The sequence below is a fragment of the Salvelinus fontinalis genome, chromosome 12, assembly GCF_029448725.1.
Source record: "Salvelinus fontinalis isolate EN_2023a chromosome 12, ASM2944872v1, whole genome shotgun sequence".
NCBI classification, from domain to species: Eukaryota; Metazoa; Chordata; class Actinopteri; order Salmoniformes; family Salmonidae; genus Salvelinus; species Salvelinus fontinalis.
Genome location: NC_074676.1, coordinates 19,005,890 through 19,150,068, shown reverse-complemented (window position 1 = coordinate 19,150,068; position 144,179 = coordinate 19,005,890). Strand labels below are relative to the sequence as shown.

The 144,179-nt window shown below is 44.7% G+C and overlaps 2 protein-coding genes across 2 annotated transcripts; one reads left to right on the top strand and one right to left on the bottom strand.

The window, feature by feature from the left end:
• Nucleotides 1–33,856: 33,856 nt before the first annotated feature.
• Nucleotides 33,857–38,272, bottom strand: LOC129866919 (four-jointed box protein 1-like). The gene has a single exon (XM_055939948.1). It carries the CDS (start codon nt 37,809–37,811, stop codon nt 36,531–36,533), a length of 1,281 nt encoding a protein of 426 aa, XP_055795923.1. The 5' UTR covers nt 37,812–38,272; the 3' UTR covers nt 33,857–36,530.
• Nucleotides 38,273–79,376: 41,104 nt separating this feature from the next.
• Nucleotides 79,377–139,697, top strand: LOC129866918 (inactive serine protease PAMR1-like). Its single transcript, XM_055939947.1, has 14 exons — nt 79,377–79,558; nt 102,746–102,922; nt 107,185–107,310; nt 111,199–111,313; nt 126,711–126,928; nt 127,590–127,697; nt 132,665–132,835; nt 133,600–133,791; nt 134,051–135,025; nt 135,214–135,390; nt 135,602–135,668; nt 136,351–136,583; nt 136,880–137,256; nt 138,295–139,697. The coding sequence occupies exons 1-14, from the start codon at nt 79,423–79,425 to the stop codon at nt 138,862–138,864; spliced, it is 3,642 nt and encodes a 1,213-aa protein (XP_055795922.1). The 5' UTR covers nt 79,377–79,422; the 3' UTR covers nt 138,865–139,697.
• The last annotated feature ends 4,482 nt before the right edge of the window (nt 139,698–144,179 follow it).

Here is a 144,179-nt window from a genome sequence, read left to right as displayed (position 1 = left end):
AGTACCTGTTTTCAGGGAAGCCAATTGTCCAAATATATTCCATATGGTTCACACACACACACACACACACACACACACACACACACACACACACACACACACACACACACACACACACACACACACACACACACACACACACACACACACACACACACACACACACACACACACACACACACGGCTCCCGTGTGAATAGGTTATATTACATACATCATTTGCTCAAAGCAGCCAACTAAAGTAATGTAGTTAACATAAGTTCAAAGGCTGGTCTGAGTGCATCTTCTCAGTTTCATTCAGTAGTACAACAAAATTTATTAGAAATGTCCTTGTTTTTAAAGAAAAGCACAGCTTTTGTCCATTAAAATAACATCAAATTGATCAGAAATACAGTGTAGACATTGTTAATGTTGTAAATGACTATTGTAGCTGGAAGTGACAGATTTTTAATGGAATATCTACGTAGGCGTACAGAGGCCTATTATCAGCAACCATCACTGTGTTCCAATGGCACGTTGTGTTAGTTAATCCAAGTTTATAATTTTAAAAGGCTAATTGATCATGAGAAAACCCTTTTGCAATTATGTTAGCACAGCTGAATACTGTTGTTCTGATTAAAGAAGCAATAAAACTGGCCTTCTTTAGACTAGTTGAGAATCTGGAGCATCAGCATTTGTGGGTTCGATTACAGGCTCGAAAATTGCCAGAAACAAATAACTTTCTTCTGAAACCCATCAGTCCATTATTGTTCTGAGAAATGAAGGCAATGCCATGCGAGAAATTTCCAAGAAACTGAAGATCTAGCCCAACTAAGTCATCATTAATGATTTGCATTATCTCAATTATCATTCTGTCACTGCATGACAATGCACATTTGTTACTATGGCCCACAAATGTTATTGTATTTGGAGGAAAAAACAAGACATGTATTTTGGGGAAATGCTCTAAATAGCAATTTGTTCAGGGCCCAGTTTCTCAAATGCTGCTAGCATTTGGCACAATTGTTCAGGTAATTACAGATTTGAAGGTGAATGTGAATTACATAATGTTCCCTCAAACAACGCAATCCAACAAAGCCTGAGGCGAACACAACAGAAGAGAGGGCTTTGTGTGTAGGGTGGATAGGCTGATGTGACTGATGGAGGGATAGAGAAATAATGGGAAGGGGAGGTTGAGTGAAGGAGAAGGAAAGGGAGCTAGAGAGTGAATAGGAGGTAGAGAGAAAAATAATAAGAGAGTAGAAAAAGAAAGAGTGAGTGAAAGGAAGAAGATTGAATTTCATCTTCGCGGAGACGGGAACACTGCCTTCACCAAAACAAAAGGATAAAACTATGACCTTTTCTGGTCTCTGTCTCAGCCTGGCTGACGGATGGAGTGTGCTCTCCCTCTCTTTTCCTCTCTCTGTGTCAGTGTCCAATATCAACTTCTAAAACAATTATTGAAGTGCCAGAGGGAGTGTAGAGCCAGTGACAGCCAACAGACCGGGGAAGAATATCTGTCCAGCTAACAATTCTAGGGAGAGAGAACAGTGTTGTAATATTACCCGTAATGTTCCCATTAGTGTCCAGTTTTCCATTAGTTAGGGGAACATTCTATCTATGATAACAAAAACCTTCTGAGAACCTTTTTATCTTGTTTTGGTGTTAAAGTTAGGAGAACATTCCCTTAATGTCAAACAGAACTTATCCAGAACGTGCTTACAATGTTCAATGGGACGTTGCAAGAACATTAATGTGTCCAGTTTTCAGGGGGTTAGGAGAATATTCCATCGACATCCTGCCAAACAAACATAGAACACGGTTGCCATGTTCTCAAAATACAAGATGTTCATGTTCAAGACACATTTCATGGGAACGTTCCAAGAACATTTCTGAGGATCAGTTGTTAGGACGTCGCCTGATGGTCCCAAAGAAATGTTCTCCCAAAGATACATCACACCTTGTTACTGTTGCCAAGCCCACCAAGGGCCTGAATGCTTACAGCTCTTTTAGTCTGTTGGCAAAGTTAGAAATACTCACATAGTCCTTTCAGCTTACACATTTGACATGCATGATTACAATATGCATGTTCATTTATGCAATAATTATTATTCAACATGTCCTCAACACTGATTTGAACTCACAACCTCTTGGGTCATAGCATTCAGATCTTCCTGCTATGCCAACATGCCTGTGTCAGCTATCAGTTGATTTCACTATTCTCTCATTATTTATGTCATTGACTTATTGCAACATTTTAAGGGATTTCTGCATTGTTGTCTAATGTTGGTGGGGTATATTAACCTGTTTTAATTATATTCCTGATTCACTATGATCAATAAAAGTTTTTGTTGAGTGTACTTTCAACAGAGCTGAGATTTACTTCAAAGTGCACCTTATTGCTTACACCGATTAAGTTGTTTCAGATTTACACAAGTGCCTTGGGAGGAGGGTTAGGGTTTTTTCTAGGGGCCTAACTGTACTGGCCCAATAAACACATGTCCCATAGATATCCCTTATTGGGACACTGCTTAGGGTGTTTGTTATTGGTGCTAGTGGCCTGGGTTTGAGACCTGCTACGGGAGACACTCTACTACCACATTCTTAGCAATATATGTTAATGTTGTTATTTGGCAACTGCTCCAGCTGCGCAACGCTGTCTACTCCCAAAGAGCCACCATTGGAAGACATGAGGAGTTACTGCAAAGCCTTATGGAGCGACTCCATACCCTGGCAGAATGCCATGACCATGTGTTCACTACATTTCTGGAGCAATTCCACGGATTCCCAACTAGGCAGCAAGCCACAACAGTAATCCCCAGACTCTCAGCAACCCGGCCACCACCGTCACTTCTTCCCAGCCTCCCCTGGTGTACCCCGCTTCTCTCCCCCGGAGTACTACACTAGAGATTCTGTAACCTGCCGGGCATTTATCTTCCAGGGCTCCCTCATCTTCGAGCTGCAGCCTTCTTTGTTCCCCTCGAACCGTTCAAAAGATAGCGTACTTGATAACGCTGATGTCCGGGAGGGCCCTGGGCTACGGCGGTGCGGGAGCAACAGTCCACCGTTTGCCTCAGTCTGGAGGAGTTTGTCGCGGAGGTACGAAAAGTGTTCGATTCTCCGTTGTCAGGAAGAGAGGCTGCTCGTAAGCTGCTCCAACTACGTTGAAGAATTCGGTGTCACCCGAGTTCCCTCTGAGATCACAGAGGGCTGTCGACTCGCCTATTCCGGAGCCCATGCAACTGGGCAGGGCTAGATTGTCTCCTGCTGAGTGCTTACGCAGACTGATCACCAACAGCTGTTTGTATTGTGGAGCTACGGGACAATTCTTATCTAGCTGCCCATTAAAAGACCAGGTTCATCAGTAAGAATGAGTACACTGGTGAGACGAACAGTGAGTTTCCAATTTCTTACTACTCGTAACCCCCTCTTTGGTACCAGTCCATTGACTCTGGGGCCAATGAGAGCTTTATGGACACTACCCTGGTGTCAGAGCTGGGTATCTCCTCTCAACCTCTTTCCATCCCGATGGACGCCAGAGCGCCGGATGGGCGCTCTATTGGCAGAGTCACCCACAATACGGTTCCTATCAACCTGCAAGTTTCAGGCAACCACAGTGAGGCTATGCAGTTTCTGCTCCTGGAGTCTCGTCGTGTACCCATAGTTTTCGGGTTTTTCATGGCTCCAGAAGCACAACCCCCTAATTGACTGGGTTGGAGTCTGTTTTGCAATGCACATTATCTGAAGTCGGCCGTACCTGGAAGAGAGCTTGGGCCGCTCTTCTCAAGACCACCTAAAAGGTATCCACAACAGGCGGACCGCCACCAGAACCCTGCTCCCCGCTACCATCTTGGGCAGAGGGTATGGCTTTCCACTCGGGATCTGACCATCCGTGTGGAGTCCCGCAAACTTTCCCCCTGTTTTATCAGCCCTTTCCCCATCTCTAAGGTCCTTAGCCTCTTTGCTGTTCTCCTTCTGTTGCCACGCACCCTCTGTATACATCACACTTTCCATGTATCTAGAATTAAACCCCTGTCTCACAGCCCTTTGTCTCCTGTCTCTGATTAGGAATCACATCAGCTGTAGTCATTGTATTTTGATCTGTAATTGTATACATACATTTTCTTGTAACGTTCTCTTGAAACGTTTCTAGAACATCAATATATTATGTTCTGAGAACATGTCAACCATGTTCTGTGAATGTGGTGTGATTTTGAAGGACTATTCTCCTAACCCACAGAAAACTGGGCACGAATGTTTTTGCAACGTTCCCATTGAACATTTCTAGAGCATTATTATCTTAAGTTCTGAGAACATGATAACCACGTTCTGGGTAAGTTCAATTTGACATTAATCGAATGGTCTCTTGGAAACATTCCTTAAACGTTAATTTATGACCTAATGAGACTCTTAAGGGAACATTCTCTAAAGTTGTCGGAACGATTGTTGTTAGCTTTGTGTCACAGAGAGCAAGAAGGAAGAGGGAAAAGAGGGGAAAAGGATAAGAGGAGGGAGAACGAAATAACCATCATCAAAATGTAGATTTAATGAAAGTTAAGCCTCATTAGGCTGTGTGTGTATGTTTGTGTGTTTAATTAAGCTGTATGTCAGGCATCTTCGGATAAAAACAAAACTATTCAGGGCAAAAGCAGATTATGAGATTAAGTGATGCAACCAGGAAATATAAATACCAAATAATAATGTATGTAAATTAATGTACTAGCAAAATGGGTTGGAAATCATTCCTCTTCAGCTTGCTAAAAGAAATGTGTGTGGATTTGCATCCCTTCAGTGTGTGTGCGTATGTGCCTGTGTGAGTGAGTGAGATGATGACTTTGTAATGGCATCTCTGAGAGGTGGGAAATGAATCTCTTAATCAGTGCACGGCCTGTTAGCTTAGCAATCGCCTCTAGGTGGGGAATTACCTGCAGAGCATCTCTGCCTCCGATGACTTTTCCTTTTTCCTTTAATTTACTGTAGCTGAGCATTGACTGGACGGCCCTGCCTAAGACTACATGGCCAGGCAGTGGCCAAACCAATCTGGGATAATACAGTAAAATCTCCCACGCTATTATTTTACTAAGACCTCCAAACAATGTTAGAGCAACACTGAACTGCTTATAACATCAACAATGGTATAACCATAGAAGTATCCCAGGAAGCAAAATTACGCTGAAAATAGATATTTTAGACGTCTTTTCCAGACATTGACATCACGTGCATTTCTGGTGCTGAATGAAAGGTTAGAAGACGTCCTTTCCGGACACCAAAAATACATCTTATAATGACGTTTGAAAGACGTCTTATATACGGACGTCAAAAATACATATTTTCTGGACGTTGAAATCAGTTGCATTTTAGGTGCTGAAAGAAAGGTAAAAATGTGTATTTCCGGACATCGAAAATCTGTTTTTTCTTGGACGTTGAAAATCCGTTTTATCGAAAATATGTAATTTAGAGACAAATTTCAACTGCTTTACACTCTCAATTAAGTAACCATGATATCAATAAGAAAGAGGAGCCAACTGAATATTGCAACAAAATATGTATTGTTGCTCCCATCTATCACATTCACTTATGTTAGCTTTTTCAAACGCTTAAAAACTGTCAGCGATGATGTTCAACGTAGTCCAACTTACAGAGTAAACCAACAGACCACATCAACTACAATAACATTCTGGGGGAAAAAAGACGTTACCTGACGTCAAATGCTTAGTGTGATAGTTTTTATTTTTTATTAGACTGATATTGTTTAAATGGCAGGATAAAGGACTTGTCAAATCAAATCAAGTCACATTTTATTGGTCACATACACATGGTTAGCAGATGTTAATGCGAGTGTAGTGAAATGCTGGTGCTTCTAGTTCCGACCATGCAGTAATCTAACAATTTCACAACAACTACCTTTTACATACAAGTGTACACACAAGTGTAAAGGAATGAATAAGAATATGTACATATAAATATATGGAGAGTGATGGCCGAACGGCATAGGCAAGATGCAGTAGATGGTATAGAGTACAATATATACATATGAGATGAGATGAATATTGTAGTGTATGTAAACATTATATAAAGTGGCATTGTTTAAAGTGACTAGCGATACATCCAATTTTTTATTATTAAAGTGGCTAGAGATTTGAGTCAGTATGTTGGCAGCAGCCACTCAATGTTGGTGATGGCTGTTTAACAGTCCAATGGCCTTGAGATAGAAGCTTTTTTTCAGTCTCTCGGTCCCAGCTTTGATGCACCTGTACTGACCTCGCCTTCTGGATGATAGTGGGGTGAACAGGCAGTGGCTCGGGTGGTTGTTGTCCTTGATGATCTTTATGGCCTTCCTGTGACATCGGGTGGTGTTGATGTCCTGGAGGGCAGGTAGTTTCCCCCCGGTGATGCGTTGTGCAGACCTCACTACCCTCTGGAGAGCCTTACGGTTATGGGCAGAGCAGTTGCCGTACCAGGCGGTGATACAGCCCGACAAAATGCTCTCGATTGTGCATCTGTAAAAGTTTGTGAGTGTTTTTGGTGACAAACCGAATTTCTTCAGTCTCCTGAGGTTGAAGAGGCGCTGTTGCGCCTTCTTCACCACGCTGTTTGTGTGGGTGGACCATTTCAGTTTGTTCGTGATGTGTACGCCGAGGAACTTAAAACTTTCCACCTTCTCCACTACTGTCCCGTCAATGTGGATAGGGGGGTGCGCCCTCTGCTGTTTCCTGAAGTCCACAATCATCTCCTTTGTTTTGTTGACGTCGAGTGTGAGGTTATTTTCCTGACACCACACTCCGAGGGCCCTCACCTCCCCCCTTTATGCCGTCTCGCCGTTGTTGGTAATCAAGCCTACCACTGTAGGGTCGTATGCAAACTTGATGATTGAGTTGGAGTCGTGCATGGCCACGCAGTCATGGGTGAGCAGGGAGTACAGGACAGGGCTGAGAACGCACCCTTGTGGGGCCCCAGTGTTGAGGATCAGATTGGTGGAGATGTTGTTTCCTACCCTCACCACCTGGGGGCGTCCCATTAGGAAGTCCAGGACCCAGTTGTACAGGGCTGGGTCGAGACCCAAGGTCTTGAGCTTAATGACGAGTTTGGAGGGTACTATGGTGAATGCTGAGCTGTAGTCGATGAACAGCATTCTCACATAGGTATTCCTCTTGTCCAGATGGGTTAGAGCAGTGTGCAGTGTGATTGCGATTGCGATTGCATTGTCTGTGGACCTATTGGGGCGGTAAGCAAATTGAAATGGGTCTAGGGTGTCAGGTAGGGTGGAGGTGATATGATCCTTGACTAGTCTCTCAAAGCACTTCATGATGACGGAAGTGAGTGTTACGGGGCGATAGTCGTTTAGCTCAGTTACCTTAGCTTTCTTGGGATGGTGGCCCTCTTGAAGTATGTGGGAACAGCAGACTGGGATAAGGATTGATTGAATATGTCCGTAAACACACCAGCCAGCTGGTCTGCGCATGCTCTGAGGACGCGGATAGAGATGCCATCTGGGCCGGCAGCCTTACGAAGGTTAACACGTTTAAATGTTTCACTCACGTTGGCTGCGCTGAAGGAGAGGCCGCAGGTTTTGGTAGTGGGCCATGTCGGTGTTACTGTATTGTCCTCAAAGCGAGCAAAGATGTTTGTTTGTCTGGAAGCATGACATCGGGGTCCGCGATGGGGCTGGATTTATTTTTGTAGTCCGTGAGCACGGGCGTTTCCTGTTTTAGTTTCTGTCTATAGGCTGGGAGCAACAAAATTCAGTCGTGGTCAGATTTGCTGAAAGGAGGACGAGGGAGGGTTTTGTATGCGTCGCGGAAGTTAGAGTAACAATGATCCAGAATTTTAACAGACCGTGTCGCGCATTCGATATGTTGATATAATTTAGGGAGCCTTGTTTTCAGATTAGCCTTGTTAAAATCCCCAGCTACAATACATGCAGCCTCAGGATATGTGGTTTCCAGTTTACATAGAGTCCAATGAAGTTCTTTCAGGGCCGTCGAGGTGTCTGCTTGGGAGAGGATATTCACGACTGTGATTATAATCGAAGATAATTCTCTTGGTAGATAATGCGCTCGGCATTTGATTGTAAGGAATTCTAGGTCAGGTGAACAAAAGGACTTGAGTTCCTGTATGTTGTTATGATCACATCACAACTCGTTAATCATAAGGCCCTTCATCTTACCAGAGAGATGTTGGTTTCTGTCGGTGCGATGCATGAAGAAACCAGGTGGCTGTACCAACTCTGTTAATTAACGTATCCCGAGTGAGCCATGTTTCCATGAAACAGAGAATGTTACAATCTCTGATGTCTCTCTGGAAGGCAACCCTTGCTCGGATTTCGTCTACCTTGTTGTCAAGAGACTGGACATTGGCGAGTAGTATACTCGGGAGCGGTGCGCGATGTGCCCGTCTACGGAGCCTGACCAGAAGACCGCTCCGTCTGCCCCTTCTGCGGCTTCGTTGTTTTGGGTCGCCTGCTGGGATCCGATCCATTGTCCTGGGTGGTGGACCCAGAGGATCCTATTAGAAGATTCATTCCACTGTTTCAAATGGATGGAAGCAACACGTGCATTGCAAACCGAGCACAGCAGACTTGGTGTGTGTGTGAGCGTGTGTGCATGTATGTATGTGTGCGTGCATTTGTATTTGTGTGTACTCTACGTGGAAATAGTTAGGAGCACTCAACACCCAACATATGGCAGCAGGTGTATGTTGGGGTGTGTGTACTGTGCGTGTGTGTGCGTGTGTGAGAGAGAGAGAGAGAGAGCGCAGAGTGCAGAAAGTGCAGAGTGCGGAGAGAGAAAGAAGCAGAGGGAGAGAGAGATGAAAGATGAGGAGTTTAGAGGCACCCAACACTTTGCACAGCAGATGCAACATTCTGTCTGGCACAATGATCTGTGGGGCTGCTCTATTTATATATCCCTCTCTGTCACACCACAGCCAGTAGGTAAGTTGCTGACGTTCGCTACAGGAGAGAGAGAGGGAGTTGGAAAGAAAGAGAGCAAGAGAGATGGATAAAGAGTGTGAGAGAGAGAGAGAGAGAGAGAGAGAGGAGGAAGGACAAGGGGAGGAAGGACAGGGGGAGGAAGGACAGGTTAGGTTCATCAGTAAGCATAGCGTGTTGATATTCAAATTCAGGAAGATGTGAGATTGTGGAGTTGGCTCACAAACAAAATCATAACAGTTTGGTTCAGAAACTCAAGGTTAACTAAAGCTAGGATCACAAATAGGGTGGGGGGGGTGGGGGGTGACAAACAAAACCAGGGAAGCTTGGAGGGGTCTCAAGCTGGGAAAGGGTCCTCAGTCCAACTCAAACACAGCAAATACCTGCCTTGTCTCAGGGCTGGCAGGCCAGACAGCGCTCTTTGAGAGATAGAAGATTGACTGTGAGAGTGGGGAGTGAACAAGCAGAGTTGGAACATGAGGGGGAGGGGTGAGCTGTGCCTTTTGGAGCCCCACCTAGTAAGAATAACAGCTATCTTCCATGAGATTTTTTCCTTCCACTTTAACAACTACAAGAGCTGGGAATAAAAGGAAAGGAAAGTCTAAATGGGTGTTGATAATGAGTTGGGGAGAGAAAAGCAGATAGGGGAGAGAGAGAGAGAGAGAGAGAGAGAGAGAGAGAGAGAGAGAGAGAGAGAGAGAGAGAGAGAGAGAGAGAGAGAGAGAGAGAGAGAGAGAGAGAGAGAGAGAGAGAGAGAGAGAGAGAGAGAGAGAGAGAGAGAGAGAGAGAGAGAGAGAGAGAGAGAGAGAGAGAGAGAGAGAAAGAAAGAGGTAAAAGAGAGCGAAAAAGTGAAGTGAGAAGTGATGGCACAGCAACATATCCTTCAGTTCTCCTCTCACATGGAGAAAGACAATGTTTTCAGACTCCCACCACCAGATACTACCAGATACTATAGGGATAAGTACGTAATAGAAAGCGGCAAGGCAGCAAGAAATCATGGTGCCTTGACTTGGACTGCTCTTCTTCTTATGTGAGTGGAACAAAAGCCTTATTACAAAAGCTCTTTGATTTAACAAGCTGTGCAGTGTGGAAAAAAAGTATTGTGGGAATTTTCTCCCTTCTCCATCTCTCTCTCCTCTAGCTCTCTCCTCTCTCCTCTTTCTGTCATTCGTCTCTGAAGCTGTGTCACAGTCTTAAAAGTCGGGCAACCGCTGCATGTTAAACACTTTCTGTTTGTAATCAATCAGCACAAATGTTACAAGAGCAGAACAGGGTTCATTACACCAGAGGCTCAGAGGAATGACACCAGTCTGCACATCCATCAACGTCACACACCATAGGGCACTGCAATATAACACTCCCTATTCACCAGCAAGGGCACATGGGTGTGGGTGTCCTATAGCGTGGAAGCAAAAGTCATTCAAAACAAATTTAAATACCATTGGAGAAGGCGATTGTCTAAGAGCAGGTTGAATACCTTATGCAGGTGGAATATGAGAAACTGGAAATGCAATCGGTGAAATGTCACCTCTTCTGTCAATTGAAATAGCTAAGTTCACATTTGAGAGAACTGCTAAACCCTGCCACAAGCATTATTTTGAGTACAAACCAATTTCAGTCTGAAATGTTTTCCCCGCGACATGGTGAAGCTCCTTGTCCATGCCTGACCATACCGTTGTGAAACCTGCTGAGACCGGGGAGAAGAATTAGATGTTTGTGAACACTCCAGCTGTCAGACGCACAGAAAAAGAGAAAGAGACAAAAAGAGATGAACAGAGAGAAACAGAGAGAGAGCGAAAGAGAGAGAAAAAACTTGACCCCTATCACCTTCCCTCCCTTCTTTACCCATCCTCCCCTCCTCCCCATCCCCCTTCTCCCTTCTCTATCTAGACATCTGCATTGCCTCCCACAATTTTTAAATGATCCGGCTTAAGGGTCTAGTTTTGGAGACCCCTATCACCTTCCCTCCTTCACCCCCCCCCCTCCCCCTCTTCTCTTTGCCCCCCCCCCCCCCCCCCCCCCCACACACACACACACAGTGAGTCATAAATCCATCTCCTCATTTGTCAAGATGCCTCTGCCTCTGAAGTTCAGGAATGTATTCCCTGGATCTGAGGCTCTGTGAGTTATGGGAACACCTGGAAGGGTGGAGAGAAATGGAGAAGAGGGAGAGAGGGAGGATGAGGGAGGGTTAAGATCTACCCCCTCATCCTAACACCTATATATGGCAGTTTGTTGACAGGGAAGGAGCCTGATGGATTGATTGTGCTAGTCATCTGAATCTAGTTTGGGAGATGAGCATTTGAACTAGATTGAGCATGGAAATAGGGCCCTGTCTGGCGGTAACATCAGAGACAGAGGGAGGAGAGGTTGAGTAACGGGAAGGGCGTATTTTAGGGGACTGGAGGTTATAAAAACAGAACATGGGTGAGGTCGTGCCCTGTCCTGGCTCTGTCGTTCCTGCACAGCAAGTCTGCATTCCTCAAGTCTGCACGCTCCAAAGTCATCCAGCCCACAGCAGCTTGCCAGGCTCAATACACACCAGGCAGATGTGTTTGTGTTCGTGTGTGAGAGTGAGAGAGAGAGTGAAAGAGAGAGAATGACAATTACTGACAGAGGAAAAGAGATAGGTGTGTGCTATAGCAAATGCTTGTGTCTGTGCTTAGCTGTGCGTTGTAGGATGGTGACTGTGTACACTACATGACCAAAAGTATGTGGACACCTGCTTGTTGAACAACTAATTTCAAAATCATGGGCATTAATATGGAGTTCATCCCTCCTTCACTGCCATAACAGCCTCCCCTCTTCTGAGAAGGCTTTCCACTAGATGTTGGACCATTGTTGCAGGGACTTGCTTCCATTCAGCCACAGGAGCATTAGTGAGCTTGTGTACTGATGTTGGACTTTTTGGCTTGACTCGCAGTCAACGTTCCAATTCATCCCAAAGAGACTTATAATATTTCAACCGGACAATAACATTGTCAATTTAAAAGGTAAACAAGAAACGCACTCTCTCCGTCTCGCGCATGAAAAAGCTCTGTGACACTTTAGGGTCCACTCATTCAGACTGCTCTTACTTCCTTGTTTTTCAGAATACAAGCTTGAAACTATTTCTAAAGACTGTTGACATCTAGTGGAAGGCATAGAAACTGCAATTTGAGTCCCAAGTCAATGGATACTGTAATGGCATTGAACAGAAAACTACAAAACCCCCAAAAATACTACTTCCTGAATGGATTTTTCTCAGGTTTTCGCCTGCCAAATCAGTGCTGTTATACTCACATACACTATTTTAACAGTTTTGGAAATGTTGGTGTTTTCTATCCAAATCTACCAGTTATAGGCATATCATATCTTCTGGACCCGAGAAGCAGGCAGTTTAATTTGGGCATGCATTTCATCCAAAATTCCGAATGCTGCCCCCTACCCTAGTGAAGTTAACAAGATAACATTCACAAGGCCGCAGGCCCAGACTGATTACAAGGGTCTTCACTGACATTTTCAACCTCTCCTTAACCCAGTCTGTAGTACTTAGATGTTTCAAGCAGACCACCATAGTCCCTGTGCCCAAGAACGCCAAGGTAACCTGTGTTACTCTCGTCGGAATAAGACCAAGGTGCAGCGTGGTACGTGTTCATGCTTCTTTATTAAAAAACCCGAACACCAAACAAAACAACAAAAGAACAACGAACGTAACGTCTTGAAGGCTCACCAGAGCTAACAAAAACAACATCCCACAACCTAAAGTGGCAAAAGAGGCTGCCTAAGTATGATTCCCAATCAGAGACAACGATAGACAGCTGTCCCTGATTGAGAACCATACCCGGCCAAAACAAAGAAAACCAAAACCTAGAAATAAAGAACATAGAATGCCCACCCAAATCACACCCTGACCAAAACGAGACATAAAAAATGCTCTGTAAGGTCAGGGCGTGACAGTATCCCCCCCAAAGGTGCGGACTCTGGCCGTAAAACCTGAACCTATGGGGGAGGGTCTGGATGGGGATCTATCCACGGTGGCGGCTCTGGTGCGGGACGTAGACCCCGCTCCACCTCTGGCTCACCCCACCTTGGTGGCGCCTCTGGTAAGGGAACCCTCGTCGCCGACCCCAGACTGGGGACCCTCGTTGCGGGCCCCGGACTGGGAACCCTCGTTGCAGTCCCCGAACTGGGGACCCTCGCTTCTGGCTCCGGACTGGGAACCCTCGTTGGAAGCTCCGGACTGGAGGCCGTCGTTGGAAGCTCCGGACTGGAGGCCGTCGTTGGAGGCTCCGGACTGGAGGCCGTCGCTGGAGAATCCCTGCCATGGCTCGTCACTGGAGGCTTCGTGCCATGGATCGTCACTGGCGGCTTCGTGCCATGGATCATCACTGGAGGCTTCGTGCCATGGATCATCACTGGAGGCTTCGTGCCATGGATCATCACTGGAGGCTTCGTGCCATGGATCATCACTGGAGGCTTCGTGCCATGGATCATCACTGGAGGCTTCGTGCCATGGATCATCACTGGAGGCTTCGTGCCATGGATCATCACTGGAGGCTTCGTGCCATGGATCATCACTGGGGGCTTCGTGCCATGGCTCATCACTGGAGGCTTCGTGCCATGGATCATCACTGGAGGTTTCGTGCCATGGATCATCACTGGAGGCTTCGTGCCATGGATCATCACTGGGCCGTGGAGACGCACTGGACGTCTGGAGAGCAGGGCTGGCACAACCCGTCCTGGCTGGATGCTCACCCTAGCCCGGCAACTGCGAGTCGTTGGCACAGGACGCACTGGGTTGTGAGAGCGCACCGGAGACACTGTGCGTAGAGCCGGCGCAGGATATACTGGGCCGAGGAGGCACACTGGAGGTCTGGAACGTAGAGCTGGCACCACCCTTCCTGGCTGGATGCTCACCATAGCCCGGCAACTGCGGGGTGCTGGCACAGGACGTACTGGGCTGTGTACACGCACCGGAGACACAGTGCGCAGAGCCGGCGCAGGATATCCTTGACCGAAGAGACACACTGGAGGCCAGATGCGCTGAGCCGGCACCCTCAACACAGGGGCCTCTCAGGGGTGTATGCTCAGTCCCCTACTGTACTCCCTGTTCACATGACTCCAACACCATCATTAAGTTTGCCGATGACACAACGGTGGTAGGCTTGATCACCGATGACAACGAGACAGCCTATAGGGAGTAGATCAGGAACCTGGCAGTGTGGTGCCAGGACCACAATCTCTACCTCAATGTGGGCAAGACAAATGAGCTTATTGTGGACTACAGGAAATGGAGGGCTGAACACGCCCCAATTCACATCGAGGGGGCTGTTGTAGAGTGGGTTCCTCTATGTCCAAATCTTGGTGTTCACAGTCGTGAAGAGGTTACGACAACGCCACTTCCCTGTCTGGAGGCTGAAGAGATTTGTCAAAGGCCCTCAGATTCTCAAAAGGTTCTGCAGCTGCACCACTGAGAGCATCTTGATTGGCTGAATCACTGCTTGGTATGGCAATTGCTCATCATTTGACCGCAAGGTGCTACAGAGCGTAGTGCGTACGGTCCAGTACATGACTGGGGCCGAACTCCCTGCCATCCAGGACTTCAATACCAAGCAGTGTCAGAGGAAGGCCCTAAAAATTGCCAAAGACTCCAGCCACCGATGGTATAGACTGTTCTCTCTGCTACCTCATGCCAAGCGGTACTGGAGTGCCAGGTCTGGGACCTAAATTCACCTGAACAGCTTCTACCCCCAAGCCATACGACTGCTGAACAGTTAATCAAATGGTTACCTCGACTATTTACATTGACCTGCTTTATTTAATTGTTTTGCACTGACTCCCTTGCCCTGGCTCTATGCACACTCACTAGACTCTACCCACAAACTCACACATACTACACTGACACACCAACACACACACACACACACACAAGCTGTTCAGGTGAATTTAGGTCCCAGACCTGGCACTCCGGCTACTCTGTTTATTATACAGCTTATTTAGAAAGTATTCAGACCCCTTTACTTTTTCCACATTTTGTTACATTACTGCGTTATTGTAAAATTGATAAAATTGTTGTTTTTTTCTCATTAATCTACACACATTACCCCATAATGACAAAGCAAAAACAGGTTTTCAATATTTTTGCTAATTTATAAAACATAAAAAAATGAAATATTACATTTACATAAGTATTCAGACCCTTTACTAGGTACTTTGTTAAAGCACCTTTGGCAGCGATTACAGCCTCAAGTGTTCTTGTGTATGGCACTACAAGCTTGGCACACCTGTATTTGGGGAGATTCTCCCATTCTTCTCTGCAGATCCTTTGAAGCTCTATCAGGTTGGATGGGGAGTGTCGTTGAACAGCAATTTCCAGGTCTCTCCAGAGATGTTCGATCAGGTTCAAGACCGGGCTCTGGCTGGGCCATTAAAGGACATTCAGAGTCTTGTCCCAAAGCATTTCCTGCATTGTCTTGGCCGTGTGCCTAGGGTTGTTTTCCTGTTGGAAGGTGAACCATCGCCCCAGTCTGAAGTCTAAGTGCCCTGGAGCAGAATTTCATCACGGATCTCTCTGTACTATACTCTCTGTACTCTCTGATCCAACCCTTTTTTGTATTTTTTTTTGTACCCTCCTCTTTGAAATGTAAGAGAAAGGCCATAATGTATTATTCCAGCCTAGGCTCCATTTTGATGTTGGCCACTAGATGGCAGCAGTGTATGTGCAAAGTTTTAGAATGATCCAATGTACCAATGCAAATCTGTTCAAAATGTTGTATCAAGACTGCCCAAATGTGCCTCACTGGTTTATTAATACATTTTCAAGTTCATAATTGTGCACTCTCCTTAAACAATAGCATGGTATTACTTCATTTAATAGCTACTGTAAAATGGACAGGGCAGTTAGATTACCAAGAATTTAAGCTTTCTGCCCATATCAGATATGTCTATGTCTTGGGATTTTTTTTGTTACATACAACCTCATGCTAATCACATAAGCCTACGTTAGCTCAACCGTCCCGTGGGGGGACACCAATCACGTAGAGATTAATCTTTCCCTCGATCCTGACTAGTCCCCCATTCCCTGCTGCTGAAAAACTTCCCCACAGCATGAAGCTGCCATCGCCTTAGGGATGGTGCCAGGTTTTCTCCAGACGAGACGTTTGGCATTCAGGTCAAAGAGTTCAATCTTGGTTTCATCAGACCAGATAATCTTGTTTCTCATGGTCTGAGAGTCATTAGGTGCCTTTTGGCAAACTTTAAGCGGGGTGCCATTTCCTGAGCGGGGGCTTCCGTCTGGCACTCTACCATAAAGGCCTTATTTGTGGAGTGCTGCAGAGATGGTTGTCCTTCTGGAAGGTTCACCCATCTCCACAGAGGAACTCTGGAGCTCTGTCAGAGTGACCATCATGTTCCTGGTCACTTCCTGACCAAGTGTAACGAGTGCGCTGAGAGTCTGGAAGCAAGTTCAGGGAGTGAGTGTTTTACACAAGGTGAGTGACAGATATAGGAAAGATAATCAAGGAGGTGATGGAGTCCAGGTGAGTGTCATGAGGCGCTGGTGCACGAGACGATGGTGACAGGTGTGAGGGATAATCAGCAGCCTGATGACCTAGAGGCCGGAGAGGGAGTATACGTGACAGTACACCCTCCCCGACGCGCGGCCCAGGCCGCAGGACGCCGTCAAAGCACCGGTCACCCCTGCTGTCACGCCAGGTTTTCTCGCACGTGACACCAAGGCACATCTCCACTGATTGCTCAGTTTGGCCGGGCGGCCAGCTCTAGGAAGAGTCTTGGTGGTTCCAAACTTTTTCCATTTAATAATGATGTAGGCCACTGTGATGTTGGGGACTTTAAATGCTGAAGACATTTTTTGGTACCATTCCCCAGATCTGTGCCTCGACACAATGCTGTCTCGGAGCTCTACAGACAATTCCTTCGACCTCATGGCTTTTTTTTTTGCACTGTCAATAGTGGGACCTTATATAGACAGGTTTGTGCCTTTCCAAATCATGTCCAATCAATTGAATTTACCACAGGTGGACTCCAATCAAGTTTTAGAAACATCAAGGATGATCAATGGAAACAGGAAGCACCTGAGCTCAATTTCGAAGTCTCATTGCAAAGGGTCTGAATGCTTATGCAGATAAGGTATTTCTGTGAGATTTAAAAAAACAACTGTTTCCACTTTGTCATTATGAGGTATTGTGTGTAGATTGATGAAGAAAATGTTTTATTAAATCCCTTTTAGAATAAGATTGTAACGTAACAAAATGTGGAAAAAGTCAAGGGGTCTGAATTCGTTCTGAATGCACTATATCCTGATTCCTGAGTGACATTTACCACTACCCACACGATTACCTGAACTACCACGCACCCCTGCACATTGACCCGGTACTGGTACTCCTTGTATATAGGCTAGTTATTGCTTTTATTGTGTTACTATTTCATTTTTATTCAGCAAATGTTTGTTGTATTTTTTAAACTCTGCCTTTGTTGGGAATGGACTCGTAAGTAAGCATTTCACTGTAAAGGCTACACCTGTTGTATTCGGCACATGTGACCAATAACATTTTATTTGATTATGGGTCTACTTGTACTTTAGGGTCTGGAGTGAAGCCATGAGGATGTCAGGGCCACTGAGCGCTGTTGCTCTGCAGAGCTGCTATAAGACAGGAGAGTGGAGTGGACATAAATCAATGGGTGAATGGATAAATCACATTTACGGCTGTAGTTGTCCTTGCAGGGGTTATCTGATTTCCTTCTCCCTGTATTCCACTGCCTAACCATATACCATATCCTTTCATTTTACATTTACATTTTTGTTATTTAGCGAATGCTCTTATCCAGAGAGACTTACAGTTAGTGCATTCATCTTAAGACGTATGGTTTCAGATGTTTTCGGAAGACGACGGAAGGCAAGGTCTCTGCTCTCCTAGCTTCAGGGGGAAACTGGTTCCACCATTGGGGTGCCAAGACAGGAAGAGCTTGCACTGGGCTGAGCAGAAGCGTTGGGGTGGGAGGGCCAAGAGTCCAAATGTGGCAGAATGGGGCACTCGGGTTGGGGTGTAGGGTTTGAGCATAGCCTGAAGGTAGGGAAGGGCAGTTCCTCTTGCTGCTCCGTAAGCAAGTACCATGGTCTTGTAGTGGATGCGAACTTTGACTGGAAGCCAGTGGAGTGTGCAGAGGAGCGTGGTGACATGGGACAACTTGGGAAGGGTTGAACACCAGGTGTGCTGCAGTGTTCTGGATAAGTGATGGCACAAGTGGGGAGCCCAGCCAACAGAGAGTTGCAATAGTCAAGACTGGGTACGACAAGTGCCTGGATTAGGACCTGCGCCGCTTCCTGTGTAAGGTGGGGTCACACTCTACAAATGTTATAGAGTATGAACCTGCAGAAGCAAGTCCCTGTTTTGATGTTTGCAGACAGGGACAGAGTGTTGTCCAGGGTCACACCAAGGTTATTTTTTAAATGTATTCTTCATTTAACTAGGCAAGTCAGTTAAGAACAAATTCTTATTTACAATGACAGCCTACCAGGGAACAATGGGTTAACTGCCTTGTTCAGGGGCAGAACAACATATTTTTCCCTTGTCAGCTCAGGGATTTGATCCAGCAACCTTTCAGTTACTGGCCCAATGCTCTAACCACTTGGCACCCTTTCTTTGTTTTTTTTTGGACTTTGGGAGGGGGACACCGGGGAGTTGATAACTGTGATGGAGGTCTTGGAGGGGCAGGACTTCCACGGGAGGAAGAGCAGCACCGTCTTGTAAAGGTTGATCTTGATGTGTTGGGCGCACATCCAAGCTGAGATATCTGTCAGGCACGCAGACATGTGTCTCGCCACGTGGGTGCCACCTAATGAGAGAACATAAATACTGCCATTAAAATAATTGGCTCCTATAGCCAATCTCCAGGTCATTTATTCTCACCGCCAGTGCACTGTTAAATCTATTTTTTCCTTCCGGTAGAAAGATGAGAAAATTTGAAAATCAAAGCAGAGAAAAGTGAAAAAAATGAAATTAAACTAAATTAGGTAAAATGGAGGGAATTGATCCCTCTAGCAGAGAATGCAAGTACCATCGCACACGTAGAGAGAGAGAGTGAGTGGTGAGACAGATTTAGATTCATTTTCATGCTAGCCTGCATGATTAGTCCCCCCAATCAATGGCTCCACAGAGGATCTATCACTGGCAATATTTGCACAGGCCAAACGAGCATGGGAAATTAGAATGAGGAGATGGGGGAGATGAAGGAGAGAGAGAGGTGGGGGAGGATGGGGTAGAGTCAGTGACTGAGTGACAAAGGGGGGAGAGCGAGAGAGCAAATGAGAGGATAAAGAGGGAGGGAGAGAGAGAGAGAGGGAGAAAAAGAGATGGAGTGATAGAGACCCTGTCTCTTCAATCCCTCCCTCTCCCGCTAATGGGATCTACAGAGTGTTCAATTTACACATTTCCCTTTCTTTAACAGTTTTTGTTGAAGTGTGGGAGTTATGTGGAGTGTACACTCAAGCTACAAATGCATCTTTCTACAGGAAATGGCCCATATTTCCCACTCTCGTGTTTGGTTAACGTGAGAGGGACCTCAGTAGACAGGACATCGAGCTAAGCCCTGTAATTGTTTCAGACAGTGGCCGAATACCCATACTAGCATACCCAATACTTAAATTGCATACTATGTACTCATCATCGCATACTATGTTGCACGGACCATTTAGTAAAAAGTATGCAGGATGCCACGGCCGCAACGTATTAGCAGCTCCAGACTGGCTGAGTAGGTGGGGCAGGGCCGACTGCTTAAATTTAAGCGCAGAACAGCTTAAAAGCTGAAACGCTGAAAAGCTAACGTCTCTGTCCCGAAGCAAGCACCTGTTAGCCTGGAGCTAGCCTGGAGCTAGGCCCTTCTTCTGGCTAGCCGAAGAGATCCATCAAGCAATTCCTGGGCTTCAATTATCTCTTTTGCCAATTGGCCTGGACCCTTTGCTGCTGACACGGAGCCCCGCCGATCCATCACGACTGGGCTACCGACGTAACCGTCCGAGGGGGTTTCTGTCCCGAAGCAAGCACCAGTTAGCCTGGAGCTAGCCTGGAGCTAGGCCCATCTCCCGGCTAACCGAAGAGATCCAGCAGATAATTCCTGGGCTTCAATACCTGTTTTGCCAATTGGCCTGAACCCTTTGCTGCCGACACGGAGCCCCGCCAATCCATCACGACTGGTCTGTAGACTTAACCGTCCGAGGTGGTTTCAAGAGGCAGTCCCGTTGCGACGCCCCCCTGAGGCCTACTCCTCCTCTGTTCTTCTAGTGATGTAGAGGTTAACCCAGGCCCTGCAACCCCCAGCATCACTCCCATTCCCCAGGCACTCTCATTTGTTGACTTCTGTAACCGTAAAAGCATTGGTTTCATGCATGTTAACATTAGAAGCCTCCTCCCTAAGTTTGTTTTATTCACTGCTTTAGCACACTCCGCCAACCCGGATGTCCTAGCCGTGTCTGAATCCTGGCTTAGGAAGGCCACCAAAAATTCTGAAACTCCATCCCTAACTATAACATTTTCCAACAAGAAAAAACTGCCAAAGGGGGCAGAGTTGCAATCTACTACAGATATAGCCTGCAGAGTTCTGTCATACTATCCAGGTCTGTGCCCAAACAATTCGAGCTTGTATAACCCTGTATAGCCCAATAAACTCCTCGTGAGGGACAAGGTCATGGTCAACATAATGCAAAAAGACACTCTCCTGTTCAGCACCAGAGACATCTTGAGTACCATCAACAATTAATGAAAATTGTACAATCGGAAGAGACCTAATCTCAGCTGCAATGCCTCGAATGATTGTATTGGCCATGATGTTCAGAATTTCATTCTGTGCTTTGGGGCCTCTTGAAACGTCAACACTCTGTTGGCAAGAGTTTGCGGTTCAAAAATTGTGGGTGTGGCTGATATGGTTTTGTGCCATCACTGAGGTAACTGAACAATGCTGTGCCACTGTCCCCTATACTGGTGCTGCTGGCAACAAGGGTGACACCTGGTCCTGCCGTGGCTGTGACATTGTTCTCTGAAGTCTCTCTCCCTGGCTCTTTCCCTTTCACCACCCTCACTGACTCAGTCTGTCTCCTAGAAAAGAAATAAGGTGTTTGCCGTACTCCTAACTACCGGTACCCAAAACTACACAATTAATCACAACAGCAATACCATTGCCATAAACAAATCTTAGTTTAGTCATCAGTTTAAGTTAAGAGCGGGGGTATCCATGGCATTTTCCAATTATGTCCCTATTTTACAAGTAAAAAAAATTGAGAACCTTTCATAATGTTGCCAAACAAAGACTCAACAAACTTACCTGAGACTCCCTGTCTCTGCCAGTCTGTCCCTGCCTATCTGTCCCCAGCTCTGCTGTCTGTGTGCCATCTGTTGCCTGCTCTGCCTAATGACATAATTGTGAAACATTTCCATTAGCATTTCACTTCTTTCTTATGAACATTTTATCAACTCGTCTTTGAGATATTAGGCTACTAGAGTTCTTACTTTGCGCTTTGGTGCACTGAAAAATACTCTGATGTCTGTCTTTTTACTTTTTTCTGCCATTTTTCTACCTGGCTGGCTGGCTGGCCGGTCTAGCTGCACACACACACACATTTACACAACATATGCTACAACCTTTTCTAATTTTAATATAGTTTGTTTCATATTGGCTGGCTTCCAACAATAGCTGAATTTGTAAAGCTAGCGAGCACCAATTCCGTTTCTGTGGTGTTTGCTATAATCTTTTTTTTTTTTAAAGGTGAAATAAAATAAATTTAAAAAAGTTCACTAGCGACAACTTAGCTTTTGCAACGAGACCATTAAATATATTGAAGACAATGGTATAAGAGAGTGTAGTTCTGTTCAGTTTGGACTTCAGTTTATCGCTAACCTTATCACAGGGACTTTGACGCGCTCCAGCTGCATGCTGATCTTGGAATAAACTGACGATAGCAAAGATTCCATCTTTGACGACGCCACATTAATGGAATAGGTACTAGCTAGCTTGCTAGTTAATGTTTGCTTTAGTTTGCGCGCTAGCTCTGCAAATTCAGCTAGTGTGTGAACCCTGCCAACATAAAAATGTAAACATTGCTATGGTGCGATTGACTGGATTAACCTCACGTCAGTTACGTACATTGAGTGCCTTTCGGACAGTAGATACGAACCCTCTATTACCTTGCCAGCTAAAGAACTGGCAGTGGATCAAACCATTGTGAGGCAAAGGGCGGGGTGGTCGCAATCTTTTGAAACTTAAAAAGGCGCTATTAAGTGTCTATAATCAGCACAAGTGCTTTCATTGCGTATTATTAATATTATTGAAATTACATAGTTATGTTTACAGTGATAGATTGGGGGGGACAAATCATATTTTTCCCAGGATGGGGGGGTCGTGTCCCCCCCGTCCCCCCTGGGATTTCCGCCTATGGTTGTGTGGCATTGAAACTCGGCTGGAAGTTTGTTAACACAGTGTCCAAAGAAGGGCCAGAAGTATACAGAATGGTCTCGTCTGCATAGAGGTGGATCAGAGAATCACCAGCAGCAAGAGCGACATCATTGATATATACAGAGAAAAGAGTCTGTCTGAGAATTGAACCCTGTGGGTACCCCCATAGAGACTGCCAGAGGTCCGTACAACAGGCACTCCGATTTGACACACTGAACTCTGTCTGAGAAGTAGTTGGTGAACCAGGCAAGGCAGTCATTTGAGAAACCAAGGCTGTTGAGTCTGCCGGGGGGTGCAAAGTTGCTGCGGGGGGTGCAAAGGCAAGGAGAACAAGAAACACTTTTCAATGAGGAAACAGAAATCCACTCTGGGAAAAAAAACAAGAAAAAAAACACGTTTTCAAAGATGATCCAATACTCGTGATCATTTTAAGGATAACAAATCTACTTAGCCTACATTTGAACACCTCTGCAGAAGCTTCACTATTCTGCATCTTCCCAATTAAGTAGCCTAGTTTAGTTGTTTGGCTACTTGAAGAGAACTAGAGAGCAGCCCATATTTTCCAATGCATTGTGGAAAAATGTGTATCAAATTCTACTAGATGAAGAGCTGAAAAGAGTATAACATCCTGGTATTTAAACTATACTCCATTTTTGAAAATTCATATACTATAAAACATTAGTTTTTGCATACTGAGAATGCGTCATGAGCGATTACGCTGTTTCCTGCTATAGTAATCAATAATCAATCAATATATAGCCCTTTTTACACCTGCAGCTGTCCCAAAGTGCTTATACAGAAACCCAGCATAAAACCCCAAAAAGCAAGCAATGCAGATGTAGAAGCACATTGTCAAAGCTAAAATTAGTATGACATTCGGGCATTTAAAATACATTGCGTGCAAAATTATTAGGCAATTGAGTATTCTGATCGCATCATTATTTCTATGCACATTTTCCAACTCCAAACCATATAAACGTCAATGCTTATGGATGTAATCATTTTCAGGTGATATTTATTTGTGTAATGAGGGAGGGTGTGGCGAAAGTGAATAACACCTTATATCAAGTTGTCCATAACTATTTGGCAGCTTCATTACCTCAGGTAAAATTGGCCAAAAAAGAGATTTAACTGACGCTGAAGAGTCCAAAATTGTAAAATGCCTTTCATACGGATGGATGGGCCAGTGGCTGTATCCGTGATGGACAAAGGGCACCACTTCGAGTCAGGCGCCAGCAAGGTGGAGGAGGGGTACTGTTATGAGCTGCTATCAAGGCTAGGCTAGTGAACCACCTCGACAACATGCGGTGAAATTGCAGAGCGCGAAATTCAAAATATAAAATTGTAATATTAAATATTCATGAAAATACAAGTGTCTTACATCGTTGAAAAGCTTAACTTCTTGTTAATCCAACAGCTTTGTCAGATTTCAAAAAGGCTTTATGACGAAAGCATACCATGCAATTATCTGAGGACAGCGCCCCGGAATACAAAATCATTAAAAACATTTTCCAAACCAGCAGAGCCGTCACAAAAGTCAGAAATAGCGGAAAAATAAATCACTTACCTTTGAAGATCTTTCTCTGTTTGCAATCCCAAGGGTCCCAGCTACACAACAAATGGTCATGTTGTTCGATAAAGTCCTTCTTTATATCCCAAAAAAAGTCAGTTTAGTTGGAGCATTTGATTTAGTAATCCACCCGTTCCACTAGTTCAACATGCATACAAAGGAATCCCAAAAGTTACCAATAAACTTCGTCCAAATAAGTCAAACAGCCTTTCTAACTAATCCTCAGGTACCCTAATATGTAAATAAATGATCAAATTTAAGACGAAATGTAGTATGTTCAATACCGGAGATAAATAACGAGGTGCGCAGTGTTAAAATGGAAGCCACCTTGAAAAACTACAAATTCTAGCTCATTTTTCAAAAAACAAGCCTGAAACCCTTTCTAAAGACTGTTGACATCTAGTGAAAGCCATAGGAACTGCAATATGTGAGGATTTCCTTTGAATTTTCCATAGTCAAGCATTTTCAAATGGGTGGTGACCGCAAAATAAGAAATTCTGGATGGATTCTCCTCGGGTTTTTGCCTGCCATATCAGTTCTGTTATACTCACTGACATTATTTTAACAGTTTTAGAAACTTCAGAGTGTTGTCCATCCATTCCTACCAAATATATGCATATCCTAGCTTCCATACCTGAGTAACAGGCAGTTTACTTTGGGCATGTCAGTCATCCAAACTTCTGAATACTGCCCCCTTGCCTTAAGAAGTTTTAAACTGTATTATATTTGCATCCTCAACAGCTTACTGTTTAGGATGCAATAATGGGTATGGCTCTACACAAGGTCTGGGAGACCTCAGCCTGGATGTCAGCTGTGTGATTTGAGGTGAGTCAGAGTCAGGGATCAGGGTTAATTGTAGATCTCAGGTGTGCAGGGGTTGGAATGCATGCGGAGAGAAACATGATGATGTTGGGGGTTTACCTTACATACCTGGCCATCCGTTGACTAGCGCCAAAGCCGTTTAAAAAGATCTTCTGTTGTAGAGGTAGTAATGATGTTATGGAAGAGCTATGGAAATATATGTGAACGTTTAGGAGCCATGGAAGAACATACCGTTCCTCCTGGATAATCTTGAAATATACAAACCTATTTCCCTCACCTTTATGGTTTGCCCTTTCCCCTTATTTCAATAGCTGCTTATGTATGTACCTCTTTTTCACTATGACATGTTCTCGCTTGCTCCAAGACACTGATACTGATTCGGGCTCAGCCCATTCTGCTTCACTCCTGTCTGTCTATAATAAGCTGATCCCCTTGGTTCCCTTCCAAAAGGCACCTGAATCTCAACCAGACTGACTGACTGACACGGCAGCTACGCAGAGCTGTAATCATTTAGATGTAACACTGCAACATTACTGGCCAAGGCAGGATGGAGCACGTGTTGGCTGCAACAGCCTGTAGGGGAGAGTGGGGTAAGTTGAGCAAAATGGTTAGTTGAACCACCCGTTGTTTCTAGGAAACCATACAAAGAATGTATCATGTGACCAAATATTTAAGACGACGTCATAATTTCATGGAGTTTTTGAAGGAAGAAACCACATGGAAAAAGTACTAAACAAGTGTTTTACATCAGTTGGGGTCATAAGCTACAATGTGAGGTCCTAAACCTAGCATGAAAGTGCATGGGCTAATATAGTAATTTTTTTTTCCTTGGGGTAAGTTGAGCCAATGGCCACCATACCCCAAACAAACAATGATTGCATTTAGTCAGTTTGATGCATAATATGCATAGTATTTTGCAGTGTTTCATACATCTAAACTCAAGATAGTGGATTTTTCTGTTACAGAGCAGACATCATCATACCCAGTGTATTCAAACATAAAACAAGCAGAGGTCTAGCCCCCTTGAGGTTCTTGAGAGACCATCCAAGGAAGTGAGAGAAGGGAAGATGTCCATTTGAGCAGCAGCAAGGGATAAAAATTAGACTTAATGACACTGAAGTGGTACACTGATTAAAAAAGAAAAGAAACATGTACCTGTTTGAAAGAGAAGTTTTGACAGAGTCTTATCTGATGTCATGGAGTCTGAGCTTGCTAAACATATCAAGATTCTCACGGACCAGTTTCATGCGCTTAGTAGCCTCAAATGCAGAGAACTTGCCTACAAATTGGCATATCGAAACAACATCCATGTCCCAGACAACTGGTCAAGAAACAGAAGGCTAAGTGATATTGAACACTGAGTATACAAGACATTAGGAACACGTCCTCTTTCCATGACATATACTGACCAGGTGAAACCAGGTGAAAGCTATGATCCCTTATTGATATCTCCTGTTAAATCCACTTCAATCAGTGTAGATGAAGAGGAGACAGGTTAAAGAAGGATTTTTAAGCCTGGAAACAATTGAGACATGGATTGTGCATGAGTGCCATTCAGAGGATGAATAGGCAAGACAAAAGATTGAAGTGCCTTTGAATGTGGTATGTAGTAGGTGCTAGGCCCACTGGTTTGAGTGTGTCAAGAACTGCAATACTGCTGGGTTTTTCACGCTCAACAGTTTCCCGTGTGCATCAAGAATGGTCCACCACCCAAAGGACATCCAGCCAACTTGACACAACAGTGGGAAACATTGGAAATCAACATGGGCCAGCATACATTTAAAATATACAATACCACATCCCATACCATGAATTCAACTTGGACTACCAGCACCATCACCCCCTGGCACAGGACACCTACTTACTGTACCCCAAGGCGGCTCAACTTACAGTACCCTGTCCCTATGCTCAACTTACCTTATACCCGGGATAAGTTGTGCCAAGAGACCACTTTTTGGGGGGGGCAAGCTATGTTTTCAAAACTGTTGTGTTTGCATGAATTCTGATTATTTCCAGGAATACATAACATCCTGAAATATATGTAGATATCTTTGTTAGGGGGAATGCTATATTTCCCTTGACGTAGTGATGCTGAATATTAAAAAAAAATCTCTCCCCTACGGCACGAAGCCCAATTTACATAGAAATGGCCAAATTACCAAGCACAGGCACTAGCAAATGGTGCCATCGTTCAAAGTGACTGGAAAAGAGTAACCACATATGCACCTCTAATACGCTAAAACCCGTGAGCTAACACTAACATTCAGAAAGGCAATGGTCAGCTATGGAAGGAAGACGGTGAGAGAACGGAATCAGAGATATTATGGTATTTTGTCATCAAGTGCCACATATTCCCTTCTCTGTATCGATTCTCTCAGTGCTTGGCGGTGATGTGGACGAAGCTCTGATGTCAATGGCATGCCACACATAAATGCAAGTTCTCTCCAATCATACTCAATTGTCCCTGACATGAACGATTGCTATTTACTCTGAGTGCCATCCACATCCATGGTCTGACTGTGGCTGATGTGGTTGTGTTTATGTATTTCGAATGCGTCAGGGAGGAGGAGAGTCCAGGTTTGTAGTGTGGAGTTGTGGTTGCAGATGCGCTGCCTGCTGTATTTAGAAAGGTCACAGCCTCTCCGGTGTTACGCAAGCGGAACCAGACTGTAGGTCCGTCCAGCTCATTTAGACCGGCCACATCTCCCATGCTGCCTTGCCTTGAACGATACAAATCCTAAACTCACACTGCACTGCATTAGCATAGAAATATCTTCCTTTAAGAACACATGGCCACAGCACGGCCCAGGTGGGTCTGAATGAGCCTCACTCGAAAGACAAATGATAGATTATCTCTATGAATGCGATCAGTTATTCTTCCCCCTTTCAACAAACTGTCATTTCCATAAGCATACTAATTCACATTTACATAGAGATGAAGACTTATGCTAATGAGCCAAACTCGGTGTGCTTGAAACGGGCCTCCGTAGAGGCTGCATCACGGAGGCTTCAACAAGCTTCACCCAGAAGGTTACACAAATCTGTCAGCCACGTCAATCAAGGGCCGGGTGGGTTTTCACTCAAAGAAAAAGGAGAGAAAAAAGGAGAGAAAAGAAACAGAGAAATGCTGGAACAGCACCTAGTCCTGACATGGAGGAGCTAATGTCATGCTTGGCTAGCTCAGGGAAGCAGATAAACGGGACAGGATGTTAATACACAAGAGATTTGTAATTGCAAGACTTGCAAATGTGAAATTAATGTGTGGCCTTTCTCTAACTTTCTCTCTCTTTTAAGTGAGAGAAAGGAGTTTGTACACAAAGCCACCCAGCAATTGGAACCAGTGGTAATTTGAGAGAGAGTGAGAGAGAGAGAGAGAACAACAGCACATAAAGCAGAGAGAGCCTACAGAGGGGAACAGAAGATATTTATCTTTTATACACTACTTCTCACACAGACAATAGACCATTATAAAGCTCACTACCTGTCCAATTAAAACCACTTAATGTATTGCCTATTATCTAAATAATGTATAATAACCAAATGCTATTCAACTGTAAATGATTAGTCAAAGTCAAGGTCAGGAATTTCTGCAGGCTGTTAACTGTTTAGTAATTTCTCTGTAGACTTGTACTACTGTCTGTAGGCCTGTGTATTAGACTTAATGTCATCAAAACAATGCATTGCCTGTAGCATATTACTTAACAAATAGACTTGAATCTGCATGTGAAAGGAAGGATGTTTCATGTGTAACATAGGCCCATTATTTCAGTGATATTTAGCAGGGAATATGTCCTACAGTAATGTTGTCACGATCGTCTTGAGGATAATGAGTGGACTAAGGCGCAGCGTGTGAAAAATACATCCTCTTTTATTGGAAGACGAAAAACGAACGAAAACAAAACAACAAACATGAAGCTATGAAAGACTAAGTGCACACATGCAACATAGAACATAGACAATTCCCCACAAACAACTAAAGCCTATGGCTGCCTTAAATATGGCTCCCAATCAGAGACAACAATAAACAGCTGTCTCTGATTGAGAACCAAATCAGGCAACCATAGACTTTCCTAAACACCTACACTGAACACAACCCCATACATCTACAAAACCCCCTAAACAATACACACACCCTAAACTAGACAAAACACACAAACATCCCCCATGTCACACCCTGACCTAACTAAACTAATAAAGAAAATCAATATAACAAAGGCCAGGGTGTGACAAATGTGTTACTTTTTCTTTATTGTACAATCTGCCATATAAAGTAAAAACACGAAAATCATTGGTTTAAAAACAGGATAGGTTCCATGTTATATGCCATATGAAAAAATGGCGGTTGACACATTTTCCATTATACATATCACCACCAAAATCAGTCCCTCTTGAATGCATATTTCCTATATAAGTTATTCTCATTAGATACAATCTCTTTTTCAAGAGACACTTGGTCCAGGACGATTGAATGAAAGAATGCTCTTGCATTAAATTGTGGGAGGATATAGCCTAGTAGCTTCAGCAATGATTGAATGAGATCATGCTGGGGTATAATGAGAGCAGCAGATCTGTGTGATGGAAGAGGAGAGGGTGGATGTAATCTTTTCCATTATCACAGAGTACAGCAGGCAGGCCAGGCAGTGAGAGGATGGACAGCAGCTGGAGAGATGTATGAGTGTTCCCCAGTGCATGATTTACTCTGACAGAGCCTGCACAAACCAATTCCCCCACTCCACTCCCCTCCACCATGCAACTTTCCTGGCCGCCCCGCAGCCCCCGTGCCAGCCTGCGCCATCCCAGGTCCTGCTCTCCACCCCCCTACTCCCTGCTCCTCAGTTATCTTGTCCCCCGGCCTTGGCTGTGCTGCCCAGTCCCAATCTCAACCCTCCTCTAGACCACCAGTTCCCTAATACCTTTGACCCTTCTCTAGCTCCCCAACCACTGGCCTCCGACGTGTCATCCCCTCAACCCCTATAGTAGCCCTGCCTTGATCTGTGCCCTTATTCCCTGTCCTCCATCCCAGTCGCCTCCCTCTGGCACTGCAGTCCAAGCCCCTTGATGTCCTCCAGTCCTTTCTCTCTCCAGTACCCTAGCACATTCTCTCCAACCTCACAGTCTGAGTCCATTGATGTACCCCAGTCCCCTCTCCGTCCTGCCCCCCAGTCTGTGCTCTCCAGCCCCTCACGACCCCTGCATCCACTCCCCTGCATCCAGTCAACTGTAACTGAGTGACTCTCCCCTCCCCTAGTATGCACCCAGCATTATAATGAAGTCACTCAATCATGCACATGGACAGGAAGCACCCTGTATTGCACAGCCACGAAGGAATGCCAGTTATGGCCATCCACTGGCCCACGCTGTGCACATGGCCACCTTTTTTAAAGCTGAGCCCGGCTGGATAGTCCCGTGGGATCTGGCAACTCCGGTACAGTTGTTGCTCTGTGTTGTTTTGTTGAGTTGTTGATTTTTGTGGAGGCTATCTACACTCAGTTGACATTCACAACTGTATCTTTATTGAAGCTAATACAAAGCAATGTTCTTTATTTAAGAAGTTGCTTTGTGTACTAAGTGAATATAAAATAGTTTCTACTCTAATTACATATCAAAGCAATGAGTATCATAGCTTTTATTTTCTAAAGACAACCTGACCTGTTGAAAAACAAAGAACATTATCTGAACTAGTGCCCTTGAACCAATAGATCATTAAAGAAATAAGTGAAAACCTCACCGCCGACAGCTGAGCTTAAATACACAGCTGCCTGTCTCCCCCGCTCGCAGGAATCTGGGCTGTGTGTGTGTGGAGATCCACCCTTGCCTCCTCAGGAATGTCTGCAATGTAGGAGCCTCTGGATTGCAGACCTTTAGTGAGAGGATCTGTGTTTTTACCTATAGGGTCTGTAGGTTCAGACCCCATCCAGATACAACCCAGATACAACCCTAGCCCCTATCCCCAAGGCACTTCATGTAGATCTGAAAATACTAGATATATGTAGGTATAAGAAGCTTGCCCTCTGATAGGTTAGGAGTAATTGTTGCCATATTATTATGGTAGCTACCAATCCAACACTTTGAAAACCAAGTGTAGGAGGTAGGGGCTAAGGGTTGTTTTTGGACGGAGCCTCAGACCTGCAGAGAGCCTCTGCCTGCTTACATAGTACATAGCTTTCTGTAGCTGCCTGCCTCCCTGGCCACCCTGTGACATTGAAAACAAACAGAGCATGAATAAGCCCAGAGGACGGCCATAGAAGCATGGCCCCTGCACCCTGCATGGCTAACTAGCTCACACGTCCAGATGGACTAAAGAAAAACCACTGCCCTTAGCAGTGGCCAATGAGGAGTTGCCATAAGGAGGCCATGTCACATAAGGGGGCTTAGAGAGTTTACTGCCTCAGGGAGGACAGTGTGAGGGTGGTGGGATGGATGGGAGGAGGCGGTATATTTTGTGAGGTTTGTGGCCAGTCGACACAAGCCAGACAGAGAGTAAGAGGGTGAACACCTGCAATCTGTTAGGAGCGGTTGTGACTAAAGGCTTTGATATCCACCGGTAGCGTAATCAGAAGTGACATGAGCTCCAGTAAAAAAACAAGAGGGGTTTCTTGTGCAAAAAATACATAAAACAACTACTTAAGAAAATAAAGATGTTGATTTCCATTTAGCTAACCACTGTAGACAGATGCTATAGGCAGGAATGTGGTTGGAGGAAGGGAGAGGGGGATAGAGGGATGGAGGGAGGGGTGCGAGTCTGGTTAAGGCATACAGACCTAGGCTTAGCATCCCTGGTGTCTGTGGCCCGCCGTCGTAAATCTCTTGGAGGGTTGGCCCTCGACAGACGTGCCTTAGAGCAAGACGCCCAGCTGCAAACACAGCCCTAACCCCCCTTTCTCCCTTTAACCATTCTGCCTCCCCCTCCCCAGACCACTTAGAAAATGACCTGCTTTCCCCCTCCACAGCAGTCAGTGCACGTATTGATCCCCAAGTCCCTATTACAGGACCGACAAGCAGGCAGAAACCAGGCAGGCAGCTAGCCCTACTAAAGCTTCCAGCTCCACCTGCTCAAACCCGCTCCCTGAGAAACATAGATAGATGACACTGACACGCGTAGTGGACACCACAGAGTTGTGTTCTCATAGAAGTCATGATAAGACACCTCATAGTGCCTAAACCCCTCTCATTGTTAAAGTGAGACTCTTTCCTCTGGCCCCCTTCCCTCCCCAACCCCACTTCTGCCTGGAACAGGATTAAGTGTACTGGAGCACCCTGCAGCTAACTATCAACAAAATGTGTAAAATGAACCAGATGAGATGAGGGATAGAGGGAGGGGATGGAGGGATAGCAGGATGGAGGAAGGGCTGGAAACCATTAGGCCTTCAAATGTTTATCACTGACATCCCTACAATGTGCCTCCAGCAGGTCTGGAAACAGGAGATCACAGGCACCGGAAAGGTCGCTGTGGAACTAATGAGAAAGAGACTTTATTTAGTTTGTGAAATCAAATAAATGCTGTGCTTCCAAGATGTGACAGTTAATAGAACAATAAGAAAAAGGGGCCTCAGGTTAGCAGATGGATTTGGCCCGATGCCTTGACTTTGTCTGACAATACAATTAACTATTCAGATAAATTAATGAGAAGATGGCTATTTAATTTTCAAATAAATGCTCTAACTCCATGATGTAACGGTCTAGGGAACAATAACAAAAAGGCCTCAGGGAAAGAGATGGGTTGTGAACAGTGTGGCCAAATGCTTTGTCATACATTAAAATTAACAATTTAAAGGTCGAAACAAAAATAGCTTCTTAGCTAAAAGCAATTTCTCAAGCAAAAATGTTGTTCTGACTGTTTGGGAGTGGTCTGAATGGGGAGGGGGAAACTGAAAACTAGCTCTTATTGGCAGAGAGGTTTGGAACTCTCTTTCTTATTGGTCTATTAACGAATTTACCGCCTGGTGATGTCACCCGGCAGGCTAAAACTCCATCCCACCAGGATGAAATTTCAGGTGGTCTTTTCAAACAGCTCTTACACTAAAATGGCATATCATAATTTTCACAATTTCACAGTATTATTCCAACCTCATAGTGTGGACATTATATAAAACAGAAAAATCACATTTTTGACTGCACTGGGCCTTTAACAACCCTTTTAATAACTTTTACATGAGGCTGAACTCAATTGTGAAGTCAGGACTATGATTAGTTTTGTTCCAATGTAATAGATTTACCATCAATAACTGAACTGTTACATTAGTATCACCAACACAAACCATTGATATTTGTACATGATGTTATGATATGGTAAGATAGTTACAATAAGCTTATGACACATTTTACAGTGCATTTGGGAAGTATTCAGACCATTTGACTTTTCCCACAATTTGTTACGCTACAGCCATACTGCTAAAATGTCTAAAAACCTGTTTTCGCATTGTTCTTATGGGGTATCGTGTGTAGATTGATGAGGATTTAAAAATAAATCAATTTTAGAAAAAGGCTGTAACGTAAACATGAAATGTCCCAGATTGTGCCTTTAAGAAGAGCTTGGATATGGGGCAGGGGGTTAGAGATTTTTAGGCCCTGCCTGATATATATAGAGAGAATGAGAGGGAGTGACAGAGACCCTGTCTCTTCAATCCCTCCCTCTGCCTCTAATGGGATCTACAGTGTTCAATTTACACGTTTCCCTTTCTTTAACAGTTTTTGTAGAAGTGTGAGAGTTATGTGGAGTGTACACTCAAGCTACAAATGCATCTTTCCACAGGAAATGGTCCCTACTTTACCCTCTCTTGTGTTTGGTTAATGTGAGAGGGTTCTCAGTAGACAGGAGAGAGCTGAGCCCTGTAATTGTCTCAGACAGTGGCTGTGTCCGAATACCCATATGAGAGAGAGAGAGAGAGAGAGAGAGAGAGAGAGAGAGAGAGAGAGAGAGAGAGAGAGAGAGAGAGAGAGAGAGAGAGAGAGAGAGAGAGAGAGAGAGAGAGAGAGAGAGAGAGAGAGAGAGAGAGAGAGAGAGAGAGAGAGAGAGAGAGAGAGAGAGAGAGAGAGAGAGAGAGAGAACTCTGAGTCCCAGGGTAGCAGGCTCTAAGGGCACTGCATTGCAACAGCACAATGGATACACTGTAGTGGACAAGGATGGGACAAAGCCCTTTATATGAAAACCTGAGGACTGAACACACAGAACAGGCAAATATTGGACCTGCCATTGTACTCCGCTAAAGAAGGCTTGAATACCAAACATGTGGTCTGACAACTTAAATTACAATATACTTAGCAAAAAAGACAGGAAGATTGGAATGTTACAATGCACATTGAATTGGTGAAAGAGGATTGCAATTGTGAATGTCAAAAACAGGTTAACATATACAGTATTCACAGTGTAGCATGTACAACAAATATGACTGGGTCATGACATTAAGCAGTGGTGTAGTGGTTCTTGGAAAAGTGGGTATACTCAAATTTTGCACAATTTCTTTTTCAAAACGGCCTGCCCAATGAAGGAAAGGCGCCCTGTGTAGAAAAAATGTCCCTATAGTTTTTTCAGGTTTCATCTAACTTTTTTTAATAGAAAAACTACAAAAATTGGATGTTCTAAGTCCACAACAATGCTTAAAGCTGTAATATGTAACTTTTAGGGTGACCCAACCAAATTCACATAGAAATGTGAGTTATAGATCTGTCATTCTCATTGAAAGCAAGTCTAAGAGGTGGTAGATCTGTTCTATGTGCGCTATATTTATGCATCCTGTTCTTATGTTTTATTTTTGCATCTTTTACTTCTGGTTTTGTACCCCAGGTTCAAACAGCTGAAAATGTTTGGTTATGAAAAATATATTTCTTAGGTTTAGATGGTACACTGATAATTTACACTATACTTGCTTGTTTTGTCACATAAACCCGAAATTAGGGAACTATTAGAATTTTAGCAACCAAGAAATGGCAGAGTGGTTTCTGCATAGTGCAACTTTAAACCGCATCAGGAGACCACTTTTTCAATAAGTTTAAATATCTTCCAACCCTACCGGCTACCGATGCCGTTCAATTCTATGAACCTCTCCCTGCGACAATCATGAGAGCTGCGCACTTTGACTGCCTGATATGCCGCTGAAACTATACTGAACAAAAATATAAACGCAACATGCAACAATTTCAAAGATTTTTACCAAGTTACTGTTCAATTGAGGAAATCAGTCAACTGAAATAAATTCATTAGGCCCTAATCTATGGATTTCACGTCTGGGAATACAGATATGCATCTGTTGGTCACAGATACCTTAAAAAATGGGCCTCAGGACCTCGTCATGGTATTTCTGTGCATTCAAATTGCCATCGATAAAATGCAATTGTGTTCGTTGTCTGTAGCCTGCCCATACCATAACCCCATCACCACCATGGGGCACTAGGTTCGCAACATTGACATCAGCAAACTGCTAGTCCACACAACGCCTTACATGTGGTCTGCGGTTGTGAGGCCGGTTCGACCTACTGCCAAATTCCCTAAAATGATGTTAGAAGTGGCTTAAGGTAGAGAAATGAACATTGAATTCTCTGGCAACAGTTCTGGTGGACATTCCTGCAGTCAGCATGCCAATTTCACACTCCCTCAAAACTTGATACATATGTGGAATTGTGTTGTGTGACAAAACTGCACATTTTAGAGTGGGTTTTTAATGTTGCCATGTGTAAAGATCATGCTGTTTAATCAGCTTCTTGATATGCCACACCTGTCAGATGGATGGATTATCTTGGCAAAAGGAGAAATGTTCACAGAGATGTAAACAAATTTGTGCACAAAAAATGTTATGCGTATGGAACATTTCTGTGATCTTTTATTTCAGTTCATGAAACATGGGACCAACACTTTACATGTTGTGTTTATATTTTTGTTCAGTGTAGCTATGTGTGAGGCGCGCATGTGCATATATTTCACATGCTTTATTACGATTGTGTAGGCTACTTTGTGAATAAAGTATCTATTGTACTACATAATTTATATGGCATATACCTTCACTATACTACTTTGTTACGCATCAGTGGGGATTAAGTAGTGAGTATACGCAATGCCCTTGGGGAAAAAGTGGGTAAATGGCATATATCTGCTACCTGCATATATCCCCCACTACACCACTGACAATAAGGCAGAAGATACAATCACAAGACAACCAAATACATGAAAGTGTTTGCAATGACAATTGATTGTACAGTAGGCTAGAGCTTCTATAAAAGGAGTGAGACAGGTGACAAAGTCTACATCATACATTTTTGTGGCAACAAATACAAAACGTTGTAGGAGTAACCTATTAAGGCCTGGTTCTCATTATCAAGCAGTCCAGTTTCCTATGGAGATTATTGAACACAATGCACCTTGTGCATATAGATGATATGAAGTGATTATTCATTATCCCCCCTTACACCACAATAATTTATTCCTATTAATAAACACAACTGTGAAGCCTATCAAACTCCTGAGGTTGAAGGCTGACCATTAAACCTAAATAGCTACAAAGATGCATTGGCTCATATCACATTCTTCCTGCAGCTATGTTTTGAGGCTGGCTGAAAATAAATTATGACCATCCTGCACGAAGCCAAAAATCAACGTCAATGTGTATATTTATGCAGACATATAAAGTAGGCAAAACGTTGTTTTCACAAGAGGTAGTTCATCAATATATTAAAAAACTGTTTCAACTGACGCGCATTAATCTAATACAGGTGTGTGGTTACTGATTTGCAGCACACATCATTCTGTGGAGCAGATGCCAGATACAGAACCTCTAAATGAGAGGCATCAAAACTAAATGCCCAGCTGGTACTTCACCTTGCAATGCAATATGTGTTTGTATAATCTGTTTATTCGACTCTGTAGTACTCCCGCATGTTCATCAGAGAGAAACCCTAATTCCGGAGACAATGGTTCGCTGTCTCTGTATAGCTCGAGCAGCCGAGTCCTGGTGTCCCTGCGCCGGTGCAGTTCTATAACACGCTGTACTGTCCTCTTTCTGAACACACACACTGAGTCCAAGACGGTGCTGTGGTACTTCTCCCACATATCCAGTACACGGTAACCGTGCACAAGCCCTGCCTCGTTGTCGATGAAAACCAGGTCGCCACGGGGTGTTCTGAGCAAGTTGTTGGTCTCCCTCTCCATCACGCGCGAGTCCCACTGCAGGCTAAATAGGTTGCTAACGAGCCTGTCGAAGTTAGCAGACAGGTAGTCCAATATTATCAGGTCCGTCCACTGCATTAGCTCGAGCAGCTCCGCCGTCGTCTTGTTCCCCAGCTCCCCCCGTAGAGGACGCAGCCCCTTGCTCTCTTGGCGCAGCGGCGCAGGTGTGATTACCCCTGTCAGGTTGGCGACCCACTGGGTGAGTGAGACCACGGCCCGCTCACTCCACTGTAAACCTCCTATTCTTCTTCTCACAGAAGCCCATTGTTCACTGTCAACGTTCAACTGGGCGAGGATGAGAGGCGGCAGATTTGTAATACCCAGCAAACTAGCCAGGTAATAAGTCAAAGTTTCCCCCTGCACCTGGTCCGCGTTTATTCCATAACGCACGCATGCTTTGGATCGGTCCGAAAAAGTGGCCAGTTGATTGGATATTCTACCACAGCCCGGCTCCAGTCTGACAATCCGGTGTCCCCGGGCTCTCCCTCTCCATGCCCGGGCATGTTCCTCACTGAAGCTGACGGGAAACTTATCCTCAAGCCATTCACTCCAAAAAATCCCCTCAACCGGAGAGACCAATTTGGCCGGGACCCCCCTCTGTGCTGACCCCTTGTTATCTACATTCATATGGTAATCTCTGATTCCTAAAGAGCCAGTTTGATCCGCAACACCAGTGAGATTGTGGGCATCCAGTATGCCCCCAAAATGCAGTCTCTGTGCTACTGGAACGGCGAGCAAAGCCCGGAAAGTTTTAGCAGAGAGGTCCGGGGATGGCCCAATGTGAGCGGACCCCCTACTCGTTAACTGTAGTCCCGTGTTGTATCTCTCCAATCTGCTCCAGACGTAGAATACACTGGCACAAGTGCAGAGAAAGAGAAGTGCAAGTAAATTCGCCGATACAGCCCTCATGGTTACTGAAAGCCGCCCTTCCCTTTGTTGCGACGAGATGACTAGCACATCCCCGACGGCTTCAGCTTCAATTATGAACGAGCGTGTGGAATAAGAACTAGGTAGGCTAATCTAAGTGTTGTGAAACCACACCTAGCCAGAGTGCGATGCCTAGCACAGGCGCTGCGTCCCGTGCCCCGTTCACGGGCGGAGTTGGACTATTTGGATCACGGAACCGCCCGTTAATAAGCAACGAGGTTCGCATCTCTGTTCCCGTTGGGTGAACTAAAATCCTTCTCCGTCGATAGGATATGAGCCATGACGCAGTCTTTTATTTAACGGATCATCTTTTTTTTCAGCGTCTCTCGTTCCGGACAGCAAGTGCTTTTTCTCTCGCTCTCCGCGACTCCATCTCTCCGATCTCCACTGGGTGCTGGTTGAGTTTGATTTGTGGTTGAGTTTGATTTGTGTAGCTTCTGCTCCACAGATACAAAGGGGGGGGGGGGGGGGGGCACGTGACACGGGCTGCGAGCTGGGTAGGCTTATCGTCGGAAGTGGTGGGTCATATGGAAGCGTACTTTCGAGAGCTACACATCCAGAGCAAGTACATGCAACGGCGACTCGCGGGAGTACCTTAAGGTTCTATCTGAATCAAACCTTTATTCAATTTGTTCAGTTTTGTAAAAAATACATTTTTAAACCATTGGACTATATATTTTGATTTGTTTAACACTTGTTGGGTTACTAGATGATTCCATATGTGTTATTTCATAGTTTTGATGTCCTCACTATTATTCTACAATGTAAAAAAAATACAAATAAAGAAAAACCCTTGATTGAGTAGGTGTGTCCAAACTTTTGACTGGTACTGTATATACAGTGTATATACAGTACCAGTCAAAAGGGTTAAAAAATGGTTCAATCGCATGCATCATATATGGAACCCTCAAAAGGGTTCCATTTAGAACCCTACATGGTGTAATAAATTCATTATGACTATTAAATAGCAATATTTTCTGTGCTAAGATTATAATTGAATAAACAAATACATAATGTACAAAATACCTGCATAGTTTTTAGAATTTGTAATTATATGCAAACATAGTTTGGAAATATGCGCTGGTGGCCAGGGAGGCATCTCTTTGTTTGAATGATAGCCCATGTCAACTCTGGCTGACTTTTTACAATATAACGTTGTCCATTAGTTACAGTGCATGACAAAAATGTGTCTTCTGCTCCATTCTCAGTTGTCATCAGCAGCAGCCGAAAGAGAGATCCTCTGCCTCAGATGGTTCTGGATACTCCCAGACTGAGAAAAACATAGTCTTGCAAGTAATGTAATGATTAACTAGGCTATTGAATCACCAAGACTTATTATACATAATGTATTACAGTATAAATAATTTATACATACCTCTGTCAGCAACAGTCTTCAAATGGCTTCATGAAACATAGTCCCCTCAATTGACTCCACACTGAAATACTGAAATAAAAGTAACAATTACCTAATTACCAATGGCAGGCTGGGTCTGTAGCTCTATTTGGTATATCCAATAATAACAAATTATGTTTATTTGAAAGAGTTAGCTGTCTAGCTTGTAACGTGGAAAATCAAAGTAGCCTAGCTTTGTCTGTTTAGCTAGCTAAGTCCACCCATTCTGCCATCATTGAGTTGAAGGGAGACACCCATTTTATTTATTATTATTTATTTTGTTTCAACTTCATTTATCTATCCTATCCACCTCATTTTTTACATTACTATGGGCACATCCAAACAATTTTACTTCCCTCCTGCAGCGTGCCGATGGCAAATAGCCAGAGAGAATTATTTGAAGGAGTCAATTTATAGAGTATAAAAGTAAAGTAAAGATACATGTAAATACATTTTATGAGCCCGAGCCCAACAAAGCTGAAATGATTGTGCCATTATCTTATTATTATTTATATTTTTTACCAATACATATTTTTTACTCATAGGCTACCGCACATTAAGCACAACAGAAAAACTTAAAAGCACATATGTAGCTATGCTCTCTTTTGTAAGTCAATGAAACAAGCTCCAATAAGCAACTTTGTTTGAGTGTGAACTGTATTACCGTATTGTATTATACTGTATAATACTGGAATTTCACACCTCTTTCAAACCATGAACCTGGGAGAGAACATGTGATGCTGGTGCAGGACATGCAGCCTACAAAGTTACAATTATAGGCTAGCGATTTTGATTTAAATGATGAAATATAATAGGCCATTACAAAGCTTGTGTCCCACTTTGCCAGGTGTCCCACTTAACCAATACTCACCCTAAATTAAATGTTTTGTTGTCTTGATCTTCATCATTGTAACGACATGCTCGAATAATATTGGTGCTATAATCAGATGCAGATGACTTAATTTTCTCTCAGGAAGATTGAATAAACAAATAACTGCTACAGCCTACCGCCTTCCTGCATTCTCTCTTCTTTCAAACTCCCCGGCCAGTGGCTGGGAGTTCTATTCACTGCTGTATTTAACCTTCAGCAAACAAAAGCTTGCATCCCTCTTCCAATAGTCAGTCTATTAGCATAAAAACTACATTCTTCCTGCAAACTATTATAGTCTAGCTTTTCCTGGGACTCCAAGAACTAAGGAGGGTTTTTTAAGGAAAGTGACCAGCAGAGCTCATGGTGCGTATTGCACAAGAGACAGAGGCTTTAAATTACAAGCTTATTTCTAGCTGATCATTCTTTAGCTAAATATAAGGCTAATAACTTATTTGATATTATTACCTGAAAATATTACCTGAAAGAGGTAGGCAAGGATATATACACTACATTAGCAAAAGTATTTGGACATCTGCTCATCGAACATCTTATTCCAAAGTAATGGGCATTGATATGGAGTTTGCCCCCCCTTGCTACTATAACTGCCTCCACTTTTCTGGGAAGACTTTCCAATAGATGTTGGAACATTGCTGCGGGGACTTCCATTCAGCCACAAAAGCATTAGTGAGGTTGTGCATTGATGATGGGCGATGAGGCCGAGCTTTACATCACTCCAGCCGATGCTTGTCATTATGCATGGTGATCTTAAGTGAGCTTGAGTGCGGCTGCTCGGCCATGGAAACCCATTTCATGAAGCTCCCGACAAGCAGTTCTTGTGCTGACGTTGCTTCCAGAGACAGTTTGGAGTGTTGCAACTGAGAACAGACTATTTTTTATTGCTACATGCTTCAGCACTCGATGGTCCTGTTCTGTGAGCTTGTGTGGCCTACCACTTCCTGGCTGAGCCGTTGCTGCTCCGGTACATCACCAATTCACAATAACAGCACTTACAGTTGACCTGGCAACTATAGCATTTGACAAACTGACTTGTTGGAAAGGTAGCATCCTATGATGGTGCCACTTTGAAAGTCACTGAGCTCTTCAGTAAGGCCGTTCTACTGACAATATTTGTCTATGGAGAATGCAGGCCTGTATGCTCGATTTTATACACTTGTCAGCAACGGGTGTATGAAGGGGTGTTCACTGTTCACATACTTTGGTGTGTATGTATGTATGTATGTATGTATGTATGTATGTATGTATGTATGTATGTATGTATGTATATATATATATACACTGCTCAAAAAAATAAAGGGAACACTTAAACAACACAATGTAACTCCAAGTCAATCACACTTCTGTGAAATCAAACTGTCCACTTAGGAAGCAACACTGATTGACAATACATTTCACATGCTGTTGTGCAAATGGAATAGACAAAAGGTGGAAATTATAGGCAATTAGCAAGACACCCCCAAAAAAGGAGTGATTCTGCAGGTGGTGACCACAGACCACTTCTCAGTTCCTATGCTTCCTGGCTGATGTTTTGGTCACTTCTGAATGCTGGCGGTGCTCTCACTCTAGTGGTAGCATGAGACGGAGTCTACAACCCACACAAGTGGCTCAGGTAGTGCAGCTCATCCAGGATGGCACATCAATGCGAGCTGTGGCAAAAAAGTTTGCTGTGTCTGTCAGCGTAGTGTCCAGAGCATGGAGGCGCTACCAGGAGACAGGCCAGTACATCAGGAGACGTGGAGGAGGCCGTAGGAGGGCAACAACACTGTCGGTTCGCCAACACAGTCGGTCCATTGTCGGTTCGCCAACACAGCCCAGTGCGGGTTATTCCACCTCCCCGCACTGGACGGGCTACGGGGAGCATGCAACCAGGTAAGGTTGGGCAGGCTCAGTGCTCAAGGGAGCCAATACGCCTGCACGGTCCGGTATTTCCGGCGCTACTTCCTCGCCCCAGCCCAGTACCACCAGTGCCTACACCACGCACCAGGCTTCCAGTGCGTTTTAAGAGCCCTGTTCCTCCTCAACGCGCTCTCCCTATGGTGCGTGTCTCCAGCCCAGTGCCTCCAGTTCCGGCACCACGCACTAAGCCATCTGTGCGTCTCCAGAGCCCTGTACGCACTGTTCCTTCTCCCCGCACTCGCCCTGAGGTGCGTGCCCTCAGCCCGGTACCTCCAGTTCCGGTACGACGCACCAGGCCTATAGTGCGCTTCGAGAGGTCAGTGTGCCCTGTTCCTGCTCCCCGCACTAGCCTTGAAGTGCGTGCCGTCATCCCGGTACCTCCAGTTCCGGCACCACGCACCAGGCCTACTGTGCGCCTCAGCAGGGCAGAGTCGGCCGTCTGCCCAACGCCTTCTGCACTGCCTGTCTGCCCAGCGCCGTCTGAGCCATCTGCCTGTCCAGCGCCGTCTGAGCCATCTGTCTGCCCAGCGCCGTCTGAGCCATCTGTCTGCCCAGCGCCGTCTGAGCCATCTGTCTGCCCAGCGCCGTCTGAGCCATCTGTCTGCCCAGCGCCGTCTGAGCCATCTGTCTGCCCAGCGCCGTCTGAGCCATCTGTCTGCCCAGCGCCGTCTGAGCCATCTGTCTGCCCAGCGCCGTCTGAGCCATCTGTCTGCACAGCGCCTTCTGAGCCATCCGTCTGCACAGCGCCTTCTGAGCCATCCGAATGTTTATCTCACATAATTTAATTTAAATCTATTCATTAAGGTGTCTGTAATAGAATAAACGTGTCAAAAACTAATATAGCTTCCTATTTAATTTATTTGTTACAGTTGAAGAGTACCAAGATTGCTGCGTGATGGCTTCAGTACAACGGACCCTGTCAGTCATCCAGGGTTTATACACATCATTGGTGATATGGTGTTTTTTATCGGCATGTATCTGTTAACAGAAACATGCTAATGTAGGGATTTGTAGTGGCACGCAAATTAATTATGATAATGCATGAGCGCAGAGGAAGTTGTATCCATAGTTTCCCTGTTTGGCATCTGTGTTTTAAAAGGGTTCGAAAATTAGGTGGATAGTTATCATATGTCTTTGGCTTCATATATAGAAATTGCTTTCCTTAGTACATTGGGAAATAATGTTCTTATTGGTAGGAGACAGATCAACATTTACTGGGGGTGAGGGGCTTGTCCAACTCAAGGTGTTACAACAAAAATTCACCCCCAACAAAGAAAATAACCGTAGCGACCCTGTGTGTCACGTTCCTGACCTGTTTTCTCTTGTTTTATATGTCTTTATTGGTCAGGGCGTGAGTGTTGGGTGGGCAGTCTATGTTTTCTATTTCTATGTGGGGTTTTGTGTTCGGCCTGGTATGATTCTCAATTAGAGACAGGTGTGTATCGTTTGTCTCTGATTGAGAGTCATACTAAGGCAGCCAGGGTTTCACTGCTGTTTTGTGGGTGTTTGTTTCCTGTGTTAGCGTTTGGGCCACACAGGACTGTTGCAGGTTAGTCACGTTTGTTGTTTTTGTTAATTTGTAGTGTTTGTTGGTTTGCCATTAAAATCATGAATACCTCCTACTCCGCATCTTGGTCCGATCCATGCTCCTCCTCGTCTGAGGAGGAGAACGACATTGACAGCCGTTACAGAAACACCCACCAAACCAGGACCAAGCGGATTGGAGAAGGACGGCAAGAACCAAAGCAATGGAGAGAAGAGGAATGGACTTGGGAGGAGATCCTAGACGGTAAAGGACCCTGGGCACAGCCAGTGGAGTGTCGCCGCCCCAAAGCGGAGCTGGAGGCAGCGAAAGCGGAGAGGCGGCATTATGAGGCGCTTGCAAGGCAGAGTGGCTGGAAACCCGAGAGGCTCACCCAAAAATATCTTGGGGGGGGGGGGGGGGGGGCTAAAGGGGAGTGTGGCGAAGCCGGGTTGGATACCTGAGCCAACTCCCCGGGCTTACCGTGGAGTGAGAGGGCGTCGTACTGGTCAGACACCGTGTTATGCGGTAAAGCGCACGGTGTCCCCAGTACGCGTGCTTAGCCCAGTGCGGGCTATTCCACCTTGCCGCACTGGGAGGGCTAGGTTGGGCATCGAGCCGGATGTCATGAAGCCGGCCCAACGTATCTGGCCTCCAGTACGTCTCCTCGGGCCGGCGTACATGGCACCAGCCTTACAGGTGGTGTCCCCGGTTCGCCTGCATAGCCCAGTGCGGGCTATCCCACCTCGCCGCACTGGCAGGGCTAAGGGGACCATTCAACCTGGTAAGGTTGGAGAGGCTCGGTGCTCAAGAGCGCGTGTCCTCCTTCACGGTCCGGTATATCCGGCGCCACCTTCCCGCCCCAGCCCAGTACCACCAGTGCCTACACCCCGCACCAGGCTTCCAGTGCATCACCAGAGCCCTGTTCCTCCTCCCCGCACTCGCCCTGAGGTGCGTGCCCTCAGCCCGGTACCTCCAGTTCCGGCACCACGCATCAGGCCTATAGTGCGTCTCAGCCGGCCAGAGTCTGCCGTCTGCCCAGCGGTGCCTGAACTGCCCGTCTGCCCAGCGGTGCCTGAACTGCCCGTCTGCCCAGCGGCGCCTGAACTGCCCGTCTGCCCAGCGGCGCCTGAACTGCCCGTCTGCCCAGCGGCGCCTGATCTGCCCGTCTGCCCAGCGCCGTCTGAGCCGTCCAGTCTGCCCAGCGCCGTCTGAGCCATCCGTCTGCCCAGCGCCATCTGAGCCATCCGTCTGCCCAGCGCCATCTGAGCCATCCGTCTGCCCAGCGCCATCTGAGCCATCCGTCTGCCCAGCGCCATCTGAGTCGCCCGTCAGTCAGGAGCCGCTAGAGCCGTCCGTCAGTCAGGAGCCGCTAGAGCCGTCCGTCAGTCAGGAGCCGCCAGAGACGCCCGCCAGTCAGGAGCCGCCAGAGACGCCCGCCAGTCAGGAGCCGCCAGAGACGCCCGCCAGTCAGGAGCCGCCAGAGACGCCCGCCAGTCAGGAGCCGCCAGAGACGCCCGCCAGTCAGGAGCCGCCAGAGACGCCCGCCAGTCAGGAGCCGCCAGAGACGCCCGCCAGTCAGGAGCCGCCAGAGACGCCCGCCAGTCAGGAGCCGCCAGAGACGCCCGCCAGTCAGGAGCCGCCAGAGACGCCCGCCAGTCAGGAGCCGCCAGAGACGCCCGCCAGTCAGGAGCTGCCAGAGACGCCCGCCAGTCAGGAGCCGCCAGAGACGCCCGCCAGTCAGGAGCCGCCAGAGACGCCCGCCAGTCAGGAGCCGCCAGAGACGCCCGCCAGTCAGGAGCCGCCAGAGACGCCCGCCAGTCATGAGCTGCCCGCCAGTCATGAGCTGCCCGCCAGTCATGAGCTGCCCTCCAGTCATGAGCTGCCCTCCAGTCATGAGCTGCCACTCAGTCCGGAGCTGCCACTCAGTCCGGAGCTGCCACTCAGTCCGGAGCTGCCACTCAGTCCGGAGCTGCCACTCAGTCCGGAGCTGCCCCTTATCACGGAGCTGCTGCCCCTTATCCCGGAGCTGCTGCCCCTTATCCCGGAGCTGCTGCCCCTTATCCCGGAGCTGCTGCCCCTTATCCCGGAGCTGCTGCCCCTTATCCCGGAGCTGCTGCCCCTTATCCCGGAGCTGCTGACCCTTCTCCCGGAGCTGCTGCCCCTTCTCCCAGAGCTGCTGCCCCTTATCCCGGTGCTGGCCCTTATCCCGATGCTGCCCCTTCATTTAGGTGGGTTGAGTTGGAGGGTGGTCATTGGGAGGGGGATACGGAAGCGAGGAGTGACTATGGTGGGGTGGGGACCTCGCCCAGAGCCTGAGCCACCACCGTGGTCAGATGCCCACCCAGACCCTCCCCTAGACTTTGTGCTGGTGCGCCCGGAGTTCGCACATTAAGGGGGGGGGGGGGGTTATGTCACGTTCCTGACCTGTTTTCTCTTGTTTTATATGTCTTTATTGGTCAGGGCATGAGTGTTGGGTGGGCAGTCTATGTTTTCTATTTCTATGTGGGGTTTTGTGTTCGGCCTGGTATGATTCTCAATTAGAGACAGGTGTGTATCGTTTGTCTCTGATTGAGAGTCATACTAAGGCAGCCAGGGTTTCACTGGTGTTTTGTGGGTGTTTGTTTCCTGTGTTAGCGTTTGGGCCACACAGGACTGTTGCAGGTTAGTCACGTTTGTTGTTTTTGTTAATTTGTAGTGTTTGTTGGTTTGCCATTAAAATCATGAATACCTCCTACTCCGCATCTTGGTCCGATCCATGCTCCTCCTCGTCTGAGGAGGAGAACGACATTGACAGCCGTTACACTGTGTTTATAAAAGTGGATATCAACTTTGCCACTTCAGCATGCTTTTGCGGCACATAGGATGCCAAGCATTGCTATACTGCAGAAAATGATCAGCTCAGGAGAAATCTGATTTTCAACGTTGTGATGCCATTTTCATAATTATGTAATATACACTACCATTCAAAAGATTGGGGTCACTTAGAAATGTCCTTGTTTTTTAAAGAAAAGCTATTTTTTTGTCCATTAAAATAATATCAAATTGATCAGAAATACAGTGTAGACATTGTTAATGTTGTAAATGACTATTGTAGCTGGAAACGGGTGAATTTTCATGGAATATCTACATAGGCGTACAGAGGCCCATTATCAGCAACCATCACTCCTGTGTTCCAATGGCACGTTGTGTTAGCTAATCCAAGTTTAGAATTTTAAAGGCTAATTGATCATTAGAAAATCCTTTTTCAATTATGTTAGCACTGCTGAAAACTACTGTCCTGATTAAAGAAGCAATAAAACTGGCCTTCTTTGGACTAGTTGAGTATCTGGAGCATCAGCATTTGTGGGATCGATTACAGGCTCAAAATTTCCAGAAACAAAGCACTTTCTTCTGAAACTCATCAGTCTATTCTTGTTCTGAGAAATTAAGGCTATTCCATGCAAGACATTGCCAAGAAACTGAAGATCTTGTACAACGCTGTGTACTACTCCCTTCACAGAACAGAGCAAACTGGCTCTAACCAGAATAGAACGAGGAGTGGGAGTCCCCGGTGCACAACTGAGCAAGAGGACAAGTACATTAGAGTGTCTAGTTTGAGAAGCAGACACCTCACAAGTCCTCAACTGGCAGCTTCATTAAATAGTACCTGCAAAACACCAGTCTCAACGTCAACAGTGAATTGGCGACTCCGGGATGCTGGCCATCTAGGCAGAGTTGCAAAGAAAAAGACATATCTCAGACTGACCAATAAAAATAAATGATTAAGATGGGCAAAAGAACACAGACACTGGACAGAGGAACTCTTTCTAGAAGGCAAGCATCCGGAGTCACCTCTTCACTGTTGACGTTGAGACTGGTGTTTTGCGGGTAAAGCTGCCAGTTGAGTACTTGTAAGGCTATTTTGGACCACCCCTCCCCAGTAAATTTGTATCTGTCCCTAGGCTACTTGCAAGTTAGCTCAACCACCATCCTCTGCATGGTCATGCTGGAATGGCAGTTGGTTTTTGAATCAGAATGGTAGTTACATTATGAATTGATCAAAAGGTTCTATATAGAACCCCTTTTTTAATCTAAGAGTGTATGCTTTAAATAAACACATTATTTCCTCTTGCTTCTAGCAAACATTTAGTTTGCAACAGCACAAATTTGTAAGAACCTGGCTGTTTGCCACACAGACCTTGGCAACAAAGTTGCAAAATATGAATTTGATCTTCCCCCTGCCACAGAGAGCTAACTAGCCATTTTTCTGACCAGGCGAAATCATGTAGCAGCATCATTGATATGAACATAAATGGCAATGCAAAACAGCTGAAATAAATTAAAGGGAATGTTAGCTGTCATTTCAGAGTTTGATGTGACTGGGTTAGCTTTTGTTAGTTCTTGCTTTTTAAAATACCCAGTACACTCTGGAGTAGGGATAGAACCCTCAAGGTTCTTTGCCTTCACTGGGTAAATACACTGAGTATACCAAACATTAGGAACACCTTCCTGATATTGAGTTGCCCTCAATTGCCCCCTTTTGCCCTCAGAACAGCCTCAATTCATCGGGGCATGGACTCTACAAGGTGTCAAAAGCGTTCCACAGGGATGCTGGCCCATGTTGATTCCAATGATTTCCACAGTTCCACAATCAAGTCGGCTGGATGTCCTTTGGGTGGTGGATCATTCTTTATGCACACAGGAAACCGTCGAGCATGAAAAACCCAGCAGTGTTGCAGTTCTTGTCACAAACTGGTGAGCCTGGCACCTACTACTATACCCTGTTCAAAGGCACTTAAATCTTTTGTCTTGACCATTGACCCTCTGAATGGCACACGTACACAATCCACGTCTCAATTGTCTCCAGGCTTAAAAATCAGAATTTAACCTGTCTCCTCCCCTTCATCTACACTGGTTGAATGTTGATTTAACAAATGACGTCAATAAGGCATCATAGCCTTCACCTGGATTCACCTGGTCAGTCTATGTCATGAAAATAACACGTGTTCTTAATGTTTTGTGTACTCAGTGTATGCAGAACCTTTTTTAGTAAAGGGTTCTTTAATCTCATCCAAAAAACCAAAAGGTTCTATATAAAACCCCAAATAACCGCTTTTTCTAAGAGTTTATGATTGTGAAAGAGAGTGCTCCTAAAACCAGTTTCAGAGATTTGATTCACTGAGTCCACTTAAATAACCTAAACGAAAACATCATGCAACGTTTAACATCTATGCTCCTCCTTTGTTCATTTATGAATATGACCCAAAATGTTCTGTCCTTGCTGTGACCTCAATTAAGTATGGTTCTTGCCTCAAAGCCCCATGCTCTAACTTCTCAGAGACAGTTTTTTCCTAATATGGCTTTGCAACATTGTGGATTGGTATTAGGCCTAGGCTACTCATTGCACTCAAATAATTACATAAACATTGACTTCTGTGTGCAGTCTCTTAAAGTCATTTAATTAAAATAATTACTGCACTTAATTTCATCATTTATCAAAGACTGTGGGTTATACGGTTCATGTACGATTTTCATTACGTCTGCGTGATTAGTACTTCTGCTGAATGCAGCTCATTTGAGTGGATAAGAATTTACTTGTCTGGGATAACACTGAAGCACAGGCCTATCTCCCATACTTAATTAGGATTAACAGGGCCACACAACGATTTATTTCTACTCTTTGAGCCTGTTCCCGCGATGCTTTATTTTTAGAATCCATGGGCTATTGCTGAAATGAACAATCCTCTAACATACTGTACCAATATCAGTGGTGTCAGTTCAGCTAAACCTAAGGTGTGGTAAAGTAGGGTGTGTAGAAGTTGAAGCTCATTTACTGCATTTCTACACAATTTAAAAACTCTGAAATGGTATTTGGAGAACAGCAAAAAATAACACAAATGAACCCAGCCTTTATCCCTACTAAGCTATATTGAATTGTTTTAATTATTACCACAATATTAGGTTTAAAGGCAAATTTCAACACTGCTTTATTTTACTATATATGTCCATTAAATATGTTATTGTCATATCATATGTTTCATAAAAATTTAGAATTTCTTTATCAAATATGAGCGTTTCATAAGTAAAACTGAGGTAACATAGCTAACGTTACCTAGCTAACTAGGCTTAACAGGTAGAATGGCCCCGGAGGGGATGTCTGCCGTATTATGGGCTCCTAACCAATTGTGCTATTTTGTGTATTTTTTCACGTTGTTTGGAACTTATTTTGTACACAATGTTTCTGCCACCGTCTCTTTTGACCAAAAAGAGCTTCTGGATGTCAGAACAGTGATTACTCATCTCAAACTGGACAAAGATTTTTTTCTTTAATGATTCGGACGCAAAGGATTTACTGCTGCTACCGGACAAGGCCCAAATCCCTGTCATTCGCATGAAGAGGATTCGTTGATAGACGGGACACAGACCCGGTACCTTGCTGGCTGATCGACGACATGGATAATATACAGTTGGCTGGGTTTTCCGTGCATTGGCAAGACAGAACAGCAACCTCCGGTAAGACAAGGGGAGGTGGCCATTGTCTATTTGTCAATAACAGCCGGACCACACTATTTATCAAGAGAGTTTTCATCTACAGTACCAGTCAAAAGTTTGGACACAACTAATCATTCAAGGGTTTTTCCTTATTATAATATTTTCTACATTGTAGAATAATAGGGAATACATCAAAACTATGACATAACACGTATGGAATCATGTGGTAACCAAAAAAGTGTTAAACAAATCAAAATATTTCTGATATTTGATATTCTTCAAAGTAGCCACCCTTTGCCTTCATGACAGCTTTGCACACTTCAGAAGCATCTGCATTCACCAAATAGTGGGTGGTTACCCTTACATATATTCTCCAGACTTGCCCAGAGGGAATTGTTGATATGTTGTCAATTTTTCTAGATAACATTTTGTTTGGAAAAATGTGCCAAAAATACATTTAACTTAGGCCTACATGTCTTTAGTATTTTACAGATAAAAGATTAACCTGTCTAGGCTGAGGGTGCCGCTAGCGGCACTCCCCCCCCACCCCCACTGAAAAGGCAGAGCCGCGAAATTCAAAAAATATATATTTTTTAAATATTTAACTTTCACACATTAAAGTCCAATACAGCTAATGAAAGACACAGATCTTGTGAATCCAGCCAACATGTCCGATTTTTAAAATGTTTTACAGGGAAGACACAATATGTAAAGATGTAAATCTATTACCTAAAAACACATTAGCATAATCCACCATCTTTTATTTGTCCACCAACACCAGTAGCTATCACCAATTCGGCTAAACTAAGATATTTATAGCCCCTAACCAAGAAAAAAACTCATCAGATGACAGTCTGATAACATATTTATGGTATGGGATAGGTTTTGTTAGAAAAATGTGCATATTTCAGGTAGATGGCATAGGTTACAATTGCACCCACCGTCACAAATGGACTAGAATAACTACATAGAGCAACGTGTTTACCTACTTACTAATCATCAAACATTTCGTAAAAATACACAGCATACACTAATCGAAAGATACAGATCCTGTGAATACAGACAATATTTCAGATTTTCTAAGTGTCTTACAGCGAAAACACAATAAATCGTTATATTAGCATAGCACATAGCACATAGCAGCCCAGCATTGATTCTAGCCAAAGTGAGCGATAACGTCAACATCGCCAAAATATATTAATTTTTTCACTAACCTTCTCAGAATTCTTCAGATGACACTCCTGTAACATCATATTACACAATCCATATAGAGTTTGATCGAAAATGTGCATATTTAGCCACCAAAATCATGGTTAGACAATGTGAAATGTAGCCCAGCTGGTGAGAAAATGTCCGTGCGCCATATTAGACAGTGATCTACTCTTATACATAAATACTCATAAACGTGACAAAAAAATATAGGGTGGACAGGGATTGATAGACAATTTAATTCTTAATACAATCGCGGAATTACATTTTTTAAATTATCCTTACTTTTCAATACAGTTTGCGCCAAGCAAAGCTACGTCAAAAAAAATGGCGTCCTAAGCCACTAACATTTTTCGACAGAAACACGATTTATCATAATAAAAATGTCCTACTTTGAGCTGTTCTTCCATCAGTATCTTGGGCAAAGGATCCTTTCTTGGGTCTAATCGTCTTTTGGTGGAAAGCTGTCCTCTTGCCATGTGGAAATGCCAACTGCGTTCGGGATGAATTGGAAGCGTGCCCAGCAATTCACAGCGTTTCAGAAATAAATGTCCCAAAATCGCACTAAACGGATATAAATTGCTATAAAACGCTTTACATTAACTACCTTATGATGTTTTTAACTCCTATAACGAGTAGAAACATGACCAGAGTAATATTACTCCCTCCACTAATGCTTGGAACAAGTGCGGGTCGATGTCCTCCAGGCGCATGACGCAGCAAGAAAAGAGTTCCTAGCTACAGGGTTTTTTAATTTGTAGTGCCTGTGAACGCGCAATCGACCCCATTCAAATCGTCATCACGTAAAGGCATCCAGGGGAAGACGTAAGCAGTGTCCGTATACTCATAGCAATAACTGTGGCCTTTTAACTGACTCCAGATCAGGGGCCAACATTTCTGAAATCTGACTCCATGTCAGGGAAATTGCTGTAGAATGGGTTCTGTTCCACTTAGAGACAAAATTTCAACTCCTATAGAAACTATAGACTGTTTTCTATCCAATAATAATAATAATATGCATATTGTACGATCAAGAATTTTGTGGGAAGCCGTTTCAAAAATTACACGATTAGCATAAATAGTGACAACAGCGCCCCCAGCCTCAACAGGTTAAAACATTTTTATCCACAATCTGCTATGGACAATCCAGTCTTGGAGTGTCTTAACAAAATGAAACCAAAATATTTAGGCTGACCTTGTCCAGTGTCCAGAAAATGAAAAAGATGCATAATACACACTATTTTGTCACAACAAGGCCAGCTTCAAATGCTGACATTAATGTGAAAGTAACCAGTGCATAAAACAGCTGACTGCGAATGAAAACTACAGTACGGCAGATAAATCCTACACATACGTTGAAATAAAATGCATACATCAAAGGACTTACTAAGGCCTACAATTGACAGGGATGCATGAGACAAACAAACTCAACCAAAGAATGATGAAAATCACAAAATAAACAAGGAAAACCTACACATGCCTTTTTAAAGGGAGCTAACGCCCCACCCGTGATTCAGCACCGCTGCATGAACAGTTCCTACATACTGGTAATCATAGTGGAGCTCCGTGGCGTGGTGCCGAATGGACAGCGTATATGAAAATCATAACTGGCACGCAGATCTTTAGAAATGGAAGGATCAATTGTAAATTTGCATTCCACATGGAAAAAGGTGTCTGATACCCTTGTGAAATGGCTCATAAACTGTACTATGACAGTGGCATTGTCTTGTGTGCTTCAAATCAACATTATCCTGTGCGCTTTCTGCTTATTTTTGCATTGCCTTTCTGCATTATTTGCCAGGGAAGGGAAACATTCTGCGGAATATTGACGCATTGTATCAACAAGGTGGCTCTGAGAATATTGAAAAATTGTATCAATGAACGAGGCAGCTCGGAGAATGTTGAAACATTTTGTATATCTCAAGGCTGCTCTGAGAATATTCATTGTATCATAGTAGCCAACCAGGAGGCGGCTTGTACACATTTTTAGCTTGTTGCTGTCTTATTGTGTTGCCTACACAGCATCTGGGTGCTCATTATATGCAAAAAAACATCCCAACATCCACACTATAGCTAAATAACTTAGCAATGTTTAATGATGTTTTACCAGGCAGATTGATCTGTTAGAATATATCATTTTAATTCAGGAAGATGGACAAGCAAGACTGATAGAGTGAAAGGTGGGAATTCATTATCAGAGGCAGGTAGGCTACAGGTAGGATTGCAGGTAGAGGATGATGATGAAGTAGGCTTACAGCAAGAAGGAAAAAAAAGGTTTGCCCTTTCTAAGTAATCATTAATTATTTTCCTTATCTCAATTATCATTCTGTCACTGCATGACAATTTCTTATGGCCTACAATTGTTTTTCAGTTGTTTATTTTCATACCGATACATGAAACCAAAATTGCACGAGCTTACTGGGCGAATTAATTGAAATATCAATTAGGCATACAGCTATGACAACCGATATTTTAATAGTAATAAAATAGCTTTTGGTGTCGAATGGTCACCAAAAAGGAGGGCTCCTCCACCTCCGAACTCCCAATGTAATTAACCCCTGGATATCAGACTACAACAAGGCTTACAAGGCAGGGTTCAAATGCTGACATCAAATTCAAAGTAATCTGTGCACTGCCTAAATGGCTGACCGGCAAAGAAAACTGGCACTGTCTCTGCTCTCTGCTTTCTAAAAGTGAGACAAAAGGCGTGCAGGCTGGCAGCTGCTCTCCAAGAAATGCTCCACATGGTCCTAAAGCTAGCCTCTAGTATGCTAAACAGCTGTTGTATTTTAATCAGGATTGGAGTGATTTCTGTAAAAAAAAAAAGTGCCTACTTTATTTTTGACCTTGAGCTAGGGTGCCATACCCAACTGATGCCCCTGACCCTCACAGCCAGTCAACTCTGTATTGAAATTCTTAATCAGATTAATTGGGTCATTTTTACAGTAGCATGCTGACATACCACATTTCCTGAATCTAGAATAACACAGCTCCAGACTGAATGCTCAATTACCAGGACTAAAATAGCCAGAGGTTCATGAACAACAGTGTTCTGAAATGGCCTTCTGTCATAAGAATGAGGCCTCTTTAACATGGAGATGAGATTCTCTCTGTTATACTGAGAGGACAGGACGTGTGGGCCAGACAGCTAGTTGCCCCGTATAACTTTCACCTTTCCAGCTCTGGCATATCAGTGACAACAAGGCAAGGCTTAGACATAGGAAATGAAGACGGTTTAAACTGCAGTATTGGCATTCCGTCTAGTGGGTGTGCGCTGTGCAGGCTTTTAAGAGTCTGGTTTGACCCTATTGTGTTGACTGGCCCTGCTCCCCTCCGCAGCAGTGTGCGGTGTCCCTTTCTCCCAGAAGCACAAGTGAGGGCCTGCGTGTTAGGATATCAAGCCTATCCATTTCCTGCCATGTGTTATCTCCAGGTCACAGTGCCTCTGAGCCCCCGCCTCCCTACTGCATTCTTTCTTCGTTCTTTCCTCGTAAGACTACAGTCTTCCTCGTAAAAAAAACGGCAAACCCCAAGAGGGTTGTATAACACCGGCCCCGGCCAATCTCCTCCAATCACCTCCCTTGGTGGTGGCTGCTGCGGCGACAAGAGAGCCCTTGCTTTCTATCATTCCGTCTGCAGCGTGACTCCCGAGACACAGTACACCCTGCCTGGCCTGCCCGCCCGTCTGGCCACACAACAGCTGTGAGAGCTCAGGTTCTCTGTGGTGTCTGCCTGCCTGAGGGAGGGAGACAAACAAACGAGAACAGGAGAAAGCACTCCAACCAGGCTGCTGTCATTTCCTGTTTAATGTTAGCCCATGCTGAGCCATAACTCGTGCTCCCCTTGATACGGCCCAGGAGTCTGGTTACAGGGCTGAAAAATAAATGGACAGGCCTTCCATTACCACTGAGATCTGCCATCATTTCACTGGGCTTTGGGGACAGCTGGGTTCATATCCTCCGAAAGGAATTCAATGCTCGGTCTGCTGGTATCTGGTGTGATGATACCTGTAGTTTAAGTGTGAGTGTCTGTATGTGCATGAGAAGGAGGAATTTATGTGTAGGCTTTGTGTTTGAGAGAAATTATGCAGATACAGCAAGACAAAAAAATGGATTAAGAGCATGGAGAGAGGAACTATTTTATCTGACACATTACTCTACATGGGATGTGCAGACAATACATGACATGCTGCGCAATTGTCTGTGCGACTGCATACGTGTGAGATAGGATAATGGACAGAGTAAGATTAGAACATGTTAGGCATATGGGGGGATGGATCATGTCATAGTTTGATGGACTAAGTATTTTAATGGTGAATCCTGACTCTCTTCAAGGTGTTTCTATCTGCCATGCATTCTGGGAATCAGACTGTTAGCATCCGTTCCTGCTTCCTTTAGTGGTTCTGTTTCTTCAACGGAGAATGATAAAATCATTCAGGCTGGAGCAAACTTACTGGCAGTAGAGACAAGGATGCATCTTTAAATACACTCAAACAGCTACACAGACCGAATTAGTAAAGTGACATGTACAGTGCCTTCAGAAAGTATTCACATCCCTTGACTTTTTCCACATTTTGTTGTGAATCAATACACCCAATCACTACAAAGATACAGGCATCCTTCCTAACACAGTTGCCAGAGAGGAAGGAAACCACTCAGAGATTTCACCATGAGGCCAATGGTGACTTTAAAACAGTTACAGAGTGCGGTCATACAAAAAACTTAGGATGGATCAACATCGTTGTAATTCCTCCACAATGCTAACCTAATTGACAGAGTGAAAAGAAGGAAGCTTGTACAGAATAAAAATATTCTAAAACATGCATCCTGTTTTTAACCAGGCACTAAAGTAATACTGCAAAATATATGATAAAGCAGTTCACTTTTTGTCCTGAATACAAAGTGTTATGTTTGGGGCAAATCCAATACAACACTCTCGATATTTTCAAGTATTGTGGTGGCTGCATCATGTTATGGGTATGGGAGTTTTTCAGGATAAAAAATAAACGGAATGAAACTAAGCAGAGGCAAAATGCTAAAGGAAAACCTGGTTCAGTCTGCTTTCCACCAGACACTGGGAGATTAATTCACCTTTCAGCAGGACACTCATCCTAAAACACAAGTCCAAATCCACACTGGAGTTGCTTATCAAGAAGACAGTGAATGTTCCTGAGAGGCCGAGTTACAGTCTTGACTTAAATCTACTTGAAAATCTATGGCAAAACCTGAAAATAGTTAGCAATGATCAACAACCAATTTGACAGAGCTTGAAGAATTTTGAAAAGATTAATGGGCAAATATAGCACAATCCAGGTGTGGAAAGCACTTACAGATTTACCCAGAAAGCTAAAATCACTGCCAAAGGTGCTTCTATAAAGCATTGACTCAAGGGCGTGAATACTTATGTAAATAAGATATTTCCGTATTTCATTTTTTAATAAATGTGCAAATATTTCTACAAACATGTTTTCACTTTGTCATTATGGGGTATTATTGTGATTAGATGGGCTAGGAAAAAACACTATTTAAGCAATTTTGAATTCAGGCTATAACAAAACAAAATGTGGAATAAGTCAAAGGGTATGAATACTTTCTGAAGCCACTGTGGAGTTTTTGTTGTGTTTTTTTGGGTGATGCTGAGAGGAAAGATGACAGGCTGTCACTACTGTGTCATCTCCCCAACACTGAACATTTGAATAATGCATTTATTACACAGGGCAGACATTGTAAACAGTTTTATGTGATACATGTATGCGCCACATTGTGCTGGCTGCCTCGTCTTGTTTCACTTCAGAAATTTACAGAGGATATGCTTTTAATCTTGGCTGAGGATCACACAGTTGCTTTGAACGCCGCGTTACTCTCTCAACAAAATAGCTCACATGCATGGGTCTTATTTGCCAATTTTCCATTCAGACTCGATGCACCATAAAAGGCGAGAGCCCTTTCTCCTCCTCTGCCGTCTAAACACAGGCTTGGCCCAGTGGGTATATGAAGCATAAAACCCAGCCTTTGCTGAAGCGAGCGGCAGATAAAGCCGAGGCTGGAAATCTGCTGCTGGCCTGGGCCTGCTGGCCTGGAACGGACCTTCACAGCACCGCACACTACTACACAGCCCCCCCAAAGCTCTGACTTTTTTAACATCCAATACGAATTTATTAGCTTGCATTTGACAATCTCCTGAGCTCCCCTTGGTGGTGGCCGATAAGTGGGCCCATGGTTTTCAGAGATGATTAATGCAGCTCAGTCCTGGCATGGCACCATGGCCCCCTTTCCCTTCTCTACTCTCCTCCTTACTCACCCTGGGTTATTGCTCTGACAGCCATGAAGGAAAGACAGGGAGGAAATACTGGCCCATTTGACGTACTGTACTCATCTTCATCTGGGGAAAGGAGATAGAAAGACAAAAGGGGAGAGAGAAAGAAAATATACACAGTGAGAGAGAAAGGTTGTTCTCTGCTCTCCGCTCCTCCCTCACTGTTCTTTGACAGAAACGGAGGAGCACTGGGATGCAGAGCTATGCTACACTACGTGAGGGAGGGTGGAAGACTGGTGCACTGTCTAGCAACTCCATTAAGGAAGCAGTGTCCAATCTCCCAGATTGCACCCACTGACTTGCCACACCAAATCCCCTATTAAGTAATTCAACAATTGAAAAACATTAACTGACTTATTGACTCTGGCCTGCTTAGTGCATTGTGGGAAGCCCTGCCTTTAAGTAAAGTCCATTGACACACACGTGCGTCACACGGTGATGTCATTTTTTATGTTAAATAGCTCCCTGTGTGTTTATGCTGGAGACTTACCCTTTCTTGTAGGCCTAGTGGCTCCAGCTCAATCCCCTCTTTTCGTCGATATTCAGTTTGTGCCTATTCTATAACATGGGGCTTGTGAAAACGTCATTTTCTACATGAGAAGATCTTGACAAGGAAATCGTCAAGAAATCATATGTTAAACCTGAACTCTGTGATCTAAAAACTAATATGTCAGTAATACTGAAAGAGGAGACTCTCATGAACACAAGCTTCAGAGGAGTTGTCTGAAAGTAACCCAGTACCATCCTGGAAAAATGGCAAAAACATGGCAGACACTTCAAAACCTTTATGATTTATTTTTGGACCGTGTTTTGCCATGTACAAACGTGTTATTCAATGTGCGTCTATTTTTTTATTTTTTTTATTTCACCTTTATTTAACCAGGTAGGCTAGTTGAGAACAAGTTCTCATTTGCAACTGCGACCTGGCCAAGATAAAGCATAGCAGTGTGAACAGACAACAACACAGAGTTACACATGGAGTAAACAATAAACAAGTCAATAACATGGTAGGAAAAAGAGAATCTATATACAATGTGTGCAAAAGGCATGAGGTAGGCAATAAATCGAATAATTACAATTTAGCAGATTAACACTGGAGTGATAAATCATCAGATGATCATGTGCAAGAAGAGATACTGGTGTGCAAAAGAGCAGAAAAGTAAATAAATAAAAGCAGTATGGGGGTGAGGTAGGTAAATTGGGTGGGTAGTTTACAGATGGACTATGTACAGCTGCAGCGATCGGTTAGCTGCTCGGATAGCAGATTTTTAAAGTTGTTGAGGGAGATAAAAGTCTCCAACTTCAGAGATTTTTGCAATTCGTTCCAGTCGCAGGCAGCAGAGAACTGGAAGGAAAGGCGTCCAAATGAGGTTTTGGCTTTAGGGATGATCAGTGAGATACACCTGCTGGAGCGCGTGCTACGGGTGGGTGTAGCCATCGTGACCAGTGAACTGAGATAAGGCGGCACTTTACCTAGCATAGCCTTGTAGATGACCTGGAGCCAGTGGGTCTGACGACGAACATGTAGCGAGGGCCAGCCGACTAGGGCATACAGGTCGCAGTGGTGGGTCGTATAAGGTGCTTTAGTAACAAAACGGATGGCACTGTGATAAACTGCATCCAGTTTGCTAAGTAGAGTATTGGAAGCTATTTTGTAGATGACATCGCCGAAGTCGAGGATCGGTAGGATAGTCAGTTTTACTAGGGTAAGTTTGGCGGCGTGAGTGAAGGAGGCTTTGTTCCGGAATAGAAAGCCGACTCTAGATTTGATTTTGGATTGGAGATGTTTGATATGAGTCTGGAAGGAGAGTTTGCAGTCTAGCCAGACACCTAGGTACTTATAGATGTCCACATATTCTAGGTCGGAACCGTCCAGGGTGGTGATGCTAGTCGGGCGTGCGGGTGCAGGCAGCGAACGGTTGAAAAGCATGCATTTAGTTTTACTAGCATTTAAGAGCAGTTGGAGGCCACGGAAGGAGTGTTGTATGGCATTGAAGCTCATTTGGAGGTTAGATAGCACAGTGTCCAGGGAAGGGCCGGAAGTATACAGAATGGTGTCGTCTGCGTAGAGGTGGATCAGGGAATCGCCCGCAGCAAGAGCAACATCATTGATGTATACAGAGAAAAGAGTCGGCCCGAGAATTGAACCCTGTGGTACCCCCATAGAGACTGCCAGAGGACCGGACAACATGCCCTCCGATTTGACACACTGAACTCTGTCTGCAAAGTAGTTGGTGAACCAGGCAAGGCAGTCATTAGAAAAACCGAGGCTATTGAGTCTGCCGATAAGAATATGGTGATTGACAGAGTCGAAAGCCTTGGCCAGGTCGATGAAGACGGCTGCACAGTAATGTCTTTTATCGATGGCGGTTATGATATCGTTTAGTACCTTGAGCGTGGCTGAGGTGCACCCGTGACCGGCTCGGAAACCGGATTGCACAGCGGAGAAGGTACGATGGGATTCGAGATGGTCAGTGATCTGTTTGTTGACTTGGCTTTCGAAGACCTTAGCTAGGCAGGGCAGGATGGATATAGGTCTGTAACAGTTTGGGTCCAGGGTGTCTCCCCCTTTGAAGAGGGGAATGACAGCGGCAGCTTTCCAATCCTTGGGGATCTCAGATGATACGAAGGAGAGGTTGAACAGGCTAGTAATAGGGGGTGCGACAATGGCGGCGGACAGTTTCAGAAATAGGGGGTCCAGATTGTCAAGCCCAGCTGATTTGTATGGGTCCAGGTTTTACAGCTCTTTCAGAACATCTGCTATCTGGATATGGGTAAAGGAGAAGCTGGGGACGCTTGGGCGAGTAGCAGCGGGCCGGGCGGGGCTGCTGGCCAAGGTTGGAGTCGCCAGGTGGAAGGCATGGCCAGCCATTGAGAAATGTTTGTTGAAGTTTTCGATTATCACGGACTTATCAGTGGTGACCGTGTTATCTAGCCTCAGTGCAGTGGGCAGCTGGGAGGAGGTGCTCTTGTTTTCCATGGACTTTACAGTATCCCAGAACTTTTTGGAGTTAGAGCTACAGGATGCAAATTTCTGCTTGAAAAAGCTGGCCATTGCTTTCCTGACTGACTGCGTGTATTGGTTCCTGACTTCCCTGAACAGTTGCATATCACGGGGGCTCTTCAATGCTATCGCAGTTCGCCACAGGATGTTTGTGTGCTGGTCGAGGGCAGTCAGGTCTGGAGTGAACCAAGGGCTATATCTGTTCTTGGTTCTGCATTTTTTGAACGGAGCATGCTTGTCTAATATGGTGAGGAAGTAACTTTTAAAGAATGACCAGGCATCCTCAACTGACGGGATGAGGTCAATATCCTTCCAGGGTACCCGGGCCAGGTCGATTAGAAAGGCCTGCTCGCAGAAGTGTTTCAGGGAGCGTTTGACAGTGATGAGGGGTGGTCGTTTGACCGTGGACCCGTGGCGGATACAGGCAATGAGGCAGTGATTGCTGAGATCTTGATTGAAGACAGCAGAGGTGTATTTGGAGGGCAAGTTGGTCAGGATAATGTCTATTAGGGTGCCCATGTTTACGGATTTGGGGTTGTACCTGGTGGGTTCCTTGATGATTTGTGTGAGATTGAGGGCATCAAGCTTAGATTGTAGGACTGCCGGGGTGTTAAGCATATCCCAGTTTAGGTCACCTAACAGAACAAACTCTGAAGCTAGATGGGGAGCGATCAATTCACAGATGGTGTCCAGGGCACAGCTGGGAGCTGAGGGGGGTCGGTAGCAGGCGGCAACAGTGAGAGACTTATTTCTGGAGAGATTAATTTTTAAAATTAGAAGTTCAAACTGTTTGGGCATAGACTTGGAAAGTATGACAGAACTTTGCAGGCTATCTCTGCAGTAGATTGCAACTCCTCCCCCTTTGGCAGTTCTATCTTGACGGAAAGTGTTATAGGTGGGTATGGAAATCTCAGAGTTTTTGGTGGCCTTCCTAAGCCAGGATTCAGACACGGCAAGGACATCAGGGTTGGCAGAGTGTGCTAAAGCGGTGAGTAAGGCAAACTTAGGCAGGAGGCTTCTGATGTTGACATGCATGAGGCCAAGGCTTTTTCGATCACAGAAGTCAACAAATGAGGGTGACTGGGGACATGCAGGGCCTGGGTTTACCTCCACATCACCCGAGGAACAGAGGAGCAGTAGGATGAGGGTGCGGCTAAAGGCTATCAAAACTGGTCGCCTAGAGCGTTGGGGACAAGGAATAAAAGGAGCAGATTTATGGGCGTGGTAGAATAGATTCTGGGCATAATGTGCAGACCAGGGTATGGTGGGGCACGGGTACAGCGGAGGCAAGCCCAGGCACTGGGTGATGATAAGAGAGGTTGTATCTCTGGACATGCTGGTCTCAATGGGTGAGGTCACCGCATGTGTGGGGGGTGGGACAAAGGAGGTATCAGAGGTACGGAGAGTGGAACTACGGGGTCCATTGCAAACCAAAACAATGATAACTAGCCTGAACAACAGTATGCAAGGCATATTGATATTTGAGAGAGACATACAATAAGGCATAAAGTGATTGCAGGTCATGATTGGGAGAGCTAGCTAAAACAGCAGGTCAGATAACAGCAGCTAGTCGGCTAACACAGCAACAGAAGGTAAAAATGGCGACGACTGGGCAGAGAGGGTCGGATTAACTACACACAGATCCTGAGTTAAGGCACAGAGCCGACAGATAAAACACAAATAAACAGAATGGAGTACCGTGAATTAATGGACAGTCAAGCAGGCATAAGCTATGTAGCCAAGTGATCATAGTGTCCAGGGGCCAGCCGTAGATGAAATAGTGAGGCCTCCACTAAGCTAGCCCGCGGCGTTTAAAGTTAGTAGCCCGGGGGGGTGGTCTGCTCAGACGGAGGGGGTCTGCTCAGACGGAGGCCGGTTGAGGGCACAGCGGATGGGGTATTTGTCTGCAGACCAGACGTGGTCGTGTCGACAGAGAATCCAAGCCGGATGGCGGTGGTGAAAGAGAGGTTGTGAGTTGTAGAATTGTGTTTGCTAACTGGTGCTAGCTTCGTGACTCAGACAGCTAGTCATGGGTAGCAAGCTAGCAGAAGATGGAGTTCTGTTTTTAGCCACGCCGTGCAATTCCGTCGGTAGATTAGTGGGGTTCCGTGTGGTAGAGGGGACCAATCCAGTTGTCAAAATAGTTATAGTGGCCTAAGAAGATTGTTCGATAGACCTGTTCAGATAGCAGCCGATATGCTCAAGACAGCTAACGATTAGCGGGCCGCAGTTAGTATATGGACGTTCAGGTTACGTCGCGATGGAGGGGCCGGTTGAAATACTCCCTCGGGCAGATAACGTCGGTATCCCAGTCGTGAAGGCCCGGTGGGGCTCCGCATCGGCAGTAAAACGGGTCCGGATAGGTGATTGTAGCCCAGGAGTGGCTGATGGCACTCTTCAGCTGGCTAGCTCCGGGATAATTGGTGTTTGCTCCGGAATTGATGTTAGCCGGTAGTCACTCGGATAGCAGCTAGTTAGCTGCAAGATCCAGGTGTAAATGTCCAGGGGATATGGAGAGAAAAATAGGTCTGGTATGCTCTGGTCTGAGTCGCGTTGTACAAAACTGGCAATAGTTTTCCGAGCTAAAGGATAGCTGATGAGCGCCAGCTGTGGTTAGCTGAACTATTAACGTTAGCTACTAACGTTAGCGTGAGCTGGCTAACTTCTGGTTAGCTTGTTAGCTTCTGTTGTAGATTTCGGATACGAGGTGAATAATACTTTTGAGGAAGAAAAAAAAAACAGATCCGCACCACATTTGGTGAGGTGGGTTGCAGGAGAGTGTTTTGAAGTTGAGTTTTTAAGAAGAAAATAATATATATATAAAAAAGATATGCGAAGAAAAATATATATACACGGGACAAGACGAGGACAATGGACATCTGACTGCTACGCCATCCTGGAATATCCTGGTAGTGGGCTATAGCAGTAATTGCCAAATCCAATGTTTCATCAAATCATTTTCTTAAAACAAAATGTTTTACCTAAAGGGATACTAAAATCAAATGGCTAAATTATACAGTTCATGACCATCTTAAAACTAAAACTATTCCTGTTAGTAGATATTGAGATCCAAGGGCTTAGACTTTTACAGGGGTTCAATTGGCTAAAGAGGAGCTTAACTGCATCTGATTGTTGTTAGTAGACTCAGCCACAGAATCAAATGTATTTTTCTGGTGAAATGCACCATGGGTTATGATCGTGTCCGGGTCTCTGATATAGGTCACATGGTCGGTGAGGATTAGAGTTGGGGCTCAAACGGTAGGCTCGTCACGTTTCATATGAAGATTTAATCTGCTAAACGAGAGCAATAAAAGGCCTGAGTTTAATGGGCACGTGCTTGCCAGCCTGAAATGCTCGTTCTCATCACATCACATTGGAATGGTTTTACAGGGGGCTGTGGCTAACATACCCCTTCGTAACTGCTCTTACACACACACACAGCGCACACACTCACATATAAACACACACACACACACACACACACACACACACACACACACACACACACACACACACACACACACACACACACACACACACACACACACACACACACACACACACACACACACACACACACACACACACACTCCAACCCTCCTCTTCCAACCCAACTATCCCAGAACTTTCGAAACCAAGTCAACCAACCTCTAATTGAAAATGTGCACTGTGAGGCATATGAGCATAGACCAGACAGAACTTGGCTGCGTCTCTAACTGGGGACGTTTGTCCAGTTGTGCATATCCTGCCTCCAAAGGCCTTGCTGTTTTTAAAGGGAAAAACGCATCTCTCTAGAGCAAAGACTCATCTGCTAAGCCTTCCAGATTCACTAATCCAATCCTCTCCCTCCTCTCTCTCTCTATCCCCCACCCCTCCCTCTGCCAGGATAACTGTGCTGTGAGCGGTGTGTTCAGACCTTACCGGGGTTTACCACTGGACCCTGGGTTCTGGCAGTTTTCTATTGCCTCTTTTTTTACTGGTTCACTAAGCTCATGTCTCATACTCTCTCTCTGCTCTCCAACTGGCTACACTCGTAGGGTACATTCAGATTTTGGGGGCAGTAGAACTAGGTTAGCTGTCCCACACAGTTTTAAAGAACAGTTTTATATTCACTTGCCTTGCAGTGTGTATACGATTTCCATTATTTAATGCAAAACACATTCCTTTTTTAATTAAAAATAACACTTGTAGGCCTATTCCCATTTTCCACCATGAGTGACTAAAAATCTCTTCGATGTGTTTGTTTAGAAAAATAAAGAATGATGTTGAACAAGCTTATGTTTCGGCACCTAGTGTTGATTTATTCATCTCGGTTGGTCCGCAAGGTTGAGGCAATATTCTAAAAGTAATGGAACTCCACCTCTGCCCCACTGTGTTCCTTGTCACTGGATTGAACCCTGGCTATAGTGCAACAACAGAACTGGGGGAGGGGCAAAAGGGTCAGGGGCCTGGACACAAGACTCACCCTTGACCTGTTGACCCCCTTGTGTACTGGGACATGGTTGTTGACAGCGCCTTGGTGGGGGAGGGTTAAACATGCTGGTCACAGGGGCAGTAAGGCATGCAAACCAGCCAGGCAGGGACCCAAACAGCCATGGAGGACTGGATCAGACATGGCTGATCAAATGGTCCACATGTAACCAGACACATGCTGTAGGGACACTTCTTAACTTGGGGTCCATGCTCAATTGCCTGTGACTGGAATATCTGTGTAAATCATACATTCATGTCATGCTATGCTTAAAGCTATGCTGTGTGGGGGATTCACACTCCAAAAAGATATTCAAACATTTTTCAGTGCCTCATGCTTTAATCATTCTTGCTTTTTTGGTGCTTTTGTCATGACTCTCATGAGAAGAAATACACCTTTAAATCTCTTTTTGAGTGCTGATCCCCCACACAGCATTTGATGCTACTATTTTCATCCACACAGCCTACGTTCTGAGAGAAGTGCTTTCAAGAACTTTTACATGTTTAGTGCTTGATCTTAAATTAGCGTTCAGCCCATGTAATGCAGCCAGAGTGCTTGATCTTAAATTAGCGTTCAGCCCATGTAATGCAGCCAGAGTGCTTGATCTTAAATTAGCGTTCAGCCCATGTAATGCAGCCAGAGTGCTTGCTTGGACACATATATCAATTCATTGTTTGAGTTTAGTGTTTATGCTTGGCACAGTGCACCCACACTTGTTTTTTTTTTCTCCCTAACTAGGAGTAAGCTCTTATTCTTGTCTCATAATCTCTTTCCATTTTACTGAACTGTGCTATGCATTAATCATGCAGTCCTGTTTTTTTTAAAATCCTACTTCAATGACAAAGGACTACATGAAAGAGTGGAGCCATCTATTTGAGCCTAAGAGGATGCACACCACCAGCGCCTGATATAATTGACTGTATTTCATTCCATGTCTGCCATGAAATGGGAGGCCAGATAATTTACGACCTCGACATTGCCAAAGCATGCATCTCCCTGGCCTTGGTGTTGGGTGCATTTTTTGCCTCCCCCTGCTTTACTTGTGCCTGTGAGCTCTAATGTGGTGGATAGTCTATCACCACTGATAGATTTGTGTCCCCTGGGACTGGCTTGTATCACTTTTGTTGGCTGTCATTGCATGCATTACACAGTTTAACTGAGAATGATCACCAGAAATAACAACAAAGGAGCACCAATTGAATTATTTAGTGTGGTGGGTAGTGGTGGTAGGACACACACACACTCACACACACACACACACACACACACACACACACACACACACACACACACACACACACACACACACACACACACACACACACACACACACACACACACACACACACACACACACACACACACACACTGCTCCAGTCCACTGCTCCTACTCAGGAGAGGACATCTTGCTCTTAGCTGGCACATTGAAAATCAATATACAGTAGATTAAAATGCAACATTGGAAGAAATCTAGCACATAGAAAGCTATGTCTGTAGACACTCTTCTAACCTTCATCCGGACTGATGCAAGAGAAATGAACAGGTTGAAAGCAAATACCTTACAATCCTCTCCTGGCATTTAAGTTCTGCAGAGATTATTGAGAGGAGACGACAAGGAAAGGAAGCCCCTTTAGATTCCTGCCTTCCTTGTGTAGCTCCTTGCAGACTCTGAGGTTGTGGTGCCCCCTAGAGGATGGTAGTAGTAGCAGACAGAACCAACATTCATCTCCTCTCCCAGCCTTTGTTTAAATAGCACATTAATCCTGACTACTGATAACTCATCCTCATAAATAACAATGGACATTTCTACTGATAATGACTTGCCTTTCTAACACACTTTAATTTAGGCAAAGAACTGCTACGTGTCGCTGCATGATCTAGTTTTGACCTGTTGACCTTTATGTTTTCTGAAAAGGTGAAGCATGATTTATTAATCAATGTTGCAATGCATGTTCATCAACTCGATCTTCCTCCTATCTGATTTCCACAGTTAGAAATAGCTTTGGATCGATAAAGGGTTTAGCATGTGAATTGTGGGAATTTTCTTGGTGTTCTTAGGACTTGAGTCCTTATTTAAAATCTGCACACGTAATTCAAATGTTAGAATCTTCCAGAGACAGTAGTGCAAGATTAAAGGATAGTTCCAGTCATATATGGATTCCTAATTGCATATAATTCCATATATATCACTGAACATGGTTGAATCAGAGCAGAATTGAAGTCCAGACACCTCCTCTCTCTCTCTCTCTTTCGCTCTCTTTCGCTCTCTTTCGCTCTCTCTCTCTCTCTCTCTCTCTCTCTCTCTCTCTCTCTCTCTCTCTCTCTCTCTCTCTCTCTCTCTCTCTCTCTCTCTCTCTCTCTCTCTCTCTCTCTCTCTCTCTCTCTCTCTCTCTCTCTCTCTCTCTCTCTCTCTCTCAGGGCAGAGTATAATGATGTGCTCCCTCCTTGTGGGTTGATGATGATCAGAGCCGTGCTTTGCTGTCTCAGCTATGAGCTACAGCAGACACCTAACCAGCCCTCCCCCCCAGCAAAGAAGTCCAATACCCCAACATAGGATATACACTCTTCCGATTTCACAAGTGACCACCATTACATATTCAATATCCACACAATAATATTGCCTTGTTGGAGGAGTACCAAAGATGTCTCCAACAACTGAATTTAGTTGAAATTGAATATCAAAATAAATATTTTGCTCTGTCTTCTCCAACTCACCAGATACCCCTATACATTTCAAGTGTCCAATAAAATAAAATAAAAAGTAGAAATGGTCTATATTGACATCTATGGACTCATTTGGGAAATGTTCATTCCCTCTAGGTCTGACAAAGAGACACTGAAGCCTCCTAACAACATTTGTCTACGTAAGATTCATATCATACTGGTCAGCATGTCAGAAAGCAGCTCTGTGGCCAGAATGAGTCTATAGAAACTCATTGCCCATAATTAACAGAGTGAATAAGTACAGCGGGCATTTGCTTAGCCAAGGTCCTTCAAAACCCAAAGGTTGTTAAGAGGGATTCAGTATTGCAGAACCGTCTCATGCCTCATTATAAATAGTGTACACAAATCTTGCTAGTGCACCACCATAGGCAAATTGGCGCAAGTTACCAAACCCTAGTGGTTTTGGGTGTACCAATCCTGGCTGTCTACAGGCGAGTGTTCAACTGACTGACTACACTGGGAGTACCATGCTGGTCCTGCCGTGGCTACAGCTTGCATTGTGGTCAGGACCTTGACCCACACACTGAGACAAGCAACAGTTCATGAAGTCCCACTATTGGCCACAAGAGGGAACTCTGGTGCCAGAGGCTCAGGCTGAGGAATGAGCGGTGGTAATTAGCTTTTTTCTTCTTCTCGTCCATGAGAATCAAGGAGATGCAGAAGGTGAAAGTAGAGCGATACTGATGTACATGCTAGATAATGTATACTTTGTGTTATTGTGATGACATGTTTGATTGAGGCTGGGAAATGGAAGACAACACACATCTCTTCCATAGTGGACATTAAAGCCATTGAACATGGGTACATGATAAGAATGACCTCAGATATTGACGTCTTTCTAAGCAACCATAGCCCATTGCAATGCACTGAGGCATACTGTAACCCTTCCTCTGATAGTTGGCCACTACACAGGGATACTAACCTCGTACAACCATCTGGAAGTCTCACAAGCATACATTCTGCGCAGCGGTAATCAGTTTGGCAATACGAGGCTACAGGGACACCACCCCGACTCTTATTGTGAAGGTGTCTCTAGAGCCTAACTCACCCTGAAACAAGATCCTAAATTAAAGCAAGTGGAAAAACACACACACACACACGCACACGCACACGCACACGCACACACACACACACACACACACACACACACACACACACACACACACACACACACACACACACACACACACACACACACACACACACACACACAGTATGTTGGGACACCCCCTGTCAACGAGGCTGATCCTCCTCTTTTTGTTTTAGTTCTGTTTGTTCAGTTTGTTAAGGCTCGTTAACTGTTTCAGTGAAAACGAGGTTCCTTCCTGCCAATAGTTCCTCACCCACACAGATACCACTGACTGTGCGTGTCACCACCAACAGGGTGAGATCATTGTCCGTTGCCTGCATAGACTCACAGGACATTTTTACCAATAGAAACCAATAACAAAACAAAGCTGTGGTGAGATCAGGACCGGAGATTTGCTGTAAAAGTCCAGAATAAAGAGAATAAAGAAACTGAAACAAGAAATGATGTCTCTGCTGTAACGTCTGGGGTTTCTGTTACTGGTCTGTTTGGGTGGTGTTCCCGTCATTTTCCATTTTAAATGAACGGTTTGATTCAATTACATTTTCTCACTTCTCCGTAGACGCACACCCATGCATGGACACGCCCACAATACTTCCACCCTCCACACATGCACCGTCCCACACATCTGACCAATTTTCCATAGTAATGGAACAGGCTTGGTACACGACTGGATGCAGAGACTGACATTTTTCTGGGACCTACAACATGGAAACTTTGTTGCTATGGCAAACCATAAACAACTGTTGAGTGTGAACCGTCTGTCTGCTTCATTGCCTCTGGCTGTTTTCCAGTACAGGCCTTCAAAATACACAGACACGCTCAAGGTTCCTCTTGGAATCTAGATCAAAACAAGGATCAGGGGAAAGAAAGTAAACAACGTTTTTGTGTACAGCAGAGAGCATGTATTAGTGCCGCCCACCGGGGACACGCTGATAGAATCAACGTTGTTTCCACGTCATTTCAATGAAATTTCACTGAACCAACGTGGAACAGACAATGAATTGACGTCTGTGCATAGTGGGTGGTGTGAGACTGATGAGTAAGGTCAAGAGTTTACACTGACCATGTGAACTGACCAGGAAAAACCACCCAACTGATGAGCACCGAGGGACCAGAGCAGGCAGTGGTGTGTGTCAGAGACCTTGTGGCTCCCGGTTGGAACGTTTGGCCGGGCCAGACGGAAAGTATCCCTTCTCCAACTCTTTCTCTCTGTGTCTTGATCCCTCGCTACTCTGCCCTCTCTATTACATGACTAACATTCGTATCCCAATGTGCTCCTGTCTTCCAGGCCAGAGGCTTGGTCAGCACCCACTGGGCACACACTGGTTCAATCTATATTGTTTCAACGTAATTTGTCAACATATTGCGATGTGGAATACAGTGGATTTAAAAAAAGTCATCAACCAATATGGTTTTCAACTCATTTCAACCAGCATTGTAAATATTGAAATGAGTGTAAAACTTCAACTTTTATACATTAACTTAACCTGACTAACATGTTGTCACATCAATCTAATTTCAACATAATCATCAGAACTATGCATACATTGAAATTGTGTTGAAAATCCCACGGAGAAAAATTTCATCCAATATTCAATATATATTTGATGGTTTAAATTATGTTGAATTTCATATTTATTTAGATATATGCTATTTGACATTGTTTCGATGTTTCTAGTCAAATGGTATGTTCGAATCAATGTCATTGTTTCAACATCATGCCATCAACCTAAATAAAGAGGTATGTTGAAATCAAATGTAAAGCCCTGTCCAACAATTTCTGCCTGAACACTGGTATGTGAGTGGTAATGCACTTCAGGAAGAGCAGGTCTACCATCCAGCTGCCTACCTTTATGCACCCTTCTTAGTTTGAGAAAGAAGCCGTGTTCAATTCAGCTGAGCTATCATATCAACTCATTTAAATATTGATTAGCTTCCGTACTCATTTGCATAGACTACCTAAATAACATTGAAGAGTTGAAAGTAACTAACTTGTCTTACACAAGCTGCATGTGAAAATACATTCGGAGTGAGCTTGGGTTTACATAGGTCACACTGACATCTGATTTGCCCAACTGACACCATGTTTTCAACATGAAGCTAGGTATAATATCATTCGTCCATGGTTGATTTGTCACGCCTTCCGCCGAAGTTGGCTCCCCTGCCTGTTCGGGCGGTGCTCGGCGGTCGTCGTCACCGTCCTACTAGCCGCCACCGATCCCTTTTTCGTTTGTCTGTTTGTTTTGTCTTATTAGTTTCACCTATGTTTCTGTTGTTTTCGGTTAATGAGCTTCACTATATTTAGTAGGTAGACCCGCCCTTGTTTTGTGCGGGATTGTCTTTATGTTACGTGTGTGTGCTTTAGGTAAAGGTGTATTATTTTTTCTATTTACTTGGCACCTTGTGTTTTGGGTGATCAAGTTGTTCTCTGCACCCTGTATGTTTGGGCTTATCATTTTTTGTGTGCAAGAGTAAAAGGAACATTTTTCCCAAGTGGATCTCTCTCTGCGTCTGATTCCTTCACCCACCTAGTCCCGCGTGACATGATTGGATCTTTGGAAGTTTAGAAGTAGACCTACCGCTGGAGGAAGTCCCAAAGTAACCTCTGTCTTTTTCTCTTAGTAATCCCCCTCCTCTGCCTCTTCCCAAATCCCCCTCTCTCCTCCCATAAAGATACAGTATTCCCTGGGGGTTGACCTCAGGACAGGTTTATTGTAGTAAGTCAGTGGAACTACCTACTAACTGCCTACTATGTCGAAGGAAAGATCAGTATTTTTGTCAGTTCTGACCCTACTCAGTCTTGATCTTAATCCAGATGTGCTGTACACACTGCTCCATTCAGCTGTATAGAGCCGACTACTTACTAAAACTTCATACTGTTTACAATGCACTGTTTAGTAAAAATGGATGCAGTAAGCAACAAATATTAACATACTAGCCTCATCCATAGTGAGAATGTGTCATTTAATGCGCAATTGCGTTGATTCGCTCCATTTGTTCGTTTTTGTACAGCTGCTGTCAAACACACATGGGCCTTGAAAGACGATTCTCTTCCTCACTGGTGTGCAGCGAGTACTACTAGGATGAAAAGCCCAAATGAGTATGATATCTTGGCATTTAAAGCATAGTACATTTTCAAAATTTCACATGATATAAAACATTATTTTCGCATAGTACATTTTCAAAATTTCACATGATATATAACATTATTTTCGCATACCCAAAATGCCTACTGCTTAGAAGGCAAATGTGAGTTTCCGGACACGGCATGAAGAGAGTCGCCATTCATTTTCAGTTGAATGGAATTGCACACCGTGTGAATACAGTCCATTAAATTGGGCTATCATGAATCGTTGTCAAATGGTCTGTCAAATGGGGAGTAAGGAAGGAAGTGTGCATGTTGATTGGAATGGTTCAGGCTGTTCATATCATGCTCCCACTGTGTCTCCATGAGACAGCAAGGCTGTAACGGAACAGTACTGCCTGCTCTATTAGCCTCTTATGGAACAATTCACACTACATGGTGGACGTTCTCGTTTGGCACACTTCGTAGTGTGTGTGTCTGTCTGCTATGTTGTACCTATGTTCCTCATTACACCTATCTTTAGACGCCCTTGGAAGTATTATAATAATATTTCCCGTACCGCCCCAATCCACTAAACATGGACCTTTGCTGTGGCTGCCGTCTGTGAAATGGGAGGTGAATTGTGTGTCGTCCCCAACCCTCAGCCATGGCTGCATAGCTGATTGGGTAGAGTGGCAAGGCGTCCGGTACAAAGCTCCATACAAAGGCTCTGTGGGACTAGTTGACCTGTTACTCCGTCAGGGATACATTCAAACCAGGCCATATATAACACTGTATATTGTATTATAGAAATGTGGTGTCAGCAAGCAACGTTGTTCATTTCCCTCTTTTGATTTCTCTAGGTGGTGTGTACATGTGTGATGTTTCAATCACTGACTTAACCTCAACGTGGATCAGATGACCTGTCAACAGTGATAATGCTGAAAAACATAAGTCCATTAAGCATTTCATACTAGTGAGAGCTTAATATTCTTAAAAGGTTTGGACTCACTTCATGTTGTGTAAATAGGACCTCTATCTCAGCTTCCCTCTCTGTCTTTCTCTCTCTAGATGTGTGAGAAAGAGAAAATGCTGTATAATCAAACTAGGCACAAAGACAGACACCCCCCCCCCCCCCCCCCCCCCCCCCCTCTCTTCCCTCTCCCGGGACAGCTGATTATGTGTAAATACAGTGGCTGGGCAGAAAGAAAGAGAGTAGTTACAGCAACATCTATAAAATGAGCTAATGCTGCCTTCAGAAGGGGAACATTCCGCCTTCAGGCACAGCAGTTAAGTGAGTGCAGACTTGGCGTCCATTTTGACGGTGTTACTAGTCTCTGTGAGGCTGTATGCACCTTGTAATGGCACAAGGCCCCTTGGCAACAGTTGTGGCCAGGTTGCCTAATGACTGGCCCAGTCGGTGCATCGTCTCACCTGTGGAGCAGACCGCCAGGTTTCCATGCCACATGTGACCTGCCATGTTCTATGTTGCCAATCTGTTTTCAATACTTGATTTTAAGGAATTTTATTGTCTAGTTCACTGTAATATTGATTGGTGTTTGAGTACACTGCAAATACAGTTTGAATTGATTTGAGACAGTATGACACAGATTTGTCATGCATCATCCTCATGTATATCCTGTAACCATGGAAATAGAACTAGCCCTCAGTCACATGACTCTATGATTAGATGTCTTGATATTAAAATCACATGGGTTCCACATCCCTGTTTCACTTGATTCTGAACATTAAATGCTCGATGCAGCTGTCTTTGTATCAATATCAAATCATTTTTGTGTAACAATTAAGTACCTTACTGTAATAAATTCAGATTAAAATGGACAAAAATTGCTTTTTAGCTAAAAACTATTTCTCAAGCAAGAATTTCGCTAGGACTGTCTGGGAGTGGTCTGAGTAGGAGGGGAAAACTAAAAACTGTTATTGTCAGAGGGGTTTGGAACTCTTGTTTATTGGTCTATTAACCAATTTACCACATGTTGATTTCCTACATGGAAAGCCGAAACTCCCGTCCATGCAAACCTGCTGATTAGAAAGTCCTGTGTAGATTGTATTTTCAACCAGCAACTATCAGGAAATAACATTGATAAAAAAATATCACACTTTTACAGTGATAGTTTCATCAAATGTTGTACAATATGATATATACACTGCTCAAAAAAATAAAGGGAACACTTAAACAACACAATGTAAATCCAAGTCAATCACACTTATGTGAAATCAAACTGTCCACTTAGGAAGCAACACTGATTGACAATAAATTTCACATGCTGTTGTGCAAATGGAATAGACAAAAGGTGGAAATTATAGGCAATTGGCAAGACACCCCCAATAAAGGAGTGGTTGTGCAGGTGGTGACCACAGACCACTTCTCAGTTCCTATGCTTCCTGGCTGATGTTTGAATGCTGGCGGTGCTTTCACTCTAGTGGTAGCATGAGACGGACTCTACAACCCACACAAGTGGCTCAGGTAGTGCAGCTCATCCAGGATGGCACATCAATGCGAGTTGTGGCAAGAAGGTTTGCTGTGTCTGTCAGCGTAATGTCCAGAGCATGGAGGCGCTACCAGGAGACAAGCCAGTACATCAGGAGACGTGGAGGAGGCCGTAGGAGGGCAACAACCCAGCAGCAGGACCGCTACCGCCGCCTTTGTGCAAGGAGGGGCAGGAGGAGCACTGCCAGAGCCCTGCAAAATGACCTCCAGCAGGCCACAAATGTGCATGTGTCTGCTCAAACGGTCAGAAACAGACTCCATGAGGGTGGTATGAGGGCCCGACGTCCACAGGTGGGGGTTGTGCTTACAGCCCAACTCCGTGCAGGACGTTTGGCATTTGCCAGAGAACACCAAGATTGGAAAATTCGCCACTGGCGCCCTGTGCTCTTCACAGATGAAAGCAGGTTCACACTGAGCACATGTGACAGATGTGACAGAGTCTGGAGACGCCGTGGAGAACGTTCTGCTGCCTGCAACATCCTCCGGCATGACCGGTTTGGCGGTGGGTCAGTCATGGTGTGGGGGGGCATTTCTTTGGGGGGCCGCACAGCCCTCCATATGCTCGCCAGAGGTAGCCTGACTGCCATTAGGTACCGAGATGAGATCCTCAGACCCCTTGTGAGATCATATGCTGGTGCGGTTGGCCCTGGGTTCCTCCTAATGCAAGACAATGCTAGACCTCATGTGGCTGGAGTGTGTCAGCAGATCCTGCAAGAGGAAGGCATTGATGCTATGGACTGGCCCGCCCGTTCCCCAGACCTGAATCCAATTGAGCACATCTGGGACATCATGTCTCGCTCCATCCACCAACGCCACGTTGCACCACAGACTGTCCAGGAGTTGGCGGATGCTTTAGTCCAGGTCTGGGAGGAGATCCCTCAGGAGACCATCCGCCACCTCATCAGGAGCATGCCCAGGCATTGTAGGGAGGTCATACAGGCACGTGGAGGCCACACACACTACTGAGCCTCATTTTGACTTGTTTTAAGGACATTACATCAAAGTTGGATCAGCCTGTAGTGTGGTTTTCCACTTTAATTTTGAGTGTGACTCCAAATCCAGACCTCCATGGGTTGATAAATTTGATTTCGAGTAATAATTTTTGTGTGATTTTGTTGTCAGCACATTCAACTATGTAAAGAAAAAAGTATTTAATAAGAATATTTAATTCATTCAGATCTAGGATGTGTTATTTTAGTGTTCCCTTTATTTTTTTGAGCAGTGTATTATAAAACACATAAAACATATCATTTTGACTGTGCTGGGCCTTTAACCTCTCAAGCTAATTCTGTGCTCCCTTAGACGAATCCCAGACATTGAACCAAGCGACTGACAAACCCCCAGCTACTAATTCAACCTCAAGAGCTCTCTGCCCAGACCATAATATTCTCCAGCATCCATGGGTTTTCGACATAACTTCCTTATAGTTCCTTATGTGTGTATGGGCTCAATTCAATCAAATGGGCATTGCTGTACGTGCTTGGGGTACTGATAACCTACTACTACCACCAAGGAGACTGTGCTAACATTGTTTGAAATTGTCACGTTCCTGACCTTGTTTTCCTTTTGTATAGTTGTGTTTAGTGGGTCAGGACGTGAGCTGGGTGGGCAGTCTGTGTTGTTTGTTCTATGTTAAGTGTCAGGTTTAATTGACCTTGTATGGCTCTCAATCAGAGGCAGGTGTTTTACGTTTTCCTCTGATTGAGAACCATATATAGGGAGGTTGTTTCACATTGTTTGTTGTGGGTGGTTGTCTTCCGTGTCCGTATGTCTACCACACGGGACTGTTTCGTTTGTCGTTCATGTATGTAGTCTGTTCCTGTTCGTGCGTTCTTTGTCTATTGTAAGTTCTCAAGTCAGGTCTGTCTACATCGTTTATTTGTTTTGTAGTCTGTTAAAGTGTTTGTGTTTCGTCTTACTTTATTAAAACTCATTATGTCAAACTATCACGCTGCGCATTGGTCCTCTGATCCTTCTCGCCTCTCCTCGTCTGAGGAGGAGGACGAAGTAGACGATCGTTACAGAAATATACTTTCAGCCTGTGTTCACTTAAAGATGGTCATTGAACCAAGCAACTGACTAAATTACAGCAACTAATGAGGCCTCCGGAGCGCTCTGCTCAACACATGATATTCCCCAGTATCACTGACTTCAATTTGACATCCCAAACAATATGAAACACTATACAGATCACATATTTTTTTATGACTTTGTTAGTTTGCTACACTCCTGCTGTAAAGTCCTTTGCTAACTTGGTAATGAGACTTCATAGTGCGATTGGGCGCATTACGACATCCCACTTACCTTTGGCAGACAACAGCCACTGTGGCGCTAGCTAGCGCCACGACCATAACAACAAGCCCTAGGGACCTCAGCTAACTCCATTCAAATGTTTTCTTCACAAAACTCTAATGAACTGAATCAGCATGGTGGATGGCTGATGGCTGGAGCTACCATCAGCCTCTAACCGTGCTTCTCACCCCCTGCCTGTGTGAGGGAGGCCAGGCACAGAGCACAAACCCAATGTTGGCCAGTGAGGAAAACAACAGAAAGAAAGACACCTAGACACAATACACAATACATCTGTAAAAGCACTGATGCACTAAGTCGACAGACTGGGTAACTTGCATCCACCACTGAATGGGGATCTTGAAAATATGAAGTGACACTTTTAGTATTAAAGGGAAAATCTACTCAAACTATATTTGGGTATTTTTTTCATTACCCTTATGGAAAAATATTGCAGTCAGAATGCAGTATAACAGTAGTTAGAATGCAGTATAACAGTAGTTAGAGTGCAGTATAACAGTAGTTAGAGTGCAGTATAACAGTAGTTAGAGTGCAGTATAACAGTAGTTAGAGTGCAGTATAACAGTAGTTAGAGTGCAGTATAACAGTAGTTAGAGTGCAGTATAACAGTAGTTAGAGTGCAGTATAACAGTAGTTAGAGTGCAGTATAACAGTAGTTAGAGTGCAGTATAACAGTAGTTAGAGTGCAGTATAACAGTAGTTAGAGTGGAGTATAACAGTAGTTAGAGTGCAGTATAACAGTAGTTAGAGTGGAGTATAACAGTAGTTAGAGTGCAGTATAACAGTAGTTAGAGTGGAGTATAACAGTAGTTAGAGTGCAGTATAACAGTAGTTAGAGTGCAGTATAACAGTAGTTAGAGTGCAGTATAACAGTAGTTAGAGTGCAGTATAACTGCAGTATGCAGCAATACTGCATCCAAAATAACACCTTTTTTTATGCAGTCATTTTGCAGTTTAACTGCAGTTATTCTGCAATTACTGCGTCCAAAATATCACAGTCGACTGCAGTTACTGCAGTTTGAAAACAGCAATCTTTTTTTGTAAGGGTAGTCCACTATTAATACAGACCCACAATGTTTTGCATGTCAGCAGTCAAGTTTTCAAGATATTGGACTTTCAAGAAGCAAAGTGTCCCCGGCCACATCATCATGGGGACTACCCTTACAAAAAAGATTGCAGTTTTCAAACTGCAGTGAAAGCCCTATCTCTGCATCAGATCTTTCCACGTCAAGCCGATTTTTAAATATTAAGCAGGTGAGGAGTTTTTGTCTGGGGGCAAAGAGAGAGTGTTGAATTTAGTCAAGAGAAACATGAATTGCTATTTTGATACGTCAGCCTTATTTAATCTAATATACGTTTTGTAATGCTTAGGTTGTTACGAGTATACTGATATAAGTGTGATGCACGTGACATCCTGGCAACTTTGAGAAAAAACACTTATATATCAGAGTTGTCCCTGTTGAAATTTGAGACGCTCTATGCATATTCATGAGGCTAGCATAGCATCTCACTCTCCGTTGAATACAGGCGGTTGACGACAACACCCCTCATTGAATATTCCAAAAAGTATTTAAAAAACGTGATGTATCCACCAATCCAAAGAGAGGAATAGGCGTGAGCTTGACAGCCCACCGTTCCGCTCTGTGGACAACACATCCCATTGTTAGGGTGGAGACACAGGTATCTCGTCATTATTTCCAAATCTCTAACTGTATCAACACTGCATGGACTAATGAAAGAATACCATAAGAGCTTTGAGTGGATTTTCCCTTTAAACTGCTGGTATTAACATAATCTACAATCTAAATATTGAATCCAACCTCTGTTGTTACTGGGCAATGTACTGTCGTACATCTCCTCCTGGGGTGTAGGCTCTGTGTGCAGATGTGGTCTCTGTGTGGGGTGTGTTGGTCCAGCCCCTGAAGCCTAGGGTTACTCATAATATAACATTAGGCATCTGAACAAACAGTCAGGAGAGGGTAGAAGGTGCAGAGAAGGGAAGCACTCCGAGCTTTAGCCTTGGAGTGTAAGGGGTTTTCTGTCTTTGTTTTTATCTCTCTCTCTCTCTCTCTCTCTCTCTCTCTCTCTCTCTCTCTCTCTCTCTCTCTCTCTCTCTCTCTCTCTCTCTCTCTCTCTCTCTCTCTCTCTCTCTCTCTCTCTCTCTCTCTCTCTCTCTCTCTCTCTCTCTCTCTCTCTCTCTCTCTGAATAGAACTGCATGGAAAATGACAATATACTGTATAGCAATATATCTGCAATATACATTTTTTACAACTCTTGGAGTAAGTTAGTTCTGTTTCTGCAAAGACAGTGTGTGTGTGTGTGTGTGTGTGTGTGTGTGTGTGTGTGTGTGTGTGTGTGTGTGTGTGTGTGTGTGTGTGTGTGTGTGTGTGTGTGTGTGTGTGTGTGTGTGTGTGTGTGTGTGTTTTTACAGCTGGGCGAGTGAATAACGGGTTAAAACGGAGCTGGGTTTCATTCAAGAGCAGTGACGTCGTCAGCTTGTTGGAATCTCCTTACCAGGCTGGGCTGTAACCTGAAACCAATGGGAGAGAGAGAGATTCAGAGAGAGAGAGAGAGAGAGAGAGAGAGAGAAGGAAAGAGAGGAGGGTGAAAGAGAGGGGGGTGAAAGAGAAATCAACGAAGGGAGGGGGAGAGAGTAAGTGAGAGAGGGTGATGTGAAACCAGCTGAGCTCAGAAAGTAAACAGAGCTCCAGACTGCAGCATGCTTTCAGCGGGACAGGGACTGCCTATGCTCCCTCACACCGGCACCCACCGCTCCCCCGGGACCCCTGGCTCTCTCCTGTTCAACACCCTCCTCATCCTCATCTCACTGCCCCAGGGGACAGCATGGCCTTACGGTAAGAGCCCCGGGAATACCAGACATCTATCTATCCACTCTCCCTGTCTTTATCTTTGTGCTCTCTCTGAGTCTCTCCGTCTGTGCTCTTTGTTCTCAAAAAGCCAGCATCAGCACTCTCCGTCCAGTCTTTATTTCCTCTGCCCCCCCCCCCCCCCTCTCTACTCTTATAGCTTTCAGAGTGAGGTTTGAAGACAGAGGAAAGAGAGCTTGTTGTTAGTTTGTCTTAAAGACCCTGCTATGTGATCCTGCATGGATCAACCTCTCTGTGTTTTCTACTTGTTATTGTCACTCTCTTTCTCCACCACCCTTTTGACGTGTTGTGCAACATGATCTCATATCTGCTGAGAGCGTTACATTATTTTATTTCGACTGATCATCTCTTATCTGAGATACGTGCCAGATCTCAAACAAAGACACACATTCCTTGAAAATAGACGGAGCAGTTCCGAGCCTGCTAATCATCCTTTTAACAGTTTGGCAGTCGGTGTCTATTGACAGAGTCTTGTTGATTAGGTTTGCTCAGAAGCATCTGTCCATCGGCCCTCGGTGACCATTTGAAGCGCTGCAGTGTCACGTTCCTGACTTTATTTCCTTTGTTTTGTCTTTGTTTAGTTGGTCAGGACGTGAGCTGGGTGGGCATTCTATGTTATGTGTTTCTATGTTGGGTTCATTGTTAATTAGCCTGATATGGTTCTCAATCAGGGGCAGGTGTGTTAGGTTTCCTCTGATTGAGAACCATATTAAGGTAGGCTGTTCTCACCGTTTGTTTGTGGGTGATTGTTCCTGTGTCAGTGTTTGTAACACACGGGACTGTTTCGTTTCGTTCCTTCGTGTGTTCGTTCCTGTTCGTTCGTTCTTGTTTTATGTTCTCAAGTACAGGTCTGTTCACGTCGTTTATTGTTTTGTAGTTTGTTTAAGTGTTTTTCTGTCTTCGTTTTATAAACATTAAGATGTATTCACACTACGCTGCATATTGGTCTGCATAATCACCCACCAACCAAGGACCAAGCAGCGTGGGAGAAAGCAGCGGCAGAAATCTCAGGACTCCTGGACATGGGAGGAGATTTTGAACGGAGAAGGACCCTGGGCACAGGCTGGGGAATATCGCCGCCCCAAAGCTGAGCTGGAGGAAGCGAAAGCTGAGCGGCGGCGATATGAGAAGGCAGCACGGCAGCGCGACAGGTACGAGAGGCAGCCCCAGAATTTTTTTTGGGGGGGGGGGGGGCTAAAGAGGAGTGTGGCTAAGCCAGGTAGCAGACCTGAGCGCACTCCTCGTGCTTATCATAAGCAGCACGTTACTGGTCAGGCACCGTGTTATGCGGTTAAGTGCACGGTGTCGCCAGTGCGTGCCCATAGCCCGGTGCGCTATAGGGCAGCCCCCCGAAAGTGTCATGTGAGTGTGGGCATCCAGCCAGGGCGTATTGTGCCTGCTCAGCGCGTCTGGTCTCCGGTACGCAGTTTCGGTCCAGGGTATCCTGCGCCGGCTCTGCGTGCTGTGTCTCCTGGGCGCTGGGAGGGTGCAGTGCGTCCTATGCCTACGCTCCGCTCGTACCGGGCAAATGTGGGAGTGGAGCCTAAGGGAGAGGTGTGCGTAGTAGGCACTAGATCTCCAGTGCTCACCCACAGCCCGGTTTAACCTGTGCCTGCACTCTGGAGGGTCCGGGCTAGAGTAGTATTCCAGCCTGGGGGAGTGGTGCCAAGGCTGCGCACCAGAGCTCCAGTGCTCCCCCACAGCCCGGTCCTTCAGGTGCCTCCTCTTAACACCAAGCCTCCTGTAGGTCTCTCCAGCCTGGTGGGTCTGGTGGCAGCCCCACGCACTAGGCTGTCTCTCCGTCTCCTCCCTACAGGTGTGCCCGTCTGCCCAGTGCCGCCTGCACTGCTCGTCTGCCCAGAGCCGCCTGCACTATCCGTTTGCCCAGAGCCGCCTGCTCTATCCGTCTGCCCAGAGCCGCCTGCGCTATCCGTCTGCCCAGAGCCGCCTGCGCTATCCGTCTGCCCAGTGCCGCCTGCGCTATCCGTCTGCCCAGCGCCGTCTGAACTGCCCGTCTGTCCTGAGCCTTCACAGCCGCCCGTCTGTCCTGAGCCTTCAGAGCCGTCCGTCAGTCAGGAGCCGCTAGAGCTGTCCGTCAGTCAGGAGCCGCTAGAGCCGTCCGCCAGACAGGAGCCGCTAGAGCCGTCCGCCAGACAGGAGCCGCCAGAGCCGTCCGCCAGACAGGAGCAGCCAGAGCCGTCCGCCAGACAGGAGCAGCCAGAGCCGTCCGCCAGACAGGAGCAGCAAGAGCCGTCCGCCAGACAGGAGCAGCCAGAGCCGTCCGCCAGACAGGAGCAGCCAGAGCCGTCCGCCAGACAGGAGCAGCCAGAGCCGCCCGCCAGACAGGAATGCCAGAGCCGCCCGCCAGACAGAAGCAGCCAGAGCCGTCCGCCAGACAGGATCAGCCAGAGCCGCCCGCCAGACAGGAGCAGCCAGAGCCGCCCGCCAGCCATGACCTGCCAGTGCCGTCAGCCAGCCATGACCTGCCAGTGCCGTCAGCCAGCCATGACCTGCCAGAGCCGTCAGCCAGCCATGACCTGCCAGAGCCGTCAGCCAGCCATGACCTGCCAGAGCCGTCAGCCAGCCATGACCTGCCAGAGCCGTCAGCCAGCCATGACCTGCCAGAGCCGTCAGCCAGCCATGACCTGCCAGAGCCGTCAGCCAGCCATGACCTGCCAGAGCCGTCAGCCAGCCATGACCTGCCAGAGCCGTCACTCAGTCCGAAGCTGCCCCTCAGTCCGGTGCTGCCCCTCAGTCCGGTGCTGCCCCTCAGTCCGGTGCTGCCCCTCAGTCCGGTGTTGCCCCTTAGTCCGGTTCTGCCCCTTAATCCAGTGGGGTTTATATGGAGGGTCAACATTAAAAGGAGGCCACGGAAGCGTGGATTAACTATGGTGGGGTGGGGACCACGTCCAGAGCCAGAGCCGCCACTGTGGACAGATGCCCACCCAAACCCTCCCCTATGGGTTATTGTTTTGCGGCCGGAGTCCGCACCTTGGGGGGGGGGGGGGGGGGGGGGGGGGGGTACTGTCACGTTCTTGACCTTATTTCCTTTGTTTTGTCTTTGTTTAGTTGGTCAGGACGTGAGCTGGGTGGGCATTCTATGTTATGTGTTTCTATGTTGGGATCATTGTTAATTAACCTGATATGGTTCTCAATCAGGGGCAGGTGTTTTAGGTTTCCTCTGATTGAGAACCATATTAAGGTAGGCTGTCTCACCGTTTGTTTGTGGGTGATTGTTCCTGTGTCAGTGTTTGTGACACACGGGACTGTTTCGTTCGTTCGTGTGTTCTTTCCTGTTCGTGCGTTCTTGTTTTATGTTCTCAAGTACAGGTCTGTTCATGTCGTTTATTGTTTTGTAGTTTGTTTAAGTGTTTTTCCGTCTTTGTTTAATAAACATTAAGATGTATTCACACTACGCTGCATATTGGTCCGATCCTTGCTCATCCTCAGATGAGGAGGAGGACGAGCGTTACATGCAGGGAGTAAATGGTGCAGTCTCTGCTGATGTGTCTACCATGAAGTGTCTGCCAGACCTGTCCAAAGACATATCCTCACCTCCTGAACCCTTAGCAGACACAGACAATATAACTAACACCTTCAATAGGTGTTACAGCAGTAAAATAAAGCATAATGGGGGGAAAAGTATGAGGTATACTACAGCTGTTTAAAATGAATGTAATGAAGACACCTCCCTTCGGCAATGAGAGCTGTACCAGAGTTGACTACTTACCTGATCTTCATTGGCAATTCGTCAGCGAGACTGACTCAGACTATTTATGCACTAGTCACTTTATAATCGTTATGCAATTAGTTGATGATGGACAAAATCGGTTGAGCAACACAGCAAACACTATGCAACTGTGCCTAGAGTGAAGAGTGTTGCTTTGGAGCTTTTCCTCACTCTCATCAGGCCCGAGGACCCCAGCAAAAATATGTATTTTTTAACTACATTGATTTATCTGCATGTCCAGTCATTATATTTAGCCTTACAATTAAGTGTTTTACCATGTTCTTTTCAGGACAACCAGGGCAACAAGTAGAACACAAATATTTTTTTCCGAAATAGTTGCATTCATGAGTTTTATTGACAAATAAGGTCTGCCAAGCAAAAACATGATAAAAAATGAATTTAAATGAAGGCTGTAAGTACAAAATTGTTTGCTTAGTGGAAAATGAATATCCAACTAGTCAGTGATAACTGTGTGGAGTTGGGAGTTTGTGATTGCAACTATGTGAATTTATTATAGTATTATAGACACTATGTCCTGGGATGTCCTATTTATTTATTTATTTTATTTTTATTTCACCTTTATTTAACCAGGTAGGCTATTTGAGAACAAGTTCTCATTTACAACTGCGACCTGGCCAAGATAAAGCATAGCAGTGTGAACAGACAACAACACAGAGTTACACATGGAGTAAACAATAAACAATTCAATAACACAGTAGGAAAAAAAAAAGAAAAAAAAAGAAAAAGAAAAATGAGTCTATATACATTGTGTGCAAAAGGCATGAGGAAGTAGGCAATAAATAGGCCATAGGAGCGAATAATTACAATTTAGCAGATTAACATTGGAGTGATAAATCATCAGATGATCATGTGCAAGTAGAGATACTGGTGTGCAAAAGAGCAGAAAAGTAAATAAATAAAAGCAGTATGGGGATGAGGTAGGTAAATTGGGTGGGCTGTTTACAGATGGACTATGTACAGCTGCAGCGATCGTTTAGCTGCTCAGATAGCAGATGTTTAAAGTTGGTGAGGGAAATAAAAGTCTCCAACTTCAACGATTTTTGCAATTCGTTCCAGTCACAGGCAGCAGAAACTGGATTCTCCTATGATCTCCTATGTAGAAGAACCCCTCACCTTCTAACGACTCTTGTGTTTTGTGAGCATCATAGAGCAAAACAGATTACATGTACGTGTTCGTGAGTGTCTCAGCTTTTCATAGTTCAAACCATTTGTGATCTGCCCTTGTCTCATAAACACTGCTCTAGCTCAGCTCCTGTTAATCACACAGACCAATGGTTGGTATAGAAGTCTAAAATTTGCCGGCGCCACGGTTGGACTGTAGGAGTTTTTATAGAGAAGAGGTGCTTACACACTAGAGCCAAGTCTTTAGGGAAAGCACAAGAGAGAAAAAGTGAGAGAGAAAGAGTGAAAATGCAAGAGAGAGAGAGAGAGAGAGAGAGAGAGAGAGAGAGAGAGAGATAAAGAGAGAGATAAAGAGAGAGAGAGAGAGATAAAAACAAAGACAGAGAACCCCTTACACTCCGAGGCTAAAGCTGAGTTCAGTCAGCAACAGGCATTCTGTTGAATGTGGTGTTCTCTTTCTACTGTGCTCCCTGAGGACCTCTGCTCTTCCTACACAGTCAGTCAATGATGTGTCTCCTCACAGCTTATTTGGCTAAGATCCCCAGGAGAGAAGAGGGGATAAATAAGAGTGAAGAAAAAGAGAAAGAAAGAGAGCAGAAAAAGGTGAAGGATGAGGGGAGATGATGAGGGGAAAGGGCAGAGTGGAGGTGGGAGAGACAAGAGGGCAGAGGAGAAGAGTGAATGATGGGAGAAAGGATATGGAGAGTTTGCCATTGGCAAGAAAATTGAGAGTTTGCAAATATAATATTATATTGTCTCAAGTTAACGGACCAAATATCTCAAACAAATGTGCATATTTCAGACTCCTGTTTGACCAAGATTTCAGTATACATTTACACACACCATATAACTAAAGTGAATAACAGAGAAACGGGGGTATGTATTGAAATGGACTGGTGATTTCCTATCGGACTGAGGTTTATTTAAAGCATGGCAGAGGTTGTCCATTGAGATCTATGTTTGGTACAGTTGACGTCGGAAGTTTCCATACACTTAGGTTGGAGTCATTAAAACTCGTTTTTCAAGCACTCCACAAATTTCTTGTTAACAAACTATAATTTTGGCAAGTCGGTTAGGACATCTCCTTTGTGCATGACACAAGTAATTTTTCCAACAATTGACCACGCAACAGTCATACCGCTCAGGAAGGAGACGCGTTCTGTCTCCTTGAGATGAACGTACTTTGGTGCAAAAACTGCAAATCAATCCCAGAACAACAGCAAAGGACCTTGTGAAGATTCTGGAGGAAACAGGTCCAACAGTATCTATATCCACAGTAAAATGCGTCCTTTATCGACATAACCTGAAAGGTTACTCAACAAGGAAGAAGCCACTGCTCCAAAACCGCCATAGATAAGCCAGACTACGGTTTGCAACTGCCCATGGGGACAAAGATCATGCTTTTTGGAGAAATGTCTTCTGGTCTGATGAAACAAAAATAGAACTGTTTGGCCATAATGACCAACATTATGTTTGGAGGAAAAAGGGGAACGCTTGCAAGCCGAAGAACACCATCCCAGCCGTGAAGCATGGGGGTGGCAGCATCATGTTGTGGGGGTGCTTTGCTGCAGGAGGGACTGGTGCACTTCACAAAATAGATGGCATTATGAGGGAGTAAAATTATGTGGATATATTGAAGCAACATCTCAAGACATGTCAGGAAGTTAAAGCTTGTTCGCAAATGGGTCTTCCAAATGGACAATGACCAGGACAACAAAGTCAAGGTATTGGAGTGGCCATCACAAAGCCCTGACCTGAATCCTATAGAACATTTTTGGGCAGAACTGAAAAAGCGTGTGCGAGCAAGGAGGCCTGCATACTTGACTCAGTTACACCAGTTCTGTCAGGAGGAATGGGCCAAAAATCTCCCAAATTATTGTGGGAAGCTTGTGGAAGGCTACCCAAAACATTTGACCCAAGTTGAACAATTTAAAGGCAATGCTACTAAATACTAATTGAGTATATGTAAACTTCTGACCCACTGGGAATGTGATGAAATAAATAAAAGCTGAAATAAATAATTCTCTCTACTATTATTCTGACATTTCACATTCTTAAAATAAAGTGGTGATCCTAACTGACCTAAGACAGGGCATAAAATGTCAAGTATTGTGAAAAACTGAGTTTAAATGAATTTGGCTAAGGTGTATGTAAACTTCCGACTTCAACTGTATCACAGGTCATATGTGAACAGGAAACTCCTCCACTGTCTTTTACAGTACCCCCAACACATTCCATCCCTACATACACCACAACACCCAGAGGAGTTTCCTGTTCCACTGCCCTAAATTGCTCAGGCCCCAAAATACCAGACAGCTGCTGCAGACAGTCAGCTCACACACACACACACACACACACACACAAACACACACACACACACACACACACACACACACACACACACACACACACACACACACGGGCTTCTGGTCCCCACAGTACTAGTTAAACACGTCCACACACACACACACACGCACACACACACACACACACACACACACACACACACACACACACACACACACACACACACACACACACACACACACACACACACACACACACACACACACACACACACACACACACACACACACACACACACACAGAAAGCATTTGGATGTGAAATCAGAGCTGAGAGGAATGGAAGGCAGTGTGGCTCCACAGATCTGAGCCTGGAACGGGTCAACATTGATGTTTAATACACAACAAATAAAGAGGCTGTGAAGCAACCTTGAGATTGACCCAAAATGGACACCTATAGGGAGACTCCAGTGGATTGATATGGGATGGCATGCTGCCAGGGGTGGCATGCATGCTGGTTTATGGGTAATATTTGTTTTTTGGCCAACCATATTCTGCACAATAAGTGCATTCTGAGCCCAGTGTGTATCAGACAGAGCAGCCACACATTGGATGTGGGGTATCAGTCAATATTGTTTGTCCTTTAAAGGCTCCTTGTGTTTCAATGGTATTGTATTACCTCTCCTAAGGTCTTGTTACTGTGTGTGAACTGTGAATGGAGTGGGCAGTAAGGCAACGGGGTAGCAGGGCAATAGGACAGGGGTCAGAGATTGTCATACCAGCACCTCTGTAGGAGAAGTTCCCAGCTCCCGTGACTGATCTTTTCTGCCCTGAATAACAATGATGTCACCCATGGATCCACATCAAAGCTGCATATACAACACGCCTAAACCCCATACACATTAGTTTCATGTTGGAGCACATCTCACGGCAGCACAACATCAGGGATGGAGAAACCAGATACCAATTACATAATAGCATAGAAACCACGCATACCACACTGAAATCCGCATGGCGAGCCAAAAGCTTGGAAGAATTACTTACGTGGGGAGTATACTGTCCCAGGCTGTAGACCAAGGAGACCACCAGGCTGTAGTTTCAAGGAAACCACCATTGTCCCAGTGCCCAAGAAAACCATGTGACATGCCTAAATGACTATTGCCCTGTCGTACTCACCCCAGTCATCATGAAGTGCTTCGAGAGACTGGTCATGGCCCTCATTAAGGCCAGCACGTCATAAACACTCCAAGTTGCCTACCGCTCCAACAGATCCATGGACGATGCCATTTCCATTGTGCGGGATGAGGGGGGGGGGGGGGGGGGGGGGGGAGCTCCTCTAAATGCAACAAAAGTCTAACTTTCGGGGGGTCTCAAATGTAACCATTCTCCTAAAGTGGCTTGCGAAAGTATTCACCGCCCTTGGCATTTTTCCTATTTTGTTGCCTTACAACCTGGAATTAAAGTAGATTTTGGGGAAGTTTGTATCATTTGATGTACACAACATGCCTACCACTTTGAAGATGCAACATATTTTTTATTGAAAAGCAAACAACAAATAAGAAAAAAAACTGAAAACTTGAGCATGCAGAACTATTCACGAAAGCCCCCCATCCCCCAAAGTCAATACTTTGTAGAGCCGCCTTTTGCAGCAATTACAGCTGCAAGTCTATTGGGGTATTTCTCAAAATCTTGGCACATCTAGCCACTGGGAATTTTGCCCATTCTTCAAGGCAAAACTGCTCCAACTCTTTACAGTTGGATGGGTTCCGCTGGTTTACAGCAATCTTTAAGTCATACCACAGATTCTCAATTGGATTGAGGTCTGGGCTTTGACTAGGCCATTCCAAGACATTTAAAAGTTTCTCCTTAAACCAGTTGAGTGTTGCTTTAGCAATATGCTTAGGGTCATTGTCTTGCTGGAAGGTGAACCTCCATCCCAGTCTCAAATCTCTGGAAGACTGAAACAGGTTTACCTCAAGAATTTCCCTGTATTTAGCGCCATCCATCATTCCTTCAATTCTGACCAGTTTCCCAGTCCCTGCCGATGAAAAACATCCCCAGAGCATGATGTTGCCATCACCATGCTTCACTGTGAGGATGGTATTCTCAGGGTGATGAGATGTGTTGGGCTTGTGCCAGACACAGCATTTCCCTTGATGGCCAAAAGCTAAATTTTATGTCTCATCTGACCAGAGTACCTTCTTCCATATGTTTGGGGAGACTCCCACATGCCTTTTGGAGAACACCAAATGTGCTTTCTTATTTTTTTCTTTAAGCAGTTTATTTTTTTCTGGCCACTCTTCCCTAATGCCCAGCTCTGTGGAGTGTACGGTTTAAAGTGGTCCTATGGACAGATACTTCCATCTCCGCTGTGGAGCTTTGCCGCTCCTTCAGGGTTGTCTTTAGTCTCTTTGTTGCCTCTCTGATGAATGTCCTCCTTGCCTGGTCCGTGAGTTTTGGTGGGCGGCCCTCTCTCGGCAGGTTTGTTGTGGTTCTTTCTATTTTTTAATAATGGATTTATTGGTGCTCCGTGGGATGTTTAACATTTCTGGTATTTTTTTATAACCCAACCCTGATCTGTACTTCTCCACAACTTTGTCCCTGACTTGTTTGGAGAGCTCCTTGGTCTTCATGGTGCCGCTTGCTTGGTGGTGCCCTTTGCTTAGTGGTGTTGCAGACTCTGGGGCCTTTCAGAACAGGTGTATATATACTGTGATCAGGTGACAGATCATGTGACACTTTGATTGCACACAAGTGGTCTTTATTTAACAAATTATGTGACTTTTGAAGGTAATTGATTGCACCAGATCTTATTAACCACTTTTCAGTTTTGTATTTTTTGAAAGAAGTAATTTTTTAATTTCACTTCACCAATTTGGACTATATTGTGTATGTCCGTTACTTGAAATCCAAATAAAAATCCATTTAAATTACAGGTTGTAATGCAACAAAATAGGAAAAACTCCAAGTGGGATGAATACTTTTGCAAGGCACTGTATTTAAAAAAAAAATGCAATTGGTAGTGCTACGGCGGTAAATATTAAAATGAAAGCTTATTCCAAATTAAACGAACACCCTCACCCCACTGTCAGGGTTTAAACCAGTGACAATTGGTACAGGTTCTTTCAATTTGGGCTCCCGAGTGGCGCAGCGGTCTAAGGCACTGCATCTCAGTGCAATAGGTGTCGTTACAGTCCCTAGTTTGAATCGAGGCTGTATCACATCTGGCTGTGATTGGGAGTCCCATAGGGTGGTACACATTTGGACCAGCGATGTCTGGGTTTGGCTGGGGTAGGCTGTCATTGTAAATAAGAATGTGTCCTTAACTGACTTGCCTAGCTAAATAAATGATAAAACAATAATTGTTTTCATCTCTCAACTCTGCCTCTCTCACTGTCTGTTTTGAGCTTTCACTAGCACACTTGCAACATTGTATTGACTGTGTACATTCTGCTAGCTAACTTACAACATTATCAACTGGGCCCTCACAGTTTCCTGTGGAGGTGAGCTCGGGATAGACAGCTGCATTTCTGCCCCAAAAATGTGTCAGCAAGATGCATCAATTAATTCATGCTACAAAAATGTAGGCCTAATGACAATCACCGAATATCATTACAGTGTTGGGTGTTTTGTAACAGATGTCTCAGTCTCTTCATCAAATGGACATGCAATGTATGGATGCTGGAACTATGATGTTTTCATCTTGACAATCAGATGAAAACATCAGGAATTGGTTGTGTTCATGACAAAATAAAAGGTAATACATGTTTACTGTTAAAATACATGTCTTTACTATTAGGCCCATAAAAAAATTGAAAGTTTCACTCCCTTACCGTTAGGCAGACGGTATCGAAGCATCAAGTCTCAGACCAAAAGGCTCAGAAACAGCTTCTATCCACAAGCCATGCTTGAAATGGACCGACCGACTGCACTGACTCTCCGCAACCTTAGCAAACATGCACATACACACACACACACACACACACACACACACACACACACACACACACACACACACACACACACACACACACACACACACACACACACACACACACACACACACACACACACACACACACACACACACACACACACACACACACACACACACACAGTTCCCACCAGCTTCTTGCCCACAAAAGTGTTACTATCCGATGTATGGGCTATTCAGGTGTTGAGCTGGATGCCTCACGGATGTGTGTTTGTAGGGCAGTAAGACATATCTCTTTGCTTTGTATAAGACCTGCCAAAGCACGACCCAGAAGACATGTACTGCCATTGAGGCTTGGTAAACAGTCATTAGCTGCGCCAAATACATGTCACATGCGCCAAATACAACAGGTGTAGATTTTACCGTGAAATGCTTACTTACAAGCCCTTTCCAAACACTGCAGAGTTAAAAAGTACAAAGAATTATCTAAATAAAAAAAGGAAATAGTAACACAATAAAATTACAATAACAAGACTATATACAAGAAGTACCGGTACCGAGTCAACGAGGTACGTAGTTGAGGTAATATGTACATGTACAGTTGAAGTCGGAAGTTTACATACACTTAGGTTGGAGTTGTGACTACGGTGGACATTCTAGTTAGGCAACGTTTTCCAACCTGTGTTTTGTGGGTAGTTTTTTTCTGTTTTGTGTCTGCACGAAACAGAACTGTTTCGTTTTGTTCTCACTTTGTAATTTTGTTTCAGTGTTCAGTTTGAATAAATTATCATGAACACGTACAACGCTGCGCTTTGGTCCTCTTCTTCAGACGAGCGTTACAGAACTACCCACCACCAAAGGACCAAGCAGCGTGGCCAGGAGGAGCAGGGATCCTGGGCCCGGGAGAAGAGAGCGTGGAGGACATCTTGGACATGGAAGCAGGTTATGGCAGGGGACAAGACCCTGCCATGGAAACAGGCGGAAGTAGCGAGGGAGGAACAACAACGATACCAGGAGTCACGGCAACGAAGCAGGCACGAGAGGCCTTGGCTGAGTCAGGTTGGAGACCTGAGCCAACTCCTCGTGCTTACCGTAGGGAGCGTGGTACTGGTCAGGCACCGTGTTATGCGGTGGAGCGCACGGTGTCTTCAGTGCGCGTGCACAGCCCGGTGCGCTACAATCCAGCTCCCCGCATCGGCCGGGCTAGAGTGGGCATCCAGCCAGGACGGATGGTGCCGGCTCAGCGCACCCAGGATATCCTGCGCCGGCTCTGCGCACTGTGTCTCCGGTGCGTCTGCACAGCCCAGTGTGTCCTGTGCCATTGCCCCGCCTTTGCCGGGCGAAGGTAACCATCCAGCCAGGACGGGTTGTGCAGGCTCAATGCTCGAGACCTCCAGTGCGCCTCCACGGCCCAGTGTATCCGGTGCCTACTCCAAGAACCAAGCCTCCAGTATGTCTCCCCAGCCTGGTGAGTCCTGTGCCTGCTCCCAGAACCAGGACTCCTGTATGTCTCCCCAGCCTGGTAAACCCTGTGGCAGCTCCACGCCTTATACTCCATGTTGTATACTCCAGTGATGATCCTTGTCACGAAGCCTCCAGTGATGATCCATGGCACGAAGCCTCCAGTGATGATCCATGGCACGAAGCCTCCAGCAACAATCCCCAGTCCGGAGACTCCAGCGACGGCCTCCAGTCTGGAGCCTCCAACGACGGCCTCCAGTCTGGAGCCTGCAACGAGGGTCCCCAGTCCGGGGTCGGCGACGAGGATCCCCGCACCAGAGGCGCCACCAAAGTGGGGGGAGCCAGAGGTGGAGCGGAGCCGCCACCAGGAGTCCGCACCTTTGGGGGGGGGGGGGGGGGGGGTAATGTCACACCCTGACCTTAGAGAGCCGTTTTATTTCTCTATTTGGTTAGGTCAGGGTGTGATGTGGGGTGGGCATTCTATGTTTTGTGTTTTTATGTTTTGGCCGGGTATGGTTCTCAATCAGGGACAGCTGTCTATCGTTGTCTCTAATTGGGAATCATACTTAGGCAGCCTGTTTTGCCAACTTAGGTTGTGGGATGTTGTTTTTTGTTAGCTCGTTGACGCCTACAGAACGTGATGTTCGTTATTCTTTTGTTGTTTTGTTTGGTGTTCTGAGAAATAAAGAATCATGAACACGTACCACGCTGCACCTTGGTCCACTTCTTCCGACGGGCGTTACAGGAGTCATCAAAACGCGTTTTTCAACCACTCCACAAATTTCTTGTTGGAAAACTATAGTTTTTGCAAGTCGGTTAGGACATCTATGTTGTGCATGACACAATACATTTTTCTAACAATTGTTTACAGACAGATTATTTCACTTATAATTCATTGTATCACAATTCTAGTGGGTCAGAAGTTTACATACACTAAGTTGACTGTGCATTTAAACAGCTTGGAAAATTCCAGGAAATGATGTCATGGCTTTAGAAGCTTCTGATGGGCTAGTTGACATCATTTGAGTCATTTGGATGTATTTCAAGACCTACCTTCAAACTCAGTGGCTCTTCGCTTGACATCATGGGAAAATCAAAAAAATTCAACCAACACCACAGAAGTTTTTTTTTAGACCTCCACAAGTCTGGTTCATCCTTGGGAGCAATTTCCAAATGCCTGAAGGTACCAAGTTCATCTGTACAAACAATAGTACGCAAGTATAAACACCATAGGACCACGCAGCAGTCATAAAGTGCAAATCAATCCCAGAACAACAGCAAAGGACCTTGTGAAGTTTCTGGAGCAAACAGGTACAAAAGTATCTATATCCACAGGAAAACGCGTCCTGTATCGACATAACCTGAAAGGTTACTCAGCAAGGAAGAAGCCACTGCTCCAAAACCGCCATAGAAAACCAGACTACGGTTTGCAACTGCACATGGGGACAAAGATCATACTTTTTGGAGAAATGTCCTCTGGTCTGATGAAACAAAAATAGAAATGTTTGGCCATAATGACCATCGTTATGTTTGGAGAAGAAACGGGTATGCTTGCAAGCCGAAGAACACCATCTCAACTGTGAAGCACGGGGGTGGCAGCATCATGTTGTGGGGGTGCTTTGCTGCAGGAGGGACTGGTGCACTTCACAAAATAGATGACATCAAGAGGTTGGAAAATTATGTGGATATATTGAAGCAACATCTCAAGACATCAGTAAGGAAGTTAAAGCTTGGTCGCAAATGAGTCTTCCAAATGGACAATGACCCCAAGCAAATGAACAATGACCCCAAGGAGCCTACAAACCTAACTCAGTTACACCAGCTCTGTCAGGAGGAGTGGGCCAAAATTCACCCAACTTATTGTGGGAAGCTTGTGGAAGGCTCCCCGAAACATTTGACCTAAGTTAAACAATTTAAAGGCAATGCTACCAAATACGAATTGAGTGTATGTAAACTTCTGACCCACTGGGAATGTGATAAAAGAAATAAAAGCTGAAATAAACCATTCTCTCTACCCTTATTCTGATATTTCACATTCTTAAAATAAAGTGGTGATCCTAACTGACCTAAGACAGGGAATTTTACTAGGATTAGATGTCAGGAATTGTGAAAAACTGAGTTTAAATGTATTTGGATAAGGTGTATGTAAACTTTCGACTTCAACTGTAGGTCAGGGTAAAAGTGACCAGGCAATCAGGATAGATTATCAACAAAGTAGCAGCATCGCATGTGAAGAGTGTGAAAGTGTGTCTATGTGTGAGTGTGTGTGTGTGACGTCAATGTGCATGTGTGTGTGTGTGTGTGTGTGTGTTGTGTGAGTGTATGTAGTGTTTGTGTGTTGGCGTGTTAGTGTAGGATGTGTCAGTGTGTGGGTAGAGTCCAGTGAGTGTGCATAGAGCCAGCTCAAGAGATTCAGTCCAACAACAAAAAAAGGGGGTTAACGCAAAGCTTGGGGTTAAAAGCTGTTCAGAAGTCTTTTGGTCCCAGACATGGCTCTCCGGTACCGCTTGCCGTGTGGTAGCAGAGAAAACAGTCTATGACTTGAGTGGCTGGAGTCTTAGGCCCTTCCTCTGACAGTGCCTGGTATAGCAGTTCTGGATGGCAGGGAGCTCAGCCTCAGTGATTGGTGGGCCGTACGCACTACCCTCTGTAGCTCCTTATGGTCAGATGCCAAGCAGTTTTCCATACCAAGAGGTGATGCAGCCAGTAAAGATGCTCTCAATTGTGCAGCTGTAGAACTTTGTTTTGTTTCGCTGACTTTAAGGGAGTGTTTATGGTTCTGGCACCAAATTGCCAGGTCTCTGACCTCCTCCCTATAGACTGTCTAATAGTCATCGTTGATCAGGCCTACCACTGTCGTGTCATTGGCAAATGTAATGATGGTGTGAGAGTGGCCCACGGCCACATGGTCGTGGGTGAACAGGGAATACAGGAGGGGACTAAGCACGCACCCCTGAAGGGCCCCAGGGTTGAGGGTCAGCGTGGCAGATGTGTTGTTGCCTGCCCTCACCACCTGGAGGCGGCCTGTCAGGAAGTCCAGGATCCAGTTGCAGAGGAAGGTGTTTAGTCCCAGGGTCCTTAGCTTAGCAATGAGCTTGGAGGGCACTATGGTGTTGAATGCTGAGCTGTTGTCAATGAACAGCATTCTCACGTAGGTGTTCCTTTTGTCCAGTTTGGAAAGGGCGGTGTGGAGTGCAATATACATTGCGTCATCTGTGAATCTGTTGGGGCAGTATGCGAATCCATGGTGTCTCGGATGAGGGTGTTGATGTGAGCCATGACCTGACTTTCAAAGTATTTCATGGCTACAGATGTGAATGCTACGGCGCGTTCTTGGGCACAGGGACTATGTGTACTGCTTGAACATATGTATTGTAGGTATTACAGACTGGGTCAGGGAAAGGTTGAAAATGTCAGTGAAGACACTTAACAGCTGGTCAGCGTATGCTCTGAGGATGCATCCTGGTACGGAGAGCGTGTACACACAGTCATCCAGAACAGCTGGTGTTCTCATGCATGGTTCATGTTTGATCGGGTTGTTTGATCGGGTTTTGATCGAGATGTTTGATCGGGTTCAAGTCCAGGCTCTGGCTGGGCCACTCAAGGACATTCAGAGACTTTTTCCCGAAGCCACTCTTACATTGTCTTGGCTGTGTGATTAGAGTCGTTGTAGTATTGGAAGGTGAACCTTCGCCCCACTCTGAGCCCCTGAGCACTCTGGAACAGGTTTTCATCAAGAATCTCTTTGTACTTTGCTCCATTCATCTTTCCCTCGATCTTGACTAGTCTTCCTGCCACTGAAAAACATCCCCACAGCATGATGCTGAAACCACCATGCTTCACCGTAGGGATGGTGCCAGATTTCCTCTAGACATGACACTTGGCATTCAGGCCAATGAGTTCAATCTTGGTTTCATCAGACCAGAGAATCTTGTATCTCATGAGTCCTTTAGGTGCCTTTTGGCGAACTCCAAGCGGGCTGTCATTTGCCTTTTACTGAGGAGTGTAAATAAGGTATTTCTGCTTTTTATATTTAGTACATTTGCAAAGAATATCTAAAAACCTGTTTTCGCTTTGTCATTGTGAGGTATTTTATGTAGATTGCTGAGGAATTTGTTCTATTTAATCCATTTTTTGAATAAGGCTGTAACATAACAAAATGTGGTTGAGATATAGAGTACCAGTCAAAAGTTTGGACACACCTACTCATTCAATGTTTTTCTTTATTTTTACTATTTTCTACATTCTAAAATAATAGTGAATACATCAAACTATGAAATAACACATGGAATCATGTACAGTATTAACCACAACTCAAAATATATTTTATATTTGAGATTCTTCAAAGTAGCCACCCTTTGCCTTGATGACAGCTTTGCACACACTTGGTACCCCTTAGATCATATTAATAAGATCAATTATGATATTCTAAAGTGTGTATGATATGACAGGAATGTGCTTGGGGCAGCTCATCAATACCATTTGGGACATTACAAAGCATGACTTTAAGCATCTCTGGAGGCCGGAGACGACGTGTCAATCGATATGATGACAATGCCAGACGCGCCAAAAGAACTGTTGACCCTCTCTTGCAGTTTCCCTGTAGGCCAATATAAATCAATTCCCACAGCATACCAAATCAGCCTGGTATACTAGCCTAATTTATAGGCCAGTTAAACTGTCACTAAGCAGAAGGAGACCGTCGACACCTCAACACCCCAAGAGGATCCTCAGTTCACTCACAATCTGATAATTCAGTGATAGTCTGAGCCCTGACTAGTTCAAATGTAAGGTATTCATGTCAGTAACCCACCCTGGATGTACAGTACCAGTCAAAAGTTTGGACACACCTACTCATTCAAGCGTTTTCTTTATTTTTACTATTTTCTACATTGCAGAATAATAGTGGAGACATCAATACTATGAAATAACACATATGGAATCATGTTGTAACCAAAAGTATTAAACAAATCGAACTATATTTTAGATTATTCAAAGTAGCCACCCTTTGGCTTGATGACAGCTTTGAACACTCTTGTCATTCTCTCATCCAGCTTCACCTGGAATGCTTTGGTAGCCATGCTGGTTAATCTCTTCAGGAGTAGACCCTTTTTTCAACTTGTTCAGGCTGTTAACAAGGCAAAGGGTGGCTATTTGAACAATCTCAAATATAAATGTGTTCACTATTATTCTACAGTGTAGAAAGTAGCAAAAATAAAGAAATACCCTTGAATGAGTAGGTGTGTCCAAACTTTTGACTAATATTGTATATGTACCAGAACTTGGTTGACAAATGGTGTAGTGAATCTACAGCAACAGCGGTCAATTAAGCAATAATGACAACATTGATTGCAATTTAATGACACACTGTGTCTCTAATTTGATAACACCAAGCCTTGTTCTTATGTAATCCACTTTGTGCTCTAATTATAGCAAAGAGGATGACTATTTGACAGTTTCTACCGCCCTAGCGTCTGTACACTGATGTCCAGTATATCAGTGAGTGTAAGCAGACGTGAGTCTGGGTGAATGGAGTCCAAGCCAATAACTACGAAGGCTAGATTAGTCTACCCAGACACTTAACAGATCCCATCCAAATAACAGGATGCACTAAGTCACTGTCGCCTCCACTATGGCTCCCCTCCAGACTGCTGCTGGTGGTTTACTTAGTGCTGAGCTCTGAACAAACAATATGAGACAAGGACAAAGTAGACTGTCTACCTTTTATAAAAGTATGCGTTTATTGTTGCCACCTCACAGTCCAACTTAGGTGCATGAATAGACAAACAGACTGGCTACGTGGAAGGTATTTAGCAACTGGTGGAGGAAAAATGGAAGCTTCTTTATTCTTAAAACGTAATGCTGTACAGCTGTTAAGTGTTGGCTTTAAACAATAGACATAAACAGGTCGGAGGCTAACCCGTGGGCTTGTTGGTTATTATGTTCATTCTGTGGTAATTTACAGTGATCGTGCCTCTGATGCTGTCTGGTTAAATGCATGCGTAATTCACTCCAGTAACAATGCTGGTGAGGCTGTCCGAATGTATTGTAGAGCTTTGTAAAATGTCCCTGCATGTTCTATGTAAACAACTCTCCATACCTCCCTCTCTTATGCCCTCGCTCTCGGTTTCTCTCTCTGTCTGTCTATCTCTCTCTCTCTCTCCCTCTCGGTTTCTCTCTATGTGCCCCCCGAAGAAGCAGACACACAGTAAAAGACACAATAGAATACAAAATAGATGAGTAGGGATGAGAACAAGAGCACTGGGCCACATGTGCTTTGAACACATAAAACCATCTGGGGGGTATTGAAGTGGAGGGACAGGCTTGTTGAGCAAGGGACTACTGGTTACACAAGCAATAGCTCAATGGCATCACACTGTAATTTTACTGGAATCCTCAGGTCATAGACATTATGACAATGATGGATTCCGTGTAAAGACTAACTTCCCTGTTGTCACTGGAGTAAAACACTTTCTATAGGTTGTTGTTGTACATTCAACATAACCCTTCTTTTCAGGGTTACCACAGCAATACTATGTCAGCAAAAGAAGAACCGATCCAAAACAAACTGAATTGCGAAATCACTCATAGAGCTTTCCAAACAAAGTATGACAGCAGTGCAGTTGAATTGACTGTCTTCACTTATAATTCCGCACTGATAATACATTTGACCTGGCCTCTTACACAATCTATTCTCTGAGTGATGAAAATAGTATGCTGTTCCTGAACTGTCCTTGGATGGCAGAGATGAGATTGAGATTCTTAAGGAGAAGCGCAGATCTCCCGTGGAGTAGGATATAGCTTAAGAGTTGATAAATGTTACAGGGCCAGATAGATGGGGGGATTGTAGGGAGGGATATCTAACTGCATTCCAGGACATCGGCTGTACATCTCCTGTCCAGCTGACTGTCCACAAATAACCTATCACAGATGAATCAAAGCCTCAACACTACCTCATGTACTTCCCTGTGTGGGTATGCATGCATGCATGTGTGCGTGTGTCCGTGTGTGTGCGTGTGCGTGTGTGTTTACTGTATGTGTACTGTGTGTATGCGTGCGAGAGAGGTTGGGTGGTGCTTGGATTGGTGGGCGGGCGGGCTAAAACTTCCTAACATACTATTGAGGTTGTTACCATGGAGAAACAGCTCTGCATAGCAACAGGACTTTGGGTCAGAGGAAAGAGCCACAGAGAAATAAACTCAGCAAAAAAAGAACTGTTCCTTTTTCAGGACCCTGTCTTTCAAAGATAATTAGTAAAAATCCAAATGACTTTGCAGATTTTCATTGTAAAGGGTTTAAAAACTGTTTCCCATGCTTGTTCAATGAACCATAAACAATTAATGAACATGCACCTGTAGAAAGGTTGTTAAGACACTAACAGCTTACAGACGGTAGGCAATTAAGGTCACAGTTATGAAAACTTAGGACACCGAAGGTGCCTTTCTACTGACTCTGAAAAACATCAAAAGAAAGATGCCCACGGTCCCTGTTCATCTGCGTGATCGTGCCTTAGGCATGCTGCAAGGAGACATGAGGACTGCAGACGTGGCCAGGGTAAGAAATTGCAATGTCCGTACTGTGAGATGCCTAAGACAGTGCTAAAGGGAGACAAGACGGACAGCTGATCGTCCTCGCAGTGGCAGACCACGTGTAACAACACCTGCAAAGGATCGGTATATCCGAACATCACACCTGCGGGACAGGTACAGGATGGCAGCAGCAACTGCCCGAGTTACACCAGGAACACACAATCCCTCCATCACTGCTCAGACTGTCCGCAAGAGGCTGAGCGAGGCTGGACTGAGGGTTTGTAGGCCTGTTGTAAGGCAGGTCTTCACCAGACATCACCAGCAACAACGTCACCTATGGGCACAAACCCACCGTCGCTGGACCAGACAGGAAAAAAAGTGCTCTTCACTGACGAGTCGGGGTTTTGTCACACCAGGGGTGATGGTCAGATTCACGTTTATCGTCAAAGGAATGGGTGTTACACCAGCCATACTGCTCATTCTGTGCATGACTTCCTGCAAGACAGGAATATCAGTGTTCTGCCATGGCCAGCGAAGAGCCCGGATCTCAATCCCATTGAGCACGTCTGGGACCTGTTGGATCGGAGGGTGAGGCCTAGGGCCAATCCCCCCAGAAATGTCTGGGAACTTGCAGGTGCCTTGGTGGAAGAGTGGGGTAACATCTCACAGCAGGAACTGGCAAATCTGGTGCGGTCCATGAGGAAAAGATGCACTGCAGTACTTAATGCAGCTGGTGGCCACACCAGATACTGACTGTTACTTTTGATTTTGACCTCCCACCCTTTGTTCCGAGACACATTATTCCATTTCTGTTAGTCACATGTCTGTGGAACTTGTTCAGTTATGTCTCAGTTGTTGAATCTTGATATGTTCATACAAATATTTACACATGTTAAGTTTGCTGAAAATTAACACAGTTTACAGTGAGAGGACATTTCTTTTTTTGCTGAGTTTAGACAGTTCAGGCCTCGTTGGCTGCAGTTACACCTCATATGAAAACTGTGAATATTTATGTAGAAGTCTTAAATGCAGGGAAGAAAGAGAAGTTAGGAAGAGAGAGTGAGAGAGAAAGAGAGAGAGAGAGCGAGGGAGGGAGAGGAAAGAAGGATATTATGATTGGACTGGTGGTGGGAGGGAATGTGTAGAATGCTGAGAAGAGAAGAGTGTTCCGTAATGATGACATGGTGCCATGTCTGAGACCTCTCTCTCTCTCTCTCTCTCTCTCTCTCTCTCTCTCTCTCTCTCTCTCTCTCTCTCTCTCTCTCTCTCTCTCTCTCTCTCTCTCTCTCTCTCTCTCTCTCTCTCTCTCTCTCTCTCTCTCTCTCTCTCTCTCTCTCTCTCTCTCTCCACATTCATCTCAGATGAATTTCCACTTGTCTCTGCTCAGACTTCTCCACAGTTACAAAATGAAATCTCTTCAGTTTTATAGGACCTCAGATCAAATCAATATCCGACTAAATGTTCCTCAGATTTATTGTGTACCAACCTAACACATGGAGAGAGGATCAACATTATTGCTGCCAGCCTGCCACATAATTCAATATAGTTTATGATTAATGATTGGATTCAATAATGTGTTTGCCATCTTGCAACACTTGATTGTTAATGTATTTGCCATTACCAAATGAATGATGTCTGATGTAATAGAATATGACAAAACACACACATATGAGCAGGCAGAGGAGGAACATGTGTATAGAGAGGCTGCATCCATATGGCTGGATTCAACATCTAGGCGTTTCACAGTGGTGATCCGTGGCTTGTTTGCCCAGCAAAATCTACTCAATTAGATATTATTCTAACAAATGCCCTTCATAAGTTTTCAGCCAATGGGATATGTGCCAATGAGTTCAGTGACCATTGTCACGTTGCCTGTATAAGAGATGTTAAACTACCCAAATCTCGCTCATGCATTATTACAAAGATAATTATTTGGAATTTTAATCAGCACATTTCTTTTTGTCTGAGCTGGGTTTGAGTGACTGGGGGGTTGTGTCATCTATCACTGACTCGGATCAGGCCCTTAATTGTGTTATTTCCCTGTTAACTCTGTTGCAGATAAATACAACAAACTAAGGGTAAAAGACTGTTGTAATCCTTGTTTTACACATGAATTGTCTAAGAAATGACAGGAAAGACATTTAGATGGGCTGATCCTACGTCTGACTGCAAGACAAACTGATACTACGTCTGACTGCAAGACAAACTGATACTACGTCTGACTGCAAGACAAACTGATCCTACGTCTGATTGGCAGTCCTTCAGACATTTGAGAAATAGATGTCTATCCCTGGTTAAAAAAGCAAAAAAAAAAAATATATCTTGCCTCTCCCTAAATAGCAGAAATTAGATTGTACAGTCGACTTTCCTGCCAGTTCTTGATTATCGTGACACCATTTACCAGATTGCAGCAACCACTACTCTTAAACCTTTGGATGCCGTCCACCATAACGCCATTAGTTTTATCACTGGTGACAGTTTTAATACTCACCTCTGCATCCTGTATCAAAAGGTTGGCTGGTCCTCATTAAAGTCCCATAGATAAATGAATTACTCCCTTTTTGTTTGCAAAGCCCTACTACACAAGCTTCTAACTTATCTAACTTCTTTGCTAATGTATAAAATAATGAGATATCAAACCCACAGTGTTGGTTAGCTCTTCAGATTCCTTGGGTCTCCACGGAATTAGGTAAATCGGCTTTTAGTTCACGCTCCACATTTTTGGAATCACTTACAAAATGCATTACATTTGGATTCCCTTGTGACACTAGGGCATTTTCAAACTCTGATGATAAATTAGTTCACTGAGGTGTGCAATTGTGTTGATTTATTGATTGATTGATGTAATAACTTGTTTATGATGTCTGAATGTTAGTGACGTTCTAATGTAATGTACTTGTTATTGTATCTTGTTACATATTTTTATTTTATTTTACTTCATGGTCTCAGGGTACCATTGAAAATGAGACCCTGGTCTCAATTGAGCTCCTCTGATTTAAAGAAAAATGAATTTAAAAAATGTATTTGACCCAGGTGTGCTCGTTTGTTCCCAGACTACAGGTACCTGTATAACCACTGCCCGGGCCCAGAATGGAACGTCATGTGTCGGGGCTGCTGTGAGTATGATGTCATCCGTTGTAAGTGTCCTTTCCAGGGCACCCCTGTTGGCTACGCTGTGCCCTGCTGCCGCAACGCAATCAACGAGTGTGACCCCTGCATCATCCACCCAGGTAAACCTGTCCAAGACCTCCATGCTGGCTCAAAACTCGGGGAGTGCTTCTCCATTTAGGTTATTTTATCTGGTAAACCTGTGGAGGACTGGTTGAATACACACTCTGTATTAGATTTTATTAACAACAACATGGTCAGATACATGTAGTTCCATTATGCCTTAGTGCTGGATTTGTTAATACATGTTTAATATGCAAGTACACACAGTGTGGAGGAGGCTATTCTACCAGTACATTTCTGAAACATATGCCTGTACAGTACCCATTTGATCCAGTGTCATGTCTTGACTGATGTTTTAGTCTGTATGCCATCTGCCTTCAAGGCTCTCTTATAAGCCTAGCCGACATACAATAGCAGTGAGGTTGGGCCACGTGGAGTGAAATGCAATAAGTTTAGACCAACCACATTAGAGGGAAATGCCTAACCCTCATTATTTCCCAGAAAATAGCAAGCTATTGAGAGACATTGTACAATTCATTACATTTGCTTTCATTGAGGGCATCCCTTTATGTTGCTCTCCTGTTTTGTATTTACTCTGACGGGGAGGTGTGTTGGCAATAACAAAGTTATTACAGCATAAATAACCTAAGAGAAAACACATTGCTCAAAAGGCACAATGCGTAGTTATTATATTTCACCACAAGTTGTTGCAAGACTTGTTTACCTATCAGAATATGCTAATCTTTTCACTTATGAAAATATGTTGTTTGTCTGTTCCAACTTCACAACATACTCCTCTGCCTGAACTATTGGCCAGATTTCACTGAAATAGTAAAAGGCTGAAGTATGCACTTATAAAGGACTTTTCCTGTAAATCCCATACAGTAAACCCTTTTCCATCCCTCTCTATCCTGAGTGTACTGCATGTAGAAGGTGGAGGAGACATGGTAAAGTCATTTGATATTTACACTGATACCTGTTGATGTTTAAATGTCCTGCTGCTGTGTCTCTGTCTCCCTGACGCTCTGCCTGTCCTCAGGATGTCTGCAATACAGAGCACCATAGAACCATCAATGTGAAAATATATCCTATCTGAAACGCAGTCCTTCTGGGGGCTTTCTGGACATTTCTATTTCAGGAAGCTGTTTTTTCTGTTCTGTTACCCTGTTACAGTGCAAGAGGAGCCTGATGAGTTTAGCAGGTCTGATGTAAAGAGCTAACAGGCACTAAGGGGAATGCAGTAGGTGTATGGGGCCGATTAAAACCGTCCATAGTAATTGGGAATGGGCAAACTAAGACTGTGACTGAATGCATTACACTTACAGTACTTTCAGAAAGTATTCATAACCCACATTTATTGAAAACTAATTACAGAAATATCTAATTTGCATAAGATTTCACAACCCTGAGTCAATACTTTGTAGAAGCACCTTTGGCGGCGATTACAGCTTTGAGTCGTCTTGGCTATGTCTGTATCATCATTGCACATCTGGATTTGGGGATTTTTTCCCATTCTTCCTTGATTCTTCTGAATCTCAAGCTCTATTGAGTTAGATGGGGAGTGGCAGTGAACAGCAATCTTCAAGTCTTTCCACATATTTTCAATGGGATTCAAGTCTGGGCTTTGGCTGGGCCACTCAATGACTTTCACATTCTTGTTCTGAAACTATTAGAGCGTTACTTTGGCTTTATGTTTGGGGTCATTGTCCTGTTGGAACGTAAATCTTTTCCCCCCAGTCTAAGGTCGTTTGCACTCTGAAGCAGGTTCTCATCAGGGATTTGCCTGTGTTTGGCTCCATTCATTGTTTCCTCTATCCTTACCAGTCTCCCAGTCCCTGCCGCTGAAAAGCATCCCAATAGCATGATGCTACCCCCACCATGTTTCATGGTAGGAATGGTGTTAGACGGGTGATTAGCTGTGCCTGGTTTTCTTCAGACATAGTGCTCAGACCACATAATCGTATACCTAAGAAGTGTCTACGTGTGTCTGCAGCCACTACCAATAGCACGTGGTGTTATTTTGTATGTATAGGAAGTAGCAGCAAAAGAACCGTTGAAGATACATATGGTGATGTCTTTGCACATGAGTGGTGTGGATGTCTGTAGGCATTTGTGATCCGTAACGTTATATAGGAAATCTGTGTATGTGAGAGATATGAAAGGAGAAAGTACTATTCCTGAATATGCTGTTAAATAGAACAACTAGTGTAAATATCTAAACCCCTGTATGAATAGAACACATGTCTGAAGGAGGAATTGGTAAAGAAGAGTTTAATGGGTTACTAGAGATCTGATGAAGTAACAATAGAAATAAACGAATATATATATATAGAACTTGCACACAAGGACTGATGGATCCAAATTTCAATCCTGTTATTATCCCAATTTTAATCATCTTAATAATTTCCACACTGACACAACTCTCACATCCACATTCACTACACTCATGCAACTCACATCCACATTCACTACACTCATGCAACTCACATCCACATTCACTACACTCATGCAACTCACATCCACATTCACTACACTCATGCAACTCACATCCACATTCACTACACTCATGCAACTCACATCCACATTCACTACACTCATGCAACTCACATCCACATTCACTACACTCATGCAACTCACATCCACATTCACTACACTCATGCAACTCACATCCACATTCACTACACTCATGCAACTCACATCCACATTCACTACACTCATGCAACTCACATCCACATTCACTACACTCATGCAACTCACATCCACATTCACTACACTCATGCAACTCACAATCACATTCACTACACTCATGCAACTCACAATCACATTCACTACACTCATGCAACTCACAATCACATTCACTACACTCATGCAACTCACAATCACATTCACTACACTCATGCAACTCACAATCACATTCACTTCGTGCTATTACTTGATTTAAGACTTGTGGTAACCTTTTTTTATGTTTAGTTTTATTGGTTTTATTCAATTTCTTTCTATTTTTAAACCATCGTAAACATCTTTCAGGAGTCCTACCAGGGCCGTCCTGTTAGTTCTCTTGTATACTGCAGACAAGTTATATTTGCACGATTTAGCTTATTCATCATTCATAATTAATTAATCATTAATGTTCGCTTCCTTTATGTGACTGACCAATACTGGTTCATGCATGTGACAGACCAATACACCACGAGGCTTCTTCTCTCTAAGATGAGACCTTGAAACTGAGATATCTTTCATTCTCAAAACAAGGGTCTTGGCGTACTGCCAGATTGCAGATACTGACAGTAAGGATTAATTCAATCAGTCACTTGCATGAACACAGAAATAAGTTATTAGAAAAGCACAAACATAACATTTACAGTTACATGCTCTCAGAGTTTTTCAAGTGCCTTTTTGCAAACTCCAGGCGTGCTGTCATGTACCTTTTTCTCAGGAATGGCTTCCGTCTGGCCACTCCCATGAAGCCCAGATTGATGAAGTGCTGTAGAGACTATTGTCCTTCTGGCAGGTTTATCCCATCTCAGCAAGGAACTCTGTTGGTCTATCAGAGTGGTCAATGGGGTTTTGGTCACCTCCCTGAACAAGGTCCTCCTTGCCCGGTTGCTCAGTTTGGTCGGACAGCCAGCACTAGGTACTCTGTGTAATTTCATTTTTTTTTCAATTTCCCAATGATGACACCACTTTAGTCTTGGAACCTTTCAACATTCAAGATTGTGTTTTATACCCTTCCCCAGATATAGTATGTCTCAGCACCAACTCTATCTCAGAGATCTACGGACAGTTCCTCTGGTATAGTTTATGCTCTGACATATGATACTTTATATAGACAGGTGTGTTTCTTTCTAAATCATGTCCAAACAATTGAATTGGCCACAGGTGTACTCCAAGTCGTAGTGACATCTCAAGGACGATCAAAGGAAATTGGATGCACTTGAGCTCAATTTGGAGTGTCATAGCAAAGAGGTGTGAATACTTATGCAAATGAGATATGTCTGTATTTCATTTTCAATAAATTAGCAAATATTTCTAAAAACAAGTTTTCACTTTGTCATTATGGAGTAGTGTGTGTAGATGGATGAGAAATATATATATTTAATATATTTTACATTCAGGCTGTAACACAACAAAATGTGGAATAAGTCAAGGGTATGAATACCTTCTGAAGGTACTGTATGGTGAAGAGATTTCCGACGTTTCAGTTTTCAATCAGCACTTTCTACTGGATGCTGTGCCGGCTCCATCTTTCTTTCTATCTAACCTCTCAGTCTGTGCCTTTCTTAGTCCACCCATTTCCCCTATCTTCTTCTCTCTCTCTTAGGTTGCAGCATATTTGAGAACTGTAAGCGGTGTAACAACGGGACGTGGGGCCCCAGAGATGATTTCTTTGTCAAGGGGAAGTACTGTGCTGATTGTCGACCAGGCTGGTCTGGCGGTGACTGCTTGAGTGAGTACACTCATTCTCACATATTCCTCTACCCACATTACCTCCTACCATCGCTATGGGTAAAATGTGCCCTTGACCACAGATCTAGGATCAGACTACTTTATTCCCCAGTTCCAACCAAAGCCATTAAGGGGATGACAGAATATCTGACTTTGTATCAGGGTTATAAGTAACTTCAAATCGCTTCCTTTCCATGCCTCTATATAGGCATATACCATACTGTACCTACAGTGCAGTATATACCAATTACTATAGGAGACAATTCTGGCACAACAGTATTTTGCATGGATGAGAGCTAATTGTCTTATAGATTTTCCATTCAAGGAGCTGAAAAGTCAAAATAGTGTTAGTCAACATCCTGGAATCTCACAATATAATTTCTAGAGAAAGCATAGGTTTCACAATAAGCAAGTAGAATAACAAGCTATCAGGCACAGAAAAAAAATATTTTCATCAACAGCAGAAACTTGGCATGTATTTGTGGCGCTTGGCTGCAGGCCTGTGGTTGATGTGCATTTTGTTTACTTTTACCAGCCTGCATTCTTCATTTGTCTCCCGTTTGAAGTGTATTTTTCCTAATGTATGCCATGTTGTTACTCTGTAACTGGTAACTATCATGCTATTACTCAACTTTAGATGGCAATTACATATACAGTTTTGGCCAAAAGAGAGAATGACAAAAATATTAATTTCACAAAGTCTGCTGCCTCAGTTTGTATGATGGCAATTTGCATATACTCCAGAATGTTATGAAGAGTGATCAGATGAATTGCAATTAATTGCAAAGTTCCCCTTTGCCATGCAAATGAACTGAATCCCCCAAAAACATTTCCACTGCATTTCAGCCCTGCCACAAAAGGGCCAGCTGACATCATGTCAGTGATTCTCTCGTTAACACAGGTGTGAGTATTGACGAGGACAAGGCTGGAGATCACTCTGTCATGCTAATTGAGTTCGAATAACAGACTGGAAGCTTCAAAAGGTTGGTGGTGCTTGGAATCATTGTTCTTCCTCTGTCAATCATGGTTACCTGCAAGGAAACACGTGCCGTCATCATTGCTTTGCACAAAAAGGGCTTCACAGGCAAGGATATTGCTGCCAGTAAGATTGCACCTAAATCAACCATTTATCAGATCATCAAGAACTTCAAGGAGAGCGGTTCAATTGTTGTGAAGAAGGCTTCAGGGCGCCCAAGAAAGTCCAGCAAGCGCCAGGACCGTCTCCTAAAGTTGATTCAGCTGCAGGATCGGGCACCACCAGTACAGAGCTTGATCAGGAATGGCAGCAGGCAGGTGTGAGTGCATCGACACACACAGTGAGGCGAAGACTTTTGGAGGATGGCCTGGTGTCAAGAAGGGCAGCAAAGAAGCCACTCCTCTCCAGGAAAAACATCAGGGACTGACTGATATTCTGCAAAAGGTACAGGGATTGGACTGCTGAGGACTGGGGTAAAGTCATTTTGTCTGATGAATCCCCTTTCCGATTGTTTGGGGCATCTGGAAAAAAGTTTTTCCAGAGAAGGCAAGGTGAGCGCTACCATCAGTCCTGTGTCATGCCAACAGTAAAGCATCCTGAGGCCATTCATGTGTGGGTTTGCTTCTCAGCCAAGGGAGTGGGCTCACTCACTTAGCCTTTCAGGAGCCTCTACCCCGGGTCCGGGAGGATCATAGGATTAACAGTGGCTTTAAAACTGATCTGGAACCAGAGGCCAAGAGTTCTGAAAACTCACTCACTGGGAGGAAAAGTGCTGTAGAATGAGTTCTGTTCCACTCAGAGACATAATTCAAACGGCTATAGAAACTAGAGAGTGTTTTCTATCCAATAATAACAATAATATGCATATTGTACGAGCAAGAATTGAGTACTAGGCAGTTTAATCTGTAGAGAAAATTATGCTAATGCGAAACAGCACCCCCCTATAGTTGCAAGAAGTTAGACTTTTGCCTAAGAACACATCCATGAATAAGGAATGATACCAACACATCCTCCGAGAGCATCTTCTCCCAACCATCCAGGAACAGTTTGGTGACGAACAATGCCTTTTCCAGCATGATGGAGCCCCTTGCCATAAGGCAAGAGTGATAACTAAGTGGCTCGGGGAACAAAACATCAATATTTTGGGTCCATGGCCAGGAAACTCCCCAGACCTTAATCCCATTGAGAACTTGTAGTCAATCCTCAAGAGGTGGGTTGACACACAAAAACCCACAAGTTCTGACAAACTCCAAGCATTGATTATGCAAGAATGGGCTGCCATCAGTCAGGATGTGGCCCAGAAGTTAATTGACAGTATGCCAGGGCGGATTTCAGAGTTCTTGAAAAAGAAGGGTCAAAACTGCAAATATTGACTCTTTGCATCAACTTCATGTAATTGTCAATAAAAGCCTTTGACACTTATGAAATGCTTGTAATTCTACTTCAGTATTCCATAGTAACATCTGACAAAAATATCTAAAGACACTGCAGCAGCAAACTTTGTGAAAATTAATATTTGTGTCATTCTCAAAACTTTTGGCCACGACTGTACACTACATGTTCACAAGTATGAGGACAGTGGACACCTGCTCGTCGAACATCTCATTCCAAAATCTTGGGCATTAACATGGAGTTGGTCCCCCATTTTCTGCTATAACAGCCTCCACTCTTCTGGGAAGGCTTTCCACTAGAAGTTGGAACATTGCTGCGGGGACTTGCTTCTATTCAGCCACAAGAGCATTAGTGAGGTTGGGCACTGATGTTGCGCGATTAGGCCTGGCTCGCAGTCGGCGTTACAATTCATCACAAAGGTGTTCAATGGGGTTGAGGTCAGGTCTCTGTGCAGGCTAGTCAAGTTATTCCACACCGATCTTGAAAAAAGATTCTGTATGGACCTCACTTTGTGCACGGGGGCATTGTAATGATGAAACAGGAAAGGCCTTCCCCAAACTCTTGCCACAAAGCTGGAAGCACAGAATCATCTAGAATGTCATTATATGCTGTAGCGTTAAGATTTCCAATCACTGGAACTAATTGGCCTAGCATGCACCATGGAAAACAGCCCCAGACCATTATTCCTCCTCCATCAAACTTTACAGTTGGCACTATGTATTGGGGCAAGTAGCGTTCTCCTGTCATCCACCAAACCCAGATTCGTCTGTCGGACTGCCAGATGGTGAAGCGTGATTCATCATTCCAGAAAACGTATTTCACTGCTCCAGAGTCCAATGTGGGCGAGCTTTACAACACTCCAGCCAACGCCTGCATTGAGCACGGTAATCTTAGGCTTGTGTGTAGCTGCTAGGCCATGGAAACCCATTTCATGAAGCTCTTGACAAACAGTTATTGGGCTGATGTTGCTTCCAGAGGCAGTTTGGAACTCAGTAGTAAGTGTAGCAACCGAGGACAGATTATTTTTACACGCTCCGCTCTTCAGCACTCAGCGGTCCCGTTCTGTGAGCTTGTGTGGCCTACCACTTCGCAGCTGAGCCGTTGTTGCTCCTAAACATATTCATTTCACAATAACAGCACTTAAAGTTGACAAGGGAAGCTCCAGCAGGGCAGACATTTGATGAACTGACTTGTTGGGAAGGTGGCATCCTATGATGGTGTCACTTTGAAAGTCACTGAGCTCTTCCGTTAGGCCATTCTACTGCCAATGTTTGTCTATGGAGATTGCATGGATGTGTGCTAGATTTGATACACCTGTCGGTAACGTATGTGGCTGAAAGAGCTGAATCCACTAGTTCGAAGGGGTGTACACATACTTTAGTAAATATTGTGTGTGAGCTAAACAAAAACACAATGATTTAATTATAATGAAACATATAATTACATTAATAAAGAAAAAGCTGATTGCATTGCATGATCATGTAAAATGTGAGCTCTAAATGGTTTTGTTCCTGTTTATAGAGTGTGGAGGAGTGATCCGTAAACGTCAGGGCCACATAGTTCTGGAAAGTTACCCCACCAACGGTCGCTGTGAATGGACAGTTCAGGTGGACCCACGATTCACCATCGACTTCAGGTGGGTGTGACCAACGATGTATCTGACCTGAGTTGTCTCTTAACCTCAAGACAGAGTTAGTCCACTGAGCCAAAGCCTGGTGTAACTGAATGACAGCTAGTTATAATGTTCACTTTGTCATATTTTCCCTTGACATGAAAAGGCTATACTTTGGCCTCTCTGGTGACCATCTGTAATAGTTATTAATACCTGACCCATTTAATTTCAGCTTTCACAATTCTTTGAGAGGTAGGTCATGGACCAATGTGAGTCTAGACCACAGGTTGAAAACCACTCCTATTCTTGAATAAAAGTAATTGCATTTCACTCATGTGATAACTTTGTATTTTCTCCAGCATTTTATTTGAGGGCATTTACGATAACGATTAAAAAGAGCCACCTTGAACATTGAGCTGCATCCAGTCTGTTGGCATAATACGTAGTACATACAGTAATAGCTTTGTGTGTTGAAATAAACAGATCAATACACGCTTAGAAAAAAAGGTGCTATCTAGAACCTATAAGGGTCCCCATAGGAGAATCCTTTGGACAACCCTTTTGGGTTCCATGTAGAAGACTTTTCCTTTTCACAAAGGGTTCTACATGGAACCCAAACGTGTTCTACCTTTTTGGGTTGGGGACAGATGAAGAACCATTTTGGAACCCTTTTTTCTGAGATTGATAGCATTTTTCCTTTTGTGAAAACACATAAAGCTCCATGTTAAACTACACAACCGTGACAAGCTCAGACAGCTAGGCCAAATCCATGATCTGATGACAAATGGATCTGCAAGCATAGCATAACCAGTTGCACAATATGGTTTATCGACAGATAGAGATTCATAAATCATCTCCTAAAGTGAAGAAATAGGGCCTTATACTGCTGTTTTGTGTCCATTATGACATACAAGACACAGAGACCATCATTAAATAGTGGTCCTCTCTGTTTCATGTTGCTGTGCTCATAGTTGGACTATTAAATTTATACGCTTTGGCACCAGCCAGCGAAACCTTACTGGCAGAGCCATTTTGCATGTATTACTCACTACTCTTGGCTACATCACTCTAATTTATACCAGTAATGTTGACTCTCACTTCACACTCCTCATGGACAACACACCAATCGAGTTACACAGCAACACACGCTGCACAGCTATACTTTTAGAGCCCTGAGATGTGCGGCCCCTAAGAGACTTTAATAACAATGGGGGAATTTGCTATTGTGAAAAAGTCTGATCTAAAATATGACGTCATTCCACTGTTCTCCTTTGTATGTCGAGTCAAATATCTTAACCCTCATCGGACTGGGGTCAGCCGACTGGGGTCATTTTGACCCCGGAGGCATATTTTGGATAATAACCCAAAGGTTATTTATTCACAGAGTCAGATTACCGACCGGGCATGCAGTGCACGTCAGGGGTCCCTCAGTTAGCACATGGTGTAGAATTTCAGGAAAGTAACTTTAAAACTGCAACATTTTCTCTCAGCTTCTTGACAAAATGTGTAGAATAGCTGAAAATGTGCTTTAAAAACTACAACAATCTCGCAACCTCATGGCAAATTGTGAACAAAAGCATGAGATCAGCATAAAACAGAAACAACAAAAAATCTTTGCCCCATGGCAAAAAGTGTAGAATTGTAGGAAATCAGTTTTAAAACTGCAACATTTGCTCTTAGCCTCATGAAATGCAGTAAGTTGCAGTAAACGGATTACCAAATAATATTTTTTGGGGTGCCCCGGGGCCCCACGTGCAATAGTCTGGCCCTGTTTATTGAATTATTCAAAATGTTCATGACTTTGTCAATCAACTGTTTCTTAATACATCTAAATCATTGTTTAGTGTTGCTGTATCAATATGGACTTTAGGGTCATTTTGACCTCAGGCAAAAACACCTAATTTCTTCTATAGTAATTTCATTGATAGGAATTTTATTTGAATGTAGATTTCTCTGGATCTCCGAGCTAACAAGGTAAAAATCTGTAATTCTGTCCCTAAAGAAGGCAGTTAACCTACTGTTCCTAGGCAGTCATTATAAATAAGAATTTGTTCTTCACTGACTTGCCTAGTTAAATAAAGGTAAAAAAAACAAAAACACACGCTGCCTGGGGTGAAAGAGTGCCGTAGGTTGGCGGCGTCTGTCAGCAAAGCGTTTATGGGTATTAGAGCCTTCCTGCAGATGCCGGTGAGCGGTCTCTCATACCCGCTCACCACGCCGAAACCAGTCGTCGACAGCTGGGACAGTACCAGGCTCCTCCTCCCAGGGAAACATCTAGGTTTGGAAACCAAGGACACACTGAAACGGAGTAAGGCGGAGGGATGAGTGCATGAGTGAGTTCTGAGCATATTCGGCCTAGGCCATGTGGAGAGGCAGAACATTGTTGGCGGATGTACCATTTCTTGGTTCAGGTGTTCCGTCTGCCCGCTGGTCTGGGGGTGGTACCCGGAGGAGAGGCTGAGGGTGACCCCCAGTCGGTCACAGAAGGCTCGCTATACCTGGGAGACAAATTGGGGCCCGCGGTCAGAGACGATGTCCTCCAGAATCCATACAGACGGAACACCTGCTGGAACATATACTCCGCCAATTCCATGGCGTTAGGTAGATGAGGAAGAGGAACCAGACAACACATTTTTGAAAAACGGTCTACTATGTCAAGGATGGTGGTGTTAGCTGTTGACTTCTTCACAGACCTGAATCCTCTATGTGGGACCAGGGTCTGTGAGGGATTGGCAAAGGTTGAAGCTTCCCGGAAGGGAGATGACGAGGGATTTTGGTTTGGGCGCAGACTGGACAGGAGAGTGCGTAATCCCTTACGTCTGATGCCAGTGAGGACCACCAGAACTTCCGGGCTAGAAGTTCGGTGGTTTGTGTAATGCCCAGATGTCCTGACCCCAAGGACGTGTGACACCATTCCATCAGTTGGGGTCTAACAGCTGCTGGTATGTAATTCTTCCCAGCTGGTGTCTCAGGAGGAGCCGGGTCTGAGGTTAGGGCTTCTTGCATAGCAGAGTGAACCTCCCACTGTACCGGTCCCATAATGCAAGAGGAAAGAAGAATGGGTGTAGGGTCTGAGGTATTGGTCCGAAGGTCAAACTGGCGGGAGGGAGCATCAGTTTTTACTTTTTTCTTTCCAGGGATGTAAGTAACATGAAAATGGAAGTGTGTGAAGAGAGCCCAGCGGGCATGTTTGGAGTTTAACCTCTTGGCCTCTCTGATATAATCCAGATTACAATGATCTGTTAGGACGAGAAAGGGATGTTGTGCGCCCTCCAACCAGTGGCGCCACTCCTCGAGGGCCAGCTTGATTGCGAGGAGTTCTGTTCCCCACATCATAATTCCTCTCAGCGGGGGATAACTTCCTGGAAAAGAAGGCACAGGGATGTGATTTGGGAGGTGTTCACCCGCTGAGAGAGTATGACTCCTACTTGAGGCATCCACCTCCAGGGTGAAAGGAAGGGTCGGATCAGGTTGGCGAAGGACAGGAGCTGAGGTGAAGAGGCGTTTCAAGTTGTTGATTGCAGTCAGGGCGGTATCAGTCCATTGAAGGGTCCGGGTCTTTTGGCTAGTAAGGGCAGTGAGGGGAGCGGCCATAGAACTGAAGTTCTGAATGAACCGGTAATAGAAGTTGGAGAACCCAATGAAACGTTGGAGTTCCTTAATGGTGGTGGGTTTGGGCCAGTTACTGACGCCGGTGACTTTGTTCTCATCTATGCTGACCCCTCCAGGTGTCAGTATGAAGCCGAGGAAGTTTACCGAGGTTACATGGAAGGTCTTCACATAAAAGGTTATGCTCAAGGAGCCGTTGAAGAACCTTTTGCACATGCTGTATGTGATCCTTCAGGGAGTAGGAGTAAATCAGGATGTCATCAATTTAGACGATGAGAAAGCGGTTGATCATATCCTGTAAAACCTCATTCATAAAGGATTAGAAGACCGCGGGGGCGTTCGTAAGGCATGACCAGGTGTTCGTAGTGCCCTCGAGCGGTGATGAAGGCCGTCTTCCATTCGTCGCCTCCACGTATACGGACAAGGTTATATGCACTTCACAGGTCGAGTTTAGTATAGATGTTGGAGCAGCCCACTTGTTCAAGGGACGCTGGGATCAGAGGAAGAGGGTCACGGTTCTTGACCGTGACGTCATTCAATACATGGACGGATGGATATACATGGAAGAAGAAGCTGGACACAGCCGGGGAAGAAGGACGAATTAAACATCAATGTAGTTCTCCATTGCCTCATTTTCCAGGATAGATAGGGGGTAAACACGGCCCATTGGTGGGGACACTCCAGGGAGTAAGTCAATAGCACAGTCTCCTGGGCGATGTGGTGGCAGAGTGGAGGCCTTGGTTTTGCTTAAGACATTGAAGGGTCGTGACAACAATGAGGGTGTCCGAGGATGAGAGTTGAATGGTTTTGGTGTGTAAGACTCCAATCTGGAGGGTGACACTGTGTCAGGTGCGTTACCAAATGCCGCCCATCCAGGGTGTTAATCCTTAAGGGAGGGGTGACAGGTGTTAGATCAATGTCAAGCTCTTTTACTAGCTGGTGATCGATAAAATTACTTGCTGCTCCTGAATCTGTCAAGCCTTCTACGTACTTGTTAACTCTCTTCAAGGTTATCAATACTGGGATGGAGAATTGCTTCTGGGAGATATTTAGAAATAAGGACACGCCTACCTGCATGGCAGCGGAGGGACCCTTTAAATCTCTCTGTGGGGAGCGAACAGGGCAATGGCTGAGTAGATTATCTTTCCCGCCACAGTATAGGCAGAGCCCTTCTTGGATCCGGTTTTGATGTTCGATACACAGGAGCGGAGCATGGCCCAACTGCATGGGCTCTGGAAGACTCGGACAGGATGATGGAATCATGGAAAGAGAAGGTTTCGGGTTCCTGGGTGGCAGAGTTCTTCGGTGGTCGGCGATGAGGTGGTCGATGGAGATATGAATATATTGATTTAAATCCTGAAGGTGACCTTTACAGGCCAGCTCTGCCTGAAGTTCCCTGTTGAGCCCTCTTCGGTAGACGGTAAGTAAAGCAGCCTCATTCCATCAACTCCTTGCAGCCATGGTGCGGAACTCGATGGCATACTCAGCAGCTGAATTGCGAACTTTTGAAGCTCTATGAGGTCTTCTATAGGATGTCCAGAGGGAGAGTGATCGAATGCATCTTTGAAGAGGGTGTGAAAATGTGTCTCGGATCCGAGATCTCTGCTGTTGGCAGTCCATATGGCTGTGGCCCAATCCAGGGCTTTGCCTGTGAGTAGATACAACAAAATCCACCCTGCCCTTGTCGGTGGCGAAGTTAGTGGGGTTGTGCCCAATGTATTTGTTGCGTTGCATCAGACATCGCTGACATTTCCCAGGCGAACCATTATATGTTCCAGGCATGGGTGTGAACGAAGGAGTGCTATGGGTGACGATAGCTGGCATCGGAGGAGTAGGGACAGGCTGGCAGAGAAGATGAAAAATTTCCTCCATAAACTCCTCTTGCTGGGTTAGGCGCTGCTGTAGCTCTGCTGAATCCATTCTGTTTTTAGGCAATGTATTCCGTAATGAATACTCAGGGAGAAAAAGGTGTAGATTCTTGCGCAGAGCGTGGCAGATGTTTATTACGCCTTCGCAGAAGGCAGGAATTGTGGTCGCAGGCAATGGTCAAACACAGGTAGGCAGTCAAAAACAAAACAATACCTCACAACCATACAAACAGAAAGAACTGAACTAAATAGAGAGATGATGAGAGCAGGTGAGAAACGAACACAGGTGAAATCAATGAACAAAAATCAAAGACAGGGCTACGTACCAGAACACAAAGAAACAGGGCTACGTTCAAGAACACAAAGAAAAAGAACACAAGGTTGACTAAGAAAGGAAAAGCAGAACCTTACACATCCTGCCATACAAGCCCTACCATTCCCATTGTTTCACTAGCAGCGATGCTACTGCTGGTTGTGGGGTAAGAAAATAAATACAACTGAGCAATATTTTTCTCCATTGTTTCTCAGGATAAATGGATGAATCACTTTTTGTCACTAAAATAAAGTATATTTCAAATCTTGGTGTACTGCCCCTTTAAATGGCAGACATTTTTACCATATAAAATATGACAATTAGTGTGATAGTAAATAAACTTTTTAGTACTTATTTGGAATGTACTTTAGGAATAAGCTGCAGATTATTGAAGGAATGTTAAGAATATGTCTGTTTTGGTCTTTTTTATATTTTTTTGATAACACAACATGTCTAATGATGTTTTGATGAGAATCAAGTTGATATTTGATTGTTGCTTTTTCCAATAGTTTCTTCTTAGGGTCAAAATGGTAATCCTTGTGTATGAAATATGTTGGTAGTATGAGGGTTAAATCTACCAATATAGAGAAGAGCCAGGAGATACTCCCCATTCTTTTTAATCTTTTTCTGTTAGAGCTGAATGTTAACTTACACTCCTCCATCCAAACCCTTGTTTTCTGTCATTCCCTGTCCAGACTCCTTGACTTTTCCACATTTTGTGACATTACAGCCTTATTTTAAAATCAATTAAATAAAACAAATTCCTCAACAATCTACACACAATACCCCACAACAACAGGTTTTTAGAAATGTTTGCAAATTAAAAATACATGAAAACAGAAATACCTTATTTACATAAGTATTCAGACCCTTTGCTATGAGACTCGAAATAGAGCTCAGGTGCATACTGTTTCCATTGATCATCCTTGAGATGTTTTGACAAACTTGATTGGAGTTCACCTGTGGTAAGCTAAATTGATTGGACATTATTGGAAAGGCACACACCTGTCTATATACTGTAAGGTCCCACAGTTGACAGTGCATGTCAGAGCAAAAACCAAGCCATGAGGTCGAAGGAATTGTCCGTTGAGCTCCGAGACAGGATTGTGTCGAGGCACAGATCTGAGGAAGGGTACCAAACCATTTCTGCAGCATTGAAGGTCCCCAAGAACACAGTGGCCTCCATCATTCTTGAAGAAGTTTGGAACCACCAAGACTCTTCCTAGATCTGAGCAATCGGGGGAGAAGGACCTTGGTCAGGAAGGTGACCAAGAACCCAATGGTCACTCTGACAGAGCTCTAGAGTTCCTCTGTGGAGATGGGAGAACCTTTCAGAAGGACAACAATCTCTGCAGCACTCCACCAATAAGGTCTTTATAGTAGAGTGGCCATCAGAAGACATTCCTCAGTAAATGACACATGACAGCTTACTTCGAGTTTGCCAAAAGGCACCTAAAGTCTCTCAGACCATGAGAAACAAGATAGTCTGGTCTGATGAAACAAAGATTGAACTCTTTGGCCTGAATGCCAAGCGTCACGTCTGGAGGAAACCTGGCACCATCTCTTTTCAGCGGCAGAGACTGGGAGACTAATAAGGATCGAGGCAAAGGTGAACGGAGCAAAGTAGAGAGAGATCCTTGATTAAAACTTGCTCCAGAGCTCTCAGGACCTCAGACTGGTGGCGAAGGTTCACCTTCCAACAGGACAACAACCATAAGCACACAGCCAAGACAACGAGGAGCGGCTTCGGGACAAGTTTCTGAATGTCCTTGAGTGGCACAGACTTAAACCTGATCGAGCATCTCTGAAGAGTCCTGAAAAAAGCTGTGCAGCAATATTCCCCATCCAACCTGACAGAGCTTGAGAGGATCTGCAGAGAAGAATGGGAAAAACTCCCCAAATATAGGTGTGCCAAGTATGTAGCGTCATACCCAAGAAGACTCAAGACTGTAATCGCTGTCAAAGGTGCATCAACAAAGCACGGAGTAAAGTATTATTTTTATAAATTAGCACAATTTTCCAAAAACCTTGTGGGGTATTGTGTGGGGGGGGAAAACTAGTTAATCAATTTTAGAATAAGGCTGTAACCTAACAAAATGTGGAAAAGGTCAAGGGCCGTGAATACTTTCCAAAGGCACTGTATACCAATGTGTCTCTCACCAATTCTGCTATTCACTTTAACTCTCATTAAAAGAGGCCCTGAAGCCACAGACCTCTGGTTTCTGGATGACCTTATAGTGTAAATTCACTGAAAATTCACAAGGAACGCTGGGAGTTGACAGTAGTATATTCACCAATCATACTATTTAGCTTGGCAATGTGACTGTTTGAGTTAATAGTAATCATACATCAACGACACATCAAGTCAGTCACTTACAATCAGACCAGTGTTATTAACACAGTCAGTCACTTACAATCAGACCAGTGTTATTAACACAGTCAGTCACTTACAATCAGACCAGTGTTAACACAGTCAGTCCCACATGGAAGTTTGCAGATGATCACTGATTATAAAGAATGAGATGAGATTTTTACGGGCCTCACAACATAGATGTATTACGTATATTGTATGGTACCATATATACATACGCTTCTCGCTGGGTTCAAAATATACGAGGTACTTAAACTGTTTGGATATCTGCTTCATGGAAAGAAATGGGAGAGTGCTAAGTGCAAATTGACTCTTAAAGTTGGGGTGAACAGATATCCTTAAAATATTTCTAATAGTGCTAAACCTTGACAATTAATATATCATCTGTTTTTCTATAGCTCGACATATGTTAACGCAAACATCTGTCCTTGTTGAAATTGAAGGCTAAAATATGTTCTGTTTTTGTAGCCTGTGTAACTAACGCTTGTGGCATTATATTTTCCATTTTTCCTCTTAGCTCCTGCAAATGTCCCATTACTTCCACGCAGTAACAATTGTTGCGTTGTTGCCTCAAATTGGACATCATTAGACTCAGCCATGATCTCAGTTGAAAGCAGTGCAGAAAAAAAAATTATAACGACTCCGAGTCTACTTTTTTTCATTGATCTCTTTCGCAGGCGAGGAAGCAGAAAAAATGTGACAGTATGAAAAAGCGCTGATCACTGTTGCCTTGGTGAAAATACATCATAACAGATTTCACCTCCACCGCAACCAGAGGGAACTAAACATTCTATTCTCACCTTCATTAAAAGGAAGTGAGTCGTGCAAAGTGAGGGAATCACTCGTTGGCGCCGTTAACATCTTCAATGGCTCTGATTGCTGTTCATTGCTCGCCTGCTGGCTGTAGTAAAAGAGTCAGTGGTGTGAGATGGTGCCAGCCAGGGTGGCAGAGCCAGCAAAGCCAGGCAGGTACTCCCTCTCACGGCTGCTCCAGGAAACAAAGGCTCTAGCAGGAAAACTCAGAGTAAAGGGGGGTGGTGCAGTAATGAGCAATTTACATGATGTTTACTTCCCATTACTTTTGAGGGGGGCCAAGTGAGAAACCTGTTGACTAGTTTGGTATGGAAAATCCAGGCCTGGCTATGGCAATGAAAACTTTCTGGCTGGACTAAACAGAAGAATGACTGGATGACTGAATGGTATAAGTGACTAGATAAAACAAACCATGACTATTGGCTTCTGAAGATATCCACATTTTAAATGGCATTGCAAGTGAACAGATACTTTGTCAACAGACATTTTTTCACTAGCAATACTTTGGCTGTAGACAAATATCGGTTTCCAAGTTAATTCAAGGTGTGGAGTTCGACAGAATATACAGTGCATTCAGAAAGTATTCAGACCCCTTGACTTTTTCCACATTTTCTTACGTTACAGCCTTATTCTAAAATGTATTAAATAGATTTTTCCCTCATCAATCTACACACACTTAACAAAGCAAAAACAGATTAGTAGACATTTTTGCACATGTATTAAAAAACAACATTTACATAAGTATTCAGACCCTTTACTTAGTTGTAGCCAGCGATTCCAGCCTAGATTCTTCTTGTGTATGACGCTACAAGCTTGGCACACCTGTATTTGGGGAGTTTCTCCCATTCTTCTCTGCAGATCCTATCAAGCTCCACCAGGTTGGATGGGGAGCGTTGTGAATTTTCAGGTCTCTCAAGAGATGTTCGATCAGGTTCAAGTCCACTCTCTGGCTGGGCCACTCAAGGACATTCAGAGACTTGTCCTGAAACCACTCCTGCCTTGTCTTGGCTGTGTGCTTCGGGTTGTTGTCCTGTTGAAAAGTGAAACTTGGCCCCAGTCTGAGGTCCTGAGCGCTCTGGAGCAGGTTTTCGTTAAAGATTTGCTGTAGTTTGCTCAGTTCATCTTTCCCTCGATCCTGACTCGTCTCCCAGTGCCTGCCACTGAAAAACATCCTCACAACATGATACTGCCACCACCATACTTCACCGTAGGGATGGTGCCAGGTTTCCTCAAGACATGGCAATTGCCATTCAGGCCAAAGAGTTCAATCTGGTTTCATCAGACCAGATAATCTTGTTTCTCATGGTCAACTGTGGGACCTTATCTAGAAAGGTATGTGACTTTCCAAATCATGTCCAATCAATTGAATTTACCACAGGTGGACTTCAATCAAGTTGTTGAAACATCTCAAGGATGGTCAATGGAAACAGGATGCACCTGAGCTCAATTTCGAGTCTCATAGCAAAGGGTCTGAATACTGTAATAATGTAAATAAGGTATTTCTGTTTTTGCTTTGTCATTATGGGGTATTGTATGTAGATTGATGAGGATTTGAATTAATTTAATCAATTTGAGAATGAGGCTGTAAAGTAACAAAATGTGGGAAAAGTCAAGGGGTCTGAGTTATTTCCACTGCACTGTTATGGAGGAAGTTTGGATTTAGAAAGATGGATTTTTTTTCTGTACTTTTTTTACACTATTAGCTCAGGAATGTTTTGTGTCATTACATACAGCCGGGAAGAACTATTGGATATTAGAGTTGTGGTAACTCACAAGAATTACCAGCATTACGACCAGGAATACGTCTTCCCTGGATCAGATCCTTTTTTCCCCTATCCAGAGCAATTTAACTTATTCCAGAGACTGACCCAAAACATTGCCGGCAGAGGAGAGGCACTCAAGGCGACCTGCTGGTTCGACTTAGGAAGCGTGCACGCCACCCTTCGCTTCCGAGTATATTACTCGCTAATGTTCAGGCTTTGGATAACAAAGTTGATAAGCTTAGAGCAAGGATTTCTTTCCAGAGAGACATCGGGGCCTGTAACATACTTTACTTAACGGAAACATGGCTCTCTTTGAATACTCTGTCGGAGTCGGTAAAGCCAGCAGGATTCTCAGTACATCGCGCAGACAGGAATACATATCTCTCCGGGAAGCGAGGGGCGAAGGGGTTTGTTTCATGATTAACGACTCATGGTGTAATTCTAGAAACCTACAGGAACTCAAGTCCATTTGTTCACCCGACCTAGAATACCTCATAATTAAATACCAACCATATTATCTCCCAAGAGAATTATCCTCCAGCATCGCCACGGCCGTTTACATCCCACCTCAAGCCGTTACCTCGACGGCCCTCAAAGACCTTCACTGGAATTTATGCAAACTGGAAACCACAAATCCTGAGTCTGCATTTATTGTAGCTGGGGATTTCAACAAAGCAAATTTGAAGACTAGGCTACCGAGGTCCTATCAACATATCGACTGTACTACGTGCGCTGCTAAGACTCTCGACCATTGCCATTCAATCTTCCTGAATGCTTACCAGGCCCTCCCCCACCCTTTCGGCAAATCTGACCACAACTCCATCTTGCACCTCCCGTCCTATAGGCAGAAACTCAAACAGGAAGGACCCGTGCTTCAAACTAGGCAACGCTGGTCTGACCAATCGGAATCCACGCTTCAGGATTGTTTTAATATCGTGAACTGGGATATGTTAGGGGTAGCTTGCGAAAATAATCTAGACACATACACAGATACGGTGACTGAGTTTATAAGGAAGTGTATAGGAGATGTAATACCCACTGTGACTATTTAAACCTACCCTAACCAGAAACCGTGGATAGATGGTAACATTCGCGTGAAACTGAAAGCGCGAACCACTGCATTTAACCATGGCAAGGTCACTGGTAATATGGCAGAATATAAAAAGTGTAGTTATTCACCCCGCAAGGCAATCAAACAAGCTAAACGTCAGTATAGAGATAAAGGGGAGTCGCAATTCAATGACTCAGACACGAGACGTATGTGGCAGGGACTACAGACAATCACGGACTACAAAAGGAAAACCAGCCACTTCGCCGAGACCGACGTCTTGCTTCCGGACAGGCTAAACACATTCTTTGCACGCTTTGAGGATAACACAAAGCCACCGACACGGCCCGCTACCATGGACTGTTGGCTCTCCTTCTCCTTGGCTGACGTGAGTAAAACATTTAAACATGTTAAGCTTTGCAAGGCTGCCGGCCCTGCCTTACCTGACACCCAAGACCCACTCCAATTTGCTTACCGACCCAATAGGTCCACAGACGACGCAATCGCAACCACACTGCACACTGCCCTAACCCATCTGGACAAGAGGAATACCTATGTGAGAATGCTGTTTATTGACTATAGCTCAGCATTTAACACCATAGTTCCCTCCAAACTCATCATCAAGCTCGAGACCCTGGGTCTCGACCCCGCCCTGTGCAACTTGGTCCTGGACTTCCTGACGGGCCCCCCCCAGGTGGTGAGGGTAGGTAACAACATCTCCACCCCGCTGATCCTCAACACCGGGGCCCCACAAGGGTGCGTTCTGAGCCCTCTCCTGTACTCCCTGTTCACCCACGACTGCGTGGCCATGCACGCCTCCAACTCAATCATCAAGTTTGCGGACGACACTACAGTGGTAGGCTTGATTACCAACAACGACGAGACGGCCTACAGGGAGGAGGTGAGGGCCCTCGGAGTGTGGTGTCAGGAAAATAACCTCACACTCAACGTCAACAAAACAAAAGAGATGATTGTGGACTTCAGGAAACAGCAGAGGGAGCACCCCCCTATCCACATCGACGGGACAGTAGTGGAGAAGGTGGAAAGTTTTAAGTTCCTCGGTGTACACATCACGGACAAACTGAATTGGTCCACCCACATAGACAGCGTTGTGAAGAAGGCGCAGCAGCGCCTCTTCAACCTCAGGAGGCTGAAGAAATTCGGCTTGTCACCAAAAGCACTCACAAACTTCTACAGATGCACAATCGAGAGCATCCTGTCGGGCTGTATCACCGCCTGGTACGGCAACTGCTCCGCCCACAACCGTAAGGCTCTCCAGAGGGTAGTGAGGTCTGCACAACGCATCACCGGGGGCAAACTACCTGCCCTCCAGGACACCTACACCACCCGATGTCACAGAAAGGCCATAAAGATCATCAAGGACAACAACCACCCAAGCCACTGCCTGTTCACCCTGCTATCATCCAGAAGGCGAGGTCAGTACAGGTGCATCAAAGCAGGGACCGAGAGACTGAAAAACAGCCTCTATCTCAAGGCCATTAGACTGTTAAACAGCCACCACTAACATTTAGTGGCCGCTGCCAACATACTGACTCAACTCCAGCCACTTTAATAATGGGAATTGATGGAAATTATGTAAAAATGTACCACTAGCCACTTTAAACAATGCCACTTAATATAATGTTTACACACCCTACATTACTCATCTCATATGTATATGTATATACTGTACTCCAAATCATCTACTGCATCTTGCCATCTTTATGTAATACATGTATCACTAGCCAGTTTAAACTATGCCACTTTATGTTTACATACCCTACATTACTCATCTCATATGTATATACTGTACTCTATACCATCTACTGCATCTTGCCTATGCCGTTCTGTACCATCACTCATTCATATATCTTTATGTACATATTCTTTATCCCTTTACACTTGTGTGTATAAGGTAGTAGTTGTGGAATTGTTAGGTTAGATTACTTGTTGGTTATTACCGCATTGTCGGAACTAGAAGCACAAGCATTTCGCTACACTCGCATTAACATCTGCTAACCATGTGTATGAGACAAATAAAATTTGATTTGATTTGATTTGAATCACTCCTCCAACTCAATCATCAAGTTTGCAAACGACACAACAATACTAGACTTGATTACCAACGATGACGAGACAGCCTACACGGAGGAGGTGAGGGCTTGGGAGTGTGGTGCCTGGAAAAAAACCTCTCAGTTAATAAAACAAAGCTGATAATCGTGGACTTCAGGAAACAGCAGAGGGTGCACCCCCTATCTGCATCGACGCAACCACAGTGGAGAAGGTGGAAAGCTTCAAGTTCCTTGGCATACACATCACTGTCAAACGGAAATGGACCACATACACAGACAGTGTGGCGAAGAAGGTGCAACAGAGCCTCTTCAACCTCAGGTGGCTAAAGAAATTTGGCTTGTCACCTAAAACCCTCACAAACTTTTACAGATGCACAATTGAAAGCATCCTGTCGGGCTGTATCCCCGCCTGGTTTGGCAACTGCAAGGCTCTCCAGATGGTGGTGCGGTCTGCCCAACGCATTACCGGTGGCAAACTACCCTCCCAACAGGACACCTACAGCACCCAATGTCACAGGAAGGCCATAAAGATAATCAGGACATCAACCACTCTGTCACGCCCTGACCTTAGAGATCCTTTTTATGTCTCTATTTTTGTTTGGTCAGGGCGTGAGTTGGGGTGGGAATTCTATGTTTTGTGTTTCTATGATTTTCTATTTCTATGTTTTGGCCGGGTATGGTTCTCAATCAGGGACAGCTGTCTATCGTTGTCTCTGATTGGGAACCATACTTAGTTAGCTTTTTTTCCCACCGTTCTTTGTGGGAAGTTGTCTTTGTTTGTTGGCACTATTGCCTTTAGCTTCACGGTTTGTTTTGTATGGTTAATTGTTTTTGTCGGCGTAATTCTTAAATAAAGTAAAATGTACGCTCACCCACGCTGCACCTCGGTCCTCATCCTTCAACAGCTGTGACACACCCGAGCCACTGCCTATTCAGCCTGTTATCATCCAGAAGGCGAGGTCAGTACAGGTGCATCAAAGCTGGGACCGAGAGACTGAAAAACAGCTTCTATCTCAAGGCCATCAGACTGTTAAACAGCCATCACTAGCACATTAGAGGCTGCTGCCTATAGGCATAGACTAGAAATCACTGGCCACTTTAAGCAATGGAGCACTAGTCACTTTAATGTTTACATATCTTGCATTACTCATCTCATATGTATGTACTGTATTCTATACTATTCTACTGTATCTTATTCGTTCCGCTCTGACATTGCTCGCCCATATGTATATAGTCTTAATTCATTCCTACTTAGATTTGTGTGTACTGGGTATATGTTGAATAATTTGTTTGATATTACTTGTTAGATATTACTGCACTGTCGGAGCTAGAAGTAGAAGCATTTCGCTAATCACTTGTATGTGACCAATAAAATGTTGATTTGACGTGTATTTGTGTAGCAAACCAAGCTCCCAAACCCCATACTCTCATTAGTACTTCACATTGAGGTAAACTGTCAATACCACTAAATAAACTCAGCTGACCTCTGCTACATGTGCAGTACAATCATTTAGAGCAGTCTCCCTAGACACTTCTAACCACCTCCCTCCATCTCCACCCACAGGTTTATGATGCTGAGCCTTGAGTTCGACCACTCCTGTCGCTACGACTATGTAGAGGTGCGTGATGGCGACAGCATCAACTCTCGTGTGATTGGTCGGTTCTGTGGGAACGACAGGCCTGCTCCAATCCAGAGCTCCGGCAACTCTCTACATGTCCTGTTTGTGTCCGATGGCTATAAGAACTTTGACGGCTTCTTTGCCACCTTCCAGGAGAGCTCAGGTAGGAACAGTACATGTCTGAGAGGAAACTTATGACTCTCATGGTGACTAAGTAGATCACTGTAGATTTTGTAGCAAAAGTATGCTCATTCAATATTATTATAATTGTGGTTTGGATGGAAATGAGTTTAGAAAGTTGATAAAAGCTACCTGAATGTTAACTGTTATGATAACTAAGCAGGGCACACCCTTATCAAACTCCTGCCTGGTGATCCCTGCTTGGCAGCCTAACAGAGAAACTCCTTCTTAATTACCAACTTAACCTGTCACTCAGTTACTCATTCAAACCCAATCACTATGAACACACACTGTAACACAGTACTGCAAGCCAGCTGTACTCATGCCAACAATGCATACTGTAGTAGGCTAATGTACATTTTTAGGGAAGGGTGTTGGAGAGTAGGCATGAATTTTCACACTTTTATACCATCTTTAAATGTTTTGCCATATCCCCAACATAAGCTATCCACTACAAATTTCCGCACCAGTTCAAAGCAATACTAAGGACACAGCAATGGATCCTCTCCTAGTCTCCTTAATATTGCAGATGAAGGGAGGGAGCAAGGAAAGCCTGCAATTATTTATATATATATATTTATTTACTGCTGTTATGTAGTCCATTTTATGTGTCTAAGCATCCTTCCTGCTCTGTGTGTTTTCAGCATGCAGCTCGTCCCCCTGTCTCCATGATGGAACCTGTATCCTGGACACGTCCTACTCCTACCACTGTGGCTGTCTGGCTGGCTACACTGGACAGAGGTGTGAGAATGGTGAGTACACTAAACTTTGGGTTAGCCTATTCACAAAGGTGATGTGACATGTGTACGTCAGATGAAGTACAGTTAAAACAAAGACCACAGACAACAAGCATGCAGAGTATCTATGTTGGACTTCTCCCCTGACCATATCCTCAGAGTCCCATAAGTGCTAACAACAGCGAGTGAGTCACCAGCACAAGGGCTCTGTGGTGTGGAGAGCTTCCAGACCAGCTGCCTTCCCTACTGGTCATCTCGCTCTCTGGACCAGGCCAATCAGCTGCTTGTAAAAACTGTCACGTGTCGACAGATGGACCATAAACCGCTATAACCACTTGACGGAATTAGAACTTCATGAAACTACAGCTCACCATCTGAGTTTATATATGGATAAGAAACGTCTTGGAGAGAAAGACTGACAGAGAGAATGACGAGAGAGAGAGGGAGAGACAGTGAGGAAGAGAGACAGATAATGATAGATATTGGCAGACAGAGAATGAGTAAGCAATGCTAAACTAAGCTAGGCATCCCTATGGCCATCTGTATCTGCGGCAGTCATCTGGCTGCCACCCACACAATGCCAGACAGCCCCCTACCTCATCCTAATAGAGGTCCAACAGGGCCCTATATTTCTGGAGCTCCTTCTGTCCACATCTCCACCACAACCCTGCTTCTTTATGGGTGTCTGGACGCAGGCCTGGGTTTCCATACCCACCACCACACCACTCCCCTTTCCTCCTCCCGGACCCAGAGAAAACAGGTTGGCCAAGAACCCTATCCATTTTTTTTCAGGTGGTTTTATTTTCAGGGCTACAGTTGAGTCTATAAAACTAATGGTGAAACAAACCTGCCTCTATAATCTAAGCCAGCTTTTCCGTTGGATGAGAGGCGCTCATAAAACGCACGGGAGAATTGGAGGGATGGAATTCCGTACACGTTGTTCGTTCAGCTGGTATTCCCATGAGGAGAGTTGGCCTGCTCGTTTGTGAGGTAGATTTAGGATAACACTAATGTGGTGTATGTTGTGGAAACACGTGTACATTACTCCCAGTTTATCCCAGAGGCAGTTAGTTCGACAAAAAAACTGAAATGGTGGATTTGGCAGCAGCTGCACTTCGGGTTTGCAATAATTTACCTATCATTAAACAATATTCCAAACAATCTTCTTCAGGATAACATGCTTTGAAGACACGATTCTTTCTTGACTCTGTATATTTCCGATGAGGCAACAGTCTATATTTTAGATGATTATTGAAACATAGTTTCTGAGGCGTTTACAGGAGTTAGTGGTGGATTAATGAGGCTTCATTAATCATAACATCCTCTGTTAGCATTCCTTAATAATGGCTATGACTCATCCCAGTAGAGACAGCCCAGTAGAAGATTGACTATACTGGGGTAGACAGACAGACACTGTGATGGGAGGACAGGGGTGTGGGCAAACACAGAGGATATGATAGACTCTCATTTTAACACCCCCACACCTTTTATCTGTTTTTCTAAAAAAGAAAATGACTTAACAGGGTGGTGCACCTTTTCCTTTTCCACATGCGGAAAGCCAAGTGAAAGCTCCCTGTCCCGTCCCACGTGCAGCTCCACTAGAGGGTGGAAATGTTGGTAGGCAGGGAGATAGTGATAATAGGGAGGGTTCCTCTGATGGTTTTGGGTCACACCGCTGTCAGACCACGGCCAGAGAGGGGGACAGAGGCATGGGGCTGGTCCTATGATACAGTATGGTCCCAAAAGGGGATATCAAATCAAAATCAAACAAATCACATTTTATTGGTCTCATGCACATATTTAGTAGATGTTATTGCGGGTGTAGCGAAATGCTTGTGTATCCCCTGTTACAAAGTGATATGATGCACATAATAACAACCCTACATACACACACCCCTTGTTCATGTGTGTGTATGGGGGGGGGTTGTAGGTGTGTACATGTGTTTGTGCTTGGTATTTTGCTTTGTTCCGGGCCAGAGAGAGGGGAACCGATAGTGAATTACAAATTGACGTGTTCTATTTGTGTCAATCAAGTTCTCTGTTTCAAAGTCAGGCATTGTCTTTATTTAAAACATTTTTTTTACCTTTATTTAACTAGGCAAGTCAGTTCAGAGCAAATTCCTGTTTACAATGACAGCCTATTAAAAAGGCAAAAGGGCTCCTGCTGGGACGGGAGCTGGGATTAAAAATACAAATAAAAAAAATATAAGACAAAACACACATCACGACAAGAGAGAGACAACACAACACTACATAAAGAGAGACCTAAGACAACAACATAGCATGTCAGCAACACATGACAACAGAGCATGGTAGCAACACAACATGACAACAACATGGTAGCAACACAACATGGCAGCAGCACAAAACAGGGTACAGACATTATTGGGCGCAGACAACAGCACAAAGGGCAAGAAGGTAGAGACAGCAATAATAATGCAAAGGAGCCATAACTGTCTGAACAATTACACCCACTATTCCATTCCACTCTACCAACCCACGCCCTACTCTACCAACCCACGCCCTACTCTACCAACCCAAGCCCTACCCTACCAACCCAAGCCCTACTCTACCAACCCACGCCCTACTCTACCAACCCACGCCCTACTCTACCAACCCACGCCCTACTCTACCAACCCACGCCCTCCTCTACCAACCCACGCCCTACTCTACCAACCCACGCCCTACTCTACCAACCCACGCCCTACTCTACCAAACCACGCCCTCCTCTACCAACCCACGCCCTACTCTACCAACCCACGCCCTACTCTACCAACCCACGCCCTACTCTACCAACCCACGCCCTACTCTACCAACCCACGCCCTACTCTATCAACCCACGCCCTACTCTACCAACCCACGCCCTACTCTACTAACCCAAGCCCTACTCTACCAACCCACGCCCTATTCTACCAACCCACGCCCTACTCTACCAACCCACGCCCTACTCTACCAACCCACGCCCTACTCTACCAACCCACACCCTACTCTACTAACCCAAGCCCTACTCTACCAACCCACGCCCTATTCTACCAACCCACGCCCCACTCTACCAATCCACGCCCTACTCTACCAACCCACGCCCTACTCTACCAACCCACGCCCCACTCTACCAACCCACGCCCCACTCTACCAACTCACGCCCTACTCTACCAACCCACGCCCTCCTCTACCAACCCACGCCCTACTCTACCAACCCACGCCCTACTCTACCAACCCACGCCCTACTCTACCAACCCACGCCCTACTCTACCAACCCACGCCCTACTCTACCAACCCAAGCCCTACTCTACCAACCCAAGCCCTACTCTACCAACCCAAGCCCTATTCTACCAACCCACGCCCCACTCTACCAATCCACGCCCTACTCTACCAACCCACGCCCTACTCTACCAACCCACGCCCCACTCTACCAACCCACGCCCCACTCTACCAACTCACGCCCTACTCTACCAACCCACGCCCTACTCTACCAACCCACGCCCTACTCTACCAACCCACGCCCTAATCTACCAACCCACGCCCTACTCTACCAACCCACGCCCTACTCTACCAACCCACGCCCTCCTCTACCAACCCACGCCCTACTCTACCAACCCACGCCCTACTCTACCAACCCACGCCCTACTCTACCAACCCACGCCCTACTCTACCAACCCACGCCCTACTCTACCAACCCAAGCCCTACTCTACCAACCCAAGCCCTACTCTACCAACCCAAGCCCTACTCTACCAACCCACGCCCTATTCTACCAACCCACGCCCTACTCTACCAACCCACGCCCTACTCTACCATCCCCACGCCCTACTCTACCAACCCACGCCCTACTCTACTAACCCAAGCCCTACTCTACCAACCCACGCCCCATTCTACCAACCCACGCCCCACTCTACCAATCCACGCCCCACTCTACCAACCCACGCCCTACTCTACCAACCCACGCCCCACTCTACCAACCCACGCCCCACTCTACCAACCCACGCCCCACTCTACCAACCCACGCCCCACTCTACCAACTCACGCCTACTCTACCAACCCACGCCCTACTCTACCAACCCACGCCCTACTCTACCAACCCAAGCCCTACTCTACCAACCCAAGCCCTACTCTACCAACCCACGCCCTACTCTACCAACCCACGCCCTACTCTACCAACCCAAGCCCTACTCTACCAACCTAAGCCCTACTCTACCAACCCACGCCCCACTCTACCAACCCACGCCCTACTCTACCAACCCACGCCCTACTCCACCAACCCACGCCCTACTCTACCAACCCAAGCCCTATTCTACCAACCCACGCCCTACTCTACCAACCCACGCCCTACTCTACCAACCCACGCCCTACTCTACCAACCCAAGCCCTATTCTACCAACCCACGCCCTACTCTACCAACCCACGCCCTACTCTACCAACCCACGCCCTACTCTACCAACCCACGCCATACTCTACCAACCCACGCCCTCCTCTACCAACCCACGCCCTACTCTACCAACCCACACCCTACTCTACCAACCCACATCATAAAAACACTTTACTGCTGTGGAAACTAAAGCTTATTTTTACTAGGACTGTTCTATTTATTCCTCTGTACGTGGCCTTGTGAGCTGTTCAGACTTTTTCCAGGCCTGCTGAAATGACCTATTAATAAGGCAGTACGATGTGGAGGCTACGTTTATAAACTTCTAGCTAGTCAAAGACGCAATTCTGAGGAGGAAGAAATGGTTTGTAAATAATGAACTGGGTTCTGAGAGCCCTCATGCTGTAGGTGGCTATTCAGAAAGAGTTGTGGTTATACCAGACAACACAATGCTAATACTGTATCACACAGCAGTGAACACACTGAAGTGGTGTTTATAGCTGGCAGAAGATTGGTAACATTATAGTGAACAGAAGACAAAACACAATGTGCTCAGAAAGCATGAGAAGGGTTGTGTGTAATTGTGTATGTGTGTGTATGGGTTTGTGTGTATCCCTCTAGTTGTACGTTGTCGGAGGCCCCCGGTACCTGTCCATGGCACCACAGAGGGGTTATTCCATCACTCAGGGGCACAAGTCATATTCAGCTGTGGCCCTGGGTTCGAGCTGAGGGGGATCCGCACAGCCGTATGCCTCCGGGATGGCACCTGGAGCGCCCCTGCCCCCCAGTGTGGTAAGAGGCCAGTGAGAGAGAGGGGCACAGAGAGAGTGAGGCAAAGCACAATGTATACTGAGTGTAAAAAACATTAGGAACACCTGCTCTTTCCACGACACTGAGCAGGTGAATCCAGATGAAAGCTATGATCTCTTATTGATGTCACTTGTTAAATCCATTTCAATCAGTGTAGATGAAGAGGAGGAGACAGGTTAAAGAAGGATTTTTAAGCATTGAGACAATTGAGACTTGTATTGTGTATGTGTGCCATTCAGAGTGTGAATGGGCTAGGTAAAGTGCCTAGTGCCTTTGAATGGTGTATGGTAGTAGGTGCCAGGCGCAACGAATTGAGTGTGTCAAGAAATTGCAATGCTGCTGGGTTTTTCACACTCAACAGTTTCCCGTGTGTATCAAGAATGGTCCACCACCCAAAGAACATCCAGCTAACTTGACACAACTATGGGAAGAATTGGAGTCAAAATGAGCCAGAATCCCTGTGGAACACTTTTGATACCTTGTAGAGTCGATGACCCGCCGATCTGAGGCTGTTCTGAGGGAAGAAGGGGTCCAACTCAATATAGGAAAGTGTTCCTAATGTTTGGTACACTCAGTGTATATTTGGGTGCTTTGTGAAAAATGAAACCTGATTGACCTTAGTGACATTAACGCTGTAGGTTTGTTTTATACAATAACATTTGAGACATATTAACACAACAGCAATAGTGTCTGACCACCTCAATCCCATCTCACTGAGCCTACATGACCTCTCTGTTCCTCTGCAGTGCCCATGGTGAAGTTCTGTGCCATCCCAGCCAAGCCCATCCATGGAGACCACTTCAAGGTGTACGGTCCCAATGACGTCATCCTTGCCCTGCAGTATCTGTGCTACCAGCCCTACAAGCTGAGCGGAACGCACCAGAGAACCTGTCTTCCCAACAACACCTGGAGCGGAACACCTCCCACCTGTGGCAAAGGTTAGGGTCAGAGCATGGCATGGCAGGATTCAGAGTTTAGAGACAGTGGGAACAGGTTTTGACAGACATCAACAGTTGACCTATTATTATTGTAAATTAATGACTATGTACTAGGTGACCAAGCCTGCGTGAAATTGATAATATTTCACTAGTAAAATGTGTACAACCATTCATAATCGTCAGTCAACTGTATAACAACACTTATTTACAACAATTTAAATCCAGTAATTCACTTTTTTTTCTATTCTTGTTCTTACAGTGAATAACACACTTGCTGAATCAGGCAAAGATACAGAAAAGAACAAAGAAAAGGGTGCAGAAAAAGACAAAGACACTGACACAGCCACACATAAAGACATTGAAAAGCCCAAAGACAAAGAGATAGACAATACTACAAGTATCAAGGAGGACGTGGCTGGTAAAGATCCAGACACAGGCCTGAGGAACACGACAGTGGACATTAGAGATGGTAAAGATACAAACATAGACATTACTCTGGTGAGTATCCCAGAAGGAAGCAAGGATAAAACGAGTGACAAAGAAAAAGAAACGGGGCTAGAGAAACCTACTGGAGGTAGCAAGGATAAAGTGGACAGTAAAGAAACGGATGACATGGTAAACACAGTTGAGGGAGGCAGAGAAAATGACTTGGGGAAAACCACAGAGGACACAGATGGCAGTCCAGATACGGGGGGAGACACAGACGTGCTACAGGAGATAGGCAAGACAACAGAGATTCCTGAGATAGTGGTTGTGGTGGAAGATAAAGGACAGGAGAAAGAGGAGAAGAAAGAGCAACCGGTAGATACAAGCAGTGATCCAAACATAGTTGATCCTAACGACTTAAAACCTAGGGGAGACACATTTGCCATAGATTACACTGAGATAAAACCACGGGGAGACACATTTGCCATAGATTACACTGTTACGGATGTGTTTGGCACCAATGACATAGAGCAGGGTATGAATACAACAGTGTCTAAAGACGTTGTGAAGAGTATTATTCCAACTAGAAGCAACAACACACAGTTCACCCCATATTCATCAGGAGGTCAGGAGACCAAAATGCCTGTGGGAAAACCACGCGAAGACATAGGATCGACTAAAGATTCAAGAAGAGCCAAAGACACAGCGGCAAGTACAAGCAAACCTGAAGAGGAAAATGCAGGAAAAGATTCAGAAAAGCCAACTAAAGAGTCTGAGGATGAGAAGAGAGAGAACCAAATCATCAATGGTAAGACATCTGAAGTGCATGTTGTAAAATACACTGCACCATTACAACAGATATTATAATGACTCTCAGCATCTTAGGTTTTATTTGACACTCTCTCACTCCCTTTCCATCTTTCTCATTCCTTTCCACCTTCTGCTCTCACCACCTGCCCTCGTTCCCCTCTATCTTCCCTTACTCCTTCCTTCCAGAGAAGAGCTGTCCTCCTCTCCCGCAGCTCTACCATGGGTACCAGCAGGTGGTGCCAGGGATGGTGCCAGAGACGGTGGAGTTCTTCTGTAACCATTCGTACGCTCTGAGTGGTGACGCCCGACGCTCCTGCCAGCCTGGCAGCACCTGGGGGGGCGCTCAACCTCTTTGTGTGAGAGGTAGGCTCTGGAATGTGTGTGTTTGTGTGTGATTGCGTGTGCCTCTACTTTGTGACTATCATCTAGGAATACGCTGTTGCACCTGCAAGTTAGGCGCTACTTTTAGCGCTAGTAGTTAGGCGCTACTCTAATCAACCCAACATTGAGAATGAGAGCAGCTCCCTGCCTGACCGTAGGTTTTAATGGGAACCCTGTGTGTGTTTTTCTGCAGCCTGCAGAGAGCCCAAGGTCTCCGAGCTGGTCAGACAGAGAGTTCTGCCTCCACAGGCTCCATTCAGGTATGTCGATTGACATTCACATATGTTACATAGCAGGCAGACAAAAATATGCACATGATATGGTCTACATAAATACGACAGACAAAAGTATTCTCCAACACTACAGATATCTGCTTTACCTTAGCGATCATCATATCTAAAAACCACAAACGTGCATAATCATATATCAACATCATACACACACCACAAGAGACCATGAATATTATGTATGATCCTCATTAATGTACACAGCATAGCAGAAGACATGACTCTATCTTTTAATGACAGAGGCACTTTACCATGTGAAGTCCACATCAAAGCCATTTAAAAACCTAAAAGGACTCTACTTATACACACTGCTAGCCTCTTAAAGAACATGGTAAACTGGGTAGTTCGAGCCCTGAATGCTGATAGGCTGAAGGCCGTGGGATATCATACCATGGGTATGACAAAACATGTATTTGTACTGTTCTAATTACGTTTGTAACTAGTTTAAGACACTAGCAATAAGGCACCTCAGGGGTTTGTGGTATATATATCTTTTTTTATTTAACCTTTATTTAACCAGGTAGGCCAATATACCACGACTAAGGGCTGTATCCAGGCACTCTGTGTTTCATCTCCTTGGGCCTTATTGCTTAATTATACACTAGTTGTTTCTGTAAAGGCATCTCCACTGACCCCTTTCCTCTCTCCCTCTCAGGAAGACCCCTGTGCATAAGCTCTACTCCTCCTCTGGGTTCAGGAGGCTCTTCCAGTCCCCCGGCCCCACCAAAGGTCCTCCAGTGCTATCCCAGCTGCCCCAGGGCTTCCACCACCTCTACACTCACGTAGCGTACGAGTGTGCATCTCCCTTCTATCAGCACTCAGGCAGTGCACGCCGCACCTGCCTCAAGACTGGCAAGTGGAGCGGGCGTCATGTCTCCTGCTCACCAGGTGAGGACAGCAGAGCCACATGACTTGATATAAAGAAAGGTTCTTCTTGCCACTTATGTATGCTAGAATGTCACTTTCAAACCACACCCAGACACTAAACAATCAAGGAAATTGGGCTGAAAAAGTAAAATTCCAGGGTGGGTATGATATGGAATAAGTTTTTCATACATTACAATATCAAGTGTTGTTGTATCACTCTGGCAAGTATGATGTTCCTTCCCTTTATTTTCTCTTCTCCTCCCTGGCCACACTTTCCTCTTCTCCACCCTTGTCTCCCCAACCTTCTCTTTTCCCAGTTTGTGGGAAGCACCCCACCTTTGACCCTCAGAGCCCAGCAGAGTCCCACTGGCCCTGGCTAGCCGCCATCTACCGACGCTCCACCAACAGAGCAGGGACCAAGCTAGACAAGAAGGCCAGCCTGGACGAGTCACTAAATATGGGGCCTGGAGCTGGACCAGGAGCAGGGGCTGGGTCCCAGGGGCAGGACAAGGCCTCAGGCTGGCAGCTGGTGTGTAGCGGAGCCCTGGTGAACCAGCGGAGTGTGGTGGTGGCAGCCCACTGTGTGACTGAGCTGGGGAAGATGTACCCTCTTGATGCAGCCAAGGTCAAGGTGGTGATGGGAAAACACTACCGCAGTGACCTCCGGGAGACCAAGGGCCTGCAGCATCTTAGGGTAAGAGAGGGGTTGGATAGGGTTGAGACGGTTGGGGGTGGGGAGTAGGGAGTGAGATAGTGTTTGGAGAGGGCTAACTGGGTTGGTGGGTGGGGGTGGCAAGTAAGGAATGAAAGAGGTTTTTTTTTTTTTTTTTTTTTTTTTTTACCTTTATTTAACTAGGCAAGTCAGTTAAGAACAAATTCTTATTTTCAATGACGGCCTAGGAACAGTGGGTTAACTGCCTGTTCAGGGGCAGAACGACAGATTTGTACCTTGTCAGCTCGGGGATTTGAACTTGCAACCTTCCGGTTACTAGTCCAACGCTCTAACCACTAGGCTACGCTGCCGGGAGACCACCTGGCTAGGGAGACCACCTGTACTCAGTTAGCCACACACTGCACTAATTACACTGAAATACAACTATGGTGTACAGTTCATCACACATGAGGTTCTACACTATATAGGTCCATTTACCAGCCTTATGGGATCTATATAATACCAATGGCTGGGTGGCAGGGGTTTTAAACCTGTGTCCAATTATAATGCATCATTTTACAAACATGACATCATGTGTACCACATCTAGCCATACAGCCCCATGTCTGTTTATGTTCAGTTATTGAATAGGTCCCACTTTGACTGTAAGGAAACACCAATGTGGTTGTGCTACATGACTAGTCGATTTATTGTACATACTGCACTTTATAAAGGACAGTCAATTAATGTATGCGCATATGAGTGAGGAGTGTGAGTTACCAGGTAACAAGCACAGCTAACATCATCCCACAGAGAGCCAAGCTGTCGCCCTGCTGTTACGTTTGGCACAGTCTCTCTCTTCTTTCTACAGCTTTTCTTTTTGTCACATCCCCTTTCTCTCTAGTTCTTTCTCAAAATATCCCTCCTCTCTCTCTGATCATTCCCTCTTCATTCTGAACATCCCTTGTCTCACTGACCATACCCCCTTTCTTGTTTCTTACTCTGACCAGTTTATGTTATCTGTCTACCTTGTGATCATTTCTTTTATGTCTCTCTAACCATCCCGCCTCTTCTCCTCTAGGTGGCCTCCATCTCTGTCCACCACAACTACGACCCCCTGGTCTTGGACTCAGACTTGGCTGTGATCAAGCTGCTGGACAAGGCTCGTATCGGGGAGAAGGTCCTGCCCCTCTGCCTGCCTGACACCCAGGGGGAAGAGGCGACCTCCAGAGAGGGGCTAGTGATGGGCTGGGCCCCCCTGCCGGACCCCCGGATTGGGGAAGAGGAGAGGGCCAGGGTGGGTGTGCAGCACCTGGCCGACGTGGTGCCCTGCGAGCAGCAGTATGCCCGTAATGGCGTGCCTGTGAGCGTTACAGACAACATGCTCTGCGGCCGCCAGCGACCCGACTATGGCCCATCTAACATCTGTCCTGCGGACACAGGGGGTATCCTGATCCTTCCCGCTCAGACAGGCTCCACCCAGGACCCCTCTCTTGCCTCTCCAGGGGGGCGGGACATGTCCAAAGGGGAGTGGCGGCTGCTGGGGTTGGTGAGTTTTGGGTATGACCAGGGAGAGTGTGACCCAGACCTCTTTACTGTGTACACACATGTGGCTAACTTCAAAGACTGGATAGAGAGCCATATGAAGTGACATCACCAGGATGTGACCCACCCGGTATCTCTCTTTTCCTCCCTCCAACCAACTACACCCGCTTTTTTTTTGACAATCTCACTCTTCATCATTATTTCCCCTGTTCCTTTTACTTGCCAATGTCTTTTCCATTCTCCCTTTCCCTCCTTTCTTCTCCCACCGTCCCTCTTCTTGTCATACACAGGCAGGGAGTGTGATCAATAAAGAGCAGAGAAACACTGGACTGCACAGGGCGGTGCACCGATGTTAAGGTGCCCTAACACTTCCTGATCAGGTAGACCCTCCACTCAGCACAGTACTTCAGTGTTCAGGCTTTACCTTCAACCTGGTGCTACAGACTTGAAAACGACTTGAAAACCAGTTCCCTCTGGCCTCTGGGAAAACCTGTTTTTCATTGTATTCTTTGATATGTATATATATAATGTAATGTATTATTATTATTATGGCTCTGCACATGGCTCAAGTGATGTACATATTGTATAGAAGGACAGCAAAGCCATGTTTTTAACTAACAATATTTGTGTGTGTGTGAAGACACAGTGGTCTGATTGGAGTTGATCACTGAGAGTGGTTCTGTGAGCTTTAATCCAGTATTAATTCAAGGAGACCCATATGATTGTAATAAATAGAGATGAAAGAGAGAACCTGGCGCTTGCTATGTAAATCAGCCAGCCATTCAGCCAGGGCCCATTCTCCAGCGAAAGCCTATGAATTAATCCAGGTCAAATATACACAATGAAAGGCTTCAATCGAACAACATCAACCTGATATTTTTTAGAACAGCTCCCTCTTACATGCCTACCCATTTAATAAAGTATGTATAATGAAGTTAATCACTTAAGTGTTGACCCCTCTGCTAGTATCTAAAGAGAAAATGAGAGAAGTAACTGACGGAGAAACATTTAGCCACAGGGTGGATGTATCAAAACATCCATTTCTATGGAGGGATGCTCTGAGACAGGCTCAGCCAAAAACCACAGCCAGAGTGACTGAGGATCCACACATACCAAAGTTATGCTCACTTCACCTCCTCTATTACCCGTGTACTTACAATAGATGTCCACCACATGTACAAAAACAACTACAGAACAAGCTCACAAGCCCAGCATACATGTTGTATGATCATCTATCATGACTACGTTCATGATTGATTCTGTAATATATATGTTCATATAATGGGACACAATAAACACATAGATATAGAAATCTCCTGGATCATTAAAACGGACATTTACCCAATCACGACTAACCACACATATCAATATAGAAACCAGAAAATATATGTTCCAACTTACATCCAAAATGTCACCCGATTCCCTACATAGTGCACTACTTTTGAGCAGAGCCCCTTGTGCCCTGGTCAAAAGTAGAACACTCTAGGAATTGAGTGCCATTTGGTACGCACATATGGATAGCTTTCCTCCTCCTGAAAACAAAGGAGCTGTCGCACGATAATAACTGATGAACCATGAGATGTAATGGTAGAGTGAGTGACTCCACAGTCTAGTCGTCTATAGGAAGACCAGCCATAGCCGCATCAGACCGAGTCCACAGCCTCCTACGTGGGCGGAGGGATCAAGCCTGTCTGGATAGATACACAAAGAGATCAAAGCACACACCAAGGGGAAATAATGTGTGTCCATTGTTCTCTGTAATACATATACCTTACCCGACCCTGCCCTTTCTTCTCACACACTATCTCTCTCTCTTGTACAAACACACACACACACACACACACACACACACACACACACACACACACACACACACACACACACACACACACACACACACACACACACACACACACACACACACACACACACACACACACACACACGCCAAGAGTTTGCAAAGCTGTTGTCAAGGCAAAGGGTGGCTATTTCAAGAATCTCAAGTATAACATATATTTTGATTTGTTTAACACTTATTTGGTTACTAAATGATTCCATTTATGTTATTTCATAGTTTTGATGTCTTCACTATTATTCTACAATGTAGAAAGTAGTAAAAATAAAGAAAAACCCTTGAATGAGTAGGTGTGTTCTAAAACTTTTGACCGGTAGCGTATACTGTTTGAGATTAAAAAACAATTGTGGCCTCATGACAATGTGAAATGGAAATGTACAGAAATATGATAGGAAGGCTCTTTGGAGGTGCTTCGACAACACCTACAATTTTGCATATGCATGCTGAGAGACGGCACATCAGAGAAGGCTGATGGGAGGAGCTATAGGAGGAAGGGCCCATTGTAATGGCTGGAATATAATAAATGGAAAATTCTCAAACACATCAAACATATGGAAACCACATGTTTGACTCCATTCCATTGATTCCATCCCAGCCATTACAATGACCCTGTCCTCCTATAGCTCCTCCCACCTGCCTCCTCTGCATCATATAGTAGAAAACCTAATGTTGGCAACAATGACATTCTGGCCATAGCCTTCCCATGGACCCTCACTGCCCTGGCAGGAACAGCCTGTACAAAGAATACTTGGAGGGAGATCGAAGTTCAATAAAACCTTTGGATGGATGGCAACCTAGAGACAGTTTACTTTCTCTTATACACAGGAACAAGATTTATGAAAGCTTTTTTGTCTCTTTTCTCCGGCTGTTTACTGGAAATGGACAAGGGCCTCATTTAGGCCTCAAATTCCCCTGAGGAGAGATCTATTCTACCCAGGCTGGAAGCAGACGCGTTCTCAGGCCCCTGTTAGCTCACTGGCCATCATCAGTAGAGTGGGCCAACACTTCACCATAACCTGACTCATCTGCTGGGAACTAGAGGATGACCCTGAGACCAGTGGAAAGCCCTTGACAATGCTGACAAAAGAGATGCATTGAAGGCTCGATAGTGTGTTTGCACTTAAGAGGCGGAGGGGCAAGGCACTTGACACCTGACATACACTAAATGTCCGTTCACAGTCCAGTTTCCCAGTCAAACCCAGCTGTAGTATGGATCCCGCTAGCATTGCATGTTCTTTAGAGCTCAGCGCTGATGGCTCTACACAGCAGAGGATGTGAGCTATATGACTATGGGCTCATCGCAATGGCTGGAATGGTATCAATGGAACGGCGTCAAACACATTGTATTCATGTGTTTAGTACCATTCCATTGATTCCATACCAGCCATTACGATGAGTCTGTCTTCTTATACTGTAGCTCCTCTCACCATCCTCCTATTCTACTGTAAGGCCTGGGTGTCGGAGTGTGAAGTCAAAGCGCAGGAAACAGCAGGTGCAAATACAAAAGTTCTTTAACCTGTTTGGGCTGCAGGGGCAGTATTGAGTAGCCGGATAAAAGGTGCCCATTTAAAACGGCCTCGTACTCAATTCTTGCTCGTACAATATGCATATTATTATTACTATTGGATAGAAAACACTCTCTAGTTTCTAAAACCGTTTGAATTATATCTGTGAGTAAAACAGAACTCATTTTGCAGCAAACCTCCTGACAGGAAGTGGAAAATCTGAAATCGATGCTCTGTTCTAGGGCCTGCCTATAAATGTCCTTGATATATATCAGTATACATGCACTTCATACGTCTTCCACTAGATGTCGACAGGCAGTGAGAGAAGAAATGGAGTGTATAACTTGATCTGGGGTCGAATAAAAGCTCTTTGCATGACGTGTCACCAGTTTCCTGTTTACTGGAGAGCGCGTGAAGGGACCTGGTTTTGCCTTCTGTACAGCTGTCGTTATAGACGACTAATATCTCCGGCTTTGATTTTATTTGATACATGTGACAATATCATCGTAAAGTATGTTTTTTCAATATAGTTTTATTAGATTATTGAAATTTATTAGGGACGTTAGGCGTGTTGCGTTGTGTGCCTTTGTTCAGGAACGAGAGCTTCGCGCTACTTTGCTAGCTTTCTGTGCTAATTGACTGGAGGAGATGACATTCTAAATCCAAACAACGATTGTTCCCGACAAAGGACCCCTTGTACAACATTCTGATGAAAGATCATCAAAAGTAGGACCCATTTTATGATGCTATTTCATTTATCTGTCGAACATGTGAAATAGTCGTTTGCGCCCATATTTTGGGTACTCTCTCGCTATACCTAAGCTGGATGTCGTAATGAAGTTATTTTTAGAATTCTAACACGGCGATTGCATTAAGAACTAGTGTATCTATCATTTCCTATACAACATGTATTTTTTAGTAACGTTTATGTATAGTTATTTGGTCAGAAAAGTTGAGTGCCATAAAAATATCTGCACATTCTGGGAAAAAGATGCTACGTTAGCACAATGTATAACCACTGATTTCAGCTCTAAATATGCACATTTTCGAACAAAACATAAGTGTATGTATAACCTGATGTTATAGGACTCTCATCTGATGAAGCTTATCAAGGTTAGTCAAAAATTATATATCTTTTGCAGGTTTATTCGCTATCGCTAACGTGCCTATTGCTATCGCTAACGTGCCTTGATGAATGAATGCGGTAGTGTGGTAGGCTATTGTAGTAAGCTAATATAATGCTATATTGTGTTTTCGCTGTAAAACACTTAAAAAATCGGAAATATTGGCTGGATTCACAAGATGTTTGTCTTTAATTTGCTATACACCATCGATTTTTCAGAAATGTTTTATGATGAGTATTTAGGTATTTGACGTTGGTGTCTGTAATTACTCTGGCTGCTTCGGTCCTATTTGTGACGGTAGCTGTGATGGTAGCTGCAATGTAAAACTGTTTTATACCTCAAATATGCACATTTTTCGAACAAAACATAGATTTATTGTATAACATGTTATAAGACTGTCATCTGATGAAGTTGTTTCTTGGTTAGTTTGGTTGGTTCTTGGTTAGTTAGGTTGGCTTTGTGCATGCTACCTGTGTTGTGAAAAATGTCTGTCCTTTTTTGTATTTGGTGGTGAGCTAACATAAATATATGTGGTGTTTTCGCTGTAAAACATTTTAAAAATTGGACATGTTGCCTGGATTCACAAGATGTTTATCTTTCATATGCTGTATTGGACTTGTTAATGTGTGAAAGTTAAATATTTCAAAAAAATATATTTTGAATTTCGCGCCCTGCACTTGAAGTGGCTGTTGTCATATTGTGCCCGGCTTCGGGCTTGCAGCCTAAAGAAGTTTTAATGAACACGGACAAAACAGGTGCACCCAATAAACACATAGAGAGGGGGAGAAAAGGATCAGTGGCAGCTAATAGGCCGGTGACGACGACCGCTGAACGCCACCCGAAAGGGAAGAAGAGCCTGCCTCGGTCGAAGTCGTGAGAGCTACACTGAAAAAAAAGGTTCTTAAATGGTTCTTCCTCAGCTCTTAAGGTTCTTCAA

Excerpts from the sequence above, each read along its gene's own strand:
- LOC129866918 (XM_055939947.1), top strand. The coding sequence starts at position 79,423 with ATGCTTTCAGCGGGACAGGGACTGCCTATGCTCCCTCACACCGGCACC. Across the intron at positions 102,923-107,184 it reads CCCCTGCATCATCCACCCAG|GTTGCAGCATATTTGAGAAC; the intron begins GTAAACCTGTCC and ends TCTCTCTCTTAG. Across the intron at positions 107,311-111,198 it reads GTCTGGCGGTGACTGCTTGA|AGTGTGGAGGAGTGATCCGT; the intron begins GTGAGTACACTC and ends TCCTGTTTATAG.
- LOC129866919 (XM_055939948.1), bottom strand. The coding sequence starts at position 37,811 with ATGAGGGCTGTATCGGCGAATTTACTTGCACTTCTCTTTCTCTGCACT.